Below are 121,896 nucleotides of genomic sequence, written 5' to 3'. Positions count from 1 at the left end.
CGTTCTGGCGGTCCGTAACGATCCTCGGGGTCCCAGGCCACCGTGGTCAGCTCTCCTGGTAGCCGGGGCTCTCTGCGGGCCCCGCACCCGCGCACCCCGAAGGCCTTGGTCGGGCTGCCCGAGAGCCGCACCGGCTGGGTGGGCCCCGGCGGGAAGGAGCGCGGGGCGGCCCAGGCCGCGCAGCCCCTCCCCGCGGGCGGTGTCACGGGCTCCGCGCAGGTCCCGCCCGGCGCTGGGACAGGGGGAGCGCGGGCGGCGGGGCCGTGCCCAGCGCAGCTCCGGGTTTCTTCGCGGCCCGGCACCGCCGTGACCGAGGCGTATGAGGGCGCGCCGGGACGCCCCTTCGCCGCAAGGGCCTGTGGGGCGGGCTGCCGCGGCGGACCGGAAGCGGAAGCGAGCGGCGCCCCAACCCGCGGTACCTCTGTGGCGGCTGGGCCGCGCGGCACGGGGCCGCGGCCCGGCTCTTCCGCTTCCTCCTGGGAGCTGGGGTAGGTGCGTCCGCGCTGGTGGCGGGGGCCGGCGGAGGCGAGCGGCGGAGTGTCCCTCCGCGGCGCTGAGCGGTGGCGCGGCCCGGCGCGGCCCATGGACCGGCACAAAGTGAAGCGGCAGCGGCTGGACAGGATTTGTGAAGGTGAGGCGGGGCGGGCGGCCTCCGGCTGCGGAGCGCCGCGTGGGGCCGCGCCCGGCGGCGGGGAGCAGCAACAGCCAGGGCAGAGCGCCCTTGTGCGGCGGGGCCGCGGGCCCGCAGCTGCTCTCCCCGCCGAGCGGCGCTGCGCGGCGGCCGCCTGTCCGGTCCTGCCGCCTGCGGGCACGCTTCCACCCGGCGCTTCCGCAGCACGCTGCCCGCGGCGGGGAACGCCGCGGCTGTCAGGGCCCGTGAGCGTACGGGTTCTTGTGCGCTGTTAAGCAGGAAACAGACTTTGTGTCTTGGCACGCTGGGGAGGGAAGGGGCTAGTTAACGGGCAGTAGGCCTGAAGCGGCTTTGTAACTACTTTTGAGAAGCTAGGATAGGGAGGCGTGTTTCTGAGCAGGCCAATTATCTCATGATTGATAAAACGCGGCTTATTTTTCTTTTTATAGTGGTGGCAGGGGTTTGGGTTTGTTTGGATTTGTTTGGGTTTTTTTCTTCTCTAGCTTAATGTCCCTGTTTGTTTACTGTTTCTTTTGCGTTGACTAATCCCTTCCGAAGTACTACAGAACTCGAACAGAACTAATGACTTGTTGGACTAGCAAATGAGACTCAGAATTCTTGTCTTTCATGTAATCACTCCTGCTGACTTTTTTAATAGGCATACGGCCTCCTATTGTGAATGGCCCAATGCCAACACGGCCACTGGTTGCACTCCTGGATGGACGAGATTGCACTGTGGAGATGCCCATCTTGAAGGATGTTGCTACAGTGGCATTTTGTGATGCTCAGTCAACTCAGGAAATCCATGAAAAGGTGGGCACAAAAATGTGCGAGCATTCAGACATAGAGCTCTGCCTCTTGGGCTAACTGAAGCAGACTGATTTGCCCTGGTTTTTGTTGTAGGTGCTGAATGAGGCAGTAGGAGCTCTGATGTATCACACCATTACCCTTTCTCGTCAGGATCTGGAGAAATTCAAAGCCCTCAGGGTCATTGTGCGCATTGGCAGTGGCTATGACAATGTTGACATCAAATCCGCTGCAGAATTAGGTATGGTGACACCATTAGAGCTCTGTTGTGATCAGAACTGAATGGGAACTGGAACACTGCACATGTTTTTCTGTTTTATAGCAGAGTACATTTTAGATTTTCTCTGTAAAAAGATCTGAAGCTGCTTAATATCGTACATTTTTAGGAAGCTGACGATATCGAAGTTAGTAGGTGGCTTGAACAAAAGATTCTTAGTTCAGATTGCTCTGCTATAGGTGTCAGTGTCTCTCCTGTTGTTTGGGATTCAGAAACCTGAGTACAGTGTCCAGGTAACTTTTGGTGAGGCAGCTTTAGGTCGTTTGTGAGAAAAGAATTTGGCAAACTGACATCCAAAAGCAGCCTGCAAATACTGGTACAGGATAAACTCACTGTAAATACTTGATAAGTGAGTTTTCCTGTTACTTTTTTATATGCATGTAGGTTCTGATTCAGCGCTATTACTGATTCCTTTAGAGCCCTATGTATGTGAAGAGTCTGGATCAAGTGACCAAAGCTGCCAGACAGTGAGACTTTCAGACCTTGTAGTCCCCCAGGTGATGTAGGTCATCTAAGTACGCTGTTCCTTCTTATTTTGGGCTTGTGTAAGTGATTTGAAATCTTTCTTAATGTAATGAAGATTAGATTAAGCTTAAATGCATGTAAAATTGATGTAGGTGTTACAAATTCTGGACTGTAAGAGCAGCTGAATTGCAAGTAAAAGAGGAGTGCTTATTTGTCTAGTGCTTGAATTAGGTCTTCTGGTCTGAATGATTCAACTGAAGGCTCAGGAGTTCCTGGCAAGGTCTCTGGTTCTCATCCAGCCATTACGTTTTTGGGCTGAGTTTGGAAACTGCTCTACTCTTGGGCTTTTCCACTTTCCATATCTTTGATTCAAAGCCTTCCCCCACTCTACACTAATTAACTCAAAGAGAAACGAATGGGTAAAATTCTTTCACCGTCAAGACTGCTGCTTGCCAGTTTTGCTTTGGAGAGGTACTATGATGACCTTCAGGCATGGCCAGATTTCCTTTATCATGGACAACTAATGGTTATTTTCCTAGTTACCCAGGCCCTTTAATTCATTCTGAGGTAAGATACTGTTCCTTATGTGTTCTGAGTCTTCAAATCAGAACGAGGGGCTATTGTGTGTGCTTTCATTTCTTACATTTAGGCATAATATTGCATGTAAACACAAATTGGTGTCTAGTTGTGTAAGAGATGAATGCATGTGGCTTGTCTGAAGTTGACTGAGGTGGTAACCAGTGAGATTAAAAGAAGTTAGGTTTCCCTGTCTTCGCCTGTCTCTGAGTAGTCTATGTGGTATTACAGCGCAATTGCAAAGGGTTTCATAGAGATTTCCCTAGTTCTCTTGGGAGAACATAGTCTGAATTTAGTCAAATGTCTACTCTGTAAGGGGCTTACAAAAGAGTGATGCATTGCTGAATTTTATGTGCCTTCAACCATTGCCTAGATGTTGTGCCTAGTTTTAGGATAGGTGGTAGACTTCTGAGGGGGAGAGTTTCCTTGGTTTGGCAAGTGGTGATGGCTGCATTTTGGAAGAGACCATTTTTAATCTAATTATTTTTATTTCCCAGCTGGATTATTGACTGAAGGACAGCCACAACAGGGAAAGACCAGATTTTGCTACAGTGTTCCATCTTTCCCTTTTCTGACAGTATTTTGTGCTTCCAGGACTTTAACTCAGTTTGCATTTGTAATTTACCCAATAGTTCTAGCCATGGGTTTTATGGCCCCTTGTGGTTGTATGCTATTCTAGAGTGGGAGTGTTACATGTTGCCATTTTTAAGTATAATTTCAAATGGATTTAGAGAGGCTCCTGTGGCTTTTTTCTGTGTTTAATGAATTAGTTACTTATTGTTGCTCCTGGGGAAGCTGATGCTTGCAGTGAGCATCTGGACTGTGAGGCACGGAAGAGCTCAACCATCTGTCTTAATTCTTCTTCAGTCTGCTGGTTAATCTGTTAGGCCTCTCTCTGGAATGAGTGCATCTTTTTGGATGGAGATCTTATAAAAGTCAGTTTCTTGCATCACTAGTATGAACCAGTTTTTTTATTTCAGTCTGTTTTGTTGTTTTTTTTTTCTTCTTTTTCTGGTGAGTGTGTCAATGAAATGGACATTTATAAGGAAGGAATGCTATTTCCTTGGGGTTAAAAAGCTGGTGGTCATTTCTGTGTTCTGTGAATGAGCTTCTGAGATGAATCCTGTCTCTTTGCAGTGGTTCTGGAGCACTGAATTATCTTTCAGCACTTATGTCTGAAGAGCTCTATGTTGGTTTAGCATTGTGATGCTAAAAATCTCATATGACCTCTATGGCTTTGTAGGCATTGCAGTTTGCAACATCCCTTCCTCTTCAGTAGAGGAGACTGCTGACTCTACACTCTGCCACATCTTGAACCTCTATCGCCGTGTTACTTGGCTACATCAGGCTATGAGGGAAGGGAATCGAGCCTCAAGTGTAGAACAGATTCGAGAGGTGGCTGGTGGCGCTGTGCGTATCCGTGGGGAGACTTTGGGCATCATTGGACTAGGTAAGTGATGGGAATTGTTAGACTGAAAAGTGAACTGTGAAAGTTTCTGGGAATGTGAGAGTCACAGGCTGAAAACAAGTGACAGTGTTACAGCATTGTGAAATGCACTGACTTGTAAGGAATACCAGTGCCCTGTTCTGTGGTGGTGGATATCTTCAAGAGTTAGGTATATGCCATGGGATTGGGGATTTCTTTTCTATTTTCAAATGGCTAGAAGAATTGGAATATTTAGACAGTTCTTCTTGGTGACTGTTTCCCTGAGTGCTAGGCCCTGTGACAAAGCCACCTGAAAGCTACCAGTTCTTTCCCCAGGTTCGTGTAATCAGATTATTATTGCTTCTGGCTAAGGGTCCAGATTTGTCTGGAAAAACAGAGCTCCTTCTAGGCTAAGCTCTGGCTATGTTGCATGGGGAAGGACTAGAATTAGCCATATGGGATCAGCACTGAATAACCTCCTCTGGATCCCTGTGGCAATCTGAGGGGTTTCCAGGGCTGCGTTACCTTTGGCCCTGACAGTAAAGTCCAGTGTAGGCTCCCAGTCTACCCCAGTATCTTGTCTATAAAGTTTGTTTTACCTTTCCTTGATGATTGTGGGTTTTCTTTTGTGAAGGCCGAGTTGGACAGGCAGTGGCTCTGCGAGCCAAGTCCTTTGGCTTCAACGTGATTTTCTATGATCCCTATCTGCCGGATGGAGTGGAGCGATCCTTGGGTTTACAACGAGTAGGAACCCTGCAGGATCTACTAATGCACAGCGATTGCATCACATTGCACTGCAGCCTGAATGAACATAACCATCACCTCATCAATGACTTCACTATTAAACAGGTGCAGCAGGAGCTTGATTTCCCCCACAGAACACTGTGGAAATGAATGCAAACAGAAACTGCTGCTTTCACAGAGGCTGAGAGCATGTGAATCCTGCTGCCTCTGTCATGTGCCTCCTGCTGCTGCCTCTCAGAGGCTGGGAGTGTGTGGATCCGGGTGCTTGTGCTTTGTGCTGTATAGAATTTCACGTTAGGAGAAGAATAGGATTGGCTCTTCTTGCCCAGTAACTTCACCTATAAAAAATGCTTTAGGTGATTCAATAATTTCAGATTACCTTTAAATTGCATAATTGACTGGCTTTTAGAGCCGGATGTGCTGTGGCTGGGGCTGTGTAAGTTTCTTTACACGGCTCTGCCAAAGCCTCTCTGCCCAAGCCCACTGCAAAATCAGTCTCGGGCTCTGCTCCACTAGTCTATGAATGTTTATCAGTGCTTTCATGTGAGACATCTGGATGCTGTAGTCCAGTTTTGTATGGTTCTGAGTTACCGGCTGGGCTTAAACCGTGACAAGCTGGATACTTGATTCATGTCCTCTTTCTTTTTTAATTTAGTAGGATGAGTATGGAGTGCAGAATTTGAGAGTTCCACTTTTGCCCTTGTGATATTGTTTCTACATTTTTAAAGCAAATTTCTCAAGCATTGCTTGCAGGCATTTCCCTTGTGGTTAGCTTTGCAGTGAGAGCATCCCTAGTTCATTCAGGCCTCATCTAATCACTGCAGGCTCCTGTTCATTTCCAGTAGACTTCAAAGATTCACCTAGCTTTCATGAAAAGCCTCATTCTCAAACCACTTAATATTTTTGTTCTTCCAGATGCGCCAGGGCTGCTTCTTAGTGAACACAGCCCGGGGAGGGCTGGTAGATGAGAAAGCCTTAGCACAAGCCTTGAAAGAGGGGAGAATCAGAGGAACAGCATTGGATGTGCACGAGTCTGAGCCTTTCAGGTAATGTTGCACCTGCATGCCTACTGCTAGCATGCGACTCACCTACACTGGATGGCTCTTGCTTTTTGATATTTGAGTTACGGTGATACCCAAGAGGACAGATGGGTTATCTGTTTTTTTGTTTCCCTCCTCCCCTCTCCCATGCAGCTTTGCTCAGGGTCCCTTAAAAGATGCGCCTAATGTGATCTGCACCCCTCACACTGCCTGGTACAGTGAGCAGGCGTCCATTGAATCCAGAGAAGATGCAGCTAAGGAGATCCGCAGAGCTATTACAGGTAATGAGGAAGACTGTGTGCTCTGCAGCTGGTACTGCAGAGTGTTCTTTTGTTAGTTCACTGCAAGGCTTACACTCCTTGATCTGAAAACTTAGGCTCAGTAACTGGTATCTAAAACTGGAGTGTAAGTTGGTAATTGTCTTGTAACTAATGCTGGAGTGGCATTTTCCCTCCCTGGGAAAACCTTATACCTAGTACATCCTTTGCAATAATTCCTTTGACAGTTATACTGTACACCATTTTTCTGGAGCAGTACATACTGTCTCTTGGGGAAGGTGAGGCTTGGCAATTGCAGTTTGTGGCAGATAATTTCTGTAAGATCACAGAAGTGGGAAGGAAGGATCAATTCCTTGTATTCTCCAGAGACTAGCTGTTCAGAAGAATCTCTCCTGCCCAGTGTTACCCTGTGGAGATAGGTGGAAAAAAACATGTGTGTTTCCTTTTTACTTTCCTTTCTAAATGCTTCAGGGGACTAGCCCTTTCCAATTGAGTCCTGGGTTTTTCGTAATTCTTGGTACTCTTGTAGGTCACATACCTGATGCTTTGAGGAACTGTGTTAATAAGGAGTACTTGCTGCTAGCAGCTCAGTGGTCCAGTATTGATCCTGCAGCTGTCCACCCAGAACTCAATGGAGCTGCAGCTTACAGGTGAGATGTGTATTTAGGTTGTACAAGTTACCGCTTTCAAGCCTATCTTCCTACTGAAATAGGCCAGCATCCCTCTTTTGGTTTGAGAACCCAAACTTGTAGCTGCAAGCTGTTTCTGTTTCTATATGCTCTGTATATGAACTCTTTCCAGAAACTTAACAGCAGCACTTCTGAAGCTGTACTAGGATCTAACATTTACTTGGTCATATTTAGTTCCAGCTGCATACTGGTTTGTTTTTCCAAATCCTTGCAAGACCTGCCCAAGAGATCTCCTTATATAAGAAAGCCTGTTTGGTACCAGAAAAAGAGGTCTGGATCTTGAAGATTAGAAGTTGTGTGTATCATTAGAGTTGTATAGACAAAGCACACTTCTCAATTCTAGCTCATATATGGAGTATTAAAGAGGCATTGTCTGGTGGATTTGGGCAGTGGCCTAAATAAGAGTATATTTCAGTTTATTTGTCTTACAGACCTGCCAGGTGATTCTGGGCAGGTTGCTTCCCTTCTGTTTTTCTTCCATCTGCAAAGTAAGACATACATTCTCTTCCCTTCTCTGAGACATACAGAGGTTCAAGTATATTTCTGGAGAAAGCATAGGGAGGCAGAATGGGAAGTAATGGAAGAATGGTTCATTAGCAATTAATGACTATTACTGTCCTATTTCTCATCTCACTTGTAGCTGTTTTTATTAGTTCGGTTCCTTACTTTTTCTGTCTTGGAGTCCAGTGAAGGATAACTGGCAGCTTGTGCTCCTCCAGCTGATGGAGAGGGAATTTCTAGCCCTTCAGAGTACCTTCACACAACACCTTATGCTGTTTTCCACTGGAGATAAACTTTGTACCAGTTTTTAAATGCTGAATACATGACCCATCTATGAACGGGTGTCATTAGGATACAACTGCTACTCTTCATCTCTGGAGACTTCTCCTGTGTTCTGTCACAGAGCATTTCTGTTAGAAAGATGGGTTTGTATCCAGCAGGCGCCTGAGGGCATAGCTCCCTAGCCCTTGAATAACTGTTGGGCAAGCTTGTAATTTCTGTTTCTGTTGGTTTTAGGTTTCCTCCAGGAGTAGTGGGAGTAGCCACCCCTGCACTGCCAGAACCGCCAGCAGTGGAAGGGATTGTAGCTCACGGGATCCCTCCTGTTTCCCACCCTGCACCGCGTACCCCTTCCCCAGGAGAGACAAGCAAACTGGATGCAGACAGAGAGATTCCTGCTGACCAATAGCAGCATCTTTCCTTTCATCTCACAGCAGATAAAAGTAGGAAAGCATCTCTTCCTAGGACCTTCTTTAACACCCTACAGAGACTGTTTCCTGTTCACGCAGGACAGGAGAATGCATTTCATTATTGGCAAACTTTAGCTCTTGCCTTTATTTTTAACCCGTTAGTTTTAAACCCTCAATCTTTCCCCTTCCCTGGGGCAGGACAGCAGTGACCTTGCCTCCTCTTGGAAACACTTAGTTTAACAAATGAATTTTCCCATATATCTACCCCGGTTGTCTGTGACAGGGAACTGTCCTTGTGGGGTCAAACACTGAAGTGGAGCTGTCTGATCAGGAGTGGCCCTCAAGGTTCCCAACACCAGACTTCAGTGCACACCTTTCAGTTGTGACTTGTAGCTTAAATTTAATTTGGTTGAACCTCTCAAGTGTAGCCATGGGGAGTACAAAGAAAATACTAGTGAATTGGAGAAGTTGTGACTACTGTCTTTATTATGCCCTTGGTAGAATGCAGCCTAGGCTCAGCTGTGTGTGTTACTTTGCTTGTTTTAATTAAGGTTTCCTGTGAGAACAGGCATTGCTCATTGTTGACCATACAAAGTTCAGTCTATGCAGTACTACGCCTGAGGTTAAAAGTAACAGTCTCAAAGCCAGCCCTGTAAATAATTTGGAAGGGATCAAACTGTCGTCAGATATATTGCAGTGACCACTGTGTTTGTGAGGCTTCAGAGTAGTTCACCCTGGAGTCTGTCTCACTCAGAGAAGAGTTAGAAAATCCAGAAGTGGGAAAAACTTGCCCTGGGAGACAGCAGGTAGCAGTAACTTGCAACTGCAGTTGCTTGTTCCTCGCACACAGGTACCTCACAGTCTGACGGTGGTGGTTAGCCACAAGGTATCAAGGTATCTCTTATGTTAGAATTCTAAGCTTTGTGCTACAGTTTGGTTGTGGGTTGTTTTGGTTTTTTTTTCCATAACTGCATCAACTAGAAGTAACATAGCACCGGTTCCTGTGCTGATGGAGAAGGCAGCTTTCACTGGTTGAGCAAATTACGCCAGCTCTCCCACAATACACTGCATCTCCAATAGTGGGCAGGGCAGGACAGTGGTGTTTTGGTTGGGGTTTTTGTTTTTTTTTTCTTTCTTTTTTACATGAGTAAGCTTTGGGATACTAAAGGAGAAAGAACCCTCTTAGCTTGTCACTGGAAGCCAAGGCAGGATTGTTGCTCTCGAGAATTTTCCCATTTTCCAAATAATCAAGTATGAATCACTTCTTTGAGGGGGATGGAGCAAAATGGGTTCCACAGGAGAAGATTATCCTTAATTCCACATCTTCCTTTAATTTTACCTTGTTACACTTTAGCTACAGCCTTTCCATGCACAACATGTAACAACTCACAATTGATTTGTTCATGTTGTGTGGGCCTACTGAAGTCGGTGCTGTGTGGGAGGCATCCCCTCTGTGTGGGTTGGTCTGCCTCCCTGTTGTGTGTCTGTGACTGGAAGCTGAGCAGCTGGGAATAGACTGGAAATAGAGTTTGAGGTGTGGACACAATCCTCTCGTTGGGCTGTTTGGGAAGCTGAGGGAAGCTTTCACAGTCACTAAATTTTCAGGGTTTTGATTTTTTTTTTTTCCTGGTTTTAAATTTTTCTCCAACTGCCTTCATATAATGTCTTGCTACTGATGCAGTGAAGTGATTAATTCCTTTCCCCTCCAACCGTTCACACCTCACAATTCAAGAAAGGAAAACGAAGAAGTAAACTTCAGGTGTTTTCTTACAGATTTTACACTTTTAACTGTTTAGCATTAGTGAGATGATATTAGTTCTCTAGTGCTGAGTGTCTTTTTTGATAAGGTGTTTGTCTTGGTGAAGGTTCTTCACTTCTGTGTTTTCATGGATGATGCTGATTCTACTTAAAATTCATATACCTCCTTGGCAGCTCAGGTTTAGCAGATGAGACTGGGACTGGTGGAAAATAACCAGCAGCACCTTCTTGAGTTCTCTAAGCAATCTAAGTTTTACATGCTAGTAGCTCAGAAAGCTGTTCTGACAGGCAGATGGGGAATAGTTTTCAGGGCCTGAGAGCTCATCCTCTGTGTATTACCACAATCTGTCAGCAACTGCTCTTTCATTAATCGCTGCTGAAAATTCCTGCCCTGCTTAGAGGTTCAGGTCTGAGATTATTCTGTGGTAAGGGGCTTCTAGTTACGAGCTTTGTGACTACAGAGAATCGGAGTACATTGACCGTGTCTCTTCTAGAGCACAATGCAAGATAGATTTATTTTTTTTTTAAAGAGGCAGCAATTTATTTCTTTTTTTCTCTTCTTCTCTTCTTAACTTCAAATTTCTCTATAGACCAATCAACTGAGCAGAGGAAGAGTGGAAAGATCTCATCTAAGGGACACCTGAGTTTCTCAGTTCTCACTTTTGGTGCCTAGACATACTGGTGGCTAGTAATTCCCTAGTGGGAATTGATTGATGTAATATTTCCAGCTATGGGTACTATGGAATTGAAGGTGACAGCACTGATAGTGGCTCTGTTCTAGCCAACACTCTGTAGGCTTGTGCTTGTATATGAAGGCAATTTCCCCCCTGATTAAAGCTGCAGCAGAAAATACTGAGGTAAAAACAAACAGAACCCTTATCATGACCTCAAAGAAGGACAAGGGCTCTCTTTGTGTGTCTAGGATTACTTTGCTTATACAGCATTTGTCCCTCTACCTATAGACTGAATCTGTTATTACCAGACAAAGGTTATTCTGAACAGATAGCACACACAGAGAAAGGATTTCCAGTGCTTAGGTACTCTGTGGTCTTCTCCATCCCCCGAGTGCCCGGTCCAGTGTCCATGCTCTCATGTGTGACACTTGGATTTGCAGCTTCCTTCCCAAGCTGTTGCAGGTTAGAGAAGTGGAAGGACTGATGTTTATTTTGTTTGTTTTAATGCCTTCCTTCAGAACTAGTGCAGACCTTTAATCCCAAAGAACAGAAGTCTGCCACGGTGAGGCAGGAGTGTCCTAGCTGCACTAATCTGCTTACAGGAGGTGCTCACACTGTCCTAAGGTACTTTCTGTTTTGTCAAGGTCACTGCTGCTGACCAGCTTTTTTATAGAGGATTCAGAGATTCAGAAATATATTTTTGTAGACAATGACTAAACTGTGAAATATTGAAATAAAGCATGTAAACTAAACCTTCCGGCACTGTCCTCTGTACAGCTGTTTTTCTCACTTCAATTCTCTCCTGCCTTGTTAGAAAATGTTTGATTACTTCTTGGATATATTTTAATAAAGTTCTCTAAAGAACATGACTGCTGTCTGTGGAAGGGGTGGCCTTACCTACAGAAAGTCTTTTGAGCTGCCCTTGATGCAGGTCTTAGTATCTTATCTGTGTGACACATCAGGACTAAAATCACACTGTAAAGAGTACAGATGATGAGATGAAATCATGAGATGCACTGTGAGGACAGGTGCATGGTACAAACCGGTATTTGGTGCTACCTTGCCCATTTCCCAGTGAATTTTGCATCCCCCTAACCAGGAATAAACCCAGATAAAATGTTGTCATCTACTTAAAACTGCCTGGTACATTCTCTTTGAATAAACGAAAGTGAAAGAAAGCAACTTGCCTTTGCTGCTGTTAATTCAGTGTCACGTGTGGCACTCCCAGAGCATACCTTGTTCTGGTATGGAAGATAGCATCTGCTCCAGATTCCAGTGTCTGTCAGTGCTATTGTGTCTTCACAGTGCAAGTAGAGAGATGTAAAGTTGTGTGTCATTTCTCTAAGTGTTGGATCCTGAAGGATTCTGTGGTTGCCCAAGTACACCAAAAAGGGCATTGTGCTGTTCTACATAAGAACTGTTCACATGTATCAGCTCACCACGACAGCCACATACCATTAGCAAAATAATTCTGTATCTTAATCGCCTCCTAAATAAACGCCTTTTCAAACTCTGCCTCACCGACAAGCGAAGCCCCGGACCTGTGAGGCACTGCTGTCACTCTGGGCCGGCAGCAGCTCCTCCTGCCAGCCCGCACCTGGAGCTGCCGAGCGGCGTTTTGTCTGCGTTCACCTCCGTAACAACTCCTGGGGTAATTCCGGAGCCTGAGCTCGCCGTTACGAGCGTTCCTGCGCCTGCGGCGGCTCCTCGGGGCCCGGCCCGCCCGGCTCCCTCAGCTGCGCCACTCTTCCGGTTCCCCAGCGCTGCCGCCGCGCCCGGCACCGCCTTCGGAGCGCAAGACCTCGGCGCGCTCCGGGCGGGGTGGCGCGGGGCATTGTGGGACAGAGGAGGGGAGGAGGGAGAAGTGCGGCGCGGTGCATGCCGGGAACGGGGCGGGCGGCGCTCGGAGGCCCAGTGCGGGGCAGGCGCTTGCTCGGTGTCTCGGTGCGGCGGCGACCAACGGCGGAGGAGGCTCCAGCCCGTCGGGGATGGCGGACGCGGCGGCCTCCCCCGTGGGGAAGCGGCTCCTGCTGCTGCTGGCGGCGGGGCCCGGCGAGGGCGAGGCGGTGGGGCCGGAGCCGGGCCCGGGGCCGGGGCCTGCGCTGCCCTCCCGGGCCTGGCGGAGCGGCACGGTGCGGGCCATGAGCGGAGCCGTGCCCCAGGACCTGGCGGTGAGGCCCCGGCGGTGGGGGCGGGGGGTGTTGGGACTGGGACGACGGGCAGCCGCAGGCGGGGCGCTGCGGGTCGGGCCGCCCGCGTGGGCCGCGGCCTCCCGCCGCCGTGCAGGGCTGCGGGCGAGGCGCCGGGGCCGCGGAGCGCCGCCTCTCGTGTGCGAGTCGTGGCAGCGCCGTGCTGGCTCTCCGCGGTCGCCCCGGACTCCCCGCTGGGCCTGCCGGGACGCGCTCCGGGCTGAGGGGCGGCGGGGCCGGTCTGCGGCGGGCGCGGTGGCGGATCGGTCCTGAAGCTGCCGGGACACGGGTCTGCTTGGGGCGGAGCGGACCCAGTGGCTTCGGGTGCGGTGGTTGGAGGTAATCGACGTGTGAAACTCGCGCCTGGGAGGTTTCTGCGTTTTGGTGCTGATCCATCTGTATGTAACTTTTGATCGTTGGAGTTTATTTTTCCTCAGTAAGATGCTGAGTTTTCTCGAGCAGCCCAAGTGATGCTCTTGTTTGAAGGTGTACTTTTGAGTGGGGATCATCAGTTTCATTCTGTCTCAGATTTTGTTTTCAGCTGTAGGAATTCGTGCTTCATATAATGTGTTTAAACAGTCTTTAGCACTTACTTGTTTTGCTTCTAGTTGTCCTGAGTTCAGGACAAGATAACAGCACAAGTATAGCTCAGTGAGATGCATGTGTGGAGATCTTAAAAAGAGCTCTTCAAAAATGCCTGAGCTATGTATCTCTTTGCGTATGCCAATTCTGCAGATATTTGCTGTGATCAATGGTATGCTTCAGAGACCTGGTGGTATGCTGCTGAGAACTGTGGTTGTTAAATAGACCCACGGGGGGGAAGGCATGAAGTTCTGTGTTTGTGAAGAGTCTTGTTAGTTCTCTTTTTGATGACCTTTATTAAACATTTGTTGTTACTACTGTAAGTTCTTTGGGTTTCTTTGCAGAGTTCCAATTTTGAGAAGTTGCCTTGACTTCTGCAGTGATGCTGATTTCTTTGGCCTTGTCTTAGTACTTCAACTGTGCCATCAGTGGGAAGGGGTGTGCTGGATTTAGTTTGGTGAAGCCAGGTGCCCTGGCACCCCGTGTCTGCAGTTGAGAGCTGTGGTGATGCACTCTAGCTGCTCCGTTTTTTTGTTTAAGGAGGGAAAAAAAAACCTCCTTAACATGCAGAAAGGGGGTCTTCAAAGGAAAATGGGGCAAGTGTTTGAGACGAGAAACGTCAAAATGTGTTGTCTCTGTTCTGGAGAGCTACTTTTGTAGCAGACTGCATTTGACAAGTGTATTGTCAGCACTCTTGCATTCTGGAGTAATCCATCCCAAATCTGAGTATGATGTAGGGAATTTTTGGTGTGTTGGTTTTATGCTCTTTTGCTGGAAGAATTGGTGGGGTGTTTTCCTTTTTTTTTTTTTCCTCCAGTGAACCTGTTCAATTAAAGGTAAGAGTTTGTTTCCTTGTCAGTCGTTGACCAACCTTTTAGACTACCCTAGCAAGGTAAAAATCAACTAAATAATGTCTCCTACTGCTGCTGTTAAAGGCAGAAAACTGGGGTGGGTGGATGTTGTTAAGACCAGTAGGCGTATCTTTAATGCCTTTTGCTGTAAAAGAGATGCTTATGAACAAGCCGTATGTTGAACATACTTTATTTGCAAAGCAAGTAGAAAAGTATATTAAAAATATATAAAAATATATATAAAATATAGGCTTTTGGAAAAGCCAGTAAAATACAGCTCTTCAAAGGAAAAAAGTTCGTTGAATGAGAGCTGACTGCAAAAGTAGTTGATGTACATTCCCTCTGCTTTGCAATACTTTGTAAAGTAAGCACAAATTCTTGTTGTGCCAGAAGGTTTTTTCTGATAGCCTTCCTGTGTGTGATAGACATCCACACTGAAAAATTTTCATTCATATGGTGAGCAATGTCTTCTGTGACTCCACTTACACTCTTCTTGGGTTGGGGCTCAACAGGGTCATGAGGGATTCTGTAACCGTTTATACTACTGAAATGCAAGGAGTGGGGATGATGTGTGAGTGGATGGAATACCTCTTTGGTTTTAGCTTATGAAAGTATAAGTTTACATGATTTATTAAAAACGCAGTTTTGGCTTTTTTGGCAGTGTCATTGCAGTTAGAGGTAACTCAGTGTGACTTGTAAAATTCTCTAAAAGGGTCTTGGCAGATCTGAAGTGGTTATGAAGTTATAGGTGAGGACTGGAGTGGAGACTCAAGCTGAGGAACATTCCTGGTCTTATGCCATCACTGGTGTCCATGTGTCATGCCCACTGAATAGCGAGGGGCAGGGCAGATGGTGGCTGTGGAGGGGATGGTAGGACTGATCTCAGTAGTGGCTTTATCAGGGCTGACAATGGGATTGGGACTGTTCCCCCAAAATACAGGTAATGGAGAAGGAACAGTAACAACTTTGCAGAGCTGTTCTTATGCAACACAGATTCTGTTTGTACTGGGTACCTTCTCAACTGTGCTGTCTCCTGTCTTTCTGTTAACCAAGACACTCAAAGTCCCTGTCACTTCATTTTTATCCCCCTTTTCCTTATTTGAGGGTACTTGTTGTAATTTCTTGACACATGGTAGCAATTACAGTACATGGTCAAGAGGTTTAGTTGAACTGCCTTACTCCTGAGGGTTATGGAAGTGCCCACTTTGGATGTTTGCTGTGCATATCTAGTGTTTATGTGGTGCTTCTGATATTCCAGAAGCATCACACTATTGAACACATGCTGTGCTAATCTGCATGTGCAGTAATTTTAATACATATTAAACCTATTGGACTTGTTTGGGGAAGTCTGGGTAGAAATATGGAAGCTCTAGATTGAGAAGGTAAGCTTCTAGGAGAACTGCTGCCTCTAATACAGCCAGTATTAGTAAATGAGTATTTTACTTTCGTGTCAGTGAAAGAGTATCTGTACTGGACAAGGTCAAAGGCCCACCCAATCCACCCTTTTGCCTTCCCTGGTCTTGCACTGGTGAGATGTGGAGATCCCTGTGCATCTGTTGAGGGAATCAAAGTTGTTGAGTGCTGCCAGGTGAGAGTTTTTTGAAATGATGTTTAGCTGTAAAGTCATGCACAGCATGACTGCTCTATATTTGCCAGCAAAGGGATATAAAATAAGTTTTTGCTCATCTGATAGTGGATGCTCTGTAGAGCTCACTGACCTTGGATTGACTTTGGAGGGTTGGCCTCTTCCTCCTTTGCGGTGTTTGTTGCAGCAGAATCAAAGATTTCAGATTCACTGGTTCAGTCTGAGTGAACTATGGTTATTTGGCTTTGAAAATTGCTGCTAAAATAGACTTACTGTTTAAAATCGATATTCAAGGACTCTCTTTCTAGAGTTAACCCATCTTTATATTTAATTGTAATTGCATCTACAAGTTTTATTTATACTGATATAAGTGATAGGAAAAATTGTAGTGTTAAATTCTTAGCAATATTCAGATCCAGCTTTTGCAAGTGAAAGCTGGGAAGTTACTGTGCACTGGCAAAGTCTGCAGGGAGCTCCTTGTGTTTGCATTTGTGGATCAACCTTTCTGCCTTTGAAGAAGTACCAATTACAGGCAGAAGAGATTCAGACATTTCATCAAAATTACTTGTTTTGACCTTTGTGAGTATTGTTTTGTAGCGTTGAAATGTAACAGCCGAAACAAGGAGAAAAGGCTAGGAAACTATGCTTTGGCAAGACCTTAGTTTTTTTTCTCCCATCATTGTCAAAACACAGCAGTTTGGCAGTCTGTTTTCATGGGTGGACACTGTTGACATGGTATGACCAGGGCTTGCATTTTACCAAATGAAATGCCATAAGCTGGGAAAGCAGAAACCATGTTTTATGATCTGATCAGTGAATATATGGTCACCTCATTTAGCTGTATTTTTAGTGATGGATACAGAAAGCAGTAGACTCTGTAAGAGCTGCGCAAATAGAGTAAAATTCAGCAATTGAAAACTAGTACATATAATCATAATGTAGGTGCCTGCCAACACATTTGTTGGTATGTTTTTCTCTAAGGTGTTGTATGTGTCACACTTCAGATAAACCCAAAAGGCTGAATGGTACATTTGTATGGGGTGGTTCAGTATGGTGATGAGGGGTTTGAGCTACAGGTGGGCCCCTGGGAGTCCATTTCATCATTCAAATGGCTGCAGACAGTCAGGTTTCTGTAATATCCATACTAAGATGATTTCTCGGTTTTCAGTGGCAGTATCAGTGGAGCTACTTAGAAGTTTGAAATGCATCGTTTATTGATGCCTCTTGGTGTGACTGCAGGGCACTGCCTGATGCAGGAATTCTGTCGGATATGTGCTAGCAGTTGCATACTCTTTTCTGTCAGGTTTCAAGTGTACTGATTATTTCATAGCAGGTAAAAACACATGGACTTGTTGTATATGGAGAAACTTCTACTTGAAATGCAGGTGATTATGGGAAAGTGGGAGTTTTGTCTTGAGTTATTACTGTGTTAATCTCTGATGGCATTCCATTTCCTAAACACTTTGGATGAAAAGGGGAGGCCAGTGTTCTAATCAAGCAACTGCTTCAAGAAGTCTGTTCTGTAGTTTCAACTTCATAAGATACAAGGCTTGCTTTTTCTTTCCCCCCCCGTAGGAAAACAACTTTTTACATATTCCTTAGGCAAGCTCTGTGGGTCTCTGGCCTGCATAAGGGACTGTTAGATTTGAGGCAGGAATGTGTGTAAAAAAATATGATACATTTTATGCCAGTTTTATCAGCGACATTATTAATATCTTGAAATAATAATTCTACTTCTCCAATACTTGCCATTTTAAAACTAATAATTTTCCATCCTGCTTTTATCATTGCTCTTAGATGCTTGTAAATTCCGGACGCCTTCATTTTCAGTGCAGTGCCATTTGGATACTCAAGTTCAGGTTAGATGCAGTACGGAAAAGTCCTTCATATCATACGTAAGCTATGTAGTTAAAACTTTCTTTCACTTTTAACTCCTTCCATTTATTGACATTCTTGTTTTCTGCAGCTCCCTACCTCATTCCTCACCTGAAATTTATTCTGATATTTGGCAAACCACTGGTGTTGTTTGAATAGACTAATAATTACCAGTTTTTTTCCTTCCTTAGTTTCAAATTCAGGTGTTGTATTTGCCAATTATACAAGCACCAATTTTAAATCATTTGAAAGTCTGGCTGTCAAACCTGCAGTTCAAGATGTTGCTTTTTCTTCCTCATCTTTTTCTTGCTGATAATTGGGTTGTAGAATCCTTGGGATTAGGAATAGCTTTCTTTGTTTTCTAGTTGGTTTGTTTTGTGAAACAGCAGATATCATCATCTCTGCAGGTGCAGAAAGAAACAGTAGTCAAAAAAGATTGTCTTGCTATTATTTCACTGAAGTCGGTTTTTATGATACTTTGATTGGGATGCAGGCAGACATTAGGTAAAGAGGTATTTTAGATGGATTGAGGCCAAACTAGATTGCTGTCGCATTCGTACCTGTGGTAATTAAGGTTGTGGGCTGGCTTTGTGTTGCAGAGGCGTTGACAGGGCTGCTCATAGATGGTTCTGAGCATTGCTCATTTTTGTTACAACAGGAGAGTGGCGGTTGCAGTGTGCTCTAAAATGACTCAAGTGTCACTTGTGCAAAACGGGATAGGCCCTTGCCAAAGATGATGCTTCTTCCCTTGCATGTTGTAGCTTGTGTGTAGATTCCAGCACTGATTTTTAGCTGTGATACTCACATTTGTGATACTCCTTGACATTTTCCTCCATGTGTGTGACCAATGTGAGGGTCGGTAATGATGCTCAAGCTGGGACTGCTCTAATGTTGAAAGAAATGAGATACTGACAGAGTGCTGTGCAAGATTCTCTTGTTTTGGCACATTGTCGTTCTTTTCCTACCTACTTGACCTGACTCATCTAAATACATGTCTTTTTGAGCCACATAAAGAGGTATTGAAGACCAGTATTTTCAGGAATGGTTTTCTCTACTATTTTTGCTAAAATATAGTGTGGTGTTTGTTTTGCTAAAATATAGTGTGGTGTTTGTTTTGTTTTGTTTTGTTTTTTTTGGTGGAGTTTTGTTTTGTTTTACATTAATAAACTGGGTCCTGCTTGGAACTGCCTGGGGTTTTAGGATGATTACAGAATTTAGCTATGCTGGTGTTTTGTGTTTGCTCCTGATACCCGCTATAATTCTGTTACTTATTAATCTTGAAATGTTTCTTTTTTGCCCTTTGTTAAACAAAAGTAAAAATACCCAAAGAAAACAGAAAACCCCACAACCCAACAATAAAAAAACAGAACGTGAAACTTTATCATCTTTGTTGTGTCAAATGAGCAATGTAAATAAACTCATATTTTTTTAGATATGCTATATTTCTGTACTTTAAATTTTACTGTAGGGCTTGCTGTATGTTACTGTGGTGTCAGAGCGTTGTTCAGGCTTCAGATGTAATAATCATAATGCCAGGCAAGATATTTAAAATTCTAGGAAGCTCGTTGTTTCAGTAGTTGTTTGAAATGGCTGTACAAATAGTTACTAATGCACTGGCCCCAACAACTTAATTCGGTTTGCCATGTCATACTGTCTTCTGTCACTTTTTGCTCACAGAAGTAGCCACCTTTGAATAACAGTAACAACACATGTTCCCCCCCCTTCTCTCTGTGTTGTCATTCCATTCTCTTATATGAAACCATCATCAATTCTACCAGTGCCATTCCTGACAAGTTTCTGGATCCTCTTTTTTCCTTCTCTGCTAATAGAGGTTTTTACAGTGTCACTGCATAATCTCCTCATTGCTTCTGGTTTTGCAGTTCTCATACAAGCAAATTTTCTTACCCAGATATTTCTAGTTGAATTGTAATCCCAATATTGTCTTATCTCTGTAGTAGACAGATCAAATGGGATTCACTGTCTTTTCTGGCAGGCCTTTCATGAAGAATATATTATTAATTTCCCCTTTCAGTCTCATGTTTTCTTGATAAAGCAACCTAATTTGACCACTCCAAAGTTTCAGCTTCTTAGACCTTTAGTCATTCTTGTGTGCTTTCTTCTGCTGCCTCCTGTTGTTCTGACCCAAACTGCTCATAAGTATCTTAGCAGCGAAGCTAAGTAGAGAGACAGTTGCTTCAGGTGTACATAGACATTTATGTACATGTCTGTCCTCTTTTTTAAGCAGGTAGCTGAATGTATACCACCTCATGACCCATTGTACCTGCTTGCTTTTATTTTTCTATAAAACTGATGCTTGTCCTGTCACTGGTAGTTTCTGCCTTTGTTTAGCACCTTGTGCTTATTTGCATGATTGTATTGTGCTCTGATCTGAGGCAATTTCTCAAAGTTGTCAAGGTAATTTGAGTTCTGCCTTCAAGCGTGCTTGCAGAGGTTCCCAGCATATGATCTTTCTGGGGAACTTGGCAGTCCTGGTGTTGGTTACAATGTTTAATGACTGTTCTCAATCAGTTTATTTTCTGGAACATATTCCTATGAAGGCCCTCAGTCAAATGAATGTTTTATCAGAGAATAGTTGATTTTTGCGCTCGGTGTGTAGGCTGTCTTTTGCTGGTGTGAAATGTTATACAGAAGTGTTCCAAGGTATAAATTCAAGGTGTGAGACCTGTATTTCTCTATTTGGAAGAGATAGTAATCTTTTTTCAAGCAGAGAATGACAGGGCCTTAAAGTATCTAATCCATATCTACCCATGAATGTTTGTAGGTAACTTTTAAACGGGAAGGTTACTGCTCTTTCTTTGTAGCAGTGGATTAGCAAAGCTTTGTCATATTTTTTGTGGAAAGCTTCAGTAGTAGTATTGTAGCAGCTGAAGAATATAAAACCTGTAATAAAAAACCCCCCCACAACCCAAAACTGTTCTTCACTGGCAAAGGCTCTGACCACACCACTCAATTCTTGGAAGGAAGACGCAGGCACTGTGAGAATGAAGACCCTAGGCCCACTGTAGGAGAGGATCTGGTTCAAGACTGTCGTAAAGACCTGAACGTATACAAGTCCATGGGACCTGATGAAATCCATCCGCAGGTCCTGAAGGAGCTGGTGAATGAAGTTGCTAAGCGACTGGCCATCATATTTGAAAAATCATGGCAGTCAGGTGAAGTTCCTGACGACTGGAAAAAGGGAAATATAACCCCCATTTCCAAGAAGGGGAAAATGGATGACCCGGGGAATTACTGACCAGTCAGTCTCACCTCTGTGCCTGGCAAAATCTTGGAGCAGATTCTCCTGGAAGGCATGCTAAGGCACATGAAAAACAACAAGGTGCTTGGTGACAGCCAGCAGGGCTTCACTAAGGGGAAATCCTGCCTGACCAATTTGGTGGCCTTCTATGATGGGGCTACAGAACTGATGGACAGGGGTAGAGCAGTTGATGTCATCTACCTGGACTTGTGCAAAGCGTTTGACACTGTCCCACATGACATCCTTGTCTCTAAATTGGAGAGACATCAATTTGATGGATGGACCACTCGGTGGATAAAGAACAAGTGGTGTCCCTCAGGGATTGGTGTTGGGACCGGTCTTGTTCTCCATCTTTGTTGGTGACATGGACAGTGGGATTGATGCACCCTCAGCAAGTTTGCCAGTGACACCAAGCTGTGTGGCTTGGTTGATATGCTGGAGGGAAGGAATGCAATATTCGTAGCCATTTATTAGTGGTCACTACCCTTAATGTAATGACTTAGCAGAGTTACCATTTCTGTAGCTGCTGATGGTTTAATACTATTTATGCCCTCTAGGATTTTTCCTGTCAAAGGTGGTTTAGATTGTTTTGCTTAATAATCAGTATGTGCTATGAGCATAGGAAAGTGCCAAGGAAATATAAAAACAAGGTATATGTTCTAATTTTAATAATATATTTAGTGTCTTCACTAAATACATAGTGACTTAATCAGTATCAGCCTTTAAGCATAATTGTTCTAATAACTGTGGTTTCTTGGTTATGTGATGAAATCTACTTTTTCATCTGCCCTGATACAAATTATTTTGGAGGAGGACTTTTCTCCTTAGTTTCTTTTTCTAATTTTCTTGGTTTGGGAATCAGCTGCAATGAAGCACCTAGTGTGTTTGTGTGTCTATATATACTTCAGATTGGATTTTTTTGCCTTTGCTTGTAAGAAATGGTTTGAAGCATGATTACTGGATTGGAAGGTAAAAGTTTTCTAAGCACTGATGTATCTTTGTTTCATGTAATGAATTCCAAAGTAATACCTTGACTGCATTAGAAAACTATTAGAAAACTACAGTAGGTTTAGTTTTCTTTTTTAATCCCATTTAATGATGGTTCTAGCTGAATGAGACCTCAGATGTCTCCCAAGGTCAGTCTCAGTGTCTACCCTTCCGTTCCTTCCTCTTTCACATGTTGATAATGTAGTTGTTTTTGCATCATGAGTAAGAAGTCATGAACCAGCTTGTTACCTAGTTTTACTTGATAGTCTGCAACAGATTCCTACTAGTGCCTCCTTTCTGGGCATAAGTACTATTATTCCAATTTACAGATGGGGAAACTCAGCCAGTGAGACTAAATGACTTGACCAAGGTCATGCAGGAAGCCTCTGATGCAGCAGGGAATTGAACCTGGGTCTTTGGCTACTCTCTAGCAACTGATGGACCATCCTTCCTTTCAAAACTAGGTAAAATTTAAGACCATTTTAAGGGATATTTTTGAACTTGGATTTTTTGCCATCTTCTGCTTTTTGTAATGTATAAAAAAATGTAAAGATTTTGTTTTTCATAGATGGCATCTACATTAGACCTTTGTACAAATTCTAATGCGATAAGCTGCAATACTTTTTCCTATTATAAAGCATGTTTAGAACCTGTGTATCACATGATGATAAAGACCAGTATGTCTGTTTTACCTACATTATGGTCTTCCTGTTGTTGCTGCTTTTACGGTGGAACTGATGTTGGAAAACTCTAGAGGATATTCCATTTGAACCAGACCATAGTTCTCAATAGTGTGTTAAGGCCTGAATTTTAGCATAGTGGCTAAATAAGAATGTGTTTTCTGGAAAAAGCACTTTAGACTTTGTAGATCAGGTAAAGCAGCTCTGCTTTGTAGTATTGCTTTTTATTGGGAGAATTACAGGGCTGTTCTGTGTTGGGGGAAAAAAAAGTGTTGTAGATTTAAACAAACCTAAAAGCCAAACATAAAAATCTTTTCTTGTTCATAAACAGATGTTGCTTAGAGAAGGTGTTTTTTCCCTGTAGGAGAACTTGGGAAATCTTTCAGGTACATTTTTGTCTAAGCAGCATCTTTTTTTTTTTTTTTTTAATATGATACAGTCATATCTGCACTAATTCAAAGTCTAGTTACTATCACCAGTACCACTGTTTAGAACCATTAGTATTAACAAAGCACCATTGCTGTTCTTATCAATGACTCATCTAAACTGATTGTGAGCAGAGTTAGGAGAGTCAGCAGAAGATACTGTTTGTAGATGTGACCATATGAATTGTAGGGCCATTGGTACATTTGAGAGGTAATATATTCTGCTGTAGCCAGGGCTTTAGCACATAGACGTTGCCCTTTTGACTCAGAACTGCACAATTTCCAAATTAAGATGAAACACCCTCCACCCCCTGGAAATTCTCAGTCATAATGCAGCCACTTTCCTTAAGGCTTTGGGGTTTTCAGCAAAGGTAGACTGTTCCTGTTTACCACTTTAAATATCAGAAGACAATATGTCTAGTCACTCTCAAGCACGTCCAATCTGCCCATACTTTCCTTGCTTTAGGTATCTCTTTCACAACTCTCTTAGTTTTTTTCTGATAGAATTTAAGCATACTGGGCATCAGTTCACAAATATGCTGTAGTTATTTTCTGTAGTAATACAAATTAGCATATGCACAAAGATGTGGTGTGCTGTGCAAGTCAGCCTCTGCTTCTTGTGCGCCCAGTACATTTTTATTGCACATTCTGGAAACAGAAACTGAGAACATAGCTGTTATTAATGAGGGTTTCATGCTTTTTGTTGCTGTGTGATCTGTTGGAAACTACTGACAATACTGACAGTATCGTGTGGTGCTGCATGGATCTGGAGCAGCTGCCTTGCATATGTGTATAAGAATAGTCTGTTGGGTATTGACTTAGAATTAGTAACACCTGTTGTAAAGGTTGGAAGTCAGAATTTTGCAGGACTCCATTGCTTCTGTTGATGATACCAAGATGGAACAAAACAGAATATTGAACGTAAAGTGTGTAAAACAAACTTGCCATGACTTCTCTGTTCTGCAGGGAGAGAGATGATCTTAGAATGATAATGTAAGTCTTTTCTCTCCTTTTCCCTCAGTTCATGGGTCTGGGGTTTTAGAAAGGAAAACTGTGAAGTCTATTTTCTGAGTTACATGATGGAATAGAGTAGTTCAGTTGAAAGGGACCTACAACAGTCATCTAGTCCAACTGCCTGACCACTTTAGGGCTGTCCAAAAGTTAAACCAAATTGTTGAGGGCACTGTCCAAATGCCTTTTAAACATTGCCAGGACTTGTTTTGCCCTCTTGGTTGCCAGGGTACACTGCTGGCTTGTACTGAGCTTCTTGCCAACCAGCCCCCCAGGTCCCTTTCTGCAGGTTGCTCTCTGGCCACTCATCCCCTAATTTATACTTCTGTCCAGTGTTGCTCCATCCCTAGTGCAGAATCCAGCATTTGTTCTCATTATATTTCATGGTATTAATGATTGCGCAGTGCAGGATCCCTGTGCAAGGTCTCTTCTCACTTGAGAGAGTCAGCAGCACCTGCCAGTTTGATACCATCAGCAAACTTTCTCATGGTGCATTCAACTCCTGCATCCAGATCCTTGATAAAAATCTTGACCAGCACTGGCCCTAGCACTGAGCCCCTAAGGAATACTGCTGGTGACTGGTCGTCACCCACATGTAGCCCCATTCACTACAACCCTCTGAGCCTTGCGAATGAGACAGTTCTTCACCCAGCACACTGTGAACCTGCTTATCTTGCAGTTGGACAACTTGTCCAGAAGGATGCCATGAGGGACGAAACCTAAAGCATTATTAAAATCCAGAAAAACTGTATCCACCACCTTCCCTTCATACACTGGGGGGGTGGTCTTGTTGTAGAAGGAGATGAAATTTGTTAAACAGGACTTTACCTTTGTGAACCCATGTTGATGGTGCCTGATGATTGCATTGTCCTTCAAGTGCCCTGTGTGATTTTCATAGCTTTTCCAGGTGGCTAGGTAGCAGGTCTGTAGTTCCTGGCTCTGCCTTCATGCCTTTCTTGTATATTGGAATAATGCTGACCAGCTTCCAGTAAGTGAGGACCTCCCCAGACTCCCAAGAGTCTGGTAGGTGATTGAGAGAGGTCCTGCTGTAATGTCCCATAGATGTAACATCCTAGATGTAACATCCCCTAGATTAGAGATGGCATTGCTACTGCTTTGTATATGATGGGTACACGGTATTTGTCAGAATATTTTGTGAGCCCCTTAAACCTGGAACACTCATCTTAAAGTTCATCACTGGCCATTTCTTGTAGTATTTTTTTAATAGGAAGTAATTTGTTAAATTTGTATCTAAAAGTAGAACTCTTCCACTTCATCAATTTAGAATGATTCATGGAAATGTGAGATGTCTTATAGGTTAAAACTGGAAGAAGTTTTGTTATAGTCTTATTTCTTGTGTGTGTCAAGGTGAATTGACTTAAATCTTGTCTGAAGGAGTAAATTAAAAAAAAAACCCTAATAGCTATCCTTATTTATCTGGGATAGGTGGTAAGCTTCCCTTTGTTGCTTGCTTGAATTTGCTTCTCTTTAGTGATCCTTGCCAACTGGTTTAAGGGGACGTGCTAGTGAGAGGTCCTCTCTGTGTAGCAGCTTATAAAATCTCCCCTAATTTTCACCAAATTCTTCATTATGTTGCAAAAAATGACATATATTCCAAAGTCAGCATTATTCTAATAATTCTTTTTGACAACCTTTTTTCATGTAACTGCACAGTAAGAGGATCATAACAAGATGATTACCTCACTGATACTGTACATATAAACAGCTCCATTTTGTTATTCATACCTGGTAGTCCTCCCTTTATGTCACGTGCTACTGCCAAGAAAGCTACAGGCCCACTGAAACAGAAAAAGTGTTCAGTCAAATTTCCACTGTATTGCTGAAGCTTGTTGAATGGAAGGGAGGATATCTTGAAAGGTCCATTCTTCTTTCTCTGTAGGGCAGTGTAAGCAGTAATTGAGTTCAAGAATTCATTGGGAGAGTTGCTTCATATTCTCTCCTCTGCCCTTGGAGTTTGAGCTTTTGAGTCTGGTGTGTGAAAGAGGAGTGTATGAATGGTCTCTAATACCTCTTTTAACAGGAATTACTGGTAAAGCAAAGAGAGAGCTGTCTTTGGTTAGTGCCCTGTTATCCCTAGTGATCTTGTAATGATTCCAAAACTCTGATTTGACTCTCTCAGAGCTTAACGTGTTTCTTAACTGATCAGAAATTTCTTGCTGTTTACCTGACATATTTGATTACATTTGTGTAGTTCTGTAGGTGTAAGATTGGAATGCAACTGCTTTAATACTTACTAGCTCTAGTTGTCAGGATGTGGAATGAGATTTGTAGTCAGCATTCCTGGTCCTAGCATTCTTACCATGTAATTTCATAGGGCTTTAACATTTGTCCTTTGTGACAGAAAAAAATGAGGATGATATCTCAGAGTAGCGATTTAGACTTGCAGTGTGAGTTGTATTGTCACGTTTGTAGATAAGGTAATGAAAAATCTAGTGAGTAGGTATTTCTGAATAACCTCATGTCATCCCAAATATTTGCATTTGGTTCAGTGAGTTTAATAGTGTACAAGGCAACATAAACTTTCCAGGCTGAAGCATTTAATTCTGTGAATGTCGGTTAACTATGCTGATACAGATCCTCTGTTGAAATAAGAGTATCTAAATTCTCTATGGTACCCCAATGTGAAAAGGCTTGCATTGAGGCATCAGCTGTATTTTGGGATTTAATTTTGTAGGGGAAAATGCGGCAGTTGAAGCCAGTGATGCATGTTTGGGATAAATAATTTTTCATAGGTCAGTAATTACTGTGAATTTGATTCCTGTTTCTTTTTTCATTGGTAGTTATGTACATGGGATGTTCTCAGTATTACCATTACAATACTTATACTGGTTCCTCTGACTAAAGCTGCTGTCTCCTCATCCATAAGGATTGTAGGTTCTATATGGTGTCTGAAAAGAGCTGAAATGCCTTCTAATATTTATTTATTTATTTATTTATTTTTATTTTTTGATCAGATCTTTGTGGAATTTGATGGCTGTAACTGGAAGCAACATGCCTGGGTGAAAGTCCATGCTGAAGAAGTTATAGTGCTGTTGCTGGAAGGATCATTGGTTTGGGCTCCTCGAAATGATCCAGTTATGCTTCAGGGGACTCGTGTCTCACTGGCACAGTGGCCTGCACTAGTGAGTATTTGGCCAAAACCTCTCATATCTTCACTCTACTGTGAAACACACGGTTGGATATTGTGCAGAGCACCAGTTTGGAGATACCAAAAATTGCTTGGGGATTGATTTTTTTTTAATTTATTTTTTTTTAAATGGTAAATAGAGCAGTTGACTGAGAATTATAGTGTCTTCAGAAAGGCATATGTGAGGCAGCATGCTTCCAGTTCCTGCCCCAGGAGTTGAAAGCTGTTACCTCACAGAAATGAGATACTGTTTACCAGTGGGTCTCTGAAGAAATGTGCTACGTATCTGAAAATATTGGTTTTTTCCCTATTTTAGGCTTTTCTGAATTGTGAGATATTTTCACAATCCAGAAAAAAAAAAAAGTCTTTTGATTTCTATGGTCTCTCCAGAGCTCTGTATGGTAAAGGTTGCTGCGTAATTCTAATAGGCATTCCTTCAAGGCATTTTTAGGAGGTGAATAGACTGTGGGCTTTGTCTGACCCAGAAGTTTGCCACTCCTCATCTAAACTGAAAAAGATTATTGAAGTGTTATTGTCAGCATTAACTAACTTGATATGCAGAATTTTCTCCTGGTTCTTGAGGTGATTATCCATGTTGTTGTTTACATGGCAGTTGTAAGTCATGATGCTTGAGAACAAAACCAGTATGTTTTAGCTGGCATATCTGAGTACACCCATTCTGGAGACATCCTGGTGAGTCGTGTGTAGTGAAAGGCATTTCTTATCTGAGGACACCCATTCTGGAAACATCCTGGTGAGTGGTGTGTAGTGAAGGGCATTTCTTACATCCTTCTTTTTTCTCATAGTATCTTCTGAAGAGGAAATATCATTAGATGTGAGAATCCTACCTTTGTTTTCATGCTGTCTTATTTTTATTATTTTGCCCTTTTGCTTCTTTTCTTCTGCAGTCCTTGGACTGCTTAGGATCTGACTCTACTTTTTAATACTACACTTTGTGCATGGACACATTAAAATGTTTTTTCTAGTCAAGGACTTTGTGGCTTGGTGGAATTTGAATTTAATGTTTTAAATGGACACTTGGGCTCAAAGCAACAAGCTCAGCCCTGCATCTTTCTCTGAAGGTTTCTTTATTGCATTTGTCATAAGGCAGAAGAAAACCAAGTCTTTACAGCAGAGAATCTGTACACAGTGCTTGTTCCATAGGTGGAGTTTCCTTTCGGTGTATTTACAACTTGTTTCTGAGATTGAAGTCCAGTTTGATTTTATCTGGGGAAACTGTGTTTATACAGGATCAGTTTATTTCAGATGATTCCCAAGTATCTTTATCTGAGTGACCAGCAGGTTGAAGGAGGTGATCCTGCCCCTCTACTCTGCTCTTGTGAGACCTCACCTGGAGCATGTGTGCAGTTCTGGTGTCCTCAACATAAAAAGGACATGGAACTGTTGGAACAAGTCCAGAGAAGGGCCATGAGGATGATGAGGGGACTGGAGCACCTCCCGTATGAAGACAGGCTGAGAAAGTTGGGGCTGCTCAGCCTGGAGAAGAGAAGGCTGCGTGGATACCTCATGGCAGCCTTCCAGCATCTGAAGGGGGGGCTATAGGGATGCTGGGGAGGGACTCTTCATTAGGGACTGTAGTGATAGGACAAGGGGTAACGGGTTAAAACTTAAACAGGGGAAGTTTAGGTTGGATTTAAGGAAGAAATTTTTTCCTGTTAGGGTGGTGAGGCACTGGAATGGGTTGCCCAGGGAGGTTGTGAATGCTCCATCCCTGGCAGTGTTCAAGACCAGTTTGGACGAGGCCTTGGGTGATACGATTTAGCATAAGGTGTCCCTGCCCATTGCAGGGGGGTTGGAACTGGATGATCTTAAAGTCCTTTCCAACCCTAACTATTCTATGATTCTATGATTCTATGATTTGGGGGTGTTAACCATAGTCCACACATTAATTGTGTGATGAGTTGTGTCAGAACCTGTTAGAAGACTATTAGAACCAAATATGGGTCCACTACGATCCCAGAATATTTCCACTGTAACTCAAGCTAGATCTGTGGACTTGCTGAAGAAATGTTTCTATCCCCTGTGCTCCGGATAGCCCCGTGAGCGCTCAAGCTTCTCAAGAGTTCACTAGGTACTAGAGGCCTACCCACATAACTGCATCGGGGTATAGACTGGGGTTAGCCAGAGGACCAGAGTAGGTATGTATAGACAACTCTGGGAAGCCAACTCCTTAGCATTACAAAGTTTGGGGTGTGGACTCAAGTGTGGTGGTGGTTTTGCATGGGTTTTTATGGTAGACTGGAGTGTGGTGGTGGTGATTTTGCATGGGTTTTATGGTAGTGTGGTTTTGTTGTTGTGGTGGTGGTTGGTTGGTTGGATTTTGTTCTTTTGAGATCTGTCACGAATGTATGTTCATCCTTACTTCTCTCTTGCTTGTAGTCCTGTTCACTTTTATTTAGGAAATAATTGCATAAACTGAGAAAATACATTCATGCTGTTATGTACCGGAGAATGGAGTGTGAACAAACTTGATGAGAGCTGTTAAGGGGAAAATGTTGTGACTACTTGTGTGTTAAAATCAGTTAAGTGTGAGTGTGAGACAGGTAACACTTTTCAGAGACCCCCGTGGTTGACAACTTTCTCTTCCATCACCAAGTTACGTTATAAGTTTATCACTATGATTTGACTAGCTGTTTTGTGATTTGTCCTGCAGCTTGAATACCATTAGTACACCTGTTAGGAACTTTAGATTTGCACAAAGTATGAGCAAAAACAAAAGCTCCCCTTTAATAGTATGCCTGTAAATTACTTACACCTGACTTCTGTACAGGAATAAAACAGCTCGTTTCAGGAGGTTGTACGCCAAAAATGTAGGGTAGTTTGAACCATTAACCAAAGCTTGTTAGGTTTTTTATTTTGGGGGGTTGGGGTTTTCTAACCTGAGCATCAGAAGGTACCTCTGAAAAAAACAATACCATGGAAGGTATTTTCAGTTATGCTTTAATTTCTAATGAAGAAGTGGAGCTAATTTTATATAATTCCTTCTTGTGATGTGCCACATTTGCAAGAAAAGTCAGATAAGTGGTGCAAGTTGAGAAATGAAACTTACTCCTTGTCATACTTAAATAGCATGTGAAAATAGCTATTGTTGACCTGCATGTGTGCTTAGTCATTTTTATAACCTTTGATTTTTGTTGTCCATCACAGACCTTCACTCCTCTAGTAGATAAGCTGGGCTTAGGCTCTGTGGTGCCAGTAGAGTTTCTTCTGGACAGACATTTACGTTTCCTATCTGATGCCAGTGGATTACGGTTGTTTCAGGTATTTGAACTGTATTCAGTTAAAGTGCAAATTTAACTTTGCTGTGCTTGTCAGATAAACTTATTTTTTCCCCTGCTTTTCCAGATGTTTATACTAACTTCCATCTGCATTTGAAAAGTCCTAGTTCCTCTCTGTATTGGTCAGTGGGAGAGCTAGCTGTCAAGCGCAGTGTAACTGATAATTGCAATGAAAGTTTTGCAACATCTTTTGCATAGCTAGTGCTTTTTTTCCTCCAGGCATGTTCAGCTGTGCTTTCCTTAGTTTTTCTTTTTTGTTTGTCACTTTCTGAGAGCTGTCCATTAAAAACTAATGAGTCTGCTGCCTTAAAAGACTATACTTTTATGTTAAAACCGTTTGTTCTCGGCAGATGGGAACAGAGAGTCAAAATCGGATTCTGCAGGAGCAGTCTTCACTAAGAGAATCTGTCAATGCATTGATCAGTGACCAGAAGCTTCAGGAGATATTTAGTAGAGGTGAGACTGTGTTTTTCTATCTCAGAGCTACTTTGTTGTGGAACGGTTAGGCCATGCTGGAATTTGTGAAGGAGAATTAGTAATAGAACTTGTTACTGCTTGATTTGGAAGGTCAATTTTCTGTATTGTTTTGAAAGTTCTTTACAAAGAAACATTATTTTGTGACAGATACAGGTGCTCAGTATAGATTTAATACCTTAACTGTTGTCCGGATTTTGTATTGGGTTTAAGCCTGATTGTAGCTTTTTTCAGATTGGGGTCTTCAAGTGCTAAAATGATTTTCTATCCAGAGTTTGGGTTCATGGGGCCAGGTGGCCACCGTAGAGGTAGGTCACTGTATTACACTGGGAGGACGATGTAATCCTTAATGGGGATTTGGTGCCTTTTGATTAAATGTTTGCTGATGAAAATAACTATGAGGTCAGTACTTCTTACATGAGTAAGGAGCTTCACAATTTTCCAGTTTGGAGCCTTCTTCTGAAGTGCCTGGTTCTGGTTGCATCAGATACAGGCTTTTTGATTGTGTGGATTTTGATGACCTAATGTCAGTAAAGGTGTTTTTGTCTGGATTTAGGGTAGGAGGAAAGGTCTGCATGCTGATGTGGAGAGTGACGGCAGGGTCAGAGGAATCCTTTCTGTATATAATCTGTTACCTGTGTCAGAGAACAAAGACTGGTTGGTGTATAGACATTGGGTATTTGTGCAATTATATTAAATTTTTCAAAGTTACAAATGATGTGTTTCTGTTCTGAACTGCATGCAGTTTATACTGGGATTTCATGCATATGAACTGAGTCGGAATGTTGTGACTGTCCCCTGGATTGATGTTTCATAATTACTGACTTGTAGTTTAGAAAGCAAAGGGGTTAGTTAGCAGGGAGCCCGTGTCTGCTTTGCTTTTGTCAAAGGAGTGAGTTTATTTTGCTGCTTTTTTTTTGCCTTTTTTTTTTTTTTTTTTAACTTGTAAGCTGTATTTTGTCTTTAGCTTTGAGTGTTCACTGATACTTTACAATAGAATGCTTGGCTTTTGCAGGATTTGCAGCAGAAGCCCTAGTGTTTTAATTTCTTTCCACCTGAAAGATGACTTTTCAAGCTCTAATTGTGTGTACAGAACTTTTTTTTTGATTGTATGACTTCTAACTAAATGACACAAAACTTGTCTGGAAAATTCACTTAGAGTCCTTCTTTTTTCCAGGTCCTTACAGTGTCCAAGGCCAAAGAGTTAAGGTTTATCAACCAGAGGATGAAAATAGCTGGCTCTGTGGTGTTGTGAGCCATCAAGACCCAATAACTCGTCTTATGGAGGTGGCTTTGACTGAGGTAAAAACATGAAGCAGTGCTTTGGTGTTTCTGAAATACCAGACTTCAGTAGCTCAAGCAGAATGACAGCGTCACAAAACTTACACTTTGGCTCTTTGTTATTTGTTTTAAAATATGAGTAATTATCCATGTTGCTACTCACAGAATTATTTTTCTTCTGTTATGGTGACTTTCCACAATAAATGATGATGCACAGCCCACTACTATACAAGAAGATGCAAGAATTTCTTTAGAAATGAGCACTATATGAAAAAATATCAAAAGTGGCTTTCTGTATGGGAGAGAGTGCTGATGTACAGAGCTGCCTTCTGGCTCTATTATGCTGTGGTCTTCTTGTGCCTTCTCTCAGTTTCTGTCTGGTAGGCTGTACAAGTGGTTTGAAACAAGTTTAGCATACAAGGTGAAATCTTAGTCTAAATAAAAGTGATTGGTGTATTTTAGCTTAAGCTGTTTACTTTTGTCCTATTCCTATCAGTAAACCTAGTAAGAAAATCTGTACAGTGCTAGAGTTAACTGGTTTGTATTGTGTGCTGCTGTGTGGTGTGGCAGGTAGTTCAGTCCTACCAGCAGCCTGCTCCCAATGGCTCCATTTTTCAGGAGCATCTAGGAAGAAGTCTGTGGTGCTGTGTGTAAATTACTATAGCAGTAACACTCTTCTCAGTTTTTTTTTTTTTTGGTCCCATGCCTATGCCACCTACCCTCATAGCCTTTGCCTTGTGCAGTAAAATATATGTGCAGAATGAGTGCACTGAACATGTCCAGTAAGTCCTGTGTATACGTGCAGTACTCCTGCACTCTTGGATCTATTGCTGTTGCACAGGAAAAAGGTTTGCCATGTACCATAAACGAGTGCAGTGCTTTGGAGAGGCACTGAAATTGTGGAGGATGTGATTTCAGCAGATACGTGCCAGGAAGCACCCAACTTAATGCACGTATACTGTGAAATAAAAAGGTAACCTCCAAATGCAATTGCTTAGATAAGGTATTCATTGCTCCTTTTGGGGAGAAGCTGATAAAGATAGCTATCATAAATTGATGTGCTTCCAGTAGCCTTTTCTACATCTAGCAGTGTATGTGCAGGAGGCTAGAACAATACTAAATCAGATTTAAGAAGAGGTGTGTTTAATGCAATGAATGCATTAGAGATGCTCAGTAGAACAAATTTACAAGGAAAAAGTAGTAGGGATGAAGTCTGAAAGATGTTTAAATAGGGAAGGAGCAAAAGGATAGAAGATAAACTGGAAGCCTGTATTATTACTAAGGAAGTGTGACAGGAATAAAAGACAAATGCTGCAAAGTAGCCCTGTGTTTAAGGTCTCTTGTGTTGATACTATATATTCTGAATTAAAAACTAACCTCCTCTTTTTTTTTCCTACTACCTTCTCAATATCAATCTGCATGAAAATTAAGAGTGGTGAAGTTAAGTCAGTGGATCCTCGACTGATTCATGTGGTGATGGATAATACTTCTCCAAGTGAGGTACGGCAGCAGTTAAGGTCTTGTATTTACAGTGTGAAACTTCATAAAAATTTAGATAGAAAACATGGAAGCAACTGAAAACTAATGCTGTGTTCACTGTGGGCTTTTGATAATGCCATTGGCAAAGGAGAATTTTAATGACCACTCTGAGGTTCTTTAAAGGTTTCCTCAAACAGTCTTTTTGTTCAGGCCTGTTTTACTAATTTCAACCATGGATCTTGGGGGGGCAGTGGTTGTTTTAATAATCATGGCTCCATTTTAAGAGGAAGTGCTCTGATAAAAGGTGTATCTATGCTCTCTGCCTTTTTCTAATGGGATCACTCTGCTTCTTCACAGGATGTTTTTTAAAATTACCATCTGGCTTCTCTGAAGCAGGCTTGTGTGCTTGTGACAAGCATTTCATTGCTTCAGTTGAGAGGTTCCATGATGATGTTTGAATCTCTGTTTTTAACCTAGGCTAAGGGGCAAGCTATCTCCTGTAGTTAAATATTGTAGGTTTTTGATAGTGGACAGAAGGTGTGCACTTCAGAAGAACTATGGGGATTGCACTTGTAGAAAAAATTACTGTGCAGATAGCTTTCATGTGTTAGCAAGAACTGTGTTGGAGGATGGCCATGTTGCATGTTTCCCAAAATCTGCCATGATGTGGTACATGGTACAGCAAAGCAGCTCAGCTACAAATCTCATTGTGAAGATCCTCTTTTAGTACAAAAAAGACAAGACTGCATTTATGCTTGTGTTCTATGATCACATGGTATCTTTCCTTAGATGTCTCAATTTGTGATTAAGTGTTTCTAAGCTTAAGAGCAGTGTAATGTATTCTAATGGAAAAATGTTCTTTGAGTAGGTATTCTTATTGTTCTGTTTAGCAATTGCATGATGTTGTCTATTATAGGGAGGGGGCCTAAAAGCAGCTAAATCATCTAAAGGGAAAAAGAAGAAAGAAAGTCTGGAGGGAAAGGATGGACGGAGGAGGAAAAATGCCTCAGATTCTGGGTGTGATCCTGCAACAAAGAAGCTAAAGGAGAGGGGTGAGGTGGATAGCAGTGGTAGTGATGGAGGTGAGGCAAGCAGAGGTCCTTGGAAAGGAGGCTCCAGTAGCGAAACAGGACTGGATCCAAGGGCCAAGCAGTTGCCTTCATTCATTCCGCAGATTAATCGCAATATTCGCTTTGCCACTTACACCAAAGAGAATGGCCGAACACTAGTAGTCCAGGATGAGCCAGTTGGTGGTGACACACCATTGCCCTTCACTCCATTTTCCTCTGTGGCTGGACAAGCTTTGCTAGCTGGATCTGGATGTAAAGAGGCAGGAAAATCACTGGAACAGGTTGGCCAAGGCGCGGTGACTTCTGCAACTGCAGTTACTACAGCTGCTTTGACGCCAACAACTGTGAGAATCTCTGATACCAGTTTGCCACCTGTTACTGGGCAGGAGAAACTGAAAACAGGCCGATCACAAGCCCAGGGAGAGGTGAGTAGCTCATGATCCATCATATTCAAGAAAGACATATATATCTGCAACAGGTGTTCTGCAGCACATTCCTGTTACAAAATGTGTCCGTGGAATTGAGAAAACTACTTTTCTCTGGTGAATCCCTTCCCTCCCAAAGGAAACTTGTTACCTGATGTAAGAAAGAACTCAAAATTAACATTTTTGATGGCGTTGTAAGAGACAACTTTTTAGCACTCTTATTCAACGTTAATATGAGAAGTGCAGCCTTAAAGTCACTTTAATCACTGTTGTGTCATGTGGAAAATAACCTACACCTACATAGTATCTCTTGCCTTCATAAAAATAAATATGGATGAGAACGTTCACCAAGTTGAATGTTTAAGTTACTTTAACAAAACAAAAGAGCACCTCAAAACCAGAAAAACAATGTGACTACATTTAGAGGACCTTTTACAGGTGTCTAACTTGTCTGTTGCAGCTATGATATCTCTGCAGTAGAAAATGTGCCGGTCTCATCGTATACTATCTTTGGAAACAAAGAAATAGTTAAAACATTTGAGATTGGTACCATTAGAATAAATGTTAATAAAGGACTCAGTCTGGAAGCAGCTTGAAGACTTTTTAGTTACATGTTTGTATTTAGGGGAAGAAGTGAGAAAGTAGAAGGGAAACACTGTTAAAAACAAACTAGAAGACTTTTTAAGTAACCAAATGAAGCCTTCATCAAAACAAAAGAAAACCAAAACCTCACCTCAGTAAGTATAGCAAAAATGAAGTAACCTGTAGTCTACTGTATAAAAAAAGTTAAGAAAAATGGGAGGTATATTAGGGAGTCCAAGGTGGTTGCCACAGGGTTGAATGGATTTCATTCTTGTCTTTTGTATTAGCTAATGGAATGGGGGGAAAGCTGAGATGTTTACTTTGGGATAAGGATTCCTAGATGGTAAGGTGTAACAGAGAAACAGAATTGTAGAATACTGCAGTGTTACCTAATGACATTGTTATACTGTAGCCTGCTCTCCTCCATCCCACCACCCCCTGCGAAAAGAAAAATAAAAGGAGGGAAACAAGTTCAGACTTAGGAGCAACTACAAATGGTGCAGGTAAACAGTCAAAATTGTATCTGTCATCGGTGGTAATAAGGGAGAACTTGAGTTTTTCTGAGAAATTTTGGTACTGCATCTTCCCTCCCTCTCCACAACCCCAAATCATTTGGTTTACATCATTATTAAATAATCTGGCTTCGGAATTTGCAGGCAGATCACTAATCCATTTCCAACTGTATTTTCCTCTAGGGAACCTGACATAAAGCAGTAAGAGTGTTGTAGATAGTTCACGCGTGTTGCTGCTTTAGACTGTCCACTTCATCTTGGTGGTTTTGTCCTCGAAATCGCTTCATAAGATTACGCTTTTAAGAACTGTTAGAACTCAGTTTGTGAAAATCTCTTTGATTCTAAAAAGAGATACCTGAAATTCGAATATCTGGAAGAACTGTCATGGGGGACATGAATAGGTTATTCAAGTTGTTACAGCTGGAGGTTGATACCAAGGAACAAGCTAAACATTAGTTTGTGGTGTAGTAGGTGTGCAGTAACCCTAATTACCAGTAGGATGTGTTGCAGAGAGGCTGTGGTTGTATTTAACATGGCCTTGGAATAGTGTATTAATCATGAAAAGGTTTCTACATGGAAACTCAAAGAAAAGGGATAGAACCAATGACTTAGTTGCAGAATATAATCAGTTACAGTAGGACTGGGAGGATTGGAAAATCTGAGTAAGTATAAATTGAGAAGAGAGCAAGTAAATATTCCATATCACAGTTATGAGTCTACTAAAAATCTGACAACTTTCCAGTATTTGAAGATCATAAAAATTAAGCTTGTTGTGCCTAACCTCTACTGAATAATCCCTGGAAGGTAACACGTCATAGGCATCTATCTACCTGTTGGTAAATGCAGCTTACTGTGACCAGAAACAGTTTGTTCACTAACTGCTTCTTTGTGGAATTAACTTCACAAACTAAGTTAATTATTTCAGGGGTGCTGGTTAAGTAGGAGAAGCTTATCAGGATGATTTTAGGTGAGGGTAAAAGATGAGTTTCAATTAAAAACAGTCTCAATTTTTAATTGAAGTTTCAGTTAAAGTTTCGATTAAAATTCCCTGCTTGCTAATTTGAATGAAAACACTCAGTAGTTTAAATAACTTTTCTGTGAATTAGTTGACCTTGTCTTGTGTTTCACTTTCGTTCTAAAGCATGGTAAGACATTAAGTGTTCATTTTCTCTGTATGTCTTAGATATGTAGTGGACACTGTTAGCTCATTAGTTTCAATAGCTTGTGGGTAGGAACAGTTAGGCTAGCAGAATCCTTAAAGAAGTTTCTTCACTGTAAATAATTCTGCTAGAAGTTTCTGTTCCAGGTGGATAAGCAAAATGCTGATTGTACAGGTAGATGAACCAAAGTATTGCTGAATCAAGCAAGAATCGTTTAAGAGGCTAATGCTTATTTTGTTTCAGAATTCCCAGAATTCACTTCTGGCTTCTGGATTTGGAATCTCACTCCCAAGTGCTTCTCAGTCCTTGATTTTTGGGGGTGGAAGGAGCCAATCAAATGGAGTGGTGACTACAGAAAGCAAGCCTTCTGGATTTCCTTTTGGCTCTAGTACTGGACAAGAGGCTCAGAAAGATTCTGATCTATCCAAGAACTTGTTTTTTCAGTGCATGTCCCAAAATCTACCTTCCAGTAACTACTTTACGGTCATTTCGGAGAGCTTGACTGAAGATGCCTCTAGTCGGGACTCATTCAAGCAGTGTACAGAGAGTGTGGGTGCTGGCATCTGTAAAGGCAAAAGTCTTTCAGTGGACACTAAACCAGGAGCCCAGTCTGGTGGTTCTGTGGAGCGGAAGCTGCCTGTGGAATCTATGCCTACGCTTACTCCAGCCTTTTCACGAAGTGTGTTGAATACTCGTCCCCCAGATAGTCATGAAAACCTATTTTTACAGCCCCCAAAGCTATCAAGAGAGGAACCCTCAAACCCTTTCCTGGCATTTGCTGAGAAAGCAGAACTTAGTCCTTTCAGTGGCTTTGCATCTTCATCTCAGACAGGGGTTTCTATTCCCTCTACACCTGTGGGTCACAAGGCCACTTCTGGCTGGCTGGAATCGCTCACCTCTGCAGACTCCTCCCTATCTAAGAAGAAGACCTTGTTTATAACAACTGACTCTTCAAAGATGATCTCCAGTACTCCCGGTTCAACAGTTGCTGCTGGTGTTCAGAGCCCTTCCACTATAGGGAATGGCTGTTCAAGCTCACCAACCAGTAACTTGACACAGCCTATTGAGATGCCCACACTTTCTTCCAGCCCAACAGAAGAAAAACCAGCTGTTGGGCCTGGCCAGCAGGACAATCCTCTTCTGAAAACCTTTTCTAATGTGTTTGGCAGACATCCACCTGGCTTTTTCTCTTTGCAGGCAGAATTTCCACAGGAGAGCAAAGCCCCTTTTGAAGCTGTGAAAAGGTTCTCTCTAGATGAGCGAAGCTTGACGTCCAAACAGGACTCAGACTCCAGTACCAATAGTGATCTGTCAGATCTGAGTGATTCTGAAGACCAGCTGCAGGCCAAGGCTTGTATGAAGGGAATCCCTGACCACTTGATGGCAAAGCTAGGCCCCAATGCAGAGCGCAATGCTGAATTGCTGCTGGGGAAAGGAAAAGGGAAGCAAGCCCCAAAGGGCCGTCCCCGCACAGCCCCCCTAAAAGGTGATGACTTGAATTCAGGGTGTCTTGAAGCACAAGGAGGTGGGATGCTGGGATATCTCCTGTGTGATGAACTATGTGAACTAACCACAGGTATAAACCTCATTTATGCTCAGTAGGCAGCACACAGGATGTTTACAAGGCTAAAGCTTAAGGCTTCTTTAATGTGAATGAACATGTTCACTTCGAGAAATGTTTAAGCATTTGTCAGGACAAAAGAACAGTATGCTGCAGACTTGAACAGTCTTACTGGTTTTGCATGCATATGATCATACAGGTTTCTGAAAATACGTTTATTTGGGCCAGTATCCTTTTGCTGTTGCAGTTATCTAATGAATTTTTACTTCTACTTTGCCTCAACCAGTTGGTCAGTCTGTCCTGAAAGATATGAGCAAGGTGAGAAAGCTGAAACAGTCAGGTGAGCCTTTTCTTCAGGATGGCTCTTGCATCAATGTGGCTCCGCACCTGCACAAGTGCCGGGAGTGCCGTCTGGAGCGGTACCGCAAATTCAAGGAGCAAGAGCAAGACGACTCAACTGTGGCATGTCGCTTCTTCCATTTTCGGAGGTGCTCAAATCTTTCCTTCCTTCAAATGTAGTCTGTGTGCAGGCTTGGACTGTGCCCAAGCACAAAGTAAATATGTTTTACTTATTTAATATGCTTGGGTACAATAATGAAGATTTTGAATGTCTTGCAGTTCCCTGTATCACCTGCCTGTAATTCCCTCACTGGGGTGGTAAGAGTTGCTGTTGGGAGATAGAGGTATATGGTACTGAGCCTCCAGGTCCACCCTCAGGAAATAGAATTTGCTTTATTGGGTAGAATTTACTGCTGGGTAGCAGTTTGTGTGGAACAACTGTTGTCTCCCTCTTTCATAGAGTTTAGAACAAAGATAGAATTTTACAAGTTCACAGGTAACGAAACATTCTAGTATGAGGCTAATGTTTGACTAGGTTCTGTTGAGAACAGAACTGATTTTTAGGGGTAGAGTACCACCTGTATTTTTTCTGTCTTCTGTACCTGTCTTACAGTTCTTTAACCTCTCATGCTTTTCTTCATCTTTCTTAACTGCCTATTCTAGCAAGTGCTAGGTGTCTTTTTCCGAAAAGGTGTTTGTTCACTTTCTGACATGTAAAGAGTGAAGTAAATTTTTTAGTGTGTGCCACCCATGCCGTAAGGATTATAGCTGCTTTTCTTCCCAGACTTGTTAAAAATTAATCTAGCTTTGAGGTTAAAGACAAGATTGGTTTTGCTCAAAAATAAAGTTACCTTTAATATTGGCATGAGACATACAGGGTTCTATAACTTACACCTTCTGTTGTTGCACCTTTTACCACGCAAAGACAAGGAGGGTCAACAGCTACTGGTAAAACAGCTGTGACTTGCCTCTGTGGAGAGCAGTGGCAAGAATAGTAGTAGTACAGTAAGGATTTTTATGTCTTGTAATGTGGACTGTTAGAACAGTTGCCAAGTGCTAGCAGCTCTAGCCAGAACTGAAATATTGGTTTCCCCAAAAGTGGGAAATAACTTTCTCCTGAGTAGAATGAGAACCATGCACAATTTTACAAGCAGCATCATGCAGGAGCACAAATAAATTGAATTTTGTCATCTCTTTCTGTCAATAATATAGAGAAAAGTGACTTACTAAACTGTAGCCATTTTCTACATGTGGAATTTCCCACCAATGCTTGCTGGGCCCTGGAGATTCATTCTAGTGGTTTTGCGGATGTTGCCTTTGTGTACCTTATTCTCTATTACTTGGATTTGCATAATAATTGTACTGGCAGATTATACCACCTAGTTCAAGCCCTTTTCTCCCTTTCTGGGTTAATGTTCTGACACAGATAGCATTATAAGTTAGTTAAAGGTGGTTGAGCAGCTTCTCGATTACTCCGTCCTGTTTTCTGCAGGCTGATATTTACCCGGAAAGGTATTCTACGAGTAGAGGGTTTCTTGAACCCACAACAGAGTGACCCTGATGCCATGAGCCTGTGGATTCCTTCTTCCTCCCCTGCAGAGGGGATCGATCTGGAAACTTCCAAATATATCCTGGCCAATGTTGGGGACCAGTTCTGCCAGCTGGTTATGTCAGAGAAGGAGGCAATGATGATGGTGGAGCCACATCGTAAGCTGGGCTTTTGAAGTGTTTTTTGTCCATCTTCTCTGTGTAATACGCGTACAATGCAGTGGAATAGAGTTGAAAGTGTAATAAAATTTTTTGTTAAAATGCTTCTCTTTTTCTTTCAAAGAGAAGGTTATATTCACCTTTTTGGGGGGGGGGGGGGTAATCGTGGGACCAGCATTTAGGATTTTTCTTTTGGATCAGTGCTAACCAGGAAGCTAACAGTAACTTTCCCAGACATCCTTAAATTATTTTTCAATAAATAAATGCAGGAGTTGGCTGGCCCATGCTTCTAAGAAAATAGAAATAAGTTCAGAATGCTTATCATACTGACCAGCTATGCTTTAATGAGCAGCTTTTCTTACATATTCCTATCCTGTTATGTTCTAGGGTCATCACAGAAAAGCTCAGGGTTTTCTAGGGATTGAGCAGTACCTGCATTCACCCTGCAAGGACTCAGCTGAGCAACTGGTTGCCAGCATTGCCAATACAAGGGGAAGTAGGTTTAGAAAAAATTTTCCAAAGGTGTCTAGTACAGCCTATTGCATGGGGTAGTTCTGGCTGTCTTATTTTTCCCATTAGCTTCTGGAATGTACAAGGCCAGCCATTTGGAGAGGGCTTCCCCTTCCTCAGTGAATGTGTCAGTTTAGAATCTGCAGAGTTGGCAGGCTTCCAATTAGTAAAGTTAACTATGCATTCTTCATAGTTTTATAAGTTCACATTATCTGTTCCTAAAAAGTAGCAGAAGTTTTATATTTTTGCTCTACGTTCTGTAAGTGCTCCTTGAAATTCAGCTACTGCAGATCTCTGTGAGGTGCTTCATTTCTTTGTAGCATGTATGTTTTGGGACTTGACCTTACCTGCTCTTAGAAATGAGTGCTTTAATAGTGTCGAAAGACTAGCAACTCAAAGAATGTGCCTCTGGATGTACAAAGTATGTGTTCCTATACTCTGCCCTCAGTTCACGTTTCTGTGAATTGTTTCTTTATCAATGTTACTGCGATATTCTCAAATTAGGCAGAAGAAATGAAAAATGTCAGAGCAGTAATTCCTACTGTTCCTTCTCTTTATAGAGAAAGTGGCATGGAAACGAGCAGTACGTGGCGTGAGGGAAATGTGTGATGTATGTGAGACAACACTCTTCAACATCCATTGGGTTTGTCGCAAATGTGGTTTTGGGGTCTGCTTGGACTGTTACCGGCTGAGGAAGAGCCGTCCACGTAGTGGTAGGTGCTGGGCTTTTTTTCCCCCCACTGTAGTCTTTAAACTGGCTGGCTTTCAGTGGGGATAGTTTCTGGGAAGTTGCTGAAGGTTTTGTGGCAGAGTAAGTGAGTGTCTTTGGTGCTGCTGTTCCATTCTTTAGATACTTGTGTTTTATCTGTTTGATTAGAATTTGGTTATTAAAATAACAACATCAGCAGGCATAGTCTGTCTGCTGAGGCTACTGTATAGTTCTGACTTTTCCTCAGAGAGTATAAAGGAAAAACTTAAGTAATACCTTAACAGATTGGAACCATTGCAAGATGAAGTAGTAAGCAAACATTGCAGAGAATTCCTTTCTATAACAAGGAGTTAGAAAGTTTTTTTTGATTCCTTGGTGCACTAGGGTTTATAATTCAGGAAAAAGCTTAGTAAGTTCAATTTCTAACAAAGAGAGGTGCACTGTTTACAAAAGTGAGTACCTGGTTGTGTTTTTTTTTTTTGTGGGGGTGTTTTGTTTTGGTTTTTTTTTATTGTATTGAGACCGCTTTGGTAGCATGCACACTGGCAATGGGCAGTCAAGTGTAAGGCTATTAGTGACAGTTACTTTATTATATGGAGCAGATGTACGAAATATTGGATGTTAATAAGCGCGAGTACTGCTGTCTATTCATTATGATAAAGGTGCCAGAGACCATTAAATGAATTATGATGTCACCTGTTTTTAAATCGCTGTTGTGGGTTAACCCCAGCAGGCAGCTGAGCACCATGGAGCCACTTGCTCACTCCCATAGCACTGGGACTGGGAAAGAGGAAAGGAAGAATAAAAGCAGGAAACTTGTGGGTCAAGATAAAAATTGTTTAATAAGCAAAGGAGGAATAGAAAAAGAAAACGAAGGAAGTGATGCAAAGGCAATCACTCGCCACATCCCAGGGGCAGGCCATTTCCCAGCAGTTTCCCAAGCAAAACATGGCTTAGCCCCCTCAAACTCTGCCTCCGCTCTGTCTTTGTTGCCGAGTGTGACTTGTATGGCGTGGAACATCCCTTTGCTGAGTTTGGATCCCCTGCCTGGTGGTGTTCCATTCCAACCTGCTGTGCATCCTCAATTTGTTTGCTGCTGGGGTGGGGCGGGGGGAGCGGGTAGAGAGAGAAGGAGAAGACCTGGACACTGCAAAGGCTGTTCAGCAATAGCTACAACATTAGTGTGTTATCAGCCTGGTTTTGATCATAAGTCTAAAACAGCACTGCAAGAGCTGCTATGAATAAAATTAACTCCATCCCAGCCAGACCCAGTATAATAATGAAGCCTATGAAATTATTGCCAGAATATACCAGAAAAGAGCATAACAGTCTTATTATGTGGTTAACCAGGGTACAGTGGATATAGCTGAAAGTCAGTAGAATAGGGTTTCTTGTGTTGTAATTATGTTTTATTAATCAAGTCTGAAATTTTAGAATGGACCAAAATGTAGAGCCAAGGCATTACTTAAATACAATTGCATGCTTTGAGGCTTCTGAACATTGAACTGTAGAAACAACCTACACAGACACCAAGTCTAAAGGACCCTGAAATGAAGTTTTGTGATCCTTCTCATATTCTCACACTCATCCTTCCACCTCGCCTTCTTTTTAAAGGAAGAGAATGGCATGCATTTTATGCAGCTACGTATTTGTAAACCAGACTTGGTGTAAAATCTGAAGAATTATAAATCTGTCAGGCTACTTTTCAAACTACTGATTTTCTACTTTCTAGCTTTGTAAGTAGATAGGCTGACGAGAGCTTAGTTTTCTCTTCCTGGAATAGATCTTCAGATACTTTTTTTGTTGAAAAAGCTTGAGAGATGATGACAAGAAAAGATAGAATTACTCTGTACCTTAGGAAAGTATAATGAGAGCAAAAGTATGATATTTAAAAACTGAGGCTGGAAGCCAGGGTTTTTAGCTGACTGAAATAAGCAACTAGAGATGAAGAAAAAATGACTGTGGTAGTTTTATAATCCGAAGAGGCAAAGAAGTTGCTGTAGATCCTGGTTTCATGGCCTGTATTTTATAGTTTATTTCTGAGATAAACAGGCTAATCTCTGCACTGTACAGAATTAAAAAAAAACAAAAAAAAAAAAAAGGGAACAAACCCCAATATTGATGCAGAAATACTCTGATGGTAAATTTTTAGTGAATTCTGTACAAAATTTTACTTTTTTTATGTGTCTTTATTCTAGAGACAGAGGAGATTGGTGACGAGGAAGTCTTTGCGTGGCTGAAATGTGCAAAGGGTCAGTCTCATGAGCCAGAGAATCTTATGCCTACACAGATCATTCCTGGTACAGGTAATGCTTGAAACCTGAAAGAAAAAAATTCCAAATCTTGTCTCAAGCGAAAGTGGAAAAACTACTAAGATGGTTGGTGTTCAGGCTGATACCTTTCCTACCATGGGTTCAGAGGAGTCTTCCACTTGTGACAGTGGAAGGATTGAAGGGACGATAAATTAAGTCAGATCAAGCTGTGAATTTAAAGTGAACACCCTGCTGATGCTGGCTGTGACTTCTTGTGCTCAGCTGGTTTTAATTTTATCAGAAAATTTGGTTAACTTGCAAGAACTTTTATTTTTTTTATTTTTTATTCGGGGAGAGAAGTAAATTGTCAGTGCTGACCATTTACTTGACAGTTTGCATAACTGGTCCTGAAAATTATCGAATCACAGACTGGTTTTGATTGGAAGGGACCTTAAACTTCATTCAGTTCCAGCCCCCTGCCATGGGCAGTGACATCTTCCACTAGAGCAGCTTGCTCCCAGCCCTGTCCAACCAGGCCATGATGGGGCAGCCACAGCTTCTGTGGGCACCTTCCTCCTCTGGCCAGTGCCTCACCACCCTCATTGTAAAAAAAAAAAAAAAAAAATCTTCCTTGTGACCACTCTAAACCTACTCTTGGTTTAAGACCACTGCCTCTTTTTCTGTCGCTACAGGTCCTGGTAAAAAGTGTCTCTCTGTCTTTTATGATCCCCCTTTACATACTGAAAGACCACAGTATGATCTCCAGGTCAAACCATGCCAGCTGTCTCAGCTTTTCTTGACAGGAGAGGTGCTCCAGCCCTCTCGTCATTTCTGTAGATCTGCTCTAGACCTGCTTGAACAGGTCCATGTCTGTCTTGTACTTGGCATCCTGAGCTGGACAAATGCAGGACTGCAGGTGGGATGGGGTGAAGTGGGATAGACTAGAGAGGAAAAATCGCTTCCCTTGACCTTCTGGCCATGCTTCTTTTGATGCAGCCCAGGGTACAGCACTGCTTTCTGGGCTGTAAGCACACACTGCCGGCTCCCATCCAACTTCTTACCCACCAGTACCCCTAGGTCTGCAGGGCTGGTCTCAATCCATTCATCCCCCCAGTCTATTGATACTGAGGATTGTCCCAACCCAGGTGTGGGACCTGGCCTAGCTGAGACTATAGTCTCTGGTTCAAAGTTGCCTCATTGCTCTAATCATTGGACCCTCTATAGAATAATAGGAGCAGATGATAATCTGTAGGATTTGCCAGGCTTGACGGCCTCTCAGTGACATTGCTAAGCTGGTGTTAGCACAGTTATACAGGCTATCCAGAGACAAGTGTCTTGTTGTAGCATGTGATCTTAAAGATACTTAGCAGTAATACTGGGGAAAGAAAAAACCCCAAACCATTCATCTGAATATATCTTATAGTTAAGACCTTGTTTTTAGATTTCTGTACATGTGATACTGAAGACTTTTAACTTTATTCCCAGCACTTTACAATATTGGAGACATGGTTCATGCAGCACGAGGCAAATGGGGTATTAAAGCCAATTGTCCATGTATTAACCGGCAGAACAAATCTGTGTTGAGACCGGCTGTCACTAATGGAATATCACAGGTATGTAATATGAGCCTGAAATGCCTTGTTTGACATTTACATTTTTAAGATGTATTAAAATGTTAGATCCTTTAGAATAATCCATTGTGAAACACAAACTTTAATTTCTCCATACGTGTTCTGAGTGGTTTAGCTTAGCAAAAATCTTCTGGGGTATTTTTTGGAGATGTGTGCTGCAACATTATTTATCAAGTGGATATTTGAGCTAATGCTCTTATGTAGAAGTTTGGTAAGAAGCCATTCATGTTAATGCTGTATCTTAAACCAAACCACTAAGTAGCTTGCAGTGTATGCATTTATTTTGTTATGGTTCCTGAATTTTGAATTTTGTGCTGAATCTACAGCAGTTCTGTTACTGTTCACACCAGAAGTTATCCTATAAAAAAAAAATCAGAAAGCCCGGTCTTATGTTAAAAGATAACTGAAAGATGGCATGGTAAGAATTCATGCAACAAGGTCTAATGTACTTGGAGAAGAAGCTCCTGTACTCTGATGCAGTGTAAGCATAACCGAATTCTACTGTGTGCTTAAAGCAAATGATCAAATAAAATCAACAAACAAAATCCACTGCATTAGATAACTAAAATGTCTCCCAAGTTGAACTACTCCCTTTATTCAACATTTAGCAGTTGTTTATATCTTTGTTTTAGCTTCCGACTGTAAATCCTAGTGCATCAGTCTCTGGAAATGAGAACACCTTTTCCACTGGAGCAGGGACAACAGGAGTGGGGCAACTAGAAACTGACACCATTCCAAAATCTGAAGCAACTGATAATAGGATAGAAGAATCTGCAAAAGCAGAGACATTACCAAACAGTAACACTGGTGAAATAAAGACTAACAGACCCCTTTGTCCAGAAACAGCTCCATCGTCAGCCTTACACTGGCTTGCTGATCTAGCAACGCAAAAAGCAAAAGAAGAAACAAAAGGTGAGCAGAAGACATACCCTCTGGTGTTGGAATTAGAAGATACTGTTCGGTTGCTATTGTTTGTGAGAGTGCTTAGCCCTAAATAGAAAAGAACAAGATGATATTTTTCTCCCTTTGCCTCTTAGAACCAGTTTCTTTTACAGGTTTAGGAGTACTCAAAGCTGGAAAGAAGATGATACAGCTGAAGATAAACATACTGTCTTGTCACTCCTGGTTTATTTCAGTGCCAGTTTTTGTATTTATTTTCTAAGTAATATGCAGCCGGTATGTGATGTAATCAATTTCAGATGCAACTTTGTTGCTTCATTGAAGTACAGTTTTTTTGTGTGCTGTGTGAAGAGTGCATTTCCAAAGACTTAAGAGTCCAATTGGAGGGTCAGAATGAAAGCTTAGATTTTTTTTCATACTCGGTAGTTTCAGTGTGATTCTCAGTATGAAATAAGTGTTCACAAAATACACCTCCCAGTTGTCAAGCGGTAGCACAACTAACACAGGATTTATTCCTTTCCATGTGTCTAGCAGGAACTACTTTATATGTCAGTGTTAAATGTTCATGACTCTCTCTCTAGTTTTTTAGGGCTTAATCACTAATAATTTTGACCACAGTTAAAATATTTCATATTTCATATTGAAACATTAGTTCAGAAAGTCAAGGAAATGTTTATTTGATTGAGTCTATTACCGAGTTGTGGTTTGTTGTGTATCAGAGGCACTCACATCCACTGTTCTATTCAAAACATGAACAGCACATGAAGGGTAAAATTTATCTGAAGTGTATGATGACTGTGAATCATTTTGAGATGCCTCATTCACTGTTACAATGATGATTTACCTTTTCCGCAAGTTTCTATCAATACCCTATTTAATGCAAGAGCAAATAACTCCAGAGAACTTTTTAGTCATTTGAACTTTGACTTTTTTTTGCTGATGTTGCAATTTACCTTGCAGAATCAGGATCACTGAGGTCAGTGCTTAACAAAGAATCCCATTCACCCTTTGGATTGGATTCCTTCAACTCCACTACAAAGGCTTCCCCACTAACTCCAAAGCTGTTTAATAGCCTCTTGTTGGGCCCTGTGACATCTAGCAATAAAGCCGAAGGCTCCAGCCTCAGAGATCTGCTGCACACAGGGCCAGGAAAGCTTCCTCAGGTCCCATTAGACACAGGAGTCCCCTTTCCTCCAGTCTTTTCTGCAGCTTCTATGGCAAGTAATTTTGTATTCCTTTGATATCTGTTCTGTGGAAGATTTCGTGATGATCTAAATGTTTTTATAGTATCTTATTTTTAAATGTTAAAACAATGCAATGTCTCACCAAACTGACCACCCTACAAAGACACAGCAAATTTTCATGCGAATTGTTAGTGGTTTGGTTACTACTGCTGTGGAGAAGCTATTCCTTGCAAGAGACCAAAAAAGTGAGTTATATGTAGTCTTTAAATTGTTTAACTGATAATCAGCATCCCTATAAAAGCTCGCTTTAAATTCCACATCTTTAAAAATGTTGCAAGAGCATGCCACAGAAAAAGACAAAAATCTGTGAGCAAACCAGTTTGGTAAAAACACTTGTGTGTACTTGAAAGGCATTTAAGATAGAAATCAAATTTAAAGTGTAGTTGCTATTTCTGGGTTCTTATCCTGGGTACTTTGATTATCTTTAGTCTATTCTGGAGGAAATAACCTTAAAAAAGCCCTGAACAAATCAATGATTATTGAAATCCATCCCTGGCAGTGTTCAAGACCAGGTTGGACGAGGCCTTGGGTGATACAATTTAGCGTAAGGTGTCCCTGCCCACGGCAGGGGGGTTGGAACTGGATGATCTTAAGGTCCTTTCCAACCCTAACAATTCTATGATTCGAAATGGGTAAAAGAATTTTGTTTGAGAAGAATAGATTCTGTGGAATTTATCAAGGCGTAGCTCTTCCTGGAGAATACTTTCCCCAAACGCTTCAACAGGCAGAAAGAGGAAAAAGATGAAATGGCTTGTCTCATAGCAGAGTTTTTGGTTGTTTTTTTTCCTCTGTGTCAGACTGGAAGGATGGAACCTTAATAACAGTTCAGAGAATCCTGGAATCCCAGGTTGGAAGGGACCTCGAGGATTATCTGGTCCAACCTTCCTTGGCAAAGCAGGACTTAGACTAGATGTCCTAGCCTTCTGTCCAGCTGAATCTTAACAGTGCCCAGTGTTGGAGAGTCCACCAATTCCTGGGGAGATTGTTCTGGTGGCTGATAGTTCTCATTGTGAAAAATGTTCTTGTGTCCAGTCAGAATCTCCCCAGGAGTAACTTCTTCGCTCATCATGCCTCATCTTTCCCATGTGAATACTAAAGAAGGATTGCCTGTCTTCTTTGTAGCCACCCTTTAAATACTGAAATGTGTTCCTGTTGTTCGATTTTGGTAGAGGGAACTGTACAGGAAAATACGTCACTGCTAAAGGAAAGTGAATCCAATACCACTTCCACCCCTTCTCATCACTGAGTTCAGGCAAAGAAATTGTGATCACTTGTTTAATAGCAAGTTACTCCTTCAAGGCTTGAAGGGCCTGTCTCAACTTGTATCCTTGTCCCACCAACTCCATGTATTCTCTTACCACACTGAACCAGATCTGTTGTGTAACATCTCTTTTCACTTTCTTGACTTCTGGTCTTCACAGACTAATTTAGATTTGAAAGAACTTGAGGGTAACTCTGGTGCAGCCCCCTGCTTGAATGCCTAGATGCTTTATGTAGAATGAACGTAACATGCCTGAGAAGCAACAGTTGTGTTGGTCAAATTGAGAGGAATAGTAGATGGCTGCTTATGAAAAGTATCATCTTGATGTTTCTGGAGCACTGACATTCTGCTGTGAAGAGTAGTTAGCATTGACTGTAATTATTAAACTGGATATTATCTATGGCCTCCATAGAATCAGTATAGAGGTACATTTTTAAGACCATTGTAAGCAGATGATTTTATGATCTAGTCTTACTTGGAAACAGCTAAAACCCCAAGCAGCAGTACAGGCTGGGGTCTAACTGGCAGGAATGTAGCCCTTCTGAGATGAGCCTAGAGGACAGCAAGCTGAACATGAGCCAACATTCTGTCTGTGGGCAATGCCTGTGAAGGCAAATGGTCCTGGGCTGCATTACAGAGCATACAGCTGGAGCACATCAAGGAATGTGATTATTCCACTCGACACTTGTTAGGCCACACCTGGGACACTGTTTCCAGTTTTGCTTTCCCCAGTTGAAGAATGACACTGAAAAAAATGGAAGGGGTCCAGTGGAGGGCCATGAAGAATGTTTACAACATTGCAGAGCTACACAGGAAGAAAAGTTGAAGAAACTGATTTTCTTCATCTTAGAGAAAAGAATGCTTTGGGGTTCTGATTGATCTTCTATCTAAAACGTAGTTGTAGAGATCATGGAGGTACTCCTTTCACAAGGATGTGTGGTAACAAGGCAGGAGGCTGTAGACACAGGTTGTTTCAGGGGAAATTCTATCTGGATATAAGAAAAAATTCTCACTTTACATTCAAATATTGGAATAGACTACCCAGAGAAGTGACGTAATCTCCTTCTTTGAGATGTTAGGTTTGGGTTCACCCAGGTAACTTAACCTGATGTCAGCAGACAGTTACACCAAATGATCTGTGTGTCTTCCTTCTGGCCTGGAATGAATATCTTCAGTTATGAATAGTGTTATGTTTAAATTCATAGTTCTGCATATGGTTAATTTTCTGCCTATTGATCTTTATTTTTAAAGAAGATGGCAAAATTGTTCCAGTATTAGTTCTTCACTATTTCCGTTCACTCAGCTTCCAGCCCCTGTTGTTTTTGTGGGTTTTTTTATGTGTGGGTTTGGTTTGGGGTATGGGGGTTTGTTTGGTTTGGGTTTTTGGGTGTGGTTTTTTTGGTGTTATTTTGTTCATTTTTTTTTTGTTGGTTGGTTTGTTTTTTGAGGGGTGTTTGGTTTTTTTTGGCTAAAGTAAGAAGCTCTTTGCTGCCAGAAATCTATCACACCCTTACCCCTCCCATAGATGTCTTGTGAATAATGATCATGTTAGTGTTTATCTTCTGTTCAATATATGAAGTATATTTAGTGTCTTAAGTATCTTGCTATAAGGCATGAGTCTTCTACTTTTTTTTAAGTTAAGAACACAATTTAAGATTGTGTCATTAACCTCTTCTGAATTTTAAACGTCCCTTGAGGAGTTTTAAATGTTCTTTGAGGAGCATGTATGCCAGAATAAGAGAGGCTGTCTACAAATGTTTCTGTTAACATTGCACATAGAGGAAGCACTTTCTCCTCTCTGTCAGTGGTTATTTAATGTTTGCATATGCAGCAACTTACCTGTGCCAGAGTTGAATTCACTTTCTTAGAACTTAAGTTTTCAATTCCATGATTGTTCCCTTAATATTTTTTCTAGGCACCCTGTAGCAGGTTGTTTTAAGTTTTACTGTTACAAAGTAGGGCCATAGCTGTTTCAGTTCTTACATTCCTATATCCGAGCTGATTTGATTACTGTTAGATGTTTTTTTGATAGCAAGATGTCCATGACTAAAATCTGAATGACAGCAGATATGTGTCAGCATGCAATACTGTTTTAAGACTAAACTTACCTCTCAATTTACACCTTCTAGGGGGCCAAAGGTAAAGCCAGCCTGCCTAACTTCTTAGACCATATCATTGCTTCTGTGGTGGAAAATAAGAAGACATCTGATGCTGCAAAACGAGCTAGTAATTTAGCTGACACACAGAGAGAGGTGAAGGAAATGGTAATGGGCTTAAATGTGCTGGATCCACACACTTCCCACTCTTGGCTGTGTGATGGTAGACTCCTTTGCCTTCATGATCCTAGCAACAAAAACAACTGGAAGATCTTCAGGGAGTGCTGGAAACAAGGCCAGGTGGGTGATGGCATCCAACTCTTACTGCTTATAAATACCCTGTTATAAATTTTAACCTGTACCTTAGTTATTGACAACTCCATTCAAACTTTGGCTACTTGCTCTTGAGTGAATATGATGAAGATTTTGACTGCAGCACTGTAAATAGGAGTCAGCAGCCCTGTCCACTCCATGCTTTACTGACTGGAGCCCGTGTGCTCTTGCCCAGTGAGTTTTTCTCAGCTTGCCAGTATGAGGGTGTTTACTGTGACAGCCTTTTTGTTTCTGATATGGTTTGTGCTGAACCTGCTCTATTACAGCCCAGTAGCAAATCCACTATGCTTTCCTGTATGATCCTAGTATCTACCCCATACTTGATGCTTTATAGCCTGAGGGGAAGGTACAGCTTCTAGCTGCAGCATGTACAAGAATAAAAGTGCTATACATAGTAATTTCTGCTGAAATTTTGAGTGTGCTTGATGCCGTGTCTCATCCTGAGCCTACAGTCTGTGTGAACCCAAGTATTATTTTGAACTCAGCATTTCATGTATTGAGCACTCCTCTGGATTGTCTGAGGAGTCATCAGCTGGTTAGGCTTTCGGTCAAGAGACTGGACCTTAGACCTTCTGCCAGCATCGTCACTTTTTCAGATTTCAGTATGTAGTGCTACAGTTTAGGTTTCTCCTGAAAGGTCTGGTCAGACAAGCTGAATCTCAGCCATATCTCTAATAGAATATGATGTCCATTCAGTCAAACTCTGTTCTTGGCACTTGCTTCTGTGGCTACCTCTGATGCCATTACCTTCACTAAATTGAGATCGTTGGTGCTAAACAGTTAACATCCTGTTTGCTGGAGCAAGTTCTTTGTTGGCTCTTCTGTTGTTATGCTAATGTTCTTGGTGATCACATGTAGTTATTTGTGGTTGTGGACTGCTGAGCTGTGGTGGAAGAACTGATCAGGCTGCATGGTTCTGTTTTGGCACTCAGTCCATTCCTGCCAGAAGCAAATTACTTCTCAATTAAGTTTAGCATGTCCTGTGGAACTGTGCGTTCTTTGGGTCCCCTGGGCACAAGCATAAGTAGCATGTAGCCATAAGAACTGCAGAAAGAACTGTGGCACCATCAACCACAGAATTAATGGTTTCTTTATCTGACTGCCCTAGCCAGCTCCTAATAGGTGGAAGAGGCTACTGTGCAGCACACCCTTGATTCTCAACACTAAGTTGAAAAACTTAGCTCAGTGCTGGCATTGCTATTTTCCCCTGATGCAGTGGTGACCTAAGATTTTTGCAGTGCATAAAGGTCTCTTCTCTTCTTTTTTTTTTTTATTTTTTTATTTTTTTTCCCCTCTCTCCTGGCTTCCCCTTCCACCCCTTCTTTTTAAAAAACCCAGTTGCATATTTTTGGTTTATAAAGGTTTTCAAGTCATTCTTTTGCGGTGCTGTCGTGTAAGTCATCTGCCTGACTTAGCAAAGAGCTCCTTAGTTTCTTTTCAGCATACTCTGATAATTTTCTCTACCTTCTCTGTCGGCAAATAGTCATGTCTCTGAGGAGGATCGTAAATCTCTTGGTCATACTTAAAAATGACATGCTTATCTGTTTCTCTGCAAATGAGGCTGGTTAATCACTGTGTGCAAGTTGCTGCACGTGGCTTTGGGATTCTTGTCCATTAAAGAATCCTGAGAGGCTACTTGTGGAGTCCAGAGATGAGATTACGAATCTACTGTCAGATGTGTAGCTTGCAGTGTGCATTGCCTTCCAAGCTGTTGCACACTTGGAGTCTCTGGCTACAACTGTCATGCTCATGTACTGTTTTGGCCCTCTATTTTAGGCTTCACCCCAAGATATGCTATTGATGCTTTTGGATGACATTATCATTCAGAGGACCCCTTGTATAGCAGCAGACTATTTTCTCCCTGTAGTCTGAGAGCAGATATGGCAAGAAATGTCTGCCAACCAAGTCTTGCAACCTTAGCTGTGTTCTCACTTAGAGAGAACACTTTCTTCCATGAGAAATTCTCTGCTTAATAGCTGGAAAGGTCCTACTAGGTTAAGTAGTTTGGGTTTTGCTGTTTTTTTTTTTTTTTTTTTCCCTTATGTTCAATGGGTTGAGTAAATACAGGGGGGGATCAAAATTTGTCATTATTTTCTTGGACTGAAGAATAATTTATCTGTTAGCCTTAATGTCTACCTGGCAGCAGTTTCTGTCCCTCCTGTGAAAGGTACTGTTATTTTATTCCTCATCCATGATCCTAGGTTTTTGTAGAATATGATTAAAACCTTTCCATTGCCTGAATGTTACAGTTCCTGCTGGGATCAAGGAATATATTTAAACTTGGGATCAGTGTGTCTTGCTTTGTGATCTTGAGGAGGTTTGCTGCTTCTCAGGGCCTTACCATGGGACATAGTGGAAGGACTGCCAAAGCTTGTCTGTCCCTCAGATGTTTATCCTCTGCTGCTGTTCCATATTGGCATGAACGATAGTACCAGACCAGTACCTGAATAGTATCCAGAGTGACTGTATGGCTCTGGAAGAAATGGTCATGGATCCCAGGTGGTTTTCTTAATCCTGGCAGTGAGTAGGTAGAAGGGGTTGGCCAGTCCTGCATGCCAACCATTGTTTGTGCACATAGTTTCAACAACAGGGATTTTTGGAACCTCTTTGGGGGTTGAGGCCTGCATGGAGGAGATGGGTATTTTAGCCAACAGGCTGTCCAGCATGATTAGGAGAGCTGTAAGTCAGGAACAATAACAGAGAGAGTATGACCAGTGATTGAGACAGTAATTAGTTGATTGGGTTGACAAGCAAGCAGCGTGAATGTGAGATATCTCATACTCAAGAAAACAGGGATGAAAGATCTCCGCCTCAAGCATATGCACAATAAGTAAGGAACTGTGTGTACATCACAGCATTATGAGGAAAGGTCTTTTCATGTTTCTTGGAAATCAGCATGACTAGGTGTCTTTCTGAAGTGCCTGCACACTAATGCATGCAGTACAAGGAACAGGAGGAATTAGTGTACATTTGCACAGCCACGGTCTCGCCAATATGATTGAGAAGTGGGGTGGCTTGTGCAACTGTAGTCTGGCAAGAGATACATAGAGGTTTTTCAAGAAGGATGGTTCAGGTATGACAGGCTGGGACAATGAGGAGGAAGCACTGCTGTTTATGTGAGAGAGCAGATGGAACGCATGAAGCTGTAGGAGCAGATGTAGGAGGTGGCCATGAGCTAAGAACAAGAAGGGCAGCAGTATTAGGAAGAACATTGTCACTATGTCAGGGGAAGTGATCCTTCCTCCCCTGCCTACTTGACACTGTGGGATGCCACACCTGGAGTAATGTGTCCAGTTCTGTCTAAGAAAGACAAGGACTTAATGGAGAAAGTCCAGCGAAGGGCCACAAAGATGATTAAGGGTCTGGAGCATCTTTCATATGAAGAGAGGCTGGGAGAATGTTCAACCTGGAGAAGAGAAGTCTCAGGAGAGTGTGGGGAGGAAATCATATCAATGCGTATAAATACCTGATGAGAGGAAATGAGAAAGAGGGAGCAGTGCCGACTGACACTTGCATGACATGTCTTGCATTCCAGCTGCTCCCTCACATAAATGGCAGTGCTCCCTCCTTGCCTTCCTGGCCTGTCATACCTGAACTATCATTCCTGAACAGCCTGTACATATCCCTTGCCAGACTACAAGAGGCAACTGGCACAAACTAAAACCTGGGAAGTTCAACATAAACACAAAGAAAACACTAGTGTGTGGGTGTTCTCTTCCAACTTAAATGTTTCTGTGGTTCTGTGGAAGCTTTCTGCCTTTTTTCACCTGAAATTGACAGGACTACAGTAACAACCCCTTCTTGTCCTCTTAAATCTCACTCTTCTGGAGGTGAGCTTTCATTGCTGCCTTTTAGAATTTAAGGGCTATGTTGTGTTGCATTTGAAAACCAAGGCTATTTCTGTTATCCCCAAAGTTGCGGGTTTTCCTCCATTCATTTTTGAATGAGTAGTTTGTCCTCGCTTAGAGACTAAAATGGGTAGTAGTCCTGTTAAAGGCCATTGGGCAATCCAGATGAAGCAGTGGATAGTTACTGCAGTGTTTTTAAACAGCACAACTTTCAAGTTATTCATCTATAGCTCTGTAGGTAATCTTTGCCTAATTTGCTGATACTACTAGAATGTCTAGGGGCATCTGTGCTCACGGTTGTACTGAGCTATTCATATAAATGAAGCCAAGATACACCTTCAGGTCATTGTTAATGCATAGGGCACAGCTTGCATTAACATTTGAACATAAGTAGCAGTTCCTAACCTTAGAATTCTTTACATGGCATAGTCCATGTGCAAGTTCATACTCTTCCTTTTCTCTCAAGTCTTGTAACTCTCTAGAGATTGCAGGGTGACAGGAACTGACCAAGGTCTTGGCAAGTGTTGGGAAGATTGTCTGGTATACCTTTTCATAGTATTGTTAGTTTAGCAAATGCCTTGAGCATTAGGGGGGAGAGGCCACTCAAATCGTGGTGTGTAATATAGATATACTTGGTTAGCCTAAACATCTTAAAATGCTGTTTGCTGAGTAAACAGCCACTTTTTTGCTACTTGGCTTTGTCCTAGGGAATTAATGATGATCCATGATTATACATAAAGAAAGAGTGAAATTGTTTGAAAAAGTCCTATCAGAGTGAGAAAATTTCACATGAGAAGGCTTTTCTACAAATGCTGTTTCTAGTGGTAGTTGCATTTGTGCATAAAAAGGAGAGGTAGCAGGACTCGACACCCAGTGTACTTACACAGGTGGATTGTGCTGGCTGCTAGATCCCTGCCCAGCTGCTCTCTCTCTTTTCCCTTCTCAACAGGACAGGGGGAGAAAATGAGGTGGAAACATTTGTGTGTTGAGATGAGGACAGGGGGATCACTTAGTGATTGCTGTCACAGGCAAAACAGATTCAACTTGTGAGAAAATAATTTAATTTATTGCCAATTTAAAATACAGTAGGATGGTGGGGAGCAAAGACAAAGCTAAAAGTGCCCTACCCCAGCCACATCTTCTTTCGTCCCTGACTCTTCTACCCACTCTCCCCCTCAGAGCGGCACTGGGAGGATGAACAGTAATGGGCTTGTGATCACTTCCCCTCTGCTGCTCCTTCCTCCTCATACTTTTACCCTGCTACAGTGTGGAGTCCTTCCATCATCCTTCATGAACTGCTCAAGCATCAATCCTCTCTATGGGCTGCAGTCTTTCAGGAGCAGACTGTTCCAGTGTGGGTCCCTAATGGGGCCCAGTTTCTGCCAGAAAACTTGCTCCTGCATGGGCTTCTCTCTTAAGGGCTGCAGCTCCTACCAGAAGCCTGCTCCAGTGTGGGCTGTCCGTGGGCAGCAGCTTGCTTGGGGGCATCTCCTTCTGCTGCAGTGTGAGGTCCTCCATGGACTGCAGTGGCTATCTGCTCCACCATGATCCTCCACAGGCTGCAGTGGGGCAGCCTGCTTTCCCAATGGTCTCCTCCACAGGCTGCCCCTTCCTCTCCTCCTTCAGTGACCTGGGTGTCTGCAGGGTTGTTTCAGTTCCTTCCCCCAGTAGCTGCAGAGCATTTTTTACGCTTTCCTATTATCACAGCAGTGCTATCAGTGTCAGTTATGGGCTGAGCTTTGGCCAGCAATGGGGCTGTTGGAGCCAGGTGAAACCATCTATGTCCAGCCATGAGGAGCTCCCAGCCTCATCTCACAAAGCCCACTTCTGCTGCCAGCACCTTGCTGTGTAGACCCAATACGCTTGCCTTAAAGCTTGTAAGTCTAATACAGTACCCCTTCTAAGGCAACTGCACATGGCCTAGAGCTGCAGTTTGCTTTGACTCTGGTTATTTGTTTGTTGCACAAAATCCAAATATAGATGGAAATAGATTTCTGGCGTCTTCTGTATGATGGTAGCCAGGAGTCTCAGCTCTTAAAGTGTGGCTGCATGTGTAAGAAATTTGGTTATGGTGGAGTAAGCATTCATCTTTGTATTCTCAGCCCGTGCTGGTATCTGGTGTCCATAAGAAGTTGAAGTCAGAGCTTTGGAAACCAGAAGCTTTCAGCCTGGAATTTGGAGATCAAGATGTAGATTTGGTGAACTGCAGGAACTGTGCCATAATTTCAGACGTGAAAGTGCGTGACTTCTGGGATGGCTTTGAGATAATACCTAGTAAGTAATACCTATGACTGACTAGTTTAACTGAGTAGTCTGTCTTACTACCAGCTCCTTTTCCACTCCTCCTTTTCCACCTATTTTCTTAGAAAATAAAAAATAACAACAAAATCCAAATATCTATTAGTGTCATCCAAAGAAGCAATTGCTCCTTAGGTGTAGCACGCTCTAGATGATACTTTATTGGTGAAGATTAGGGCAGGGCTGCCCAAGAAAACTACATCTCTACTATAGTGTGTTGGTGTTTGGTACTTTCATGTGTCAAAAGATGATCAACTTAATGGGAAACTACTTTTTATTTTGGTGGGGTTTTTTTGTTGGGTTTTTTTTTTTTTTTTTTTTACTTTGTGAAATTAGTCACCAGGTACCATTACTTAGATAATAATTTGACTACCCTTACTCCTTCCAGCCTCAACTTTTATTGTAAAACTAAAGGGAACCTGCAGACCTAAAACAGACTGAAGCTTTTGGTGATAAAACTCAGACTTGGTGGAATTCATCAACTAAGTAAACTTGACATTGAATATTATTTTGCAGTAGATCATGTATGAGTACAAACACAAGTGTATATGTACTATAAATAGCAATGCTGTATGTGTATCTCATGTGATAACACATTACTTAATGCTTGAGCAGTTCTTCAAGAAAACCTTCTGTCAAGTATGGATGTGGAAGCTAACCAGTTAAAATTCCTGGGGATATAACTGTTCAGATTAAAGAGGTTCTGAAAAGGAGTTCTCTATTTTAGATTGTATATACCTGCATCAGAGTGGGTTTGTATTTACAGATGTTAGAGTTGTAATGGTTCATTGCAATGTTGCTGATTTTAGTGTTGTGAATAAAGTGTTCTGTATTTATTGCTTGTGCACATAGCGCATAGCAGGTGACTTGAGAGAATGTTTGTTCATAGCAAACGAAGTGATAGGTTTGTAGAACAAGAATATTCCCTTCCCTAGTAATTTTTCAATAAAGGAGCTCTCAACTTTGACGTGTTTTCATGTGATTCCAAGTCCAGAGTCTTACTTTTTGTACTGTTAAATTTCATACTGTTTCCATTATTGCTGAGAAATAAATGGCCTAGAAGGAGCTATCGGGCTGGTCTTTCTGTGTGTTAATGGTAATTGTGAAAATTCACAAACTCTTTACTGTTGTGCTAAGGTCATTCATGAAAATAGTAAATTTGTATGTATTTGAGAAATGTTATTTGTTGTTTGTCTCCAGACAGGTGATGCTCCTTGCAACAAAATTAGTTGCTGTGTTTCATTTAGACAATATTATTTCCATACTTCATATGAGAAGTGTTAGTGATCTAGATTGGAAACCTGATCACTTTCGCTGGTTTCTTTTAAATACTTTTTATTTAGTGTTTTTCAGCCATGTGCTGTCCTCAGTTTTGAGGAGCATTATCTGCTACTAGTCCGGAAATTTCACAAACTTAATTTATATGAAAACTTTTTCTGTTATATAATGACGCTGACTTCTCTGCATTTACATGAGTTTGAGATTTCTCAAATATGTGACTGGTTCCCACACACTCACATTAAGTTATTGAACAGGTGTAGAACAGCCACTGAATTTGGAGGTGGTATGGAGATAATCCCTTAATTATTCTATATAATATTTTAGTTTTAATCTTGTGCTGTTTACTTTCAATATCTTTGGGTTCTAAGTGGACTTCTAGCAGGTGTTTTTGTTTTGAGCCTTAGACCTGCTTTTCTTTGCTAATGAGATGTTTTCTGGACTTTGATTTTGTGTGATTTGTCAGATCCGTTTGTTTTCTTCCATGTAGCTTTTTACTCTGTCTTTTCTGAATAACCTTCCTTCAAGTTTCTTCTCCATGTTTGGAACAAAGATCCTTAATGAGTTCAAAATCTTGACTACAGGAAGTTCTGAAACAGCTTTAAATTCAAGTCTAAATTCTATCTAAAATCCATAGCTCATCAAAATTTGTTTTGTTTAAATCAATCAGTTTGGTTTGCATATCTGCAGTTCTTAATTCCTTTTAAGTTCAATAAAATAATATATTGCAGACTAAGGCTGTCTTTTGTAGCCTGTTGATGTATAACACAGATGTGGGTCACAGGTCTCCAAGTCCTAGTTTCTTAGATATGCTTTCTCTTTTTGTGCTGTGAGCAGCTCTGCTAGGTCTAGGTAAGATCAGTTGCTTTTTGTTTGGCTGACAATCCTTGGTAAAGTAGTAATTAATGAAAGATATTACTTTCTGAGGAAGGGGGGATTGAAGGTGTCAGACTGCAGTCAGTACACCCCATTTTCCAACTGATGGCTTCATGTAGAGTTGTGAAGAATGTGGTAAAGAGTGAACTTTGTTTCTCTCAGAATGTTATGCTGAGCTTTCTAGGCTGTTCCACGTACCAATTCCACATACACTCTCTTAGCCATTATTAACATCTGAGGCAAACCAGCAGTTGATGTGCTCAGTGCTGTCGTATCGTACATCCACTGTTGCATATGTAATCTCATCTTTCTGTGCTACTAGCTTTCTCTGTGACCAGTCAGGACTCACGTTCTACTCTTGAAGTGAAGAATAAATGTTTGAGTGCTAATTTGAGTGCCTCCAGCAAAAAAGAATTGAAAAAACTAAAGGCTGTCTTTCTCATTAGCTGCCCACAGTGTAGCTTTTTTGAGTGTAGCGTACTGTAGTTTCTTGCTTTATACTGAGATTACGGTTGATTTCAGAGCATGAAACAGTAACTAATTTTACGGAAGTGCCACTCCTCTTGAAATGAAAGATAAAACTCCTTTAGAGTTTGGTAAAAGTAGTAAGGTACAATGTGTTGGAAAGGCTTGTTTTCAAAGCTGAATAAAACCTATTCTAAAACTTAGAAGCTGTGCAAGATCTGTTAAATTTTTACTGTAGCTACTAATATATATAACATTGTTAAACTGTTGTTCAATCGTACTATCATAATGTTTGGAAGCCCAAAGAAAAATCAAGATTGATTTTGCTGCAATGTGAGAGGTGTTGGTACAGTAGACTTAGGGCTTAAACAAGGCAATGGGCTTGGTAAAAAGATACTACATGAAGAAATCTTAATTTGTTTCTTGCAGAACGGCTACGGTCAGAGGATGGTCAACCAATGGTACTAAAGTTAAAGGACTGGCCTCCAGGGGAGGACTTCAGAGATATGATGCCTACAAGGTAAGAAAACATTAGTATCAATACCTGCAGAGCTGCTGTAGGCAATGTAGGAGGAAAACATGCCTATGTTCTCTTTTTGCTTTCTAGGTTTGAGGACTTGATGGAAAACCTTCCCCTTCCTGAATATACCAAGAGGGATGGCAGACTTAATTTGGCTTCTAGGCTACCAAGCTACTTTGTCCGTCCTGACTTGGGTCCCAAAATGTACAATGCTTATGGTATGTGAGAATAGTTCTGTAGATGTTCATTTTTTGTGTCTCTTAGCGCATGTACAAGGCTGTGGCATTAATCAGAACTTGGTGCTTATTCTAGAGCATGCTGTCATTATTTTTTTTTTAATTGGTCCTGTGATAGATTGCTGTGCTAGTCCTCTCTGTCAGATGTGCCCTTTTTTGCCTTGTGGTTTCCAATAGATGTGCATATGGTAAGTTTGTAAACTACAGGGTTTAAGGAGAAACTAATATATTTTGACATAAATTGATACACATAAGATGAAAATTAGCTGGCTTCTGGGCACTTCAGTCTGTGTGTTCATGTTTCTGACCAGGGCTGTAATTTTTTTAATCCATGTCTAACAACTCAGACCACAGCATGCAAGAAAAACTCTCCCCGTGTTCAGCTACCTGAGTTGGATAGTCTTGTCTTAAGACTATAATTAAATAGTAGGTAAATGGCATACAAATGGAGGAAACTTTTGTCTGAACACATACCCTGCATGTGGCTGTGAAGCATTAAACTTTCAACTGATTGTTAATGTAGCAGAGTGTAGAGGATATATTAACAATTAATATCAACTTGAATTACTTCAGTTCTGAATGTATGGTCTTTGAGGTCACAGTCAAAAGCAGGTTTTGGAGACTTTTAAAAGAAATTATTGTTAAAGTTCCAGGAGATTGATTTGGAAGAACATACTTTTGCAACTTTGGGGTAAGATAAAATTTAAAGTAGTTGCTCTTTGTATATACTGAAAAATATCAAATGATAAAGAGTTGTAGCCATCTTGCAAGGCAGTTATGTGGTAGCAAACTTACCCTAATGTAACTCCCACAGTACTCTTAAAATATTGATGAGGCAGGGTTGCAGGGTTTTGTAAGGTTTTGCATTCCAATTATTGATATATCTACACTAACAGCTCGCCTCAGCTCTTTAAAGCTTTTGCAGTTCTGAGGAAGCGTTTGTGGAGTTATTTTGGGGGTGTTTAGCAGTATGACATCACAAATAAAAGTTAAAAAAATAGGCGGTTGTGAATTTAGGCAGATTTTGCTTATTCACTATGTAACAGTGTTTGATGTTTTGGTTTATGTATTACTTGACGTTTAAGTTGAGTGAGAAGGCTGTACACCAAGTGGCTTATAATGTAATTGAAGAATATACAGGAGTGTTGCAAGGCGCAAGGTATCAGTCATGGCTAACTTGGCTGTGTTTTGCTAGTTGCTGGCAGTGGAAGGAGTAGTTGCATTTTGTTGTTTTTTTTTGTTTGGTTTTTTTTTTTTTTTTGCACAGAATGTAACTCTTCACTGCTTCATCCTTCTTAGATGTATAGGTCTTGGTCCAAAGAGAAAAAGTATTACACTTTGTTTACTTTCAAGTTAAAAGAAACACTTAGCGAGGTCTGTCTTCAAAAACAGTTTTTTGTATCATTTTGCTCTTAGCTGCTTTACAGAGAAAATAAAGGGTGGACCTAGACATAAAACCAGCAATTCTGTCTGTGTTGAATAAGAGTAACTTTTCTAGCGTATTAAATGTATTTTGGTTGTAATTATAGCTTTGTTTTCTGAGTATGGGATGGAAAAAAGCTCTCAATAGTGAGGTAGTGTCTTTCATGTGCTTAGCGTTTTCAGGCAATAAGATACAAAAATTGTGGCTGAAGCTTGGTTCTTAAAGTGGTATTCAGTTACCTAAACAAAAGGACTGTTTACAGAAATAAACAGTGAAGAACTCTTGTTCCCTTCAACAGGCTTTGTGTGTAAAGGACCCTTAAATACTGATCAATCTTTATATATAAATACATAAACTATTTAACATAAGACCTATCACTGATGTTGTATTTGTATTTCCCAGCATACTCTGTGTGACTTACACCACTAGCAAATAATTAAGGAATGACACTTCTTTAATTATATCCTGCTGCATCTGGCAAAGCATATTTTTGACTGGGAGGTTATAAGGGTCATTACTTGTGTGAATTTGTCTGGCCTGTTTTTTCTACCCATATATTATGTTTATCCATGTTTGCATTTCAGTTGTGCTTTCTTAAAGTTCATGTTTAAACAGACTGGCTAAATTAGCTACTGTTTCTGGTTGGTTGTGGTGGGTACTGTATAGTAAGTTGAGTTCCTGTCCCCAGAAGCTTGTATTTTAAATAGGAAAGAGGTAAATACAATGGAGATCTTAAAACATAACCAGAAGTCTTCTGGTCATAATCACATTCTTATGTGTTGATACGAAGATTTTTTTTCTATTTTAATTTTTTTCCCCATGTTACATGCTAGAGGAGATGGTAAAGTAAAAAGAGAGAGCTATTAAAGGGTCAGATGAGAAAGTGAAAGAATTAAGCTGTAAACATTTGAAATCTTTCTTGGTTGTTTATAACCACTTGAGAGGTGTAAAATCATTCAATGTATAAAGGTACAAGCATTTGAGAGTCTGCAGCTGTTTTTCCATAGTTTCCATCTGAATTGTTAATGATGAATTGGACAGTAAGTGCTGTAAATTCAACTGATCCTATGGATTTTATAGCTGAGTATGAGAAAATAACCTGCTGGAGGTTTATACTTACAGCACTCTAGTGACTTGCTGCATGCAGTATGATGCTAATGCCACTTAAAGCAATTGGGGTTTCTCTTGTACTTCCAAGCAAAGCAAAGTGGTGCCAAAGAATGCCTACTAACTTTGTGTTATGAAAGCTATGAGTCACTACTGCAGACTGTATAAATGACCCTCAGAGAGACAAAATGGTAAAGTACAAGTTCAGGCTTTGTTTTGCAAATGCTTTTCTCATGGCTTGGGTGAGCTACATTTGCTACTTCTGTTTCCTGCAAAATTAAAGTACTAGTTATCAGTAAACTTTTTACTTAAGCCACACATGACATGAATATAACTATTTTAGGTGCCCTTTGACATTGGTTTCTGCTCTTACTGCTGTCTAAAGTTAGCATTCTAGAAAGATCTTAAAGCCAGGTTATATTTCTGTAAGAGCTTAAATAGAATTTGATTTTATTTTACACTCTGTTATAGGCTTAATTACTGCAGAAGACAGACGAGTTGGTACCACAAACCTGCACTTGGATGTGTCTGATGCTGTTAATGTCATGGTGTACGTTGGGATTCCCATTGGGGAAGGGACCCATGATGATGGTAATGTTTGAGGAAAGCTGTTTTCTGTCTGTTAAAAATTAGTTGTGTGTGAGAGAAAGCAGACTGTACCTTTTATCGTTTAAGTTTGTCATATCTATGATGTAGAATACAAATATACAAGGCATTTTGCTATGACTGCAGCACATATTTAAAGGTGCAGTAATGCTTCATTGGTTTCCAACTCTGGACACAGCAGAATTTTGCTAGAAATTAGGTATCTCCCTGAAGAAAGGAGGAAGACTCTTTTATTTGAATAGCTGCAGTTAGTTCAGTTTGAATTCATGAATAAGCTTTTTGATTAGCTATGAATTGATACATTTCCTGAATTTTGTTAAGAAAAAGCTTGATATGCTTAGAAAGGGCACTGTATGATGCAGCAGTTGCAGTGGCATTGTGACTGGATTTAGTGGCTCAAAATATTCTTTCCTCTTCTGTATGTCAGAAATCAGAAGCTTTGTAATCATATCTCTTTAATGTGGATTCCTCTTTCAGAGGTTCTGAAAACAATTGATGAGGGAGATGCTGATGATGTAACAAAGCAGCGAATCCATGAAGGAAGAGAGAAACCCGGGGCATTGTGGCATATCTATGCTGCCAAGGATGCTGAAAAGATACGGGAGCTTCTCCGGAAGGTATGTCAATTACAGAGGAGGCTTGAGCTGACAGGATCCCTTGACTAGCTTGCTTACAACAGCTGAATAATACAAATTGCTATCAATGTCAAATGCATAGATATTCTAATGCTGTCTTTGAGGACATTAATAGTTACTACATTCCCAAGTTCTCAGCCTGGTCTAGAATCTTCATACTAATGCACATGTTGCTAGTTAAGACGCAAATGAACTTAAGGAAAGTAGTGTCCTATCTTGAAATAGTTTGTTTGTTATGTTTTTTGGTACAGAGCTTTTTGTGAGCCAGCAATGTCAAGGTGCTCTGTCATGGTTTCCCTCCCACCCCCACCCCATATCTTGGCCCTAGGTCGGAGAAGAACAAGGCCAAGAAAACCCCCCAGATCATGACCCCATTCATGACCAAAGTTGGTACTTGGACCAGACCTTACGCAAGCGACTCTATGATGAGTATGGTGTACAGGGCTGGGCAATAGTGCAGTTCCTTGGAGACGCTGTATTCATTCCTGCAGGTGCTCCCCATCAGGTCAGTATGCCAGCTTTAGGACATTTGACGAATAGAATTTAATTTGAGGCATAGCAGACCTGTGACTTAAAAAGAACTGTTAGACAATACAGCTGACTTAGGTTCCTTTTTCTATGTATGCAGTTCTTACAGGAACTATTTTAATTGGATTTCAGTAATTATATTAGTAAAAATTCTTTAGATACCTGAGTAATGTGTACAGTATTGTGATGGAATAAAAAAAAAACCACAAGAAAACAAAGTAGGGTGAATGGTGGTAAAACATTTCTGTGTAGTGAAACTTCAGCCAAGGGAACAGAATTCCAAAAAATGTGGAGAACAGCAGAGAACTTGTTTTAGGGAATATTGGTGTATGTGGGAGAATAGGGACCATGTGAGAGATGTCATGTATTTTGTTCTGGTTTTACTATTCAACACAGTTCTGTGTGAGATCAGATAGGCTTCAGTTCTTGTTTCTGACAAGTAAATGTGGAAGAATCTAAGTGGTAGTAGGGTTTGGGATTTGGTTTGGCTTGGGGGGGGGGGGGGGGGGGGGGGGGGGGAGGGAAGGAGGGGTTTTTATGGTTCATTCAATCGTGATGTATCGATCATGTGATCTGGATATTTTTTTAGGTCCATAATTTGTACAGCTGCATTAAAGTGGCAGAAGATTTTGTATCTCCAGAACATGTGAAGCACTGCTTCCGTCTGACCCAGGAGTTCAGGCACCTGTCTAATACTCATACAAACCATGAGGATAAACTGCAGGTAACAATTTTATGACAGTGTCACTAAATATCTCCTGTGTTCTGCCAGCTTTGTTCAGTACTAGAAACATGTGGCTAGTGATATAAGAAAAAGTAGCAACTTTCTGTAACTTTGGAGGTTCTCATTTAATAAGTATTAAAAACTAATAAATGCATCAATGTCTACAGCGTTACATAAACAAAAACGAGTAAAGCTTTTGGATTTCCAGAGAACATTTCCCCCTGTTGGACTAACACATGTGTCAGCATGAACAAGTCTTTAAATGGCAGATCCTGAATGACCGAGAAGTGTGCTTATTTTGAAGAGAGATGTTTATTTGACCTGGTATTTGTCTCTCTATTGCCTAAAGAAAAACTGCTCTGAAAGCAAAGGTTTGATTATTTAAATTATGGATATGGTTTAGTGGTGGACTTGGCAGTGTGAGGTTTATGGTTGAATTCGATGATCATAAAGGAAGGTCTCTTCAAACATTACTGATTCTGATTCCCAAATGGGAAAACTATATGTGTTTTGGTTCGAAGAAGTGTGACTGCTTAAATAATTATGCACAGAACATATTATGCACTGAAGCAGTACATTGTGTATAAGACGGTAAGCTGTACAGAGAGAAGACCAGGGCAGACATTTTTGCGTTTTGCCTGTGTATGCTTCTGAAGAATTAGTAGAATTAGATTGCTGGGAGTACTAGAGATTTTTCACCTTGTCTTTCTGAAAGATGCACAAATTACAAACATTTCTAGCCTTCATGCAAAGACAACGGAATGATTTGTTGCATCATTTTAATTTATAGGGTTAAAACATATTGTTTTCTTGCTCCTTTGGGGTTTGAGTCATGTGAATCTGAGTGATTTGGATCACAAGGACTTTTCAAAATAAACTCTTATGTGTGACTTCATAGTGTACTTCCTCCTTGCTCTCATAAAAGAGAGACTTGGAAATCATGTGAGTAAATGTATGTTGCTGAATAATCAGAAAATGATTTGTTAATATCAGTGCAGTTGTGTAAAATACTTGCTTTCTGTGACAGCTAAATTTGTGCTGTTAATATCCTGAAGCAGTGATAGTATATACTTTGCATATTCTTCCTAACTCCTACGGATTCAGCTGTCCAAGTTGATTGTGGATATATGAGTCTCTCCTTGTTACTCTGTAGATATGGATTTTTTTTTTCTTTCCTGTTACAGGTGAAGAACATTATCTACCATGCAGTGAAAGATGCTGTTGGCACACTGAAAGCTCATGAATCCAAGCTAGCTAGATCATAGGAATTTCTAATTCCAAATGCCCTGTGAACTAAGCCTTTTGCTCACAGTACATACAGGGACTGCACATGACTGCCTCTGCAGGTGCAGGGGCTTCTCACCGAGAGCTGGTGTGGTCAGAATTACACACACTCTTCAGGCACCGTTTTCTACGCTGCCTCAACACTCAAGGTCTAATGGAAGGTTGCACTATTACATGCAGAATTCCAGATTCTAGTGAAAGGTGCCATGTCCCTTTCCTGTGGCCTTTTGCAAATTGGAAGAACATGGAAACCACTTGGTGCATATTATGGTTAGAAATGGTATAAAGAGTGTGGATGGTTTTTTTTCCTCATGCCTAGTTAGACTCCACAAAGTTAGAAGAAATGTGCTGGAGGTGGGTTGTCCTACTGCAGACTTAGTTGATAACTGCTGAAGGAGTGTGACCAACAGTAGCCCAACTGCAGAAATTTAAGCAATCTTCCCATGTGAGATACAGGCCAAGGAAAAGAATAAAATTATTCTCTGCACTCCCCTTCTTGTAGCCGTTTCTCTGTACACTGTAGAGGTGCAGAAATAAAGGGAGAACCCACTTTTTTTTTTTCCCCATGAGACTCCAGAAATAAGAGAATTGTGTATTTAGTGAAAAACTAGGTTTGTAGTGAAACAGTTAATATTTCATGAAAGTAGATATTTTTAGTATTTTTAAAGTACCACACTGTTCCTGGATTTTTAAGGAAAGGCGCGTTACATTTAGTCTTCCTTACAATAAAATCAAGAACTGATTTTTAGAAAGCAGTCCAAAATAGCACAAAACCAGCCAAAGGAAAGCGGATAGAAATCGACACCCCACCTCCCTTGCCCATATTCCTCACCCATCTTCCCCCCTCTCCCTATGCCACTTTGCTTCCTCAGAATGAGAAGTAAGAAGGAGTATAAACTCTGTTCTCATGTGGAGATGTTGTACATCTCTCCCTGCACTGGTGACTGCAGGCAATAGTTCACCCAATACCAATGCTAACTGAAAACATCTATCCTTTCCAAAGTGAAGGAGAAGTTAACTTTCAGTGTCAACTTTGTCCAGAACTATTTTAAGTAAAATGTTCCTGCTTGATAGAACTGTATTCAGAATTTACTAATGTCAGCATTGATGCAACGGATTTCATTGTCCGGGTACACGGAGAAATGTATCTACCTTATATCCAGCTGTACTGTAGTGCCACCCGCAGGCCTGTTAATATGTTCACGGTTATTTCATTTTTTAAAAAATAAAGTCATTTACTGTAACAACCTGAGCAGTTTCTTTCAGACTTGTACCCTCATCGTCCTGCTTTGAGTTTGTGTCAGCCTCTGCTAGTGTCAGCTGCCTGTTAACTTCTTGCCCTGTGTCTGACCAGAAGGCTTGAGTGTTCTACACCTTGTGGCCCACATATATGCTGAGAGCATACCAAGGTACCTGTGAAGTTTGGTTCTCTGAGGTAGTTTGGGTGGAGGATCTATCTTGTCATCTCTTGTGCTGTGCTCCCCACCTCTCACTGTCTTCCTAACAGGCTGGGGTTCAGAGCTGCCCTCTCTACTGGAGATACAGATGGGGTCGTAAAGGTTCCCTGGTTTCTGACCTTGGAGTTGTGATGGCAGCAGCAGTTCTGGTCACTGATGTGGCATGCTGTCAGCTTCTCAGGTTGGTTACTGGGTGCAGGTAGTTCACACCCAGACTTTTGCTGCTTTCATACCCTTGCAGCTGTCCTGTGAATACAGGCTAATTCAGGCTGCTACACATGGAAAGGGTTATCCCAGACCCATGAACCATTCAACTTCACTTCACAAGCATTTCTTGTGCAGTTCTGTTGTGCTCTGTGCATACAACCCATTCTGAATGGTAAATTACAGCTGAGATTATTTGTGTGTGTATATATATCAGGAATTAGAATTTGGTAAAGACAAAAAAGACAAAAGACCTGGCTATGCATAATGCAATAGCTTCAGTAACTTCCAGTGGAGTGATCTACACTGAGTTCTGCATCTCATGCTGAACCTTTGGTTTGAGCATATCAAACATTGTTTCTGTCCCTTGAATTTCCTCTTTCATTAGTCGGAATAGAATTAACCTAAAGCAATATTCATCCAAAATCAGAGGAATGATTTGCACAAAAATTAGAAACTAAAGAAATTTGTAGCAATCCAGATTTTAGACCAGATGAGGACAGGAAGAATCTGTAAACTGATCTGGCAAACAAGTTCTTGTACCTTACATTTTAAAACTTTCATTCTTTATCTGGATTGTATGCATTGGGAGACAGAGTACCACAACTTTTTTTGATATTGATTAAAAATGTAACAATGTAGTCTGCAAGGGTAGTCTGCCAGGGTTAATTTTACAACACTTATATCTCTCGTCTGTTTGTAAACTATGCTGAGGCAACTGAACCAGGCAATGTAAACATGAGAAAAAATAGGTACTTAATACATCAAAGGCTGTGATCCATTTCTCTGAAAGATTCCAAGACAGCCTCTTGTAGAACCTGAGGATGTGAAGTCAGAATTGGAGCAGAGGAGTTAGATGTGAAGCAGTAAGTTGAATTTACCTGCAATACAAATAAGAAGGAAGTTACCAGGCACAGATACTCTTTAAAGTTATTGCTCCTATGTACATACAGTGTCTCCCTCCTTCCTCATTTCTGGCAGCCCTTTGTTAGTTCTCTAAGCTTCTACAGTTGAGGTATTGGTTGAGCTGTATGACACGTGCTAGTGGCTTATCATTCATCTTGTAAGCATTGCTTTGGTGGAAAAGCAGTGAGACTACACAGTGCGTGAGTGAAGCACCAGTGAACAGTGCATTTACCGATTCTGGTTACTGGTAACTAATCTGGTGGTGATCCTCAGTGTTTTCCCAAGCTCATTTCCTGCCTATCTGGGATGCACCAGCCTGCTTGTGGCCACTTCTCAATGTAACTCAGAATTTGACATCAGCCCACAGCTTCTTTTCCTCTTCATCGGTAGTCTTTAAGTTCCCTATTCTCAACCTTGAAAAAGAGCTGCACGCTCCCACTAGGCATTTGAAAAATAGCCAGGCAGAACTCTTACTTCTCTCTCTTGTCTCCCTCATCCTTCTGCCTTACAAGAGTTTTTGTTACCTCTCTACTTCTATATAGGCTAATACAAAACCGGTAGAGTTTCAAAAGCTGGATGTAACAAGATACAGCTGCTTCCCCTAGGAAGGTCGCTTCTAACTTAAAACAGCTTTCAATCAGAAAGCATAACAGGTAAATAAGGGAAGAGTTCTCAAAAGAATTTCCAGTTCTAAGGTCCCTCAATGTCAGTTTATACTATCAGCTCGCACTTTTGTGTTTTCCTTACACCTTCCAGCATTTGATACTCCTCCATTACAAACTGCACCTTTAAGCTTCAGAGAGGGTTCCCACTGCGTTCTTCCAATTCATCTTTCTTCATGAGACCCTTATTTATTCTGCTAAACTTGACCAGAGACGCTTTGTATTCTTCAGCCCTGACTAATTGCTGTTCCTGTGCATTACAGCAGCATCTGCCTGAACCAGTTTCAGCAGGATCTCAGATCTGACCTGGCATTGTTTTAAATGTAGCTTTGCTTAAGCTGCTGTACTCAAGGAATGGTTCATTTGATTCCCATGCCTTATTGTTTAGGCCATAGTAGATTGATAGGTCTTTGGTCACCTATTTTAATCATTTGTAAAACACAAATTTGTCATGAGTTATTTCAGCAACAGCACACCTTCAGGAAAAATATACAGCCTTAATTTGAAAACAATCGATGAGCTGTTTTCCTGGGTAGGTCTTAAGGTCTTAATTACACAGCAGTATACAGTATTACTGATAGCTTCATATAAGGAATACTGCTAATCATTCTATTTTAATTTGACCTGCAGCTGGCTTTTGTTCCAAAAATAGCCCTTCAGTACCAGTAGTACTTCCTTGTGGGAAAGTAAGTTAATGAACTAATTTCTTACTATTCTTTATGGAAAGAAATTGAGCTGCTTATTGCTAGCTTAAAATATAGTTCCTGAGGTTGCCCTAAAGCTCAGTGTGCCATGTAGCAATGAGCTGCCATGTCAGACATTCCTAAGACCACCTGCTTTACTAATGTTCATATTCTGTTGTTCATAACACAGTTTATTTATAATGCACTGTAAGTCTTCCTACTGCTCCTGAACAGTTTAAAAGGTAAGGCACAGTTTATTTAGGTGCCACTTACCCATGGTGCAGTTATTTAGCCCTCTCACACTCTTAACACATTTTACTCGCCAGGTGTCTGAATTTTCTTTCTTCTGTTTGCATCTTTCACTCACCTGAGTATGAACCCATTACTTAAGTAACAGAGCTGTTGCCATGGGATTCTCTGATATGAAACTGGTGCAGTTAGACTTACTTTGGTGAAGGTTATGCATGTTGGAGTTACTTGGAGGTAAGAGCAGATTCCTTTTATTCTGTTTGTAAGTCAGTTGCACCATCAGTGGTGTAAATTGTACAGCCCCTTTAGCAATCATTTTGTGGCCATTCATATCCAGAAGCAGACTATGACAAAATGTTCTTTGTCACTGTGTGTAGAGACATTTGTTTTTTCAACTCTTAGATGTAATGGAGAGTTGCTAATACTTTGTATTTTTCATCTTTGCTCGTTATACTAAAGTTCATGCACTCATTAGAAGATTCTTCTCTAAGCAGCTCATTGCTTTTGCTCTTACTCTTTCTTTGGTCTCTTTTCATACAGGCTATTTGGCAAGTGATGAGACTTTGCCATAGTGCCTTCCTTCAGGGTTGGGTTGGGTTTTTTTTGGTAGCAGAAGAGCTACGATAGCAGCAAATAATTTTTTTTAATTAAAAACCAGCTTACATAATGGTCAACATCATCAGGAATCTGTGTACAGGGCCTGCTCCATCAGCTGTAATGCACATACAGGCTACCGGGGGGAGGGGGGGGAGGCAGAAGCGGCCCATTCATTAGCTGTGGCACTGCCTGAGGACGGGGATTCTGGCGGAGTTGTTGAAATGTAACAATTTCTGGTCTTTTGGTATGCTAAAGCATGCACATTCCCGCCCCACAACAAGGGGGTTTCACGCTCCTTTCCCCGTTCAGCCTTGTCTGTGTAGTTAAGTAATCTCTGGTCTCCGTTGAGCTTTCCAAGAACAAGAGCACCGGATGATCATGGAGACTACGACGCCTTCATCCCTCCGCTTTGACAACGAGTTAGTTTTGGTTTACGTCCGGCTTTGCGTGGAAGCCGTGGGCCTTTAAAATGCTTTTAAGCTTAATTGCTGATGCCTTGAATTGCCCAGAGGAGGCGCCTTTACAGAAGATGGCTTCTCCCATCCTGGTCTCTATTGCTCTGTCTCCGAGCCACCCCGGGTCTTAGTTCGGCGCTTTCCCCTCGGTAACTCTCTCACGCTGTGCATACTGCTGCTGCCACCGTGCCGGGAGCTCCGATCGCTGCCCTCCCCGGCCCTGCTGCCGAGGCTCGGCCACCGCCGCTCGCGCTCCCCACGGCCCCGCCTGCACGGGGGGGCAGCCGAGCGCCGGGGGCTCCGCAGAGGCGCGGGGCGGGATGCGGGAAGCGTTCGCCCTCCGCGGCGCCGGCTCCGCCCCTTCAGGCACCCAGGGCGGGGCTGCGCCTGCTGCAGGACCCTGCCCTTCAGGAGCCGCTTCCCGCCGCCGCCATGGTCTCCTGGATCATCTCCCGCCTCGTGGTGTGAGTGCGGGCGGCCGCGGCCGGGGGTGTGCGGGGCGGCCGGGGCATGTACGGCGGTGCCGCTGCGGGATCGACTGCGGGGCGGGCGGCTGCGGCGAGCCCGCGCGGGCTGCGCGGCCCAAGGGCGGTGTTGCGGAGGGGGCGAACGAGCCCCGCCTTGGGGGAGTCGCGGGGCACCCGCGTCCCGCCGGGAGTGGCCGGGGCCTTTTCCCGGTTGCGGCAGGTGGCGGTCGGGGTGCTGAGCGGTCTGTTCTTCTCGCAGGTTGATCTTCGGCACCCTCTACCCAGCGTACTCCTCCTACAAGGCCGTGAAGACGAAGAACGTGAAGGAATATGTGAGTTGGGGCTGGCCGCGCCGGCGCAGCGCCCTCCCGCCCCTCGCGGCGGCTCCGGGCTGTCCCCGGGGCTTCGGCCCCGCAGCGCGGCTGCGCGGGCAGCAGCCCCCGGCGCTCGGAGAAGTTGGCGGGGAAGGGCGCGTACGAAGGCGGGAGGAAACGGAGGAGATGTGTTTTTTTCTCGCGGGATGCTGAGTGAGGAGGGAGCAGGGCGGGAGCGCTGCGCAGTGCACGCAGGTGGAGGTGCAAGGCACATTCTTTTTTCCCGTCTCGTCTGTACTCTGTGTCCCTTTACAGCTTTTTCAGTAGAACTTTCGTTGTCTTCCGAAAAGCTGAGTAATCCTGCTTGGTTTGTGTCTCCCTGCCAGCCGTGCTTGTGATCAGTGTTCTCTGTTAGTCAACGCCTTATCTTCCTTCCGTTCTGGAATCGGTTTTACCCTGTCTTACATCGTCATTACAGTTACCGCATTTAAAACACCAAATGCTTTTTAGGGATGTGATGTGTCATCTTCGTACAGAAGGGGTATTCTAAGTTGATCAGTGGAGATAAGAGCTGTTTGGTTTATGGGTGGGATGAGTTTCTGTTATCTAGAGCAAGAAGTAACCTGATGGAGAAGAAATGGTGAATAGCACATAGTTTGTCAGTATTGCCTTGGTGTGCCGTCTGAGACTTCTCATCCCTCTCAGTCTGATTGCTCCTTTAGAAATAACACGTCGGCTATAAACATTGCAGGATCCGTTTCTGTCTCATGGTTCTTCTGTCCTCTAGAATTGCCTAGACCTTTCCCATGTGCTGGCTTAAAATTCAGCCTACTGTTTTTTGAAGAAGATGCCAGCTGAGGTGAGAGTCTTGCTCATAGTGGACAGCTTTACAAACCACAACATCTGGCTGAAGTATTTTGGGGTTTGCTCTTGAGTTTTGAGGGCTTTTTATACCAGTTTCAGTAGAGAAGTCAAAATATGAATGTTCATGAGGTAACTGATACAGTTTTGAGTGAGTATTAGAGATACAGTCAGAGATATGAAGAGCCTTACTAAATGTTGAAATTATGAAATTAGAAACTGAAAAGAAAGTATAACAGAAACTATCTGGATAATTGCATGATCCTGTGACTTCATAGTTATCTTTGAAGTTATGTATGAAATAGTATTGTATACTGTATTCTTTGGCCTTCCTCTCCTCTCTCCTTCCTGTTGCCTGTAACCTTCATTTATTGCATGAAATGCGTATTTTTTTTTTTTACCCAGAATTTTATTCTGGCTCATGAGTGTCACGGAATGGTTGTGTTCCAGCCACGGAATCTGTGTTGACTTTAAGACAGACTCAGATTTCAGAATTTAAAATTGTTCTGTTGAGAACTTGAGGGGAAAAAAAGAAATTTTTTTTTTTTTTTGAAACTCCAGAGTTTGCTTGTTCTGGAGCTCAAAGACCTGGTAAATGTGGAGCCTTTGAACGTGTGGCTATTCTTTACAGCAAAAACTTGCGTCTTTTCTGTGGATAGGTTAGCTGTGGAGGTACGTAAATGCTGTGTTTCCTTGCAGAATCTGATTTTCTTTTGGTAGATGTTATCTAAATTACTGTAAGACTTCTCTAATCTTATGGCAAAAAAGAAATAAGACACAGTACTTGAGTATCATAAAGTTATCTTAACAATAATATCAATTTATCATCTGGTTGTGAGCCCACTAGGGCTAATGTAGAAAAGTATGGCATTCATTTTGGGGTTTTGTTTAACATTCAATTGAGACTGTTTTCCTGATGTACATAGTTCTGCTTTGCTACAGCAGAAAATTCTCTCTTGTTTTTAGTTTCAGTGAAAATACTGGAGTTGGCTCAAGGAAACGTATTTAAACTGCTAAATCTGATTTTATACTATAAATTATTTCTCTTTGAGAGGACTGTATCAGAAATAAGAATTTAGACATTGGACTGGTGTTTGCCTAAGTCATTTATGGTTGGAGGGCTTCTTCCTTAACATAAGATGGGGGGAAAACTGATCTTATTTGGAAAACAGGGCAGGGGGCTGTTCTGTTCAAACTATTCTTCATATGGAAAACTTGAATGATGTGCTCTGCATTTTCAGAGCCAGCTGTGTCTATGTAATACTATTTGCTTGTAGTGCTTAAGAACCAGTGTTGGTGGGGGAGACAGATCCTACAGGATTGAAGGTTGAGTTGATGCAGACCAAGCTACCACAAGCAGTCCATCAGTGGCATCAGAGTACAGTGCAGACTTTCTCTTTTCCCCAGCCATGATACAAATTTGAGAAATCCTTGAGCACCTGTGACAGATTGCTCCTAGTAGCTCAGAGTAGTTTAAAAGTAATTTCTTTCTTACGTGTCATCTTCACCTTTGGTCAAATCTACCTTCCAATTACGCTTATGCATTTACTGAATTTGTTTTTGTTCTTTGTGCAACTTGGGAGACTCTGGGCAGTTAGCTGAAATTGGTGGTCATCAGCTTGAGCAGTAAGATGCGACTCCTTTTAATGGACTGAAGAAAAACATGGCCTGGTTTGACCCTCAGTTTTTGAACATGTTTGTAATCTGTTACTTAAGAAACATCGTAAGATGTTCTAGTTTCTGGTCATCTGCACATCAGGGACTTCTAGAGCTAGAAGTTGAATCCTTCTAGTTTATTTAAGAGCTATATTTTTCGTCTTCGACTGCAGGGCATAGGGTTAAGGATGGCAGGAGGAGACAGAGACCTTTGCCCAGTATCAAAGATGTGAACACAGAGTATTTAAATAGTAACAAAGCAGTGTTTTTTGTTCTTTTCTGTTCCTCTTCTGATACTTCTAGCATTCTGTTAGCAGAATGAAAATGTACAATGAGCACTGAGCTTACGGTTTCATCAGGCTGTCTACAGTGACCACTTCTGAGTGGCATGAGCTAATTTATGTTATCACAATAGTTTTCACTTAAGAAAAAGCAGATAGTCTAAGTTCATTACTTGGTATTAATGATATTTAGTGACAAAATGTCAACTGGAGATCCATCAGTATCCGTTTCTGAATTCTTGAATCAACTCATACCTAATCCTCTATATAGGAAAGTATCTTCTGCACATTTTTTCATCTTACTGTTCACAACCTTTTCAAGAAGATGTGCAGCACAGATCTCAACACTGATTCATGTGTCATCCCACTGGTAACCTTCCTTGTTGTGAAGAATGGCAGTTTATTTTTACCCTCTCTTTCCTCTCTTTTAACCAGTTGTTAATCCTCAAGAGTCCCTTCATTTTTATCCTAGACAATTTAGCTTCTTTGAGTGTTTATTCAGGCCTGTCAGAAAGTTTGTAGAAACGCGCCCTGCCTGTGAAGGAAGCACTGTATCAAGAGCCATGGAAACCTGCAAAGAATTTCGCTACATTTGGGAAATTAATTTTTTTTTTCTGAAAAAAACATATTCCTAATTATATAGAATCATAGAATAGTTAGGGTTGGAAAGGACCTTAAGATCATCTTGTTCCAACCCCCCTGCCATGGGTAGGGATACCTCACACTAAACCATGCCACCCAAGGCTCTGTCCAACCTGGCCTTGAACACTGCCAGGGATGGAGCACTCACAACCTCCCTGGGCAACCCATTCCAGTGCCTCACCACCCTAACAGGAAAGAATTTCCTCCTTATATCCAATCTAAACTTCCCCTGTTTAAGTTTTAACCCGTTACCCCTTGTCCTGTCACTACAGTCCCTAATGAGGAGTCCCTCCTAGCATCCCTATAGCCCTCCTTCAGATACTGGAAAGCTGCTATGAGGTATCCACGCAGCCTTCTCTTCTCCAGGCTGAGCAGCCCCAACTTCCTCAGCCTGTCTTCATACAGGAGGTGCTCCAGTCCCCTCATCATCCTCGTGGCCTCCTCTGGACTTGTTCCAACAGTTCCATGTCCTTTTTGTGTTGAGGACACCAGAACTGCACACAATGCTCCAGGTGAGGTCTCACAAGAGCAGAGTAGAGGGGCAGGATCACCTCCTTCGACCTGCTGGTCACGCTCCTTTTGATGCAGCCCAGGATACGGTTGCTTTCTGGGCTGCGAGCGCACACTGGAGCCGGCTCGTGTTCATTTTCTCATGAACCAACACCCCCAAGTCCTTCTCTTCAGGGCTGCTCTGAATTTCTTCTTTGCCCAACCTGTAGCTGTGCCTGGGATTGCCCCGACCCAGGTATATGACCTTGCGCTCCTATAGTGCAAAATATGTGCTAATTGTTTTTATTACTGCCTTCATTTTGCCTAATATTGAAGTAAGATTTACTGGTATGTAGCTTCTCTGAAATCTCTCGCCCATTGGGATCCCTATTTGCCACCTTTGCTTTATTATTATTCACACGCTTTTTCATACAAGAGCTGATTTATGTTGCTGAATTGAAGAGTTAAACATTTGTTTAATAGAGTTGCTTTAGAACTTGAGTGAATGATGCCTGGTCCTGTTCAAATGGATGATACAAGGGCAAAACTAAAGGCAGGAGAGCACCATAAAATACAAGTTTTGCTACTTTCTGTGGTGAAAAAATACATAATAAAGTGGAAATAATTTGGACTACTGATCACTATCTTCAGAACCATCCACCGTGTTAGAGGAGTTGGATGCAGTATAATTTTTGTAGGGTTTTTTGTTTGGTTTTTTTTGGGGTTTTGTTAAGGAAGTTTTGGAAGCTCTTTCAAGAACAGATCACCAAATTCCCCAACACAGACAAGTTTGGGGAGATAACTGCTTTTATAACTTCATTTGCTGTAACAAAGACTGTCACTAAACTGTTCATGTAATTTTCATACATGGATTAATGTGTGGCTTTAATATGTGGAATTTCTTCAATTTGCTTTTCATGTCTATTCTTGATGACACTAAAAGTGCTAAGTTGATTTTAGCAAAGGTGACCTCTTCTTTCCATTTACCTGCTATTTATTTTTATGTCTTAACAGCATAGAAAACTGGCAGTTTCCCACATAAGATATCGACTCTTTTACTATTAGGCATTTTTGGGTAGCAGTTTTTATAATTCAGCTGATTCAGAGACTTGCTACTAAAACAGGATGGGGGAGAGTGTGTGTGTTAATGGGGGATTATTTTATGTTTGCTTTGAAAGAAATATCTACTGCTTGGAAGAAAGGTGTGAGAAAGTAGGGAGATAGATGACGGGCATACAGATGTACCTTAACAGCACAAAGTAGACCTTAAACAGGAAGATGAGTTTGTGACATGTTTTTTGCTTTCTTACCTCTCTTAACGAGCCTTTATTTAAAAAGAGCTTCTGTGATTTCTGGGCATAATGATTAAGGCAAATAATGCTTACTAATAAGAGCAAAGTCCTATATCTCTTGGTTTTGTGGTTTGGAAAATACAGGGCTACAGTTTAAACTTTTGTGTGTGTGTATGTATTTATTACAATAATCATGATACATGAAAGAATATAACTTCTTGAAGTGAACTGCTTGCTCTTTTTAGATAGCTTATTTGGGGCTTTTGCACCGTTGCTCATGGTACTGCAATAGGGTGTGCATTCATCAGTGTACCTGTATGCATTTAGAGCACATTAATACTACATGTTTTCCCAAACTATAATGTACCATTAAGTATGGACCCTCCTCCATTATTGATAATATATGCCCTTCTTGTTGTGGAATTCATCGTAATGTGTGGAGATGATGAGTCATTTTTACTGAGAAGACGTTTTGCCTTTTTCTGGATTCTGATGGATATGTATTGAGTGGTTGCTCTTTTGCAGGTGAAGTGGATGATGTACTGGATTGTGTTTGCCTTTTTTACCACTGCAGAAACACTTACAGACATTGTTCTTTCTTGGTGAGTTCCTTGGCAGTATGGGATGGGGGGGGGGGGGGTTGCTTGTTTGATTGCTTTTTAAAGAAGGGAGGAGTAGTGTTAGGATGCTAAGAATAAACTCTCTTTAGGCATTTTCAGTCCCTCTGAAGAGTCTGCAGGTTTGCAGATATTGTGGGTAGTAGTTGCTGTCTTACCTTTCTTCTGTACTGGCAAACAGTTGGAATAAATGTGCAGCGTCTGTAAGAGGATCTTCATAATTTCAAACATTTTTGAGAGACTTAATTGGAACTGGTGAAGTTTGAGAAACAGAGGTATAAAAGATACTTAAAAACAAAAAAAAAGATGGTAGAAGGAAGGGGCCTGTTTTGCTTTGCCAGGCCCTTGTATGGAGGAGCAGATCAAATGCACCTCTGTGCTCCGAGAGGTGTTTTCCATGATTAAATTCTCTTCTACTAGTGGGAGTGGGGTGGAGTTGTGGGAAGCAGGTTCTTAATCCTTGCAGTGCTGTGTTTTGTGCTTGGCAATATGGACGCCTCCAAAAATGACAAATCACTATTACATGTCTTCAACTGAACCTTCCGAACAGGCAGTCTTCAGTTTCTTCGTTTGCTTTAGTGTTTGAGCTTTGCGTACATCTCTGACAGAATACTAGTCAAGAATTCTATCTCTTAAAGAAACATGAAATGGCCACACATGCCTCACAAAAGCACTCATCAGTTTTGCCTCTTCCTGCATAAACTTTCAAAGGCAAAGATCTAAAAAGAACAAGAGCTTTGGCTTGTTCACATGCTTAAAATGGACTGCTAAAACCAGAAGTCTCTTACTACTAACAGAGAAAGAAAGTTTTTGTTCACTGGTTTCGGTCTTTGCTACTGTTTCTTCCCAGAAACTTTATTGGGTGAGGGTTAGAGATGAGATGTCCATGCTGCCAGCTCTTTTCTATTTACACTGATCCTCCTGTAGAGTGTTATCTGTGGAGTACCTACTGGAAGCTTCAGAAACTGAGCCATCAGCCTTAGCAGGAACTTCAGATTTCTTTTTCTCCATTTGAAAAAAGGAGGTCATAGTTGAAAACTTTGGAAAATGAGATGTAAAGTAATGCAGTATTAATAGCCAGGGGATACTCTCTGAACAAACTTCAGAATGATGAGAGTAGCTATCAGATTGTAATTTGGTGTGTTTGCAGGGCTGAGAGATGCCCTGTTTATGGAGTTTTCATGGCTATGGATGAAAGACTAAGTGAGACTCGGAGCAGGTATGTTCTAGGATTCCAGAGGGTTCTGCTATTATGACCTGATATATTGATTCTTTTGTTTCTGAGCCGTTATATCTTGTCTTTGTTCTTTCTGCCTGTACTGCTTTCTGCCAGTTGTCTCCATCTGTCCCTGTGCTAATCTTGATACCAGTTCTCCATCTTTCTCTCTGTCTCGCTCTTCCTCCCCCCACCCCTTTCTCTCAGGTTTCCCTTTTATTTCGAGCTGAAAATCGCATTTGTCATTTGGCTGCTCTCCCCTTACACCAAGGGCTCCAGTGTCCTCTACAGGAAGTTTGTGCACCCAACGCTCTCCAATAAGGAGAAGGTACTCACTTGTTAGAAGATACTGACCTGTCTGGGAGGTGACCGACTTTTGATTCAGTTATGCTGCAATAAAAACTGAAATGCAGGAATCGTGCTTGTGCTGACATTAATCGATGTAGAATGATTCTCTCTCTGACAGCAGTGGCATCCTGCAGCTTACTGAAAATTGTAACATAGCCAGTCGTTTGCCTAATGCTTAGAAAGCATGTTTGACTAACGCAGTGTCATGAGCCCTTATTGTCAGTAGTTAAGCTCTTCGAATTACAATATGAGCAGCATGTTCTGTAGTTACGCTGTTTTTTCACATTGTCAGTTTAAGCAGCTCCTTTGTTTCGGTTGTTACAATTTGGAAATAGCATACTTCGAGGAAAAGTTGCATTTGCAAGCTTTCTGTAAGTAGCAGAGAAGCTTCAGTTACGTGATCAATGACAGCTGTTGATGGTAGTCTGGAAGAAAGTGTCCAGATGAGCTTTGGGGCTTTAAGGGTGATGGTGGGGGAACTTTGATTATGTTTGTAACAAGCAGCTAAATGCCATGTTCCACATTACCTTCCTAGGAAATCGATGAATACATTACTCAGGCTCGTGACAAGAGCTATGAAACCATGATGCGAGTTGGCAAGAGAGGGTTAAACCTTGCTGCCAATGCAGCAGTTACTGCAGCTGCAAAGGTAATACAACACCTTCTGTAACATTCAGGAATCCCCCAGAAGTTTAGTTTTGTGTGCCAGCAATTAGTAGTATGAGTTTGTTAGAGATGCTGGTACCTGTGGACACCAATCTACTTTTCCTTTCCTCCAGTTTGCCTTGTGATTAATTCCATCCTTTGCCTTAAGAAAAGTGAGGAAGAGTGGAATGGATTTTGCTTTAACCTCTTTTCTTTTGGTCTTGGGAGCATACTTTTCTTTTTCCCTTTTCTCTTTTCCCAGAGTACCCTACTGGGGAATAGGACACCTTTTCTCTTCTTCTGAATGATCCCATGTGAGATGATCTTGGTGAAGGCGAAGTTCCCTTGACCCTTACTATTTTGCCATCTTAGGGCCAGGGAGTTTTGTCTGAGAAGCTGCGAAGTTTCAGCATGCAGGATCTCACTCTTATCCGGGATGAAGATACTGTGCACCTGCGCAGCCGGGAGCCTCAACTGCACCCATCTGGTGGGAGTCTTCTTGAAACCATTGAGGATTCAGGTACAGAACACTGTCCTGGGTTCAGGAGTAAAAGGATTTTTTTCTCCTTCTTAGTAGCTGGTGCAGTGCTGTGGTTTTGACTTTCAGCCTGGGAACAGCACTGATAACACCAATGTTTTTAGTTGTTGCTAGGTGATGTTTACTCTCACCAAGGACTTTTCTCAGTCTCATGCTCTGCCAGGGAGGAGGGGAAGTCGGGAGGAAGCATGGACAGGACACTTGACCCAAACTAACCAAAGGGATATTCCACACCACAGCATGTCATGCCTACTGTATAAACGGGGGGAATTACCCAGAAGGCCAGATCACTGCTCGAATCAGGCTGGGTATCGGTCGGAGGGTGGCGAGCAGTTGTATTTTCTTCCCTTGTTATTTCCTTTATCATCATCATTATTATTATTGGTGGTAGCAGCAGTGGTTTTGTGTTATACCTTAGTTATTGGACTGCTCTTATCTCAACCTATGGGAGTTACATTCTTTCCATTCTCCTCCCCACCTCTCTGGGAGTGGGGGGAGGAAGGGGCAGGGAGTAAGTGAGTCGGTGGGCAGTTCTGAGTTACTGCCTGGACTTAAAAAGTATTTGCTAAAACTTTCTCTCTTATTGCTTAGCTTCCTGTTACTCCTCAGGAGAGGAGAGCAGTATGGCACAGAGGTCTAATGGAACCCCACTGGAGACTAGAACAGACCCATCAGATGAAGATGCAGGAGATAAACTTCCTAAACGTACCCAGAGTCTCAAAACTCCTAAGAAGATGATGAAAGCTGAGGTAAGCTGGTGGGTAAATTATTCCCAGTACATACGTTGATTTGTGAGGTTTGTTGGAAGGCTCTGGCTTCATAGTCTCACTGCATTTAAAAGCTGTTTACATGCAAGGTCCTACACCTGGGTCGGGGCAATCCCAGGCACAGCTACAGGTTGGGCAAAGAGATTCAGAGCAGCCCTGAAGAGAAGGACTTGGGGGTGTTGGTCGATGAGAAAATGAACACGAGCCGGCTCCAGTGTGCGCTCGCAGCCCAGAAAGCAGCCATATCCTGGGCTGCATCAAAAGGAGCGTGACCAGCAGGGCGAAGGAGGTGATGCTGCCCCTGTACTCTGCTCTTGTGAGACCTCACCTGGAGCATTGTGTGCAGTTCTGGTGTCCTCAACACAAAAAGGACATGGAACTGTTGGAACAAGTCCAGAGGAGGCCACGAGGATGATCAGGGGCTGGAGCACCTCCTGTATGAAGATAGGCTGAGAAAGTTGGGGCTGTTCAGCCTGGAGAAGAGAAGGCTGCATGGAGACCTCATAGCAGCCTTCCAGTATCTGAAGGGGGCCTATAGGGATGCTGGGGAGGGACTCTTCATTAGGGACTGTAGTGACAGGACAAGGGGTAAGGGGTTAAAACTTAAACAGGGGAAGTTTAGATTGGATATAAGGAAGAAATTCTTTCCTGTTAGGGTGTGAGGCACTGGAATGGGTTGCCCAGGGAGTGCGAGGTATCCCCCCCTATGGCAGGGGGGTTGGAACTTGGTGATCTTAAGGTCCTTTCCAACCCGAACTATTCTAGGATTCTAACTTTGTTGGACTCAGTCTTTGCTAGTTGAATCCTACATCAGAGGACTTGCTGTCTACTTGCTGTACTAGTCTCTAGCTTTTGTATTTTTATCATGCCTGTAAGCCTCTGTCATAAGCTAGGTCCTCGCTTCTCTTTCATTCAGGTTTGTGTTGAAGAGTGGGAGCATTAGATATTTTTAACATGTTTTGTTTACTGTCTCTTCTTTCCTGACTGTTACAGTCTGAATATATAATACTACTGTGACATTTATCCCTGGGACAGCTCTTTCTTCTCATCTAAAATACATTAGTTCTGTACCTAGAACTAATGTGCCTAGAACTAATGTTAGGCCTTCCTGGACTTCTGCATATTAGATATGGGGAAAATGTAATTTCCCCCTCCTCAACACTCCCCACACCCATCCTGCTCCTTCCCCACCTTGAGGGTTTTGTCTAGAAGTTCGGGTAACTAGTCACTGTTGCTATCTCCTCTGTATGCCATGGCTTGATCCAGGATATTTACAGCCATTCAGATGGGGCATGAGTTGCCTGTATTCTTATTATTAAACAAACCATATAGGAAAATAAAGGCAACTGTGTACAAGAGTCATTTTAGCTTAACAGTCTTTTGAGGTGCTTCTTTCCAGGTTTTGACTCGTACTTGAATGTTTCTTGTTGTTTGATTTGCACATGATAAAATGGTTGTCCCTTTTTGTGCAGTGTGATCTTGTTTGCTTGATTCAGCTCAGGCTCACATTGTTGAGCTTTTCAGGCTAAATATTGAATTATTTGGTGGAAAGTAATTGCTTAGAGCATCATTTTTAGTTGTACTGTTAACCTCATCTTACAATGTACAGGAAACTTTTGCGTATGATTAAGTACCGTTTATAACAGAATCACAGAATAGCTGAGGTTGGAGGGGACCTTTGCAGATCATCTGGTCCTACCCCACTGCTCAAGTGAGGCTATCTAGAGCCTGTTTCCCAGGACCATGTTCAAATGGCTTTTGAATATCTTCAAAGATGGACATGTACACATAAAGATGCATTTAAAATCAGACTGAATCTTTTTTTAATGCCCAGGGCTTACTTCTGAGTTGACCCCTCTTCTTTCTTCTCTAGCATATTAGACTGTATGTGAAAACCAGAGCAACAACATTTGATTCTAAGCTTTCCTAGGGAGAAATTTTTAAAGTGAAATCATGGAAAGAGAGTAACGACTCTTCAGTGCTGTTTATTCTGAATACAGAAATTCCAGTAAAGCCCTTTTGCAGGCATATTGGGTCTTATGCTTGGTCTGTTTGGAGCTTTAGTTCAAATGTAGGAATTGTAGGAGACCTTGAACTGAGATGTCTGAAATTGCCCAGAAGGTCTGAATTCATTACAGATCATAAATGCCCTCTTCTTGCCAATATCTAGAATGAAAGACACTGGACTAAAGTGTGCAAACCAGTTTAAGATATTTCTACATCTTTCGGATAATTGTCTTTGGGATTGCAGTCAAGAAGCACAAAAGTTATAACAGTGAAGTGTTATGTGAATGGTACCAGTTAGAAATATCACTATGTCTAATCTTTTGTCAAGACAGCTGACTTCAGTTTTATTATCATACTTGCCCAGCTTTAGAACGTCTTACTCTTCTGGTTGCTCTTTGACGGATATGCTCAGACTGATTTGGTTACTAAAAAAACCAAAATGGATGGTTAAATAGCTTTTCTGAAAAAAACAGATGACATGAATTTTCATCTTTGACATCTTTATCAGCAACATGGGCAGTGGGATTGAGGGCACGCTGAGCAAGTTTGCCAATGACACCAACTTGTGAGGTGCAGTTCACATGCTGGAGGGACAGGATGCCATCCGGAGTGACCTGAACAGGCTGGAGAGGTGGGACAGTGTGAACCTCATGAAATTCAACAAGTGCAAGGTCCTGCACCTGGGTCAGGGCAGTCCCAGCACAAATACAGGCTTAGTGGAGAATGGATGGAGCAGTCCTGAGGAAGACTTTACCATGTTGATCAATGAGAAGCTCCCCGTGACCCAGCTTCATCATGCACTTAAGCCCAGACCCCCCCCCCCCCCCCCCATGTGCTGGGCTGCATCCCCCAAGCGTGAGCAGCAGCTCAGGGAGGGGATTCTCCCCCTCTACTGTGCTCTGGTGGGACCCCCCTGCAGTCCTGATCCAGCTCTGGGGCAGCAGCACAAGAGGGATGTGGAGCTGTTGGAGTGAGGCCAGAGGAGGCCACAGAGCTGCTGCGAGGGCTGGAGCAGCTCTGCTCTGGAGCCAGGCTGAGAGAGCTGGGCTGGGTCAGCCTGGACAAGAGAAGGCTCCTGAAGGGGAGACCTTAGAGCAGCTCCAGTGCCTAAAGGGGCTCCAGGAGATCTGGAGAGGGGCTTTGGACAAGGGCCCATAGGGACATGCCAAGGGGAATGGCTTTAACCTGCCAGAGGGGAGACTGAGATGAGCTCTTAGGCAGAAGCTCTTCCCTGTGAGGGTGCTGAGGCGCTGGCACAGGGTGCCCAGAGAAGCTATGGCTACCCCATCCCTGGCAGTGTTCAAGGCCAGGTTGGACACAGGGGCTTGGAGCAAGCTGCTCCAGTGGAAGGGGTCCCTGCCTGTGGCAGGGGTTGGAGCTGGATGAACTTTAAGATCCCTTCAACCCAAACCAGTCTGCGAGTCTATGAATAGGGTCATCATATTATAGTTGTTTTGTCCTCTGTTTTCACTCTGCATTCTTGTATCTTTCTGTTAGACATTTAGGTGTTAAACTAACCCAAGATGCCTCTTTTTCTTTCTCCTCAGCTTCCAGTAAGAAGTGTCAAAGCCCGTCCCAAGAAGAAGGCTGCAGGCTCTCTTGCTTCTGTTGAGTCATCCTAAGACAGCCTTCCCTTCCCCAGCACCTCTCTCTGTCCTGGGATTTACCTGTCACTTTTGAGGGGAAATTTTCCAAAGGAAGGGAGCTGAGATTCATGTACATAACAGATACTGCTTTGTAGAGCTCATTCTGAGGCAAGGGGGAGGCTGGGATTCAGAACATGCAGTAGAGGATACACATCCTCAGGAATTTTCTCATTTTCATCCCGCTGTTGGAGGGAATGTTGATATGTCTGTACATAGCCTGTTGCTTTGGAATTCTCACTCTATAAACCTAGTTGAGGAGAGTCTTTGCTGGGAGAACTGACTAGGGTTAGAGACATCCTTTGCACAGAAGCTGGAAAAATATTAGACACTGGAGTTCCACAGGGGTGAGTGGCTTCCTAAAATGTCTTGTCTTGCTCTGGGTATTCTTCTGCAGCTGTGTGTTGTGAAGAAGTGCCCACAATGAATCATCCTCCTTAAGAATGGACTGAAACCAATCATATCCATCCCCTTTGAGAAGGTGACTGAAATGATGTATGCTGAGTGCTTTTGAATCTAACGGACTGGCTCATGGGAGGAGTATGCTAGATACACATTACTAGTACTGGAAGGTGAAGAGATTGGTTTTAATTTTTTTCTGGAAGGTGAAGGGAGATAATTGAAAAACTGAGTAATGAAGAAAATGTGCTCTTAAATGCACCTGTGGTGAAGTAGATACTGTAACTGTAGTTACCGTAATAACTGTAACAGTTAACTACTGAAAAAGAAAGTTGGGCATTCGTAAGATTTCAGCTCTTTTTGAAGCTGCTTGAATTTTATTTCAGGTTCTGTTGTTCATTTTGATTCCTGTGATACCATCAGTGTGAGGCGAGTCTCATGTGGTGGGAGAAGTTGGCAGGGAGACTGTTGCTTTGCCATTTAGTGGTTGAACTCCATGTCATCCTGATGCTTGTTCCTTCAGAAAGTTTTTTCATTCTGGCAGATGACTGGGGAAAATCTCAGTGTAGTCTGCAGGCATGTTAAGAATTTCAGGAGCCCTTATCCTCTACTGGATTTAGGAAATCCAGTCATCAGGGTATGAGAACTAATAAATAGCTGATGTATGAATGTTGCTAATTTCAGGATTCCTTTTATGGGGGGTAAAAAGCAGGGAGTAAGGAACATTAGTGATTAATGAGTCCTCTTGCTTTATCCTACTGCAGCCCTTCAACAAGTTTTCTATGTTTCTTTGATAAACATGTGCCATGTTTATCAATGTCCTAAGACTTCAGCAGTATGTAACACTTGGGACAGAACTACACTGAATGTAGTGTATATATATATTGTGGGAGTTAAATTGCAGTGTTGCAGAGAAAATTTGTATCATGCCAAGCCATACTGGAGTCTAAGCTTTTGAACATTGTTAAGGGGAGATCCCCTGTACAACTGCCAACAGAGTCAGTGGGCATTTGAGATGAGTGGGGTTCCTGTTGAGATCTGTAATGGGAGAGCACCATTATAGACATGGTTGTCTAAGATCGTCAAGTATTCATTCAATCTTTAGTGAAACTAGTTATCAGAGGAACCTGGCTCCTCCTTCCCTACTGAAGATCATTCTTGGCTCTAGACGCAGACATTTGTGTTTGCCCACATCTTTTGCTGTCACATTTCTTAAATTACAGCGGATTGTTTACAGAGCCCCGTAATTTGCTGTTGATGATGTATAGAAGCTCTTCTGCAAGTAATAGTACACAAGTATTTCTATCTTAAAGAATAGCCCTTCAACAGTTTGTGAAGTTGAAGATGAGGACTGAATTTTTTTCTTGTTTCCTATTGTCCTGGTAGAAAATTGTTACAAATTTACTATTTTAAGAAAACAATTAAGTTAGTTTTATTTGTAGCTTTAAATTTAAGTCTTGACAAAGCATGTCACAAACTTGCATCTTCCCAGAAATACTTGTCCTAAATTACCCAGAAGGCAGGAGAAAACCCTTGGTGTGGCTTCAAGGTTTGAGTTTCACAAAGAAAAGAAAAAAAGGCAAGTATTTTGTTTTTTTAGTTTGTTAGCAAACAGTGCATACATGTCTCACTAGTACATGCAAAGCATGTCCTGAAGCAGGAATTCTTTCTGTTTCCAGAGGAAAGTTCTTTCTCCATCTAAGGGATAAAAATCTTTACTAATTATGGGGAAGGTTCAGTTGCGAGGAATTGCTGTCCTTGATTTTACTGTACTGAATAAAAGAGAACCGTTATTCTCTATATACCAAGTATCTGTATGACCACATTTCTGGATTACTTTTTTTTCCAACTAAAAATTTCCATAGCAAATCATTTGTGTAAATCATTGTGAGGGATTTGATTTGGAAGCCAAGGATTCATTAGTCTCCCCTTATGCTGATCCTTGTGCACTTTCCTTGTGCGTGTGTTGTGATATGTCAGATGGCTCTGCTTTCATAGAGTGGCTTTCCAGAATGTTTTCTGGAATCTCTTCATTTGTAGTAACTGTTCCTTCTTTGAAGCACAAAAAGAATTTCTGAAGACTCAGTTTTGGCATTTGTGTTTACCTTTGTCTTCTTGAGCTAAGTATTTTTTACTTAGCATTGTTGCTTGATGTTATTAGCCTGTGGCTATGCGTCAGTCTTACTTGTGAGTTTTGTTGTACAAGGGAATTAAATGACTTCTGGTTGCAAGAGACACAGTCTGAAGTAGAGTTAAGGACTGTTATCTAGTATGTGATACAGAGCTGATGATGTCAAGCAGCAGAACTTACCCAGAGCAAGCAAAATATCTTAGCATGGACACTATTTTCTTCTTCCAGTAGAAATGTGACTGCTGGATTGTGCTCCACTTGACCAAAACCTCTGCACATCTGCCACCACCCATGTGACCTCTTAGTGAGTTGCTAGATACAGTTCTGCATTGGATGGCATATTTTTGTGTAGAAATTCCCTTGTTAATGAGAACACTGAATGTGCTGGTTTGATAAAATGCTTTTGTCAGCTGATACTCATTGTTTTCAGCAGGAAATGTTGGAATAGTTCAGCCGGAAATGTTTCTCTTCAGTATCATCTGTGACCTTCATTGTGCAATTAAGCAAATGGTTACATCTTCACCCAGCAGTAGAACCCACTGTGTTCAGTAAGTCTTCATACCCCCTTCCTAATATGCCTGGGCAGAGATTGAAAATAAGAGAGAAAATAATACCTAAAGTTGCAAGAGGGGTGGGGGTTGTATGTGTCAAATTTTGTGTGCCTAAAAATTGGCCTGAAATACCTGTACCATGAGATACAAAGTAAAGCCATGGCCACCTTTTGGAAAGAAATGTTGTACCTCCACATTTTATAATACTATGAATCAGGGTTCTGCTGTTGCAAGAGACAATAGTGAAATGTGGTTTCCCATCTGAGAAACCTAATGATTTCTTGCATAAAAGGAAACAGTGTTTACTTGCTTGGCAGTATCCTCCACGGTGAGTAAGAAATAGGAAGAGACTACTGTCAGGTTTTAAACCTTACACTTAAACTCAACATCTTAATTTCTTACTGTTCTTTATTGAGTTTCTGATTCTCCAGCCTGATGTTTCTGGGTCCAGGGTTCTGATTTCTTTTAAGCTAGTTTCCTTGGTAGGTAGAGGATGTATTAGAGGGATGCTAGTGTTCTTAAAATTGCAAAGCTTGTGCTGGGGAAGCTACACCTTCCCCCATTTTAGTGAATTGAGTTCCAATCATTGTTCCTTTGCAGTCTGGACTTTCTTCTTTTATACATCCCTCTCGAAAGTGTGACTCCCTCACAATATATGGCCAAGTCATTTTTGCCTTGAAAAGCAAGATTTCTAGAGAATCTTAACTTCCCAGAAATTGTTGTTTATTCTTTGCCATCTTAATCAGCGGGAAATACCGTGCCTTAGGAGGAAAGCTGGATAACTATGGAATACTCCACTGATTCTCTGATCTGCACATAGCATTGTATCAAGGAGGTTTGCATGTTACCTGTGAAGTGTCACTGTATGCTTGAGAGCAGATATTGAGTTGAGCTGAGTTCTCCTGTCTGTCTTCCAAACTTGCATATAATGCTGGAAAGTGTGGCTTATTGCCTAAGAGACAAATCTGGGGAGGGGTGAATATTGTTGCCCTTCTTTCTGATGGGGACACTGTACTGTCACATTACTCTGATACTTGCTGGGGAATTGCTGAATCACATCTCTCTCTAACTCGTCAGTAGTATAGCTTTTCTTGCCTTCGCCACTAAAAATTTGCAGTGTGCCACCTGGCTGAAATATCTTGTGCTGCTGCTTTCCGAGTTGCCTCTGAAGTCAGATACATGGAAAATCAGCAAAGTATTCTGAAGCTATATGAACTCATAGAATCTCGTAGAATCATAGTCAGTCGAGTTGGAAGGGACCTCTGGTGATCATCTAGTTCAACCTCCTTGCTTCTAGGACCAGTTGCCCAGGAGTTCCTGTGTGCTATTTGTGGTCTGGAGCTTACTGAGTTTAATATTTGAGAGGTGGATTGTGCAGAAATGCGTATGCTGTATGGGAATGTGCATCAGTGTTATTCTGGAGAAAGGATTCCTCTTCCCTTTTAATCTGGAATTTGGCACTATTACTGGATGCAATCAACATAACTCGGTCTTACATTATTTACAGGTATTGTTAACAGGCCTGCAGGCTTCAGAAGAGATCTTAAGAAGTGTTCAGAGTAACTTGTGAGAACAACTGAACAGTAGACAGTAAGCCTTCATAGCAGCTAAGAACCTGTCTTCTGTACAGTACAGAGTTGTCCAGGAAATGCTGCTGCTCTTCTGATCCTCGAGCAATACTTAGACTTTGTGCTCTATAGATCAGAGCCTGATTCCTCTCTTACAGCACCTCTCTTTTCTGTCTTATCCTTTCTAAGCTGGGCTTGAGCAACATACGTTGAGATTCTTGAACCTTTCATCACTTCGGAGCAATAAAGTTTGAATTTAACCTCTGCAGGCAGCTGATCTACAGGGAGGACCAGATGAGTATCAGGTGTCTCGCATGACTTTGCAGTAGCTATGTTGAGGGAGCTCCAGAGGATATCTTCCATCTGGGCAACTACCCCTCCCCCCAAGCCTACAGTTTTGGATGAACTAAATGCTGGACTTTGCTGTGGTCATACACACAGCTGTCTGTAGAATCCCAAAATTAAGCCAGAACTGCCAGCACTTTATTTCTGATGAGAATTTAAAATAATGAGTTAAACAGTGGCAAGTTGGTGGGTTTTTTTTCTGCAGTTTTGCAGGAAAAATTTAGGTCTCTGCTTCTTTGCTGAAAACCTTTCTGAAAACCCTTGCAAGCAAACAGTGTTTTCATGCTCTCTTTCTCAGCTCCTGTCCTTTCATGACCCAGTTAAGTTTCCCATGTTTTCATGAAGCAAAGGACTACTTGCATTTTGCTGAGTGTGGAGACATGAAAAATCCTGTCTTGTAGAGCTCAAATTTAGCATTTTCCCATTATTTAATCTTGTGACCTAGAATCGTGCAGTCACTTGTACAACAAGGCCTAAGGCTGGATTCCCAGATGGAATCTGAGCATCTCTTGCTGATAGCATAGTTTGATGTCATTCCCTTTTCTTGCAGTGGGTTCTGGCTGAAATATGTTTACTGCAGACCCTTTGGACAAGAGCGTTGTGTCTGTATTTAGCCAAATGTTAGAAATAACATTTGTGGAAAAGCTGCAAAAATGAGTGAACTCTAGAGGAGCAACAGTTCAAGTCTTCTGTAATACATAGCTTGTCTGAGACTAGAAGATTTGTGGCAGCAGTAGAAATACATTGCTATACTGACTTATCAAAGGTGGGGAATTCAGTCATGTTCTTTGCAGCAGCTCAGGGAGGAGACTGAGCCTGCATGGCAAGCATGTAAGATTTTTACATAAAAGGGAACTAAGTTTTTATCATAAGTACTGCTTAGTAACTTACCAAAAAGCAAGCAAGTTGAACATTTTTGGTGACTTTATAAAATTAGGAGGTAAATGATTATGATCGTCAAACTGGTATTGAATACAAACCCTTTGTATTCATGCTGCTACCTTTTTGGGAAAGCACTGAGGTGATGGACTCCTCACTTTGACTCCTCTGTTAAATTATTTCTCAAATGTTCTGAATGCCATATAGAGATAAATGAAACTTTTACTTTGACATGTGTCCGTTAATTCATATCTAAATTCAGGCGTGCTGAGCTATGTATGAGACAGTGTGGGTTGAATGAAAGCCCAGTAAGAAAATGGAGGAGCTGAGACAGCCCAGTAAAGATTACTTGAAGGACCTTCCTTGAAGTGCAGAAATTAGAGGCTGTGTAGCAATACTTGGTTTTGATTCAACATTTTCATGACATTTTCATGACAAAGTTCGTGTTAGCACAGTGCTGATCTAAAGGCCGTAAGGCAAGGGAAGGATTGTGAATTGCATGTTGTCCACCAGAGGGTATAACATACAGTCGTGGAAAAGAGAGCAGAGACTTTTCTGGTAACAGCTGACAGGTTGAATGTCAGTATTTCCTGTGTATGAGAGTGAAAGTCTTACCTGGGGGAGGGAGAGGGGGGAACATGACACTGATAAACTGGGGCTCTGATGAAGAAATACAGAGTAATACTGCAGTTAACCCCTGGCCAAGGCTGTTTAAACTTGCTGGGCTTTCTAATTGAGCCACTTTCCAGTGAGGCTTGCTGAGATTATGGTGTTACAGAATACCTGTCCTCAAATCTTTTTGTTGTCCACTCAAGCTATTTTCTAGCTCCTGGAAATATGGTAGTGTTTGTGACTTATCTTCCCCCCCCCCCCTTTTTTTTTTTGCGATTAGCCACTTTGAGTTTGTTTATTCAGTAGTGTTGCCATAATTTATACTCTGATTTTTTGTTTAGTATTTCCTTGTAAGAATGAGTAGTTTCTTTCAATTGGATCTGTATTCTGTCAAAATAGAAGCAATTTTAGTCTAAAAAATACGTGTCTGACAGTTACTATGATAATTTGTGACCATGGCAACAGAGAGTTGACATTCTGAAGGACAGGTTCATTCTTTGGTTGTTCGGGGTTTTTTTCAGTCACAATCTAATTACTGTTGCAAGCATTTCAGGGAAAACTCTGACTACCTTATTTCTTGACCGTACAAGTTCATAAAGGGACAAGGGATTTTGACATTATCTCACATCAGATTTTCATAGAACAGGTGATGGGAGTATGGGCTAAATGAGCAGAATGAGGTGCATAAAAACTGGCTGAATGGCCAGGCCTGGAGGGTGGTAATCAGTCCCAGGGAGCCTAATTGGAGGTCGGCAGCTATCAGCATACCCCAGGGCTCAGCACTGCGTCCAGTCCTCTTTAACATCTTCACAGTGGTCTGGATGAGGGGACAAGAGTGTACTCTCTAAGTCTGCTGATAATGCAGGACTGGGAGGAGTGGCTGATAGGCCAGAAGGTTGCACAGGAAGCAGCAAGAGGTATGTAGAGTATCTGACCTTGCATATCAAAATAGATGGAAATCCTAATAGGAACCTAATTTGTTCTGCTTTTGAGAAAGAGGAGGTCTTTTATTTTCAGCATCCTAAATGGAGGTTTACAAACTGAAGGAAGGTTCAGGACATACCAGAAGGTTGGAAAGAGAAATAGAATTTAGACTAGAACTGGGGATTCTTTATTGTCAGACTTCGTAAAACCAACCAAACAAAAAACCCACCAGCAACAAGAATTGATATGTTTCTGTTCTGTTTTTTTCATCATACGATCAGTTAAATAGCAGTGCTTTCAGGCAGGTGCTATATTTCATCTACAAGTTGAGGATTGCCCTGACATATTTGAGATCCCAGCAGCATGTATTCCATTATAGGAATGCATTTTTAATAGTGATTTAAAGAGTTGTAAGAGATAGATATGTTACTGAGGGAAGTAGGAATGAGCCCTCATGACTGAGTCTCATAATTAGTGAATGGCTGTCTCTGCCAGCATAGAGCTTTAATGTAAAGGCTGTCTACTATCAATACTTAATGTCAGTTTTATAAGGAAATGTGCTGGATATAAGTATAGCCAAAGCCAAATCACAGTATTTTCCAAGCTTTCTCTTTTCCTAGGCCCTAATGGGGAATCTAGCAACTGAATGGAAATTACAGCATTGCTCCTATCACTTGCTAATTTGGGGCAATGAATATCTTGAATTAAATAGAATCTAAAATGCATTTAAAAGCCAATTTTTGTAAAAGCCAGCTGTTGTGACCATTCTGTATTTGCTGCAGGATTACAGTAACTGATAGTGGAGCCACTGTGATGCTCAGAGTCTGTTACCTCAGAAAAGGAAAACCAGAAGAGGCCAGCCCAAACTTATCTGGTTCAGCTAGTCCAGTCTCTTGTCTGATACTGCTCAATCTGTTTGATGACCAGTGGGCAGTCTGGAATTACACACACTGGAAAAGCCTCTTTCTGACTCTGTCACTTTTTTGCCCATGCTGTGAGGCATGGTGATGTTAAATGACTGGGTTACTAGGGTTGTTTTTTTTGAGGGGAAAAAGGAGTTGTTCAACTTCTTCCACTAATTTTTTGTAGTCATTAGAAGTTTGGTCACTTACTGCAGTATGACAACTTAAATGTAAAAAACCCTAAGTCATCCCAATCTTGTATTGAGCTTTGTTACCCAGACTCTTTCTAGGTATCTTTTTACATTATCTTTTATGAAGACCATTAAAAAAAATCTTGTACTATCTCTTCAATATCTTGCTCATTTGCTCTCATTTAGTTTCTCCTACTTCAAAGGACCTGCTGTTTTTCTTCCATTTCTTCCCAGAGTATGATAGAAAAGGTGTTATCGATGCGGATGTGCTTTCATTCCACAGGGTGGCAGCTAATCTTCATTTCCTTTCTCAGTTATTTTGACATTTCTGCTGGAAGCATCTTTCCTGGCCAAGTTCCCCTTTGACGCATTAAGGGTCATAAACATGTAAATACAGCCCTTCTGTTGGGGTTAAAGAGTGTTTGGAAAAGCTTATTATATTGTGTCTGTTTAAGCTGTATCAACTTGATGAAGACTGTAGCAGCTGACAAGGCAAAGCATCATGCAAGGGCTATATTTTGAATATTACATATTGCTGCCATTTTATGTGGGTATCTTGCAAGTGGTGCTCTAGGCATAACTGAACACAAGCAGAGGTGGCACCTTCTAGATAGAAGTTACTTTGCTAGAAGCTTAGTTATTGATGTGGGTGGGGGAGAGAGGTTCTGGAAGTTAATTATTAACTTTTTAGTCCTGGTTTATTTTGGCAGGTAAGTGTCTTGGATAATTTGAATTGAAATCTCCATGTGACACTAGAACAAGCATACAAGTTTATGAGTATGGGCTTTTGTTCTTTGCTATCAAGTTTACATAATTTCCTCCCACCCCCTGCCCTAGTTTCTTATTATTGATGCCTGTAAATATTTTTCATTAAAAGGCTGCTGGTTTTTTATCTTCTCAAATTGTTACAGTTTAACTCCATGTCTGTCTTACGTGTTTAGTCTTCTGCCATTCTACCCCTCCATTGTTGAATAAAGATATGAAAATTAATAGAGTCCTGCTGTTTCTGCCGTGTGAAAATCAAGGCAGGTTAGGAGAATCTGGTTTGTCCTGGCTTTGTTTCTTCACTTAGATGGTGCCTCTCAGTTAAGTTGCATCCACTCCTGAAGCTGTTAACTGAGGACTTGAATTCATATTGCATTTGTTAAGTAGATTTTTTGCTCCTGCAGGTACAGATCACAGTAAAATCAAATACTATTACTGGTATGCATCTCAGAGTCCTGCATAAATTTCAACTGCAGACAACTTCTTGGGAGGACAGAGGGTGGGATGAATTTATATGTACAGAGTTAGAGTGGTGAATATCCATTTCTGGGTGGAAGTGCAGAAGCATGCATGGTTAGTCAGTACTACATAGCTACTACACCCAGGCATGAAATACTGCACTGGTGAGGAAATAATTGCAGTTTGCAGGGCAGGTAGCAAGAGCTCAGCTTGCTTACTGAAAGCCTTGTGGTGCAGGGAGCAGACAGGGGGTGTGTGAAATTACGAGGAAAAAAAATGGGCTGTGAGAAGAATTGTCTGTGGTTATCATCAACAGTTGATCCTCCACAGGCCCTGCTAAAGTTGGTAGTCAGGGCTAGCAGTTGTAGTGACTGGGATAAGAGAACAATCTCACAAGGTTCTACTGGCATCAAGTAGAAACTTGGTGGTTTGGGTAGTACTGAGGTCTCGAGCTGATGAACTGTGGTCTCTAGATTTTAACAACAGCGCTGATAGACTGAGTCTTTGGTTTTGGTTGAATTGAAATCCTTTTTGACTTTAAAACTCAGCCTAGTCCCCACCCTCCTCCCACCACTACCCACCCCTTGCAAAGTGTAGTTTTCCTTTGGGACTCTTGTGTAGGTGGAGCCTTTCTCTTCCTCTCCCTCCTTGCTGTCAGTTTGTCCCACCAATGCTATGAATATCTTAACTCGTCAGCCTTCCATCTCCATGGATGTCCTCAGGAAGGAGGCCGATTTGCTGCTGCTTCTATATGAGCAGCTCAGGGTTGAGATTCCCAACCCCAGCAGTCAGAAGCTGAAATGTTTATGTAGTAAATAGAAGGTATTTGACTCTATTTCTGGGAACGTGCAAAAAATACTATGTGGTTATTTTGCTGTCTGAGCCTAATATTTCATATCCCCACTTTTCCCAGAGGACAAGTGTATAATCCTATATTTGTTGTACACTCAAATATGGTACAACAGCACTTGACCTATGCAGAATTATTACAGGAGTAGTTAATGAGCTGCACAGGTTTGGACTTTGAGTTTGCCTGTTTGTTAGAACACTGACAACTCTGGAATTTCAGCCTCTTCTCCTGGGCTAGCAGGCTCAAGTGTAAAGTACCACTAAATCTGTGAGTTGTAATCAGAGATGATTGGCAAGCAGTTTAGTCTGCCAGAACAGTGACAAGAGAGAATCCTTTTGGATCCCCGAGGTGATTTATCTGGTCAAGAGCATTTGTCCTGGTTTATGATGTTTACTTACTAGAGCTGTCATTATTTAATAATGTGGATAACCATGAGGGTTTGGAACCATTCTGCACATTCAGTAGGAGGTATGTGCACTTTCATCAGCCTAACTGCCCATGGAGTAAGAGTACAATTACCTGTCCTGACCTGGCATGCTTTTTTATACCATTTGTGGGGGGCTGATTTGTGTTCTTTCTAGCATACGGAAACCATTAGAATTGTTTCTAAATAGTATTTGTCGTTCGGCTACATAAGACAAGGATCAAAATGGAAACAAGGATACAGAGCAATTAATTGTCTTGAATATGCTGCATTTGTTCTTCTGCCTTGGATTTGACATGTGAAGCCAGGTCTTATGTTCCTTCTAATGGGCTATGCTACAGGCAGCAATCAGTAAAAAACTACATTTCATTTTAGAGCTTCTTCGCTGTACCCCTGATACTACCGCTTATAGCCAGTAGACGGTATATCCATGATGTTCTGATTTTAGCCTTAAAAATGTGTATTGTTACATTTCATATAACTGTGCCCAGCCATTTGGCTGCTTGTTATCTAATCTGTTTTGGTTTGCTTGTGTGTAATTTATGAAAAGGTTTTCTTGGCCAGTTTTAAGTGGGCAAAAACCATTTTGAGTGGGTACATGTAAAGAAAAGGATTGGAGAGTCTACAAGAGACGTTAAGGATTATTTAAGAATATATGTTTAAACCCTCCAGACGGCTCTTACATGCGTTTGTATAATAGCAAATTACTGGTGAAGGAAACCAAAATTTCCAGTTCCTTAGCACCAAAAAAATATCACTCTAAACTTCCAAGAAAGCTGGAACAGTAAAACCTCTGGTAATTATGGGCAGGTAGATGGAGCTTTTTAGTTAAAACTTCATTCTCTTATTAAGCAGTGTAAATTCTGTGGCACACAAATTAAATAACTGTGATTCTATGTATTAGAATTCTTTTCCTGATAGACAGTACAGGAGCAATGTGGTTCTGGTAGGAATGCAAACATGCTGTTGCTATGGAGCTTCTGCCACCATCATAGTAAAAGACACTGCAAATGCTACCATGCTCATCTTGCAGAAAAAAAAAAAATAAAAACCAGCAGTCATAGCCTTAATTGATTTTTACAGAATTCAGTAATAATATGTTCTAGCAGTGAAATAGGAGAAACAGTCCCACCAAAGACGTTTGGATTCTTTCCAGAGTGAGCTAACTCATGTGCCAGGATTTATGGTAGATTTCCATGCAACAAGAAAGCAAAAGCAAGAAGCGGGGAAAGAAGACCTTATCAATAAGCTTGCAGGTACAACAAAACAAGTGGCCAAGGAGAACATACATTGGTTGAATGAAGTCACCATACACAGATGTACTCATCTGTGGTAGAAGAAAACACCCATCCTGAAGAAGTGGCTATAAGGAAGATGTTAATTAGAACTATGAAACCTGAAAAAATCTGGCTTGTTTAAGACTACTCACTACAGAAGGAGGAAGAAGTAATTTGAGTACATTGTTTAGTTTAGATTATTCATTTAATTCTAACTTGACACTGTCATTCCTATTGTGCATGCATCTCACCCATGCGTCGCAGATGGATTTGTGGGCATACAAGATGGTATTTTACTAACATTTTGCATACATAAAGCTTTAATGGTTCTCTTATAAAATACACTGGTTTGAATTTAGTGACTTTTGCCTGAACCCTTTTTTTTTTTTTGCAGAAGTGTTCAGTAATGAATGTAGACTCCTTGAAAGCAGAATGACTGACTCCCCACATGTGAGATTATGCAAATATAAATCAAATGCAGTGATTATTTCTTGCTGCCATAATATGTATCGAATATTGATCCAATGATTTCTTCTCAGTACATCTTGTTTTCTAGAGTTCTTTGAAGGTGATTAAAGACATTTCTTGGTAGATATTTACATAGTCCTTTGAGGTTGCGCTTTTTTCTTTTTTTTTTTTAATTCACTTTTTTGTTGTGACTTTCCTTTTAACCCTCTGATAGCCTGTACCCCTGAAATCGAAAGGAATTTAACTGTTAATATTGTAGGTATCTTTGGTTTTCATATCTATGTTCAATAGCTTTTACAATGCATCTTAACCTGCATCATTAGTGGATTTAATATATGATTCACTAATGATTCTGTATCAAGTTTTAAAGTATTCTACTCAGTTCCTTTTCGACACTACTTCTGTTATCTTTGTAGGTCTTTCTCAAAATAATTGTTTCCTTGGAAAATTAAAAATCTGGATATATAATTAAATGTAGTAAAAGGTCTGGTAAAAGTTCTTAATAAAATTGCTCTCTTCCTTTCCTTCTGAAATTGCCTGTGAGGAAGCTTAAGGGATCTAATTTCCAGTCATATATAATATACATACAATGAACCTAATCCCAGCATTCCCAGAAATAGGGTTTTTTTTTTCATGTAGTGGGTGCTTACTTTGTGACTAAAAAGGCGATACTATGTCTTCCTTGGCGTCTTTGAATGTGCTGCTGGCCTCTCACACAGTAAATTCTGCAAATTTGTTCTTACTGGCCTTACTGAATCCAGAGAGCTTTGACTTTCCCACTCCAGATAGTTTCATTATGTGTTTAAAATATATTTCCAAAGAAATAGCCGATGTGGGAAGAATGTTTGTGAGGTCTTTGACTGCTACTTACCAGGGGATCCCATGATTTCATTTGTCTTTGTTCCTGTTGTATTTTACTGTGAATCCAAGGACAGTTTGTAGCGGAATCACTTACAGGACACAGATTGGTACCTTCCTGTCTGTAGGCTTGTGGGGACAGTTGCTGGATTTTGAAAGGTATGACGAGGTATTAGTTTTCTTGAGATGGGTCTTTTCCATCAAATACTGTGTAATTTGAGGTGAGGCTAGTCTCTAAACTCTGCAGTGGTGTGAAAACCAAAATTAGTCTGTGGTTTTATACTTGTTTTGACACTTCCAGTTTGATCACGTTTGTTTTGCCAGTTGCTAGCCCTGTTCTAAACATGGCTCCTTCCTTGATCTCTTTCATGAAACTGTGACAAGCAAGGAAAAAAATTTCATCAGATTAACATTACAGAGATCTTAAGTGTGTGCTCTTTCAGCTTGAGTGTTGCTCACTATGCACCTTAAAATTTGGCAGTATTTTTTTCCTAACTGCAGAAAAAAAGGAATTAAACCTAGGAGATATATTTCATGCTGCTCGTGAAAATGCAGCTTTCTCTTTCTAGTGAGCTGCCTAATCCATTGTGCTGTGAAATTTCTATTCTTCCCTTTCTTACTGTGCACAAAGCAAACATTTTTAGTTGAGTTTGACAGGCTCATAAAAGGAAGCCATTTGGAAATGAGGAGGGCTAAAGTTTCGTAGAATTTCCAAGCGGCTCTGCACTGAATCATCAGTCCCAAGAGTACAGAGACGTTCCATAGAAATGTCACATAGTCCTTCTGCATATTGATGAGGAAGCGACAATGAGCTTTCAGTCAGGTTGATTTTAGAAGTCTCGCTCAGCTTGCAATAAAAACTTAGCATTTAGTAATAGAACAGTTTAAGCAAACCCAAGATCCAAGGTAAGCATACAGTCCACACTTGAGCTACTTTAGTCATGAGGTGGAGACAAACAAACTACATATTTGTAGTGTGTTTTAGTTTTATTACAGTTGCACTTCTTTCCTCAGGTTTTACAAGCTAAACTTAGTAAAACCTGTAAAGTCTACCACTATTCTAACAATTGTAAGACTTTTCCTGTCAGGGGATGGTGATTTTTAACTTGCTGTATATTTAAGCATTGGTTTATCTTTTACTATTCTAAAGTCATTTTTCCCTTCAAATTTTATTTGAAGCAGAACTTGTGCTTTATTTTGGAATTTTGACACTGATCAGCCTTGAGAAGTGAAAGGCAAATAGTACACATTCAGGAGCAATAACCTGCTGAGAGGCAGGGCAGGAGATTAGCTAGCTAAAATATCTGTAACATATATTTTAGAACTTAGCAGTAGGCAGTTACAGCCACATCATTTTGTATTGGAGACAGATGTTGCCTCTGTTCTTCTCTGAAGGTTACTCAAAGCAGTTAACAGATTAATTTAAGTCATGTGCTATCCAAGAGTAACGTGTTGCTATCTGAAGAGACAAGAAAGCTTACCTGAAAGCTTGTATGTTAATCCCTTTTGAATTAATTTCATTCAACCATACTGAATGTAAAGTGAAGCACATCTGATTAGCAATAAACAGCTTTTGAGAATACTTAATAAGTTAATTTTTTATAAAGCAAAATATTTGGAGAGTTAGGATATACTGGAATCACAAGTACTGATTGCATCTGAAAAATGAGTGGTAGCATTTAAGACTGCTGCAGGTTCAAATCTAACTTAAAGCAGTTGTTCTTGAAAGCAGTTGCCCGGTTTGTTGGATGTGAGAAGTGCACCAGAGCTAATTGTCCAAATGTTTACACTGCCAAGTACAACTATGCAAAGACAGGTATGCTTTAAAAATGTGCAAGAAAAACTGGAAAATAAATGTTCGTTAAATGGCACATATGATTAAATGTATGAACGTCTATAAATACATGAAACCATTGCAAAAGGTATCTTTCAGTCTTCCTGGAGGACACGAAAATGTTTCTGTTGCCCATGAATTTGTGGCATTATTTTTGTTAATTTTATTCTTGTACTCCATTCTTCTCTTGTATATAGATGAGCCGAATCTTGACTAGCAAAACTTTGTCAGACTAAAAATAACAGCAGTATAGAAAGAATTGAAAGGGCGAGGCAGGGCCTGACTGCTTCCCTGTAATAGGGGAGGAGAAATGTGCTGCATTTCCACAGTTTTAGTTGCTGAGTTTCAGTGCACTTCTGTATCCTGTAAACCCTGTAGGTTAAATATTTTTCTCACCAAGAAAGCTGACATAGAACCTGCTGATTTAGTAGTAGTAGTATTTATTTTATATACGATTATAGTTCATTCTGTGAAGGGTTGTATTGGGGTAAACTTTTCAATCTAATGAAAGAAGGAAAATACTAGTACATGTATTGTGAAATACATCATATCCTAGCCTTATTTATGAAGGAAATTTGAGGGCCTACTCCAAATCTGACAAGCTTAATTGGATTACTGATATTATCCCTAACAAAACTGCTACAAGAAACCTGAGCTATCCTGTTCTGGACTTTTTTTTTTTTTTAAAGGGCTGCACTATTCCCTGCAATAGCAGAAGTTTCTATTCCTGAGAAATAATTCCATATGCAAAAGTTCTTCCATCCTTCCCCATCTCCAGTGCATTAAACTGATTGAGTTACCCTTCAGGAAAGCCACAAAAGCAGAAGCAAAGATACTGTGCTTCACAGACTGGAAAAATGTCATTTTTCTCACATTCTTCTCACGTGGAGTTGTGTATTAGGGAAAACATTACAAGCAAATTAGTAGCACTCTTGCTGCTTTGGGGAGATTCTGAATCTTAGGTTCTTTCTTCACAGTAGGTCCCAAACATTCTTTTTTAAACCATACAAAATACTGAAAAGATACGTTTGATTCTTCAGGAAAGGAGGATGAACATGAGACTAAGAAACACTTGCCAAAATAACATCTAATTGGTTAAAGTGAGGGGAAAAAGAAAAAGAGAATAGCATTGAGAGTTAGATTTTAGCTGCTAGCTGAGTGGCTGAGGAATCATTGATTGTCCTGTTCCTTTTCAGATGTTGCTCCCTGTGGTGTAGCAAATGCCACCTTCACTTACAACACTGCAAATGCAGAGAGAAACAGGCTGGAGGGATGCTTTGGGGTTGGGATGGCAATCTGTCTGCAGTGATACAGAGAAAATCTTGAATAGCTTTGGTAGAATTGCTCCATTACACCAAAACATTTCTAAGCAGAAGAAAATTATTGACCACTGTTTCTGGGTAGCAATAAAAGTTTGTAGAGATTTTTGATAAAAGTCTGTAGAGAAGCAAAAATGAAAGCTTTGAAGGAGATGAAACAGGAAGAGGCAAGTTGAAGCATGAAGATTGTTTATAAAAGATGTGAAGGCCAGAAGGAATGTCACTGATAACATTATCTGACCTACTAAATACAGGTGAACAGAGCACCTGAATAGCATTTGAACTAGTGCATACTTTTTTGAGAAGCACTACATTTTGTTTTCTTAAAGCAAAGAAAAACGAATGTAGAAACGAGGGGGTTTGGCAATACCTAACTTATGTACAAGTACCGGAACTGCTTGTGAACAGCAAGCCAAACAGAATGCTACGTGTAGTGTAGTTGGAATAAGAGTTTCTTGTTAGCATGTCAGATATTAAGATATTGGCTTGAAATTTCTGTCATAATGGAACAGGATGGTTTTTTTGTTTCTTCCGAAGGCCCGTATATAAAAGTGATTGATTAAATTACCCTTTGGTCTGAAATACACAGTTTCCATTTCCTGTTGTTCCTGTGGCAAACTTTAAACCCTTCCCAAAAAAGCTCAGGACACAACTGCTGAAGCACCTCAGATACGTGGTCCAGTCAACCTAGGTTTATCTCTCTGATGGTACTGAGGGAGTCAGCGGTAGATGACTGCAAAAAGTGTTAACTGTCTTTACCTAGTTAATGGTGTTTCTATTCACTAGTTTTCAAGATTTATTTGGATTGTTACGAAGAAACAGTGATGGTTGGAGAGGGAAGAATCTCTCTTCAGAATAAATCCAGGTTGAAACATGTTGCTAACCACATGTAGTACTCAATGTTTTCTGCATCTGCTGAATGTCTGTCTCTGGTATTTCATGACAGTTACATGTGTTAGGTACTGTGCAGAAATACTCCCTTTTGTTTTAAGGTGTTCTTACTCATACATTCTGAGATATTATATATTTACCCCCTTTTTAATACATATATATAGTTGTGTTGCATTTAATTGTTCTTTTTCTAGAAACAAGACTTGAACTTTTTGAGAACTTTTTTGTACTTTATTGAGCTTTGCCTTTGGAAAAAATGACAGATCAGGTCTCCTTAACCCATCTAATTCTTGGCTGAGGGCTTCCAATAGTGGATGCTGATAATACACAACAAAGCAAGCACAGAGTGATTTTTTTTTTTTTTCTCTTGTCCGCACTGTCCAATATATTATCAAGTAATTCCTAAGCCAGAGGCCGCTTTTTCACATTATATTTAGTAGCCACCAATAGATCCTTCATTAGTTAGTCCATTTTGTAATTGTTCATCTTTATGGCCTCTACAGCATCATCCAGCATTAAGCTCCATTGTGCATTACTACCGAAAAGTACTTTTGCTTATTTGTTCTAGACTTGCTGCCTCATTGCTTCATTGTGCACATCCTTTCATTCTAAACTCACATCAAATTATCTTTGCTAGCCTCACCCTTTTTTTAAGGCTCCTTTTGAAGTCTAAGTGGCCTGAAGTGAGTAAAGAAAGATAGAAGAGGTTGTATAATGAATATGTATTATTTTTGTTATTTTTATTTTGTTATTTTTATTGTTATTTAACTCTAAGCACTTTCTTAGAGTTAAAAAAAAAAATATTCTTACTGAAGCTGAACATAAAGCGGGTATTTTCATGGAGGTGTTATTCCAGGATTTTAGATTCACAGCACCTGATGATTTTTATTGATGTGAGGAGAAAGGGGAAGGAATGTGTGGGTTGGTGTTTTTACAGTGGAAGAAGAGGAACACAGAGAGAAGGTCTAGCTCTGCTATGGGTGGGAAGTAGGTGCTTGCCTACTTTCTCTTCTTCCTGGAAGTCTACATTTGGCTGACTCTTATCTCTGACAGCATTTGGATCTCTAGATGCCTAAGGAGCCTGATGTTGGGCCTGAGACTGAGGAGTGCTTAATCACAGATGGGGTTCTCAGACATGGTGGTGAGTTAGCAATAAAACACAACACATAACTTGTAAATCCAGCTAGACGGGAGAATTATTTCCCCCAAGAATACTGGTGTCCTTGTACACCAGTACAGTCTTTCACTAGTCTGTGGCATTTCTTCACCCTCCTAACTATTTGTCTAACGTGTCTTGAGTTGCCACGAAGTCAGTTCAAAACATTACTTTCACTTTTCCCCTACCTGCATTTACCAGTCAGAGAAAGCAGTGCTACTTAGCTTTGCCCAGGAATCCAAAACTGTTGCATTGAGTATAAGCAGCTTTTGCAGCACCTGAGATTACAGTTTGCAACCAGGCAGTTTCTTCTCATAAACTGTCCATGTTTGAGATGTAACAGAGCAACACAGCATCATTTCTTGGCTCAAACCCAAGGACTGTATGATTATTCTATCATAATATCCCTGCCATCTTTCCTGCTATACTGCTCCCTCAACAGCCCACATCTGTGGGAGGGATTGTATCTCAGTAATGCAAACTAGAGGTGGAGAAGGGAAATCATCTGAAGGATACCAGCTAACGTAAGGAATTGGCCCTTCCTGGCATACAGAAAAATATAGAAGACTCCAGACAAAATTCCCCTGGGTACAGAACACAGAACATCAGCTCAAGCAGCATCCCTGGCATTTAATAAGATCCAGCTCCTCAGACAGTAGTGAGATCCTTTGCTGACATCATCAGGTAGTTGTCATGGTTACAAAAGGACCAGCTGCTAAATACAAACTATCAGAAAGATAAAAAGATAAAAAAAATAAAATTACATGTCCAAGCAGGAAAGACACAGTGTATTTGAGATGATTTGGAGATCAGAGAGAAATAAAAGGAATGGGGTCAGCAACTAGGGAATTAAGCAGGAAATAAAAGCAAGAGGAAAGCAATTAAAAAAGTAGATATCCAGAGGTGGGTGATCCAAGAGCAGACCCCCTGGGAACTTGACATGCTTATGTTTATAATTAATGAAAAGCTTTCAAAGAGAAATCTCAAAACAATATTCCCTAGCAAAAGTCCCTTTTGGCTTATTCTCTTTGAGCTTTGCACATTATATACTAGGACAGAATGAACTGTGGAAGAGAAAGGTATGTTCTGATACTGAAGGATGAACTGAATTTTTGTCCCAGGATAATCCAGCTGGCAGCATAGGTGAAAAAGCTGAGTGTAAGACATGGAAAAGGAGATTTGCATACAGCGCTCCCAGCTGTGCACCATCTCCTGTTGACATTTTGGCCAAGATCCATTTGAAATCAGTGTTTTCCAAGATGTAGTCTCTATGTGCTGTACAGTTTTGAGGAGGTAAAGATTTAGATGGCCTTTTCTTTGTTAAGTTGATGAAAGCTAATTCAACCTTTTGTTCTGATTAATGCAAAGAGTATCTGAGATAATAAAGGGAGCCTTATAGCCTGACATGAATTAATATCATAGTGATTCCCTGTGCCAAGTGGGTTGGAATCTTCAGTCAATTCCTGCAGCAGGATGGAAAATCAAGTTTCCATGGATACTGAATCAGAAGCAGCACTGATACAGGAAATGCAAGCTTAGTTTCACTACAGCTTGCTTCCTAAGGAGGGGTCTTCCCTCTCCCCCACCCTCTATTTTTAAAGGAAAGGAAGCAAATGGACATTAGAGGAATGTGGTATTCCATACCACAGCACGTCATGGCCAGCATATAAACCATACTGTAGAAGGGGATAAAGTTCCTGTGGTGCACATAAAGAATTTGCTGGGGAAGACAGTCTGGGTTATTTCTGCTTCAGGTAAAGGCACCCACTCATAGGATTGCTTTTGCTCAGGGACCCAGATATACTTTGTGGGTAATGTGGGAAGATAGGAAGTCTGATGTGTACAGGTAGTGGTTTGCTTTATATACCGGGCATGATGTGCTGTGGTATGGAATACCTCTTTGGTCAGTTTGGGTCAGGTGTCCTGTCTCTGCTTTCTCCCAGCTTCCCCTCCTCCCTGGCAGAGCATGAGGCTCACAAAGTCCTTGGTCAGAGTAAACATCACTGAGCAGCAACTGAAAACATCGGTGTTATCAGCACTGTTCCCAGGCTGAAAGTCAAAACCACAGCACTGCACCAGCTAGTAAGAAGGAGAAAAATGACTGCTACTGCTCAACCCAGGACATAGAGAAAAGTAGTATAATAAATAAAAGCCTACCAACGCATTTCTGTTAGAAGAAAAAAGTTTCAGTGAGCTGAATGAACTCTGTGGCTGGAAAGTGACTTAGGAAGATACATTTAAATACACCAGTGCAGAAGACATCCTAATCATGGTATGGCTCCCTCATTAGCTGAAGCTTGTACATTACTGAGACAATGCAGAAAAGGCATAAAAGCCAAACAAATATGTTTGCTGTGAATTTGCAAAGAAGCAGGTTGAAGTTGTTCCTCAAAGAACGATGTAGTGCTTTCTGGACTATTAGAAGGTAGGAAAGATGATAGAAAACGTCTATTATGACTAGGTATTTTTAAGCAAACTGTCACAGATAACTTGCATGCAAGAATCTTAAAACAGCTGGCTAACATATTTGCTGTTATGATGCATTCTAGAGCAAAATAGAGAAAAAGTGAACACGTAGGAAAACAATGAGTCTTTCAATAAATGTTATTAACTGGGGAATTTTAATCTGTCAAATTGGCTGATGTCACTGCCACAGCCATATTCATGTAGCTATATTATTAAAAATGTCTTATGCGCAGAAAAGAAATGCTGCTGAAAAAGATTATCTATGAACCAGAAAACAGAAAATAACACTACTATTGCAATAGCAAATAAAAAAAAAAAAACAGTATTGTAGATTTATTTTTTTCACTGCTCTGCAGACTTGAAGCTGAGACTGGCGTTTTTCCAGTGGCTTGAGATGGATGGTTTATTCATGGAGCTTAATATCCCATTCTCTCCTATCTTTCCCTCACCCCACAGCATTATTTGTGACCTTGGAATAGCATTCCTCTCACTAAAATGTGTTGGGAGCCAACGAGTACATTTGATGGTGATGGACTTTCACAAGTGTTTATCTGTTAGGTAATCACAACCAAACTTACTAAACGCAAATAAAATTGTGACTGGGCCAGTGGTAAATTCTTACATTCCCATACTTTCACTAGAAGCACTAAGTGAAGTGTTAAAAATGTATTTAAATTCTGCCATTTTGGAAAGATTTTTATTTTTTTAATACCAATCTATTTCAGCAGATTCTTTGGACATTCAAATATGCTTCCTAGAAAACAAAACATATTACTCTAATAGCTAGAGGCTTCACTAACTACAAAAGCTTTCTTTCACAACTTCCAGTCTGACCACACCATCCCTAAAGCAAACAAAAGGCTGGCTGGCTGAACTAAACACATCTTGATTTTCAGTTGTAAAACTCTAACTTTTTCATGTAGTTCCTACAGACTTAATGTTGTATTCAGAAATAACCAACCAACAACAAAACCTAAAAACAAACAAAAACACCACAGAACCTGAGTTTGGGAAACTAGTAGATAGAGGTCTCTCACTGCATGAATGACAACAGCAACTTTCTAGCTCAGTGTATGGGTTGTAAGTCATCCACTGGCCCTCCGGTACTTCACTGAATCCAGGAACATGTCCTGGCTTAACAGTGGAGGGGACATGTTGCAAGCAAGTCTAGAATATCAGGCCTAACCTATGCGGGGTGCGTGAGTGACATTTCTGGGAATCAGGCATTAACTGAAATAAAGTTCTTTCAGATCTTGACGGGAAAAAATAGGAGGGAAAAAAAGAAAGGAGGATACAATGGCTTCTGCAATGTCAGTAAGATGCTGAAGAGCCAAAGCAAACTGGCTTTTGTAGAAAAAGACAACTTCTGCTACTCTGCCCTTTCTAACAGGGCTCCAAACTGTGACAGGCTAGTGGAAATCAAAATGCAATCATCATGTATGGAACTTCTCAAACCCTGAAGAAGATATTTGAATTTACCAAAAAAAAAGGGAAAGCACCAAATCAGATTTTCAAAACAGAGCCTTGGCCTAGTTTACATTTGTAAACCAGTATGATTTCCCTTCATAAATACCAAAGAACAGATGTATTACTTAATGGCAGCTAATATACAGGTTTCAGGTAAGTGGGAGCTTTCTATGTTTTTCCTGCAGGTGTTGTATGGCTACGACCTATACTCGATTTTAGGGTGGAAATGCATCCGTGTGGGAGGCACTGTACAGTGTTACTGACATGGCACGACCCTAAATACAGCAACTCGGTTAAAACAGTAGGACAGAGGTTTGAATCTGCTCTAAAAGTGGGCAGAGGGGGCCCAGCCACTGCTCTCAAGTTACATAAATCACAAAGGTACTGCGATTCGTATAACCAGATTCCCGCTGCGAACGGGGCCTGCCTGTCACCCGAGATGCGTACCCGACCGCGTGGCCTGGGGGCTGTGGGCAGCGCTGCGTGCCTCTGCTCCCGTGTGCGGCCGCCTGGGAGCTGGGCTGGCCGGGAGATCGCACCGTACGCGGAGGAAAACTGCCCGTCGTTCACCGCTGCAGCGACGTCCGCGGCAGAGCACCGAGCCGGCCCACCGGCAAGCTCCGCGGCCGGGGCCGTGCGACACAGGGGCTTCGGGCCCGGGCCAACGGGCTCGCAGCCCCCAGCGCAGCCCGCACAGCGCTACCCGCGGCGACGCCGCAGCTCTTGCTGAGGGCACCGCCCACGGATCCCCGCGCAGTGCGGGGAACCCCTCGCCGCGACGGCCGCGCATGCGCACTGCGGCAGCACTGCGTCGCCGGTGCCGCCTGGCCCGGCGCCAGGGAAGCCCCGCGCCGCGGCGTGCCGGCAGCCGGGCCGCCCGGGCGGGGCGGGGCGGTGGCCGTGTTCAGCGCGTATTTATAGCGGGGGGGATCCCGCCTGGCTGCGGGAGCGCTTTTCCGTGGCTCGGGACGGTGCGTGTGGCCTCGGGCAGAGAGCTGGGGCTCCCGGCCACTGCGGGCACAGCCACCGGTGCCGTGAAAAGCCCGTGTCTGCGGGGAGGACAGGCAGAAGCTGCAGCTGCGTAAAGGGACAACCCCAAGGGCTAGAGAGCAGAGCCCAGAGCGCGGTCACCTTCTGAAATCAATGGCGGCTGCGGCCGTGCGGTGCCCGGGTTCTGTTTTTAGCGATGCCCCGTACTCCGCCACGTCAGGCAGGTGCACAGAGCCTGGGTCTGCTTCGGCCCGGCGTTGCGGCAGAGTTCCTCCGCTTGCAGCGGGAGCGGGCGGAGCAGGGCGCTCCCGGCAGGCCTCCGGAGTCCTAGAGATTCCCCTTTCCCGGAAGCAGGCCTGGGCGCGCTGCCAGCGCCCAGAAAACTCGTCCTCATCGAGGCTGCCGAGCGCGCGGCCTCCTGGAGACAGGGGAGGCGATAGTGCGAGCCACGGCAGTTGGAGGGGGGGGGGGAAAGCAGGAGCCTTGCCCACGAGACCGCGGTGGCGGCGCTGGGGTCTGCCCGGCGCTTCCCGTGCCGCTTGCCCAGGCAGTAACTAACTAACTAACCTCGCTCGCACTTCGGCCGGGGCGTCCGCGCGCTCTCGGGGCCCGGGGGTGGGCGCGCGTTCCGGGCGGCTCCGGGGCGGGCGGGAGCCGAGCGCTTCTAGCGGGCAGAGCTGGGGAGACCCCCGGGCGGGCGGGGAGCAGAGCACTTGCAGCTGACAGCGCCGGGGCTACCGTGGCGCAGGGCACGCAGCAGGCGACGGCCGCCTCGCCACAGCCTGCCCGTCCACCGGGCCCTCGGCGGCAGCGCCACCACACGTCAGAGTCCGAACCCGGCGCCCTCATGGCCACGGCCAAGGCAGAGATGCAGCTCCTGCCCCCACTGCAGATCTCCGACCCCTTCGGCGCCTTCCCGCACTCGCCCCCCTCCATGGACACTCACTATCCCAAGCTGGAGGAGATGATGCTGCTCAGCGGCGGGGGTCCGCAGTTCCTTGCTCCCCCCGGGGCGCCCGAGAGCGCGGGTTTCGGCGCCGCCGGCGAGCCCGGGGAGCAGCACTTCGAGCACCTCGCGGCAGGTAAGCGCGCTGGCATCGCCCGGGCGGGCGGGCGGGAAGTCCCGGTCCGCTGCGGGGGCAGGGCGCTCGCGGGGGCTCCGCGTTGCATCGGCGCCCCCTTCCTGGCGGCTGCGCGGGGGGATCCTCCGGGGTGCGTCAGTGGCTGCCTGCTGCTGGAGACCTGGCCGCCGCGCTGCAATACGTTGTGCTCAGTTTTTAAGGAGCCAGGAGCAAAGATCTGGGGCTGCGCTGTGTAGGGATGGCTCGCGAAGCACTGGCAGCAGCGGCAGTAGCTGCTGGAAGTAATCGCTGTGCCTCTCTTTTCAGACACTTTTCCCGAGATCTCCCTGAACGAGAAAACCCTGCCAGAAACCAGCTATCCCAACCAAACGACGAGACTGCCACCGATAACCTACACGGGGCGCTTCTCCCTAGAGCCAGCCCCCAACAGTAGCAACACCTTATGGCCAGAACCCCTCTTCAGCCTTGTCAGTGGGCTGGTGGGCATGGCTAATGCACCTCCCACCTCTACGCCTTCTTCATCATCACCATCTTCCTCACAGAGTCCCCCTCTGAGCTGTTCTGTCCAAGCTAGCGAGACTAGTCCAATTTATTCGGCTGCACCAACTTTTCCCAATTCCAGCGCTGACATTTTCCCTGAACCATCAACCCAGTCCTTTCCCAACCCCTCTGGAGCCCCCATCCAGTATCCACCTCCAGCTTATCCGACTGCTAAAACCAACTTTCAGGTGCCAATGATCCCGGATTACCTGTTCCCTCAGCAACAGGGTGAGCTTAGTCTTGTTCCGACTGACCAGAAGCCCTTCCCAGCCCTTGAGACCAGAGCACAGCAGCCCTCCCTCACACCGCTGTCCACTATTAAGGCATTTGCTACTCAGACTGGCTCCCAAGAGTTGAAGACCCTCAACACTAACTATCAGTCCCAGCTGATCAAACCCAGCAGGATGAGGAAATACCCAAACCGTCCCAGCAAGACCCCTCCTCATGAGCGACCCTATGCCTGCCCAGTGGAATCCTGTGACCGGAGATTCTCACGGTCTGATGAGTTAACGCGGCACATCCGCATCCACACTGGACAGAAACCTTTCCAGTGCCGCATTTGCATGCGGAACTTCAGCAGGAGCGACCACTTGACTACACACATCCGCACACACACAGGAGAGAAGCCATTTGCTTGTGACATTTGTGGCAGAAAGTTTGCCAGAAGTGATGAGAGGAAGAGACACACTAAAATTCACCTTAGGCAAAAGGACAAGAAAGTAGAAAAGGCAGCTCCAGTCTCAACTGCTTCCCCAGTTTCTGCCTACTCATCTTCTGTGACTACATCCTACCCCTCCTCCATCGCCACCACTTACCCATCGCCAGTGCGCACAGTGTATTCCTCCCCTGCTCCCTCTTCTTATCCATCCCCTGCACACACCACATTCCCATCACCTTCTATAGCAACCACTTACCCCTCTGGCACTGCTGCTTTTCAGACCCAAGTGGCCACCTCCTTCTCATCTCCAGGGGTCACCAACAATTTCAGTTCACAGGTGACCTCAGCACTTTCAGACATGACGTCAGCCTTTTCTCCAAGGACAATTGAGATTTGCTGAGATTACGTTCTGGAACAGGAGAATTCACCTTTTCCACTGGTATTATCAGACATGAAGTCTCCAACTACTCCCTCAACACCACACATTGCAAGGCTATTTAATTTTTTTTTTTTTTAAATTTCAGCTGCCTGAAACAACTGCCGTTTTAAGTTTTCCACCTCTGTTGAATGACTTAATTTGCATGGACTGTGGATATAAGTTCAGTATCATTTTCCCTGTAAACAATAGTCTTTTATTAGGAAGAAAGGACTCAATTAAGTATGTAGCTGTTGTAAATTGTACATGTGCCCTGGTTTGCTTTCCTTTAGGTACTATTGATGTGAAAAATCTGCTTATCCATAATATATTATTTGGAGTTCACAGGGCCATATTTTGTAAATGTTAATTCTATTTCAGTGGCAATGCTGTAACAAGTTTCAAACTTCTTTGGGAACAGCACTTACTGTATTTGAGCATGTTAGAGTGATGCTATGTAAATATCTCCCAATGAGACACTCACATGTTGCAGTAGTTTTGGTTTTAAAATTACATGTCTTGGTGCCTTTTTGTGAAGCCTTGCTGACATCATGCATTTGTGTGAATGGATGCTTTGCATCTTGCCTTAAAGTGAAAGGTATGTTACTCAAAGAATGTAAGAGCAGGGAATGGGTGGGGAGGGGAGCACCAGAAAGCCCTGGGGTCAGAATGTAAGCAAAAAAAACCACCCCACACCTCTCAAAGTCTATTTTTGCTACAAAAAATGTAAATTTATATATATATATATATTCAGGAGTTGGAATGTTGTAGTTACCTACTGAGTAGGCAGCATTTTTTGTATGTTATGAACATGCAGTTCATTATTTTGTGGTTTATTTTTACTTTGTAATTGTGTTTGTTAAAATGAAAGTGATTGTTTGGCTTCTAAACACATTGAATGCGCTTTCTTGCCAATGGGATATTTGGTGTACAATACCCTTCAGAAAAAATAAAAATAAAATAAAATATAAAATTGTGTGGACTTACACATTTTCTTTTAAGTTGCTACATAGGAGGACTGTGATGCAGCAGCCCTGACTCCTTGAGTAGCTGAGAAGTAACAAGTGCTGCTTGTCTCATGGGGAAATACCTACATAAAGAAAGGAGGGGAGACCAATCACTCTACGTCCTGTTGCTTACAAAGACATGGATGGAGCACAGATGTCCTTGCATTAGGTGCACTGCCTGCTCTTTTGAAGTGGGCACGATTCCTGTTTTCTGGCTTCTCAAGAAGCATGTGAGCTAATCTTAGGAAGAAAAACAATTCTCCCAGTGCTGAAAATGAGGTTTGAAAATTAGAATCTCAACTGTGTGTTCATAGGTAGTCAGAAATCTTACTGGATGGCAAGATAATAGAGCAGTTTCTAGGCTGGAAATACAATAAGCTCAGTCCAAGTGGCTGGTTGATAGAAAGTAGCCCTACTCAGCTGAGGACTATCGTAACTTCCTCCTTGAGACAACATAGGGTATATAAGTGTGTGGGCCTGATTGCCTTGAATACAGATGTTTCAGCATTTAGAGGACTGCCGTTCCTTATGTAGTGGCTTGAAATACACTTCAGGAGGCATGTGCCCCTCTGCAGATCGAATTCAGAGGAGTTTGCATCCACGAGAACTGGTAGTGCAGGTACAGAGGAGGGTTCTGGTGTCAGTCCTTTCAGGTGGGCTCTCTACAAATCACTGATGTTTAGAGTTGTGAGGAGCTGAGATGCAGATACATACTTGTGAGCACCTGGCACAGTGAAACTAGCAAGCAGTCTCTGTCAGACACAGTATCCCCTATTGCTTGCCAAAATCAATCCCACTCACTAGGAAGGGCAACCTGCAAAAGTCTGTGGGCTAGACCCTCTTCTTGGGGATGCAGCCCAACCCTGGCAAATGGCAGCGATTCTGGAAGATACCCAAGAGTGAAACTGTTGGTAAATCCCAGTCTGCTGTCTCTCAGGTAGGACTGTCCTCAGTGGGTTGCAACAAGCTGTGGGGAAAAGCTTGTGCTGCTTTGTCTCTGTGCTGGTTTGTGCCTGCAGTGCTGAGTACTCCACAAGCTACTCGCAGTGACTTGGCCCTGGCCCTGCTGGGCTGTTTCAGAGGAAAGCACTAGATCTTTTCATCCCAAGGGCTTCAGCCTCTGGCCAAGGCAGACTGACTGGGCAAGCCAAATACGTGGCTTCACACTGTCTGAGCCACGTCATAAGCCACAGAAATCCACTTATGGGAGACAAGACACTGAAGAAGGTCCTTCAAGTGTGATGCTTCAAAGAAAGAAGCAAATAACATTATGTAAAGCTAACTTTTTTTTTTTCCCCCCCCTTACCTCTGGTTCGCAAAGTCAACAGCAAAATAAGCAATTTTAGACAGCCCAAGCCCATTCTGATCTGTGGGCACTGCTCTGTTTGGATGTTTATAATAGAACAGAACATACAGACTAGACTAGACCAGACTAGAATAGTTCAGTTGGATGGGACCTAGGGCCTACAATGCTCATCTAATCCAACTGCCTGACAACTTCAGGACTGATCAAAAGTTAAAGCATACTATTAAGGACATTGTACAGATATCTCAAACACTGACAGGCATGTGGTGTTGACCAACTCTCTAGGAAGCCTATTGCGTTTGACCACCCTGTCAGTAAAGAACATTTCTTAATTTCAAGCCTGAGCATCCACTGATGCAGCTCTGAACCATTCCCATGTGTCCTGTCACTGGATACCAGGGAGAAGAGATCAGCCCCCCCTCCTCTCCATTTCTCCTCCTCAGGAAGCTGTAGATGTTGCTTCTTTCCAAGCTAGTCTCTGCTGACTCCTGGTCTAGCCTTCTGGAATTGTGGTTGTGCTAAAAACTGACCAAGTGGCCTCTCAAGCAATGCCTGAAGGTGACTCAGGTTCTCCAGAGCACTTTGTACAGAAATTAGCAGTGATGGTAACTACCACACTTAGAGAAGCTGCAAAGAAGATAGAAGATAGGTGTTCTCTGATGCATGTGTACAAAGCGGACCAAGTCAGGCAGTGTTGAAGGGCTGTAAGGAATGAAGGCCAGAGCACCCTTTCTAGCAGCAGGGCATGTCTCTGACGTCTGGCTAGGCATCTCTGCCCTCAAGACTGGCCTGTGGATATCAAGGCAGCAGTGCAAAGGAGGTGACATGATCTGTGAAGCTTCTCTGACTCAAAGAAATGCTGGTCCTACTTGCTCCATGCTTTCTCCACTATGTGATGGTAAATCCTCTCAAATTGTGGAGGCCTCCAGAAATGTAGGGTTATTGTTGGCCCCATGTTAACTGTGACTCAAAAAGCTATACAGCTGAGTAGTGCAAACCAGCAGTGCTCTGAGGGAAGGGCTCAGCGCTTGTGCACTGTAGCCTGTCTGTGATGGCCTGCAAGCTGCCAAATGACACTTCCCATCAGCTGGGGAATCTGAATTGCATCTCACTGCAGGAAGCTCCCCATACCCTGGTACCTCTAGTTTGGGGGGGGGGGGGGGGGCGGGGGTGCTGCAGAAAAATTATGGACTCAGTTAGAGATCAATATGATCAGACCAAAGCCATTTATTATAGAGTATCAATCCTTTTTATACTGTTTCTCTGCCTCAGCTTACAATAGCTTGCTGTATTACAATTGGATATATTTTCTTGTAATACACCACAACTGCAGTTACATTTACAATAGCTCGCTGTATAATATTTGGATACATCATCAATAGCTCGCTGTAGTATAATTAGATACATGTTCAATAGCTTGTTGTATGATGATTGAATACATATACAATAGCTCAGTATACTATGCTTTGGTACATATTCCTGCAGCACACAGCAACTAGTAACAATAAGCGTATGAGAACTTAACCGTTAAAATTTGTTAACAGTCCACTATTTTGTATCTTAGCACAGTCCAGTTTCTTCTTATCTTGCTTGCACTGCTACTTTTGCTACTGCTACTTTTGCTTCTTTACCCGCATCCTCCTTCATCCTCGGTTCACGTCGAGCTCCACATAGGCACTTCCTGACTTGGGAATGTGGCCATTCTTTGCTAAAAATCCATCCATGGGGGGGTGGGGGTGGGGTGGATACCATTGTTAAAACTGTTGATATGCCTACCAGGGCCACTTTAAGACAGATACACTTCGGTGTAACTTTCTAGAAAGCACTCATAATTTAAGCGTTGGCATTTGGTTGCAATGAGTTATGCTTTGCATTTGATGTCCCTAACATAAACTAAAGAAAATGCATGGGGGTTTTCGCTCCCACTTTTTTTTCATGACCTTCATCCCATAAAATGAAACATTTCATGGTTCAGAAAACACTGTATATTTTCTGCAAGACCTTTTCTCTTGCTGTTAGTCTGAAAAAGAAAGGATCCCTTATTTCTAAAATGTTTGGTCCTAGTCTAACTGGGAGGGAAAGCTGGTCTCAAGGAGGCTGCTTCCAGGGAAACAGCAGGTGTTGCCACGGGCCGAGGAAACCCCTCGCCTTGCGCAAGTACGGGCCCGAAGCCCCGCAGAAAGGGCGCTGGGGAGGAGGAAGCGCAGGCCCCCAGCTGCTCCAGCCGCAAGCACCAAATCCACCTGCCCAGGCCGGGCCGGGCCGGGCCGGGCCGGGCTTGCGCCGGGAACCATTTTCCGCCCGGAATCGCCCCCGCCCGCTCGCGGCAGCCCCGCTGCTCTCGCGAGCCCTCTCGTCACCGCGTCAGCGTCGGGAGCGCGCTAGCGGGAGGGGCTCCGTGGCGCGGCCGCGAGACGGACAAGGCCGAGCGGAAACGCCGCTCCCGCGGCGGCCGGAATTGTGCCGACCATATTTGGTGTTTCCTCCGCGCCTTTTATAGCACTTCCGAGGCCCAAAAAAGGCGTTTCCTGCTGATGCGGTGCCGAGGTTGCGCCACGGAGACCGCCGTCTCCCCTCCCTTGGGTCCCTCGGCGGTTCCCGGAGGCCTGTGCGCGGGGCCGGGCAGCCGGGGCCGGGCTCGGGCTCTGCCGTGTGAGAGCCGGAGCGCCCGAGGACCGCGGAGGGCAGCCCGGCCGGCCTCCAGCGCTTTCTCGCTGCTGGCTGCGGTTTCTTTAGTAGAGATTGAGCCGCTGTGTCTACACGCCTACGAAATAGGTAGGACGGAGCTTAACCGCGGGAGTGCTCAGGAAACCAATGACTTTGTCCGCCCAGACTTTTCCTCTGTGGAGCCTTTCCATAAGCTGCTGCTTGCGTAGGGAAGCACTGGCAGTCCTTGCCGAGGTGTCTGGTTTGTGCTTCAATTACACTAGGAAAAAAAAAAAAATCCTAATTTTTCTTTCACTTCAGAAATAAGATAAAAATTAGGCATACTTCAGGGGATCTGTGTCGCTGTCGTATGCTGTGTTGCACTGTGTCCTGTTGTGTTTTGGAAATGCCATTAGAGAATCCATATAAAACTAGCGAAATGCAGCTGTTAAACCTATTTCTCTTGCGACTGTGAATTTCAAGTAAGTCGTGGGCCCTGACTGACTGAAGACATGAGACTTAACAAGAAGAACAGAGGGCTATAGACAGGTTTTGAAGCAAAGAGCTAAGTGATCATGGGCTTTTCTTTCCTCTGGGGCTTTTACTGGTATACGTCTGGACCACAGGGACTGATTTTGTGCATTTGAGCAAGACCTCAAGTAATCCCAAGAAAAAATAACTTTGTAGACTCTGAAATGGCAGCTGGGAAGTGAAAGTGATCGGAGCTGCAGTATATGTCCTTAGAAGAACTGGCTCCAAGCACATCCTCCACATTGTTGAGTTTAACTGAGTGGTTGAAGGCTGACTCTTGAAAAATGTCTCCTAAAGCAGACTCTTAACTAAGGCTAGAGAATTTGCTGACTTTTTTGTGCAAATATCTGTGCCTTTCAAATTTTCTTTATTTGTGGCCCACAGGATTCTTGGGATTTATGCATGGAGATAATATATGTATGAAGAGGGTTTGACTATGTGACTCTTGAGCTAAGCATTCCAGATTTTTACCTGTGTGCATTATCTGAATGTAGTCCAAATAAGTAGTAGCAGTTAGATCTAGAAGGAAGCTTAAATGTTTTAAAGTATATTAAGACTCTAGGATGAAATATGAGCTATAGCCAAAGAACAAGAACTTTAAAATAGTTAAGTTGTTCTGCTTTAATCAAAGCGATTTTGTTTTAAAAGATCCAACCTTGACTGATAGACTTTAATGATTTATGGTCTTGACTTGATTAATGAAACTCTCGCCTCTTAAATAACAGAGGCTGATGCTTATACAAGGTGTCTAGCACTTTGCAGGCTTCAATTTCTGATCATTCTTTGGCACTACCATAATGAAAATGATGGATGGTTACACAGAAGTATTTTCAACATGATATTTCACTTTCTTAACTACAAAAAGCATTATTAAAGTATGCTTCTTGGACTTTATTATTATGTTTTAATAAGCATATAGACTTGCATTTTTGTTTTGTAAGCTTTTCATACTACTATTTTGTATCTCCAAATGCAAATGATGCACAATGACACTACCAGAAAAAATGTCAATAGCTAAAAGTTCTGCTATCCAGTGTCCTCTGCAAAGTTGACCTAAGTAATATAGCCTGAATTCTGTTACCCTGACTACTGTGATAATGGGCTTCCCCTGTAACAATAAAACTATTGATTGCAAATAAATTTGCTAAAATCAGAATTGGAGGCACAGGGATAAAAAGTTTGATTAGATCTTTAAAAGGTGGTGAACACCTTCAGCCTTTTGCAAAGATGCAGTTTAAACTTAAGCAAACAGAACATTACTTGTTCTTGTAGTGTAGCAGTGGCTACTCTTCAGTCTGACAACTTTAGTTGGGGATGGCTTTGGAAGCTCTTGAAAGCATGTTACATAATGAATATCTAAAATGTGTTTATGCCAACTACTGCATTCCTTTGCGCAGGTGGGGTAGTCCTCAGGTTGTCTGCATGAATGTGACTAGCTGTGTAAGAAGTCACTGAGCTGCCTGGTGCATTCCAGTGTGGGGAATGCTGTGGGCTGTGAGTATGAAGTGGAACAGTGCTTCCACGTGTGTCTGCATATGCAGCAATTCTAGTCACAGGAGCCTTGAGGAACCCTCAAAGTACTGTAAACGTACCTTGGTAGGGCTTAAAACATCAGTACAGAACTGTGAGGAAGTCCCGGAAAGTGAATGCTCTGGAGTGAATGAGTTTAATTTTACCACTTGTAATAGTTTTATTGAAGTTTATCTTTGGAATACCTGAAAGAATACTCAAGTGTAAGGAAATGAAGGGATAGATTCAATAACCAAATCCTATTACAAATTTCCTAGCACAAAATGTCAACAGTGATTCTTAGAAAACTGTTTAAAAGGTTTCTTCCTAATTAACTGGTGAACTGGCTGTAGAAATACTTTTACATATAGTTGTAAATCTGACACAAAAGTTGAAGGAAATGTACAACAGCAGTATTTTGACCTGAAGATACTTGTGATCAAAGGTCTTGGACATGATTCTTAACTTCTCTTTGTGTAAATAAGCTTGAGAATTGTGAGAAACCCAATGCATTCAAAAGACAACAGCTATGAAGCACTAGCTGTGGCAGAAGCTGTCCCCGCATCTCAGGTTTTTCCTTAAGGAGTAGGGCCTTTTGTGAACAAAACCAGGCCAGCACCATCAGAGGTGTCAAGTGTGGTTGTACTACGCCAGAGATCTCTGGGGTCATAAAGTGAATGCATCATGTTACTATTTTTTTTAGTATCCTTTTCTTTCCTTTTTTTTTTTTTTTTAAATACATCTACCTTAAAATACAGTGGTTAATAAAGGAAACATTGATGACATTTGTTAAAGAAACTGGCATACTGAATTGAATGAAGATCAGTTTCTCATCCATTGTCCAGGATAAAAGTGGAGTATTGCTCTGGTGATTGTAACCTGTGGCTGACAAATTTCATGACCTAAAGCCCGTGTCTTTGCACATTTCATCGTACTTTGTCCAGGTGATTTTTTTTTTTAAGCTATACAAAGTTCTAGCATTCACAATATGATGAAAAAATGAATTTTAGCATATCTAGGTGGTGCATGAAGGGGGTGTGTGTGTGCTTAAACTCGTTACTTTGTTTGATACCTCTTAAGACTTCTATTACAGAAGATGGTGAATAATACCACTTCTGGGTGATATCACAAAACTCTTTCACTCCTTTCCCAGTTTTTCCCAGTTTGCCCTCTTTCTGGTTGAAGTAGCTGAGTCTGTTTTGTACAGCAGGTGATCTGTATCTTGTATCCTTTTTATATATCTTTTGTCTTACTGCTCTCTCATTTCTCAGAGGTAGAGGCCTGCACTGTACACCATATTCAAGACGGAGGAATGATGTGGATTAATTGTAATTTCGCCCCCTCCCACCATGTTTGTTTGTATTTTTTTGTTTGTTTTTTAAGCTGTATTTCCAAACCATCTACCTGGCTTTTGAACTATGATTTTTGAACTATGATTAATCTAATAATTATCAGGACCTTCTTTGGGTCATAACAGTTTTCTCAGAGACCATTATACAGAATCACAGAATAGTTAGGGTTGGAAAGGACCTTCAAATCATCCAGTTCCAACCTCCCTGCCGTGGGCAGGGACACCTCACACTAGACCATGTCGCTCAAGGCTCTGTCCAGCCTGGCCCTGAACACTGCCAAGGATGTTTGGAACGATAATCCACATCCCATGTGCCTGTTTGGGGTTTT

General features: G+C 42.2%; 4 protein-coding genes across 9 annotated transcripts; all 4 read left to right on the top strand.

Moving 5' to 3' along the window:
* Positions 1-526: 526 nt before the first annotated feature.
* Positions 527-10,891, top strand: LOC130600804 (C-terminal-binding protein 2). Its single transcript, XM_057412407.1, has 9 exons — positions 527-631; positions 1,290-1,444; positions 1,535-1,679; positions 4,000-4,206; positions 4,817-5,031; positions 5,842-5,972; positions 6,120-6,247; positions 6,774-6,894; positions 7,951-10,891. Exons 1-9 carry the CDS (start codon positions 583-585, stop codon positions 8,120-8,122), a joined length of 1,323 nt encoding a protein of 440 aa, XP_057268390.1. The 5' UTR covers positions 527-582; the 3' UTR covers positions 8,123-10,891.
* Positions 10,892-12,517: 1,626 nt separating this feature from the next.
* Positions 12,518-69,049, top strand: KDM3B (lysine demethylase 3B). Its single transcript, XM_057412416.1, has 24 exons — positions 12,518-12,726; positions 26,975-27,142; positions 30,316-30,429; positions 30,797-30,902; positions 32,098-32,222; positions 33,633-33,701; positions 34,597-35,175; positions 37,673-38,915; positions 39,277-39,478; positions 40,822-41,036; positions 42,107-42,259; positions 44,454-44,561; positions 45,993-46,120; positions 46,771-47,050; positions 47,999-48,255; positions 51,673-51,939; positions 57,923-58,094; positions 61,167-61,257; positions 61,345-61,475; positions 64,495-64,614; positions 65,107-65,246; positions 65,593-65,769; positions 66,382-66,516; positions 67,701-69,049. Exons 1-24 carry the CDS (start codon positions 12,544-12,546, stop codon positions 67,779-67,781), a joined length of 5,244 nt encoding a protein of 1,747 aa, XP_057268399.1. The 5' UTR covers positions 12,518-12,543; the 3' UTR covers positions 67,782-69,049.
* Positions 69,050-73,303: 4,254 nt separating this feature from the next.
* REEP2 (receptor accessory protein 2) lies at positions 73,304-108,595 on the top strand. Of its 6 annotated transcripts, XR_008972529.1 has the most exons (10): positions 73,416-73,477; positions 73,740-73,812; positions 79,541-79,617; positions 80,783-80,851; positions 81,056-81,176; positions 81,732-81,845; positions 82,214-82,361; positions 82,971-83,128; positions 86,701-87,368; positions 87,402-90,476. XR_008972529.1 is itself a non-coding variant. In XM_057412410.1 (9 exons), the coding sequence occupies exons 1-9, from the start codon at positions 73,446-73,448 to the stop codon at positions 86,773-86,775; spliced, it is 867 nt and encodes a 288-aa protein (XP_057268393.1). In that variant the 5' UTR covers positions 73,365-73,445; the 3' UTR covers positions 86,776-90,476. The 6 variants fall into 6 exon arrangements, 5 of the variants coding, with proteins under 5 accessions (XP_057268397.1, XP_057268398.1, XP_057268393.1 ...); XM_057412410.1 differs by having other exon boundaries at positions 73,365-73,477; positions 86,701-90,476; XM_057412411.1 differs by lacking the exons at positions 86,701-87,368; positions 87,402-90,476 and adding an exon at positions 108,522-108,595.
* A 2,582-nt stretch (positions 108,596-111,177) lies between these two features.
* EGR1 (early growth response 1) lies at positions 111,178-114,190 on the top strand. The gene is made up of 2 exons (XM_057412398.1): positions 111,178-111,604; positions 111,911-114,190. The coding sequence occupies exons 1-2, from the start codon at positions 111,370-111,372 to the stop codon at positions 113,200-113,202; spliced, it is 1,527 nt and encodes a 508-aa protein (XP_057268381.1). The 5' UTR covers positions 111,178-111,369; the 3' UTR covers positions 113,203-114,190.
* Positions 114,191-121,896: the final 7,706 nt, after the last annotated feature.

The sequence above is a fragment of the Pezoporus wallicus genome, unplaced genomic scaffold (genome assembly GCF_028554395.1).
Source record: "Pezoporus wallicus isolate ANWC-B61680 ecotype Strahan unplaced genomic scaffold, APGP_CSIRO_Pwel_v1 contig_7842, whole genome shotgun sequence".
Lineage (NCBI taxonomy): Eukaryota > Metazoa > Chordata > Aves > Psittaciformes > Psittacidae > Pezoporus > Pezoporus wallicus.
This window is presented reverse-complemented; position numbering and strand designations above follow the sequence as displayed.

Coding starts and splice junctions, on each gene's coding strand:
- LOC130600804 (XM_057412407.1), top strand. CDS start 583: ATGGACCGGCACAAAGTGAAGCGGCAGCGGCTGGACAGGATTTGTGAA. Junction 632..1,289: donor GCTGGACAGGATTTGTGAAG/GTGAGGCGGGGC, acceptor CTTTTTTAATAG/GCATACGGCCTCCTATTGTG. Junction 6,895..7,950: donor AATGGAGCTGCAGCTTACAG/GTGAGATGTGTA, acceptor TGTTGGTTTTAG/GTTTCCTCCAGGAGTAGTGG.
- KDM3B (XM_057412416.1), top strand. CDS start 12,544: ATGGCGGACGCGGCGGCCTCCCCCGTGGGGAAGCGGCTCCTGCTGCTG. Junction 51,940..57,922: donor AGTGCTGGAAACAAGGCCAG/GTGGGTGATGGC, acceptor TTGTATTCTCAG/CCCGTGCTGGTATCTGGTGT. Junction 61,258..61,344: donor AGAGATATGATGCCTACAAG/GTAAGAAAACAT, acceptor TTTGCTTTCTAG/GTTTGAGGACTTGATGGAAA.
- REEP2 (XM_057412410.1), top strand. CDS start 73,446: ATGGTCTCCTGGATCATCTCCCGCCTCGTGGT. Junction 81,177..81,731: donor CGCTCTCCAATAAGGAGAAG/GTACTCACTTGT, acceptor TTACCTTCCTAG/GAAATCGATGAATACATTAC. Junction 83,129..86,700: donor AGAAGATGATGAAAGCTGAG/GTAAGCTGGTGG, acceptor CTTTCTCCTCAG/CTTCCAGTAAGAAGTGTCAA.
- EGR1 (XM_057412398.1), top strand. CDS start 111,370: ATGGCCACGGCCAAGGCAGAGATGCAGCTCCTGCCCCCACTGCAGATC. Junction 111,605..111,910: donor CTTCGAGCACCTCGCGGCAG/GTAAGCGCGCTG, acceptor CTCTCTTTTCAG/ACACTTTTCCCGAGATCTCC.